Below are 144,179 nucleotides of genomic sequence, written 5' to 3'. Positions count from 1 at the left end.
GAGCCATAGTAATAACTATATGGATATATAGCCACCTTTAGGTGATGGACACTGGCATGCCCAAGACAGGAAGTTGCCTCCCTCTATAACCCCTCCCACACTGGGAGCACCTCAGTTTTGTAGTCAAGCAATATACGTATATCCCAAAGAGGGGATCTCTGTGTCCTGTGATGTACTTCAAGAAAAAGATTTGACAGGTAAGCTGTTATAAAAATCTTATTTTCTTTATCGTACATCATGGAACACAGAGCCATAGTAATAACTATATGGGATGTCCCAAAGCAATGCCATCTGAGGGGAGGGAGACACATATAAGCAGGACGCCATCAGACTCCAGGACCTATACTGCAGCCTGCAGCACACTGCGCCCAAAGGCACTATCCTCATGTCTTTTCACATTCACCTGATAGAATCTAGTAAACGTAAACCAGGTTGCGGCCTTGCAGATCTGAGCCATAGAGGCCCGGTGATGCACTGCCCAAGAAGCACTAACTGCTCTGGTTGAGTGTGCTTTGCTCTTAAAGGGTGGAATCCTCCCTTTAAAACCACAAGACTGTATGATAATTTGCCTAACCCATCTAGAAATAGTAGTTTTTGATGCTGCCTGTCCTTTCTTAGGAACATCTGGCAAAACAAACAAAACATTGTTTTCCGAATCTGAGCAGTTGCCTTGAAATAGACTTTAATTGCTCTAACTACATCAAGGGAATGTAGTGACTTCTCTAGCCCTTCTCTAACAAGGTTCTGGAAAAAATTAAGGAAGGATAATATCCTGGTTCAGATGAAAATCTGACACCACTTTGGGCAAAAAAATTGGATGAGGCCACAACACCACTTTATCTTTGTGGATAATTAAATACAGCTCTTTACATGAAAGCGCAGCTAATTCTGATACCCGTCTTGCAGAGGATATCACAATCAGAAAGGCTAATTTCCTTGTCAAAAGGACCAAGGGAATAGATCGTATTGGCTCAAATGGCTGTTTTTGCAATACCGACAAAACCAAGTTCAAATCCCAAGGACATAATGGTGACCTAACTGGTGAATTAAGCCCCAGTCACCCCCTGTATAAAAGTCCTGACCAAGGAATGAGAAGCGAGTGGTCTCTATAACAATACCGATAAAGCCGAAAGCTGACCCTTGATAGTACTTAAGGCCAGCTTCATTTCTACTCCTAATTGCAAGAAAGCCAGAATTCTGCCTATGACATACTTCTGAGGATGCTAACCTTTGGATTCACACCAGGCAACATATGCTCTCCAAACTCTATAATATATGACTCTGGAAGCTGGTTTCCTATCATTAATCAGGGTAGACAGCACTTACCCTGAAAGCCCCCGATTCTTCAGAATATGGGTTTCAATAGCCAAACCATTAAATTTAGCATTTGTAAGGTAGGGTGGAATACTGGTCCCTGCGAGAGCTGATCTGGATGTGGCGGGAGGGTCCATGGGTCCCCCACTGTCATTCTTAAGATCTCCGCATACCAAGAACTTCTGGGCCATGCCAGGGCTACAAGAATCACCGGCTTCTCTTCTTGCTTGATTCTGCAAAGAAGACGAGGTAGCAGCTCAACAGGAGGGAACGCATAAATCAGTGAAAACTGATCCCATGGGGTCACCAACGCATCTGACCCGCAAGCTAGTGGATCTCTTGTCCTTGACACAAAGTTGTCCAGCTTCTTGTTGAACCTGGATGCCAATAGATCTAGGTCGGGGTCCCCCATTTCTGGCATATAGCCCGGAAGATGACGGGATGAAGAGACCATTCCCCCGGGAACAACTGCTGACGACTTAAGAAGTCCGCCTGTCAATTCTCTATTCCTGGAATGGAGATTGCCAATAGGCAAGGTACACGTTTATCTGCCCAGGCTAGGATATGATTTACCTCCCTCTGGGCTGCATGACTCCTGGTGCCCCCCTGATGATTGATATAAGCCACTTCTGTGGCATTGTCGAATTGGATCCTGACAGGACAATTCTGCAACCTGAACTCCAGGCCTCCAGAGCCAAGCATGCTGCCCAAATCTCTAGAATGTTGATGGGCAAGGTTTTCTCGGTCGTGGACCATCTTCCTTGGACAGACGCTACTTCCAGGACTGCTCCCCAACCCGAAAGGCTGGCATCTGTTGTTACCACCTTCCAGGTAACTGGTATGAAGGACTTCCCCTTCTGCAGATTCTTGGTCATACACCACCAACTGAGGCTCTGATGTACCTTCGGAATCAGATGCATTGGGAAATCTAGAGCTTGGACCTTTTTGTTCCAAGCATTTAGTATACAGTTTTGCAACAGTCTCAAATGAAACTGGGCATAGGGAACAGCTTCGAATGAGGCCACCATCTTCCCTAATAACCTCATGCAAAGGCAAATGGAGGGATTCTTCTTTGTCCTGACCACCTGAACCAGATCCCTTATAGCACTGATTAAACACTTTTCTCTGGGCTGTGTCTATGATCAGACCTAAGTACTCTAGCCTTCTTAGTGGCTTTAAGGATGATTTCTCTAGGTTGGGAATCCACCCTAGGTATTCCAGGTAGTTGACTGTGCTGACCACACTTTAGTCCAGGCGGGCTACCGACCAGTCTACTAGTAACAAGTCGTCCAGGTATGCTATAACCATTATGCCCTGAGTTCTTAGTCTGGCCAGAGATGGGACCAGAACCTTTGTAAAAACCCAGGGTGCAGTAGCTAGGCCAAAGGGCATGGCTACAACCTGAAAATGGTGCCCTTCTACCTTGAATTGCAGAAATTTCTGGTGAGCAGGAAAAATAGGCAAATGCAGATATGCATACTTGATGTTGATTGATGCCAGAAGTTCCCCTCCTTGTAGGATGGAAACTACTGACCGGATCGACTCCATGCGAAATGAGTGGATATTCAGGTATATAACAGATTTAGCCCTTTGAGGTCTTAAGATGGGCCTGACATCTCCATTTGGTTTTGGCACCATGAAAAGGTTTGAATAAAACCCCAGACCCTGCTCTTCCACGGGGATCTCCATGATCACCCCTTGAGATAACAGTTGGTCTAATTCCAGGAACAGGGATTGCCATTTACCTGGACCTGGGAACGTTTGACCTCAGAAAACGAAGTGATGGAAACTCTCGCAACTCTAGTTTGTAACCTAGAGCTATTGTGGAGGTGACCCAGTTGTCCTGAATCTCTTCCTGCCACACCTTTGCAAATTGCAAAAGTCTTCCTCCCACCTGAGTGAGCGGGGGCACCCCTTCATAAGGAGGCTTTAGAATTCTGCTTTGTAGGTTTCCTCCCCCAGGGCTTCTTCTGTCCCTGGGCTTGACCTTGAGTTTTACCTCTTGAACCTGATGGTTGAGGCCGTTGCGACTGCCTGGAGGCAGCTGCACTTGCCCCTGGCCCTGGAGAGGAAGCTAGTTTAAACAAGGGGCGCTTATTCTTTCGTTTAACTGGTAACAAGGTACTTTTCCCACTTGAAATCTTCTGGATGTATTTATCCAATTCATCCCCAAATAGCCGTTCACCATGAAACGGAAACCCAGCCAAGAGTTTTTTGCATGGTGTCTCGGCTGTCCAGTTTTTCAGCCACAAGATCCTACGCATATGCACCAATAGGAGTGTAAGGCATGAAGCCTGATGCCTAGAATCTTTAATAGTGTCAATTGCAAAACACAATGCCCTAGGCAGTTCAGCTAAATCTCGGGCCTGCTGAACTGGAATATCTCTAAGAACCTGTTTCAGCTGGTCTTTTAGGGATTGACACATGCCTTTTGCTGCAACAACAGGTTGAGTTACCGTACCTGCCGTAGAAAAAGAAGTCTTCAGTAAAGACTCTAGCTTTTTATCTGTTGGATCCCTGAACATCTGAGCATTGTCTACAGGACAAGTCAGGTTTTTATTCACAGAGGAGATAGCAGCATCCAGTACTGGAATACTCCATTTCCTGGTAAATTTCTCTTCCATAGGATAGAGAGTTGAATTTTTTTTCAGTAAGGAATTGCACTAGCAATTTCTCAGATTGCAGGACTGAGAGAGGTTCTTCTACGGTTGATTCTTCCAAAGAGGAATCATTAGATTGCCCCTCTTCCCGGTCCCCTGAGGGTAATTCCTCTTCCTCCGGCCACTGCTGCTCTTTTGACAGAGGGTCCAGAGCGGGGGAAGGAGAGCTATCACATTTCCTCCCACTCTGGGAAGAGGATGCGATTAAAGCTGCTAACCTCTGTTCTAACCCAACCAGAGCTGAGGATAAGGCGTCCTCAGTAACATAAACAGGGGCTGGAGGATTGGAAACAGCTGCTGCGCCAGAGAAAACCAATGGCTTATCCTGGCTAGCCACCTTTGGTCTGTCCGGAGAGGAAGGTACTATGGAGGCATGACCAGGGTTCTCAGAGCCTGATGGGGATGCCTTTATTTTTTTTGCAGCGGTTGAAACCACCTTTTTAGGAGGCATAGTGCAAAGCAACAAACAGAGGTACTACAAAGACAAGCGCATTCACTGCTATTCCTTAGTCCAGCAAATAAAAGCTGCTAATAATGGTCAGCCTGATGTTTGAACAAACAAGTGTCATTCAGAATGCCTGTATACATCACCCATCCACCCAAGTTGCTGCTGTGTCCCTCCGTCAGTCAGATGCTTTCCTGACTGAAATCTCTTAAGGACTGAGCTGCTAAGTGCTGCTGAGTAAGAAAACGTGATGCTCAACTCACATACCGGTCTTGCGCTAAGCCACGCCCCTTATCCCACCCTTTATCCCACCCCTGGAACGCCTCCAAAAATTCAAAAACGAGATTCCTGCTTTTTTTTTTTCCGCAGACACAGCAGCGTACACAGAGAGACTTGGCTATTGTGGAGATAAGTATGTTCTTATGTTATCTAGTGGTGATTTTTAGGCATGACAAGAGAAAAATATTTTTGCTCAAAGAAGAATCCTAAGCAAACCAAGTTTCCTTAGGAACTTACTTACCTTATCTCTGCCGCAGGATTCTGTTGGAAACCAACAGATCCAATTTTCACCCATCACGGTGAGCAGAAGACCAAGTCAAAGACCTTCAGGGACCAGGTTTCTTAAAAGGATTTCCACTCCCCTGGACCCACATAGCACTCTACCAGAAAGGCTTTGGTATTTAATAAATAACCAAAGAACTGGGTCCCAGGGTCCAGCCCTCCAAGAGAGACATTACAGGCAAAACCTTGTTTCTTGGGTGACGAGGCCTAGGTACCATTCACCTTGGCCTTTAAATGGCACTTTGAATGGATCCAGTTTGTTAGCTTGCTCGTCCAGCAAGGATTGCTCCAGTGGAGCTCTTCGTAAAACATCTTTAACCGTGACCAACACCTTAGACACTGGCGAAAAAACTAAGATGCTCCCAGTGTGGGAGGGGTTATATAGGAAGGCAACTTCCTGTCTTGGGCGTGCCAGTGTCCATCATCTAAAAGTGGCTCTATACCCATATAGTTATTACTATGGCTCTGTGTCCCTTGATTTCTATATATATATATATATATATATATATACTCTGCATTTAGCATAGACTATATATTCAGTGTTTACTCGATATTCAGTCAGTGCAAGCAGTGTATATATATATATATATATATATATATATATATATATATATATGTATATATATATATATATATATATATATATATATACTCTGCATCAGTGCCGGCCTGTGCACTGTGGGCGTATGGATTCCTATGGCGAGGGTGGGAGGGGTTGGTATTTTTTGAAGCACCTGATTAGAGCCAGAGGCTCTAATAGGCTTCAAAATAGGGTGGGCTCAGAGAGTGCACCCTGTTCCCACCCGATTGTGTGACCATAGCAAATTAATTTTCGCTATTTTCACACTAATCTTCCTCCCACCAATCAGGAGGCAGAATATCAGACCTGCATCCTGATCGACCAAAGTGCCAGGCTACCCTATTGGATGCCTGGCACTTAAGAAGAGGAGCAAGGAGACTCGAGCTGGAGCGGAGGTCGCCGCCGTTCTGAGATGTAAGTCCCCTCGGCTGCATCCCCCCCACCCTCCCTCGGGTGGGGGGATGCAGCCGGAGCCGCAAACCCCACGAGTGGGGGGGATTGGTGGACACAGTGGCTGCATTTGATGGGCACAGGTGGCTGCATTTGATGGGCACAGGTGGCTGAATTTGATGGGCACAAGTGGCTGCATTTGATGGGCACAGGTGGCTGTATTTGATGGGCACAATTGGCTACATTTGATGGGCAAAGGTAACTGCATTTGATGGGCTCAAGTGGCTGCATTTGATGGGCACAGATGGCTGCATTTGATGGGCACAAGTGGCTGCATTTGATGGGCACAGGTGCTTGTGTTGGATGGGCACAGGTGGCTGCGTTGGATGGGCACAGTGGCTGCATTTGATGGGCCAAGTGGCTGCATTTGATGGGCACAAGTGGCTGAATTTGATGGGTACAAGTGACTGCACTTGATGGACACAGTGGCTGCATTTGATGGGCACAGTGGCTGCATTTGATGGGCATATGGCTGCATCTGATGGGCAAGTGGCTGCATATGATGGGCACAGTGGCTGCGTTTGATGGGCACAATTGGCTGCGTTTCATGGGCACAAGTGGCTGCATTTGATGGGCAAGTGGCTGCATATGATGGGCACAGTGGCTGCATTTGATGGGCACAAGTGGCTGCATTTGATGGGCAAATGGCTTCATTTGATGGGCACAGTGGCTGCATTTCATGGGCACAAGTGGCTGTACTTTCTGTCACACCGTATTTCATCACTGTGCCCATCATATGCAGCCACTTGCCCATCAAATGCAGCCACTTGTGCCCATCAAACGCAGCCACTGTGCCCATCATACGCAGCCACTTGCCCATCAAATGCAGCCACTTGTGCCCATCATACCCCGGGAGTGGGGGGGATCGGTGGACACAGTGGCTGCATTTGATGGGACAGGTGGCTGCATTTGATGGGCACAGGTAGCTGAATTTGATGGGCACAAGTGGCTGCATTTGATGGGCACAGGTGGCTGTATTTGATGGGCACAATTGGCTACATTTGATGGGCACAGGTAACTGCATTTGATGGGCACAGGTGGCTGCATTTGTTGGGCGCAAGTGGCTGCATTTGATAGGCACAATTGCCTGCATTTGATGGGCACAGGTGGCTGCATTGGATGGACACAGTGGCTGCGTTTAATGAGCACAGTGGCTGCATTTCATGAGCACAAGTGGCTGCATTTGATGGGCACAAGTGGCTGCATTTGATGGGCACAAGTGACTGCATTTGATGGGCAAGTGGTTGCATTTGATGGGCAAGTGGCTGCATTTCATGGGCACAGTGGCTGCATGTGATGGGCACAAGTGGCTGCATTTGATGGGCAAGTGGCTGCCTTTGATGGGCACAGTGGCTGCATTTGATGGGCACAAGTGGCTGCATTTGATGGGCAAGTGGCTGCGTATGATGGGCACAGTGGCTGCGTTTGATGGGCACAAGTGGCTGCATTTGATGGGCACAAGTGGCTGCGTTTGATGGGCACAAGTGGCTGTGTTTGATGGGCATAAGTGGCTGCGTTTGATGGGCACAGTGGCTGCATATGATGGGCACAGTGGCTGCATATGATGGGCACAAGTGGCTGCATATGATGGGCACAAGTGGCTGCATTTCATGGGCACAGTGGCTGCATGTGATGGGCACAAGTGGCTGCATTTGATGGGCAAGTGGCTGCCTTTGATGGGCACAGTGGCTGCATGTGATGGGCACAAGTGGCTGCATTTGATGGGCAAGTGGCTGCGTATGATGGGCACAGTGGCTGCGTTTGATGGGCACAAGTGGCTGCATTTGATGGGCACAAGTGGCTGCGTTTGATGGGCACAAGTGGCTGTGTTTGATGGGCATAAGTGGCTGCATGTGATGGGCACAAGTGGCTGCATTTGATGGGCAAGTGGCTGCGTATGATGGGCACAGTGGCTGCGTTTGATGGGCACAAGTGGCTGCATTTGATGGGCACAAGTGGCTGCGTTTGATGGGCACAAGTGACTGCATTTGATGGGCAAGTGGTTGCATTTGATGGGCAAGTGGCTGCATTTCATGGGCACAGTGGCTGCATGTGATGGGCACAAGTGGCTGCATTTGATGGGCAAGTGGCTGCCTTTGATGGGCACAGTGGCTGCATGTGATGGGCACAAGTGGCTGCACTTGATGGGCAAGTGGCTGCGTATGATGGGCACAGTGGCTGCGTTTGATGGGCACAAGTGGCTGCATTTGATGGGCACAAGTGGCTGCGTTTGATGGGCACAAGTGGCTGTGTTTGATGGGCATAAGTGGCTGCATTTGATGGGCACAGTGGCTGCATATGATGGGCACAGTGGCTGCATATGATGGGCACAAGTGGCTGCATATGATGGGCACAAGTGGCTGTGTATTATGGGCACAGGTGGCTGTGTTTGATGGGAACAAGTGGCTGTGTTTGATGGGCACAAGTGGCTGCGTTTGATGGGCACAAGTGGCCGCATTTGATGGGCACAGGTGGCTGCATATGATGGGCACAAGTGGCTGCATTTGATGTGCACAGTGGCTGCATTTGATGGGCAGAGTGGCTGAATTTGATGGGCACAAGTGGCTGCATTTTATGGGCACAAGTAGCTGCATTTGATGGGCACAGGTGGCTAAATTTGTTGGGCACAAGTGGCTGCATTTGATGGGCACAGTGGCTGCATTTGATGGGAAAGTGGCGGCATATGATGGGCACAGTGGCTGTGTTTGATGGGTACAATTGGCTGCGTTTGATGGGCACAAGTGGCTGCATTTGATGGGCAAGTGGCTGCATTTGATGGGCACAGTGGCTGCATTTGATGGGCACAAGTGGCTGCATTTGATGGGCAAGTGGCTGCGTATTATGGGCACAGTGGCTGCATTTGATGGGCACAAATGGCTGCATTTGATGGGCACAAGTGGCTGCATTTGATGGGCTCTAGTGGCTGCATATGATGGGCACAGTGGCTGCATATGATGGGCACAAGTGGCTGCGTATTGTGGGCACAGGTGGCTGCATTTGATGAGCACAAGTGGCTGTGTTTGATGGGCACAAGTGGCTGCGTTTGATGGGCACAATTGGCCGCATTTGATGGGCACAGGTGGCAGCATATGATAGGCACAAGTGGATGAAATTGATGGGCACAAGTAGCTGCATTTGATGGGCACAGGTGGCTAAATTTGTTGGGCACAAGTGGCTGCATTTGATGGGCACAGTGGCTGCATTTGATGGGAAAGTGGCGGCATATGATGGGCACAGTGGCTGTGTTTGATGGGTACAATTGGCTGCGTTTGATTGGCACAAGTGGCTGCATTTGATGGGCAAGTGGCTGCATTTGATGGGCACAGTGGCTGCATTTTATGGGCACAGGTGGCTGCATTTGATGGGCAAGTGGCTGCGTATTATGGGCACAGTGGCTGCATTTGATGGGCACAAATGGCTGCATTTGATGGGCACAAGTGGCTGCATTTGATGGGCTCTAGTGGCTGCATATGATGGGCAAAGTGGCTGCATATGATGGGCACAAGTGGCTGCGTATTGTGGGCACAGGTGGCTGCATTTGATGGGCACAAGTGGCTGTGTTTGATGGGCACAAGTGGCTGCGTTTGATGGGCACAATTGGCCGCATTTGATGGGCACAGGTGGCAGCATATGATAGGCACAAGTGGATGAAATTGATGGGCACAGGTGGCTGCATTTGATGGGCACACTGGCTGCATTTGATGGGCAGAGTGGCTTAATTTGATGGGCACAAGTGGCTGCATTTGATGGGTACAGGTGGCTGCATTTGATGGGCACAGTGGCTTCATTTGATGGGCAAAAGTGGCTGCATTTGATGGGCACAAGTGGCTGTGTTTGATGAGCACAATGGCTGCATTTGATGGGCACAATGGCTGCATTTGATGAGCACAGTGAGGCTGCAATTGATGGGCACAAGTGGCTGAATTTTATGGGCACAGTGGCTGCTTTTGATGGGCACAAGTGGCTGCTTTGATGGGCACAAATGGCTGCATTTGATGGGCACAGGTGGCTGCATTTGATGGGCTCAGTGGCTGCATTTGATGGGCACAATTGGCTGCATTTGATGGGCACAATTGGCTGCGTTTGATAGGCACAAGTGGCTGCATATGATAGGCACAGTGGTGGCATATGATGGGCACAAATGGCTGCATTTGATGGGAAAAATGGCTGCGTTTGATGGGCACAATGGCTGCATTTTATGGGCACAGTGAGGCTGCAATTGATGGGGGGTTTTAGTATTTTTCTGTTTGTTTGTGCCCTCCAAAAAATTTTGAGCACCAGCAGCCACTGTTCTGCATCCAGTGTAGCCTATATCTACAGTGCATTCTGTGGTGTAATGTTTCTAATACACTTCAGGTGGTGTACACACTATCTAATAAAGTGTAGTGTGGTGTTGCAAAACAAAAAATACATAATGTCTGGAAGGCCACCAAGGAGAGACAGACGCTCACAGGCTACTAAAAGAGGGCAAGCAGCCTCTGTGTCTACAGTCAACAGTGGTGGTCGTGGACATGGTGCATCCTCTGCAGGTGGCCGTGGGGCACGCTTGTCCTTTTTTTGCTGGCTGTGTTATTGAGCCACAACATGCAGAAGAGTTGGTGGAGTGGATAATAAAGTCATCCTCATCCTCCGTCACCCAGGCTCAGAGTAGTTTGCCTTCCAACGCAGCTGCCAAAGCGGCCTATTCCACTGGCTCCTTGTCCACAATCACTCCGTCCATAGCCACATATTATGCATGGAAGAGTCCCCAGAATTATTCGACCACAGTGTCGGGTACATGCTGCTGGAGGATACGCAGCGATTTGAAGGCTCCGATGTAGGTTTCCAGTTTGAGGAAGGGGCAGTCATGTTTCCCCAGCTGCAGCATACTGACTGTGCTTGAGTGCCTGAGAGAAGTGAGGAGGAGGAGGCACAAATCCAACGAGGCAGGATGTCCTCTAGGGTGCAGCTTAAGGGCAGTCACCCTATTGTATCACACCGCAAAGCTCTGCAAGTGTAGGGCACTGCTGACTCCCTGCTGACATGTGTGCAGCAGATCGCACTGTTGCTATTTGCAACCTATGTCTGAAGCAGATCAAGCATGACCAGAACAGCAGCCGCTTGGGCACCACATACTTGACCAAGCATATGATGACCTGCCATGCAGTCCGTTGGCAACAGCACTTGAAAAATCCACATCAAAGAAAAAGGCAGACTTCCCCTTACTCCTCATCTGGGATCTCCAACTCTACTATACCTCCAGTCCTCTCAAAAACCTGCACTGGCTGCGTTTGATGGGCACAAGTGGCTGCATTTGATGGGCAAGTGGCTGCATTTGATGGGCACAGTGGCTGCATTTGATGGGCACAATTGGCTGCATTTGATGGGCAAGTGGCTGCGTATGATGGGCACAGTGGCTGCATTTGATGGGCACAAGTGGCTGCATTTGATGGGCACAAGTGGCTGCATTTGATGGGCACTAGTGGCTGCATATGATGGGCACAGTGGCTGCATATGATGGGCACAAGTGGCTGCGTATTGTGGGCACAGGTGGCTGCATTTGATGGGCACAAGTGGCTGTGTTTGATGGGCACAAGTGGCTGCGTTTGATGGGCACAATTGGCCTCATTTGATGGGCACAGGTGGCAGCATATGATGGGCACAAGTGGATGAATTTGATGGGCACAGGTGGCTGCATTTGATGGGCACACTGGCTGCATTTGATGGGCAGAGTGGCTTAATTTGATGGGTACAAGTGGCTGCATTTGATGGGTACAAGTGGCTGCATTTGATGGGCACAGTGGCTTCATTTGATGGGCACAAGTGGCTGCATTTGATGGGCACAAGTGGCTGCATTTGATGAGCACAATGGCTGCATTTGATGGGCACAATGGCTGCATTTGATGGGCACAGTGAGGCTGCAATTGATGGGCACAAGTGGCTGAATTTTATGGGCACAGTGGCTGCTTTTGATGGGCACAAGTGGCTGCTTTGATGGGCACAAGTGGCTGCATTTGATGGGTACAGTGGCTGCATTTGATGGGCACAAGTGGCTGCATTTGATGGGCACAATTGGCTGCGTTTGATAGGCACAAGTGGCTGCATATGATGGGCACAGTGGTGGCATATGATGGGCACAAGTGGCTGCATTTGATGGGAAAAATGGCTGCGTTTGATGGGCACAATGGCTGCAGTTTATGGGCACAGTGAGGCTGCAATTGATGGGGGGTTTCAGTATTTTTCTGTTTGTTTGTGCCCTCCAAAAAATTTTGAGCACCAGCAGCCACTGTTCCTCATCCAGTGTAGCCTATATCTACAGTGCATTCTGTGGTGTGATGTTTCTAATACACTTCAGGTGGTGTACACACTATCTAATAAAGTGTAGTGTGGTGTTGCAAAACAAAAAATACATCATGTCTGGAAGGCCACCAAGGAGAGACAGACGCTCACAGGCTACTAAAAGAGGGCAAGCAGTCTGTCACGTACCTGGTGGCGGAGCCCAGAGTGCAGGGAATGGCCTCTCGTGTGCCTCCGGCTCAGGAACCCCTGATAGAGGAAACAGGGGCTCGAGAGCGCAGTGGGCCACAAGCGCCTGGCAGGTGGCAGGTGTCTCTGTAGTACAACTGAAGCACTGGAACAGCGGGCTGTAAGAAGGTGCACTGGAACTCTGGCAGGAACACTGGAACCACTGGCTGTGAGAGGAAGCACTGTAGCAGGCAGGAACTCTGGAACAGCAGGCAGCAGGGAGGTGTTCTGTAGTTCAGCTGGAGCACGGGAACAGCAGGCTGTAAGAGGGTGCACTGGAACTCTGGCAGGAACACTGGAACCACTGGCTGTGAGAGGAAACACTGTAGCAGGCAGGAACTCTGGAACAGCAGGCAGCAGGGAGGTGTTCTGTAGTTCAGCTGGAGCACGGGAACAGCAGGCTGTAAGAGGGTGCACTGGAACTCTGGCAGGAACACTGGAACCACTGGCTGTGAAAGGAAGCACTGTAGCAGGCAGGAACTCTGGAACAGCAGGCAGCAGGGAGGTGTTCTGTAGTTCAGCTGGAGCACGAGCAGGATCAGACAGGCCGGGTCAACACTGGCGGGCAAGCAGATACCAAACGGAGGCAGAAGAGTAGTCAGGATACAGTCTGGATCGGCAACAGGCAGGCAGCGGATAACCATAGGAAGAGGCAGGAGAATAGTCAAACGAGCCGGGGTCAGGGACTGGCAGCAAACAGGAGTAGTCAGGAACAGGCCGGGTAAACAGGAAGCAGGTAGGCAGGTATTCAGGTAGCTTAGGGTCACAGGGAACGCTGTAGACCGGACAGCAAGAAAGCATGCTGACAGGCTCCTTTAAATAGGCCTAATGGCGCCAAATGCTGTCACACTACACGTCCGCGCACGCCTGCGCGCACTCGTGCATGCCCGTGTACCGATCGCACGTGCCCGTTCATACCATCGTGCACCCGCGTACACCCGTTCATACTCACGCGCCTCCGCGCGCGTCCTCTGGCACTATCAACAGTGGTTCTGTTAACCGATCTTCCACCGACGGCTGTGCTAACAGGACGCCTTTCATGACATTGCCCCCCCCAAGGGGCAGCCTACGGATGCCCAACTGTGCCATCTTACTTGGGTGAGACCTTTTAAAGGCAAGAATCAGCCTCCTCGCATGGATGTTGGACTCCGGCTCCCAGGAGTTCTCCTCAGGCCCGTATCCCTTCCACTTTACCAAAAACTGGACTTGGTTACGTCTCTTCCAGCAATCCAGAATGGACTCCACCTCATATTCAGTTTCTCCGTCAATGATTACAGGTTCAGGGGGATCGACCCTCCAGTTGACAAAAGGATCAGGAACCGTGGGTTTGAGTAGGGCCACGTGAAAGACCGGGTGGATCCGGAATGATTCCGGTAACTTCAGTTCATAGGCCACATTATTAATCTTCCTAAGAACTGGGAAGGGACCCACAAATTTAGGGCCCAATTTCTTGGAAGGACATGCCAATTTTAAATTCAAAGTAGACAGCCAGACCTGATCCCCAGGCTTGAGGTCAAGCTCCCCCCTTCTCTTCTTGTCAAACACCTCTTTGTTGTAGTTCTGAGTCCTTGCCATGGTCTCCTGCAGAAGTTTATTATTTGACTCGAAGAAGTTTAGATTCTCCTGAACAGCTGGTACTGGACACTCCGGAATGTTACTGGACAGTAACAGGGGATGGAAACCATAATTTGCAAAAAATGGTGATTGCTTTGTGGCGGGATGGACAGAATTATTATAAGCAAATTCGGCAAGAGGTAGAAGCGGGGGTCCAATCGTCCTGGGAGAAAGAAGAAAAGAAGAAAAGCAGCGCAGATACTGCTCCTGATTTGTTCTTTCCGTCTGGCCATTTGTTTGGGGGTGGTAGGCAGAGGAGAAAGAAAGGTCAATTTTCAAAGATCCACAGAGCGCCTTCCAAAACTTGGAAGTAAATTGCACCCCCCAATCTGAAGTAATGTTTGCAGGAATGCCATGAAGCCTCACCACTTCCTTGATAAATGTCCTTGCAGTCTCAGCAGCAGTAGGTGTGCCCTTCATTGGTAAGAAATGAGCCATTTTTGATAGTCTATCCACTACTACAAAGATTGTAGTATAGCCTTCTGAAGATGGCAGCTCGACAATAAAATCCATGGAGATCATCCTCCATGGCCTCTCCGGAATGGGTAGTGGCTTCAACAGACCCCAAGCCTTACATTTGCTGCCCTTGTTTTGAATGCAAGTGGCACATGCTTCCACATAGTCCCTGCAATCTTTCCTTAACTGCGGCCACCAGAAAGTGCGTTGAAGGAGTTCAGACGTCTTGTACACACCGAAGTGGCCGGCCAACATGTGGTCATGACAGGAACTAAGAACTGCCGCTCGCAACTCCTGGGGTACGAAGATCTTATCTTTGAACCAAAGAAGCTCATCTCTGGACTGTAGCACTGGATCAGGTGGAGCAGAGGCGTCCCTAGAAGCTTGCTTGATCTGTGACAGTAGATCCCCTTGGAGCAGCAGGAAGTTTCCTGAGGACAAGATGGTGTCTGGTGCCTGAAGGGCCTGGTATGGATTTAGGGGGGGACAGCCACACCATTTTTTTGTATTCTTGGTATTTTTATTTATATTGCTGGGATCCGACAATACTTTACAGCCGTGAGCAGTTTTCAATGAAATTCTTTCCTTTAGAAATGTCATTTTGCTGTGGCACTGTTATAAACATGGGAAAGATGCGCTACTTTACATGCATACTAAAGACACCCCCAGGCACGATATTTAAAGGAATATTTCATTTTTATTTCACTTTAAGCATTATTAAAAGCACTGCTCCTGAAAAACGTACGTTTTTAAAACTTTTTTTTCCATTGATACATGTTCCCTGGGGCAGGACCCGGGTCCCCAAACACTTTTCATGGCAATAACTTGCATATAAGCCTTTAATATGAGCACTTTTGATTTTTCACCTTCACGTCCCATAGACTTTAATGGTGTTTACGTGCTCGCAAAAATGTTTTGCCTGTTCGCATATTCTGCTGCAAACTGAACCAGGGGGTGTTCGGCTCATCCCTATTCAGGAGTATGCTGCATACAGAAGGTATAGTTCAGAAGTACACTGTGTACAGAGGGCAGGGCTCAGGATTAAGCTGCATACAGAGAGCAGAGTTCAGGAGTATGCTATGTACAGAGGGAAGGGTTCAAGAGTAAGGATGAGCTTCGAGTTCGAGTCGAACTCATGTTCGACTCGAACATTGGCTGTTCACAAGTTCGCCGAACAGCGAACAATTTGGGGTGTTCGTGGCAAATTCGAATGCCGCAGAACACCCTTTAAAAGTCTATGGGAGAAATCAAAAGTGCTAATTTTAAAGGCTTATATGCAAGTTATTGTCATAAAAAGTGTTTGGGGACCTAGGTCCTGCCCCAGGGGACATGGATCAATGCAAAAAAAGTTTTAAAAACGGCCGTTTTTTCAGGAGCAGTGATTTTAATAATTCTTAAAGTCAAACAATAAAAGTGTAATATCCCTTTAAATTTCCTACCTGGGGGGTGTCTATAGTATGCCTGTAAAGGGGCGCATGTTTCCCGTGTTTAGAACAGTCTGACAGCAAAATGACAATTCGAAGGAAAAATTCTATTTAAAACTACCCGCGGCTATTGCATTGCCGACAATACACATAGAAGTTCATTGATAAAAACGGCATGGGAATTCAACACAGGGAAACCCTGAACCAAAATTAAAAAAAAAAAAAATGACGTGGGGTTCCCCGTAAATTCCATACCAGACTCTTCAAGTCTGGTATGGATTTTAAGGGGAACCCCGCGCCAAAAAAAAAAAAAAAATGGCGTGGGGTCCCCCCAAAAATCCATACCAGACCCTTATCCGAGCACGCAACCTGGCAGAAAAGAGGGGGGGACGAGAGTGCGGCCCCCCTCCTGAACCGTACCAGGCCACATGCCCCCAACAATGGGAGGGTGCTTTGGGGTAGCCCCCCAAAACACCTTGTCCCCATGTTGATGAGGACAAGGGCCTCATCCCCACAACCCTGGCCGGTGGTTGTGGGGGTCTGCGGGCGGGGGGCTTATCGGAATCTGGAACCCCCAGATCCCGGCCCCCCCCCTGTGTGAAATGGTAAAGGGGGTACTTACCCCTACCATTTCACTAAAAACTGTCAAGAATGTTAAAAATGACAAGAGACAGTTTTTGACAATTCCTTTATTTAAATGCTTCTTCTTCTATCTTCCTTCATCTTCTTCTGGTTCTTCTGGCTCTTCTGGTTCTTCCTCCGGCGTTCTTGTCCAGCATCTCCTCCGCGGCGTCTTCTATCTTCTTCTCCTCAGGCCGCTCCCGCTCTTCTCTTCATCTTCTTCTTCATCCTCTTCTCTTCTTCCTTCTTCTCTTCTTCATTTTCTTCTCCGGGCCGCTCCGCACCCATGCTGAGAAGAGCGGGAGTCTCCCCCCATGCCATGGGTGCGGAGCGGCCCGAGGAGAAGAAGATAGAAGACGCCGCGGAGGGGATGCTGGAAGAGAACGCCGGAGGAAGAACCAGAAGAGCCAGAAGAACCAGAAGAAGAAGAAGATGAAGGAAGATAGAAGAAAGAAGAAGCATTTAAATAAAGGAATTGTCAAAAACTGTCTCTTGTCATTTTTAACATTTTTGACAGTTTTTTAGTGAAATGGTAGGGGTAAGTACCCCCTTACCATTTCACACAGGGGGGCGGGATCTGGGGGTCCCCTTGTTAAAGGGGGCTTCCAGATTCTGATAAGCCCCCCGCCCGCAGACCCCCACAACCACCGGCCAGGGTTGTGGGGATGAGGCCCTTGTCCTCATCAACATGGGGACAAGGTGTTTTGGGGGGCTACCCCAAAGCACCCTCCCAATGTTGAGGGCATGTGGCCTGGTACGGTTCAGGAGGGGGGCCGCACTCTCGTCCCCCCTCTTTTCCTGTGGCCTGCCAGGTTGCGTGCTCGGATAAGGGTCTGGTATGGATTTTTGGGGGGACCCCACGCCGTTTTTTTTTTTTTTTTTTGGCGCGGGGTTCCCCTTAAAATCCATACCAGACCCAAGGGGGCGTGGGGACCGGGCTCCAAGATGGACGCTTAGCCTAGGAGCTCCGTCCATCCGCCAGAGAAAATCCACCGCCATCCGAGTCCACCGGCTCCAACCGCGGGAACAAACACCGGTATCCTCCACACAGAGACCCGTGGAACACTATAACGATGCCTAGGCAACGAAAAGACCCCCAGCAGCCGCGCAAGCTCTCCAGCTATTTTCCTTTAGAGACGAGCAGGCTACGACAAAATGGCGGCGGCGCGCGAGATCAACGGCCTGCTCACAGGGCCGAAAATCACAACAACCACTGCGGAGTGACGTTAGCCTCATCCTGCGCTGCCAAGGCTCCCAGTGAATCATCCTCAGGGCTGACCAGCCCCACTACCAGAAGCCCAGCAAAATCTAAACCCAGGAGAGACTCCCCTGCTAGGCCGCACATCGATCTCAACATGGAGGTAAGCGGGCAGCAACACTCCTCCACAGCACAGAGGGCACCTGAAGGAGATCCCATAGCAGATTTCCCCACAGCAGACAGACCCATCTCTGACACTACCTTAAAGGTAAGCAAGCTGATATGATCAGGGGGATTAACAAATGCCACAGAGAAGTACAAGCCCTAGGCACCAGAGTGGATCAAATAGAACACAAGATGGAGGAATATACCTCATCATATAATGTGATGGTAGAGGCCCACACAGCACAGGGGGAAGATATAACATGGATGAAGGATAAAATCGCAGACCTCGAGGACAGGTCCAGGAGGAATAACCTCAAACTGCGGGGAATCCCAGAGTCTGTCCCCCCTAATCAACTGCTGCAATATGCACAAGCCATGTTCTCCACACTAATACCAGAATTAACAGCCCAAGAACTCACTGTGGACAGAGTCCCCAAGCCATCATTCCTCCCTGATGACATCCCACGAGACGTCCTAATGAGAGTTCATTATTACCATGTAAAAGAACAAATACTACTGGAGTCCTGTAAACCGGATAAAATCTCTCCACCATACGCTAACATAAGGCTGCTCCCCGACCTCTCCAGACATACGCTACAAAGGCGCCGCAACCTGGCGACTATTACTAAAGTGCTGAGAAACCACAACATCCTCCACAAGTGGAAATGTCCAGCAACACTCTCGATCACCCATAATGGAACCACCACACTGGTTTCCACGTTGGAGGAAGGAATCGCCACTCTAAGAAAATGGAACATCCTTCCAGATCAAGCCGCACATCATTCCACCACAGATAATCTACAATCCATGCACAATGATTGGCAAGTGGTGTCTCATAAGCGATCACATAAGAAAGCTGCCGGTGGAAACTCATAAAATAACCACCTGAAATCATACGAAATTCTCCGGAGACAGGAGATCTATGTTTGAATTCTCCTCTACCCCTCCGAGTAACAAGCAGCAGACATCACTGCACATGGATCCGTTTCAAGATCCTCTTCTTATATTACCCATGTTGACTTTATTTTTTGTTGTTTTTACCCTTTGTTCTTTTGTTCTCCATTCGATATACACAGACATCCCCGTATCCATCGTATTCCAACTACGGAAGACAGCTGGCATCAGACTGCTTACCCACTACGGAAGGAACCATACCACAGAAAACCGCACGGTCACAGTGAGTACCTGCACCACACAACCAAAAAGCAACACGCGATACCCAAGCAATGTCGATTACATGCCTCTCCATTAATGCCCGGGGTCTGAACCACCCCACTAAAAGATTTTCCTTATGGAAGGAAGCATGCAAACACAGAGTCGACATACTCTGTGTCCAGGAAACTCACTTCCAAATAAACAAAACTCCACACTGCTCCCATAAAGACTATCCACATATACTCCTGGCCTGCACACCCAACCGAAAGAAGGGTGGAGTCTTGCTAGCCATAAACAACTCTGTATCCTTCCAACACAAAGAATCATTTATAGACGAGGGAGGGAGATACATAATCGTCACCGGAGACATTAACTCCAAACCATATACCTTAGTCACGCTATACTCTCCGAACTCAAACCAACTTCGATTTATAAAAAAGGTACTCAAAAAAGCTAACCATATGAAATATGGTAATATCCTGTTGTGCGGGGACTTTAACCTAGTTGCAGATCCTTCTCTGGACTCCACTACAATGAACTCTAGAGGCACAGTATCTCTTCAAACCCTTCTCTGTACAGAAGAACTGTTCGACGTATGGAGATGCCACCACGCCAATGAAAAGGACTATACCTTTTTTTCACATAGACATCGCTCATACTCACGTATAGACATGTTCCTTACAGATAAGTGGCTTCTACAACTAGCAGAATCTACTAAAATACATGACATCACGTGGTCAGACCACGCTGCGATATCTATGACTATTAAAGATAAGAGTGTCTCCTCTTCACCCCCCATCTGGCGCTGCAATATACGACTATTACAGGAACCCCACACCCACACCAAAATCTCTCAACATCTTCAAAACTTCTTCCTTGATAATGTAGAATCAGTACAGGACCCGTACACTATATGGAACTCACACAAGGCCTATATGAGAGGCATACTTATCCAATTAGGTGCCCAAGAAAAAAGACGTCATACACAAAAATTGAATACCTTACTATCGGAAATTCACGACACTGAAACACTAAACAAACGAATACCCACCTCTACCCTAACACATAAACTTGCTACACTCAGGGAAACATTGAGAGAACATCTATCCCAACAATATGACATACACTTTAGACGCTTACAGCTAAACTACTACGCTAACGCCAATAGAGCAGGCAAATACTTAGCAAACAGATTAAAAGCAAGGCGTAACAAATCCAGAATAGCATATCCTAAACATCCTACCTTACATCACAAAATCATAGATCCTCAAGCTATAGCAAACCAATTTGCTGATTATTACAGCTCATTATACAACTTACACATGGACCCCGACACGCCTCAACTGACAACAGACAAAATTCAATCTTTTTTACAGGGACTAAACCTCCCACACCTCTCTGAACACCAACTAAATAGTCTGAACACTTCTTTTTCATATCAAGAAATAGAAACTGTCATAGATTCACTTCCAAATGGTAAATCACCAGGGCCAGACGGGTTCTCTAACGAGTACTTCAAGACTTTTAAACACATTCTCTCACACCACATGCAACCAGTCTTCAACAAAGCAGCCACTTCTGCAAACTTCCCTCAAGAAATGCTGAGAGCACACATAGTGACCTTACCAAAACCAGGAAAGGACCCCATTACACCAGCTAATTTCAGACCAATATCCCTTCTCAACTCAGACATTAAAGTATATGCAAAACTACTGGCCAAAAGATTAATGGGCATCAATCCATCAATCATCCAACGCGACCAGATGGGTTTTGTGAAGGGGAGACAAACTTCGGATGCAACTAGAAGGATTATCAATGTAATACATTATGCTGAAACAAATCAAACGCCCTCTCTGCTATTATCTATAGATGCAGAGAAGGCGTTCGATAGGGTCCACTGGACATACATAGAAATGGTACTATCCAAATTTGGTTTCAAAGGCCCCATCTTAACAGCTATACTGGCACTTTATTCGTGCCCGTCTGCACAGGTATACTCAGCTGGCTTTCTATCCAAACCATTCAACATATCCAATGGGACCAGACAAGGTTGCCCATTGTCACTGATCATCTTCAATCTCATGATTGAACCATTAGCTGAAACAATTAGATCACACCCCATGATCACCGGGTTCCAATTTGGTTCGAGCATGCATACCATCAACTTATTTGCGGACGATGTCATACTGCTTTTGACCAATCCGTTGACATCCCTAACCCAAGCCCATAAAATACTAACAGATTTTGGAGATATCTCATATTATAAAGTGAATTTTACCAAATCCCTAATTCTAGCCTTGGGAATATCATCCCAAATACGGAAGATTCTGCAAAACACATAACGCAAAACACATAACACAAAAAAGCCCTATATGTGGAGCGAAAAAGGTATTACCTACCTAGGCATCACATTGACCAATTCTATCTCCACACTGGTTAAAACTAACTTGAATATACTAATTACCAAACTGGAAAAGCAGTTGAGAGATATGGCGAATAAAGAAATCTCCTGGCTAGGTAGAATAGCAGCCTATAAAATGCTAATATTGCCACAAATCCTATATATATTCCGTACCATACCACTTCATATACCACAATTTTATCTCAACCACCTGTCTAGACTTGGATGGAAATACATCTGGGAAGGCAAAAAAGCTAGATGTCCCCGTAATAATCTTATTTCTCACAGGAAAGTAGGAGGGGCTGGCCTAGTAGATATAGATGACTATCTATGGGCAGTTAGACTGGACCACATCAAATACTGGTTTCGTACACACGAAAATCCACTATGGGTAGACATAGAAAAGACGATTGCACCGACAAATGACCTCACACTACTACTTCTAGGTGATATATGGTCACCATGGGACTTATCGAGTATCTCACCTACCATGCAGACTTCTTTAAAGGCATGGAGATTCATCCTCCGGATAACAGCAACTGTTGCAGGGGAAATAAACTATAGAATACCATTGCATATATTAGAAGCAAAAATACCAATGCTCTCAGTCAAAGAATTAGTGAGATGCGGCATCACACACGTATCGGACCTATATGATGGAACACAGCCCATGTACACAGAACAAATAATGGCACAATACCAATTGCCTAGCAACAAACTGTTCTCCTGTCTTCGAATATCACACTTTCTCAAATCTCTCCCTAGACCACAACTAAAAATCTCGCCAAAAATTTGGCAATTTTACGCTACTGACAGGCAGGATACAAAAGGAATTTCACAATTCTATAATCTTCTCCACGACAAGCAAACATTTAAAAAAACCATAGCAATGAGCAAATGGGAACACGACTTGGGTACCTCATTGTCCAACGAGCAATGGCAATGTGCGTTCAAGGAAATACACAAAGCCTCCCATTGTGTAAAACACTGGGAATTGACCATAAAAATAACAAACAGGTGGTACTATACACCATATAGATTAGCTTCCTTCTTACTAGAATCATCACCACAATGCTGGAGAGACTGTGGGCAAATAGGAAATTTATTACACATGTTATGGCAATGCCCGAATGTCAGGAGTCTCTGGAACCAAACATTCCAACTAATCTCTTCCCTAACAGGTATATTGACTTCCGCAACACCGGCCTTAGCAATTCTACATTTAGGTATAGATAGGTTTCCACCAGTTTATAGACCAGTCGTGAGTCACGTTCTACTAGAGACACGACTACTAATATTACGTAATTGGAAGTCAAAAAATGCCACAAACCTCTCTGATGTTACAAAAGCAGTCCACAGGAACTACACATTCGAACGTCTCATAGCAATCAACTCTATGCAATGCAATCTGTTTGATAAATGTTGGTCAATATGGCCTACACAGTAATAGCGCCTCCCGAATGTCTCATATGATAGATACTCTATGTATGCTCCAAGGCAGTTCTTATGACTAAACTGATGTTTTGATACCACCCATTTTAATTTATTCCATGTCTAAAAACTTTATGTATACATATTAACCAAAGAAGTATAACTAGATGTATATTGTGTATATCGAATTACCTTACCTGATTTGTATACTGTTTTAAATGAAAATTTCAATAAAAAATATTGAAACAAAAAAAAAAAAAAATCCATACCAGACCTGAAGGGTCTGGTATGGAATTTAGGGGGAACCCCACCTCATTTTTTTTTTAAATTTTGGTTTGGGGTTTCCCTGTGTTGAATTCCCATGCCATTTTTATCAATGAACTTCTATGTCTATTGTCGGCAATGCAATAGCCTCGGGTAGTTTTAAATGGAATTTTTCCTTCGAAATGTCATTTTGCTGTCAGACTGTTCTAAACACGGGAAACATGCGCCCCTTTACAGGCATACTATAGACACCCCCCAGGTATGAAATTTAAAGGGATATTATACTTTTATTGTTTGACTTTAAGCATTATTAAAATCACTGCTCCTGAAAAAACGGCCGTTTTTAAAACTTTTTTTTGCATTGATCCATGTCCCCTGGGGCAGGACCCGGGTCACCCAAACACTTTTTATGACAATAACTTGCATATAAGCCTTTAAAATTAGCACTTTTGATTATTCATGTTCGTGTCCCATAGACTTTAACGGTGTTCGCGTGTTCGAGCGAACTTTTTTCCTGTTCGCATGTTCTGGTGCGAACCGAACAGGGGGGTGTTCGGCTCATCCCTATTCAAGAGTACGCTGCATACAGGCGGCAGGGTACAGGAGTACCCTGCATACAGAGGGCAGGGTTCAGGAGTAAGCTGCATACAGAGGGCAGGGTTCAGGAGTAAGCTGCATAAAGAGGGCAGGTTTCAGGAGTATGCTGCGTACAGAGCGCAGGATTCAGGAGGATGCTTCATACCGAGGGAAGGGTTCAGGAGTATGCTGCACACAGAGAGCAGGGTTCAGGAGTACACTGCATACAGAGGGCAGGGTTCAGAAGTATGCTGCTTACAGAGGACAGGTTTCAGCAGTAAGCTGAGCACAGAGGGCAGGGTTAAGGAGTAGTCTGTGTACAGGGGGCAGAGGTCAGGAGTACACTGCATTCACCCATCTGTGTGACTTTGCCACCAATGTAATGTTATATACAGATTTTGAAAAAAATAATCCATTGGTAGGTGGCCTGAAATAGTCTGCACATTTCCTTACTACTAGAGAAATACATCAGACACAAAATACACAAATAAGAACAAATTATTTCTTGTGAATTACGACTCTATAAAATGTTAGCTGTCTTCCAAGAAGATCTTAATGAACCTTTAGCTGTATTCCTAATTTTAACATATTCATTTTTTTATTTATATTCTAGATTTTTATAGCAACTAACTTAAACTGCCCAGATAACATTATTCAATGATAAAGATTTCAAAAGGATATAAATATAGGGTCAACGTGGCTAATAACCACCAAGAAAATATCCAGGATGCTAAACATAAACCAGTTTCAAACATATAAAAATAAGCACTGGCTTTGGATATCAGAGACAATAAAATATATCAAAGCTAAAACTTTTTTTCTATTTTTGGATAGAGTAGGAAATGTTTAAGAGCCCCTGTCAAGATTTTTTTGGCAAGTTTTTTTAATTTCCATCTGTGTCCTGTTCAAGAAATTTGCTTTCACTTCTTGCCCTGTAGACACAGCAGCAGGTAAGAATCAAATCTCTCTAAAAATGAGATACATCTCCTTGTAGACAACTGTCCACACTAGAAGATTTCCCTGGCATTCTTATTCTCAAAATTGTAAATTTTTCCTCACTCTTAGTCCAAGTGACATGGTCACCAAGACAAATTAAGAGGCTAGATCTCTCAACATTGATGCATAAAATAATAAAAACAACAGAGGTTGCAATCTTTCCAAACTAAAAAAAAAGTTTTCCCTTTTGATATCATATGTAATGTTCTGTCATAGGGTCCTGGGTACTAAGATAGCTGTAACTGCACCCTTAACACACAAGTAACTAAATAAAATTTTAGACATTTGCTAAGAGAACAATCTCTCCCCAGAACTACACTCAAAACTCCCCAACTTCACAAAATAATATTATGAAGCCCACCTGGCACAACCCTCAAAATATCATACTGTACTCCCCTGCGACTCCTCTTTGGGTAAGACTTGAGTCAGTGGATTGTGACCCTCTCTCTACAGCAAATTATAAAATAATTATATAATTTGTTATATAGCTGGGGTCAGAGCCGCCATCAGGGGGGTACAGCGGATACAACTGTAAGGGGCCCCGGGGCAAAGGGGATCCATGTTGTGCACTAGAAATGATCTTGCAGCTTCTGTTGCTCTCTGTGTCATTGAGCTCAGACATCAAGCTCTTTACTGCCATATCTGGCTACTATGTGTATGTATGTGTGAGCTGCCTGTACTGTGCTCCACTGTGTCAGCAACATGTCAGCTCCTTTACAAGTAGGGACAATGAAGGAAAGGGAGGGGGGCCGTTTGTGTACAGGGAGGGACCAGAGGCATACAGGTGTGGGGGGACTGACATATATACAGGTGTGGGGGGGGCTGAAATATATACAGATGTGAGGGGGCTGGCATATATACAGGAGTGAGGGGGGCTGACATATATACAGGTGTGAGGGGGCTGGCATATATACAGGTGTGAGGGTGGGCTGGCATATATACAGGAGAGGGGGGCTGACATATATACAGGTGTGAGGGGACTGACATATATACAAGTGTGGGGGGGACTGACAAATATACAGGTGTGAGGGGGCTGGCATATACACAGGTGGGAGGCTGACATATATACAGGTGTGTGGGGGTGGGGCTGACATATATACAGGTGTGAGGGGAGCTGGCATATATACGAGTGTGAGGGGGGCTAGCATATATACAGGTGTTGAGGGTGGGCTGGCATATTTACAGGAGTGGGGGGCTAACATATATACAGATGTGAGGGGGCTGACATATATACAGGTGTGAGGGGGCTGACATATATACAGGTGTGGGGGGATTTACATATATACAGGTGTGAGGGGGCTGGCATATATACACGTGGGGAGCTGACATATATACAGGTGTGGGGGTGGGGCTGACATATATACAGGTGTGAGAGGAGCTGGCATATATAAAGGTGTGGGGGGGCTGGCATATATATACAGGTGGGGGTGGGCTGACATATAAACAGGTGTGAGGGGGGGCTGAAATATATACAGGTGTGAGGGGGGCTAGCATATATACAGGAGTGAGGGGGGTTGACATATATACAGGTGTGAGGGGGGCTGACATATATACAGGTGTGAGGGGGCTGACATATATACAGGTGTGGGGGGACTGACATATATACAGGTGTGAGGGTGCTGGCATATATACAGGTGTGTGGTGGGTGGGGCTGACATATATACAGGTGTGAGAGGAGCTGGCATATATAAAGGTGTGGGGAGCTGGTATATATACAGGTGTGTGTGGGGGGGCTGACATATATATACAGGTAGGGGGGCTGACATATATACAGGTGTGAGGAGGCTGACATACAGTATATACAGATGTGGGGGGTCTGACATATATACAGGTGTGAGGGGGCTGGCATATATACAGGTGTGTGGGGGGGGTGGGGCTGACATATATACAGGTGTGAGGGGGGCTGGCATATATACAAGTGTGTGTGGGGGGGCTGACATATATACAGGTGTGAGGGGGCTGACATATATACAGGTGTGAGGGGCTGACATATATACAGGTGTGGGGGGACTGACATATATACAGACATGTAGGGGGCTGGCATATATACAGGTGTGGGGGGGCTGGCATATATATGGGAGTGTGTGGGGGGGCTGACATATACACAGGTGTGAGGGGGCTGACATATATACAGGTGTGGGGGACTGACATATACACAGGTGTGGGGGGGTGGCATATATACAGGTGTGTGTGGGGGGGCTGACATATATACAGGTGTGAGGGGGCTGACATATATACAGGTGTGGGGAAACTGACATATATACAGGTGTGAGGGGGCTGACATATATACAGGTGTGAGGGGAGCTGGCATATATAAAGGTGTGGGGGACTGGCATATATACGTGCGTGTGTGGGGGGCTGACATATATACAGGTGTGAAGGGGCCTGGCATATATACAGGTGTGGGGGTGGGCTGGCATATATACAGGAGTGGGGGGGCTGATGGCTGCCCTGGCTGGGGTTCTTGAGCAAAAGTAGGTGTGCACCAAAATGTAAGTTTAACCTTTAAAGATAAATTCAAGCCTCCAGCAATAACTTTTAATTCTTGTATAGACAGCTTTACCAATTTACAATCCTCCCTCCCAGCTTACACTACTTTATGGGAGAAGGAAATAAAAACTCAAATACTATGACCTGGTCCGCCTGGACTATATTTTGTAACTATATATAAAAAAAACAGTGCTGTGTACAGGTGTGTGCAAGATGATCAAACAATATAGAAATATTAAAAGTTATTATATGTGTAACATGTGCTAAATATTATCCTTATCAAACTTTATCCAATATCAACAATCTTGCAGTGCTAATGATATACAAAGAACTATGTATCATAAAAAATAATCTATGGGAGTCACTTACTATAGCGCCGGGAAGTACTGGGCACTATTACATATAATACCACCCATTTTAGGCAATTAAGATTTCAACAGGCGGACGTGCGAATGAAAAAGAGCAGTATTGGCTGTGAACATACGTTAGTAAATTCGGAAATCTGCAATAACTAGCGATTCTGTGTATATGCAAATACCAATTTCTACTAAGTTATTATATAGCACTGGACTGTAACCATGATCCACGTATGTGAAAGCAACATTTTTATGTGAGATGTGCTGTACCTCGTGTGCATCTATTGATGTATATTGCAATTAGTATTCCTAGTTTTTTCCTTCTTTTGCTAATGAATGCAGTTATGAATGATTATTACAGAGTAATGTCTGCTATTCTATAAAGTTACATGTATTGAACATTTAGGTTACCTATTTGTTGTATGTTGTTTTTTTCATGTTTTTATTTTTTTTATTTACGTGACTATAAAGCAGTAATTATTTATGTTCATTCTTTAATCATACTGCACTATTATGCAGGTCTCAGCGTACTTAGCACAATGGCTTGGCGGTCTGCTCAGATGTCTCCACAGCACTCATAGTATAAGTTCAAATCCTAGCCAACCTACCATCCACCATCTGTGTTAATTTTTTCAGTGCACAAACGAATTAAAATAAACAAACAAAGAAATGTAAACTACCCGTTAGCTAGGGTGCGGTGTTTGGAATTCCACACCCTAATATTATTGAATACTTAGGTACATACCATTGCATGCATTTGAAGAGTTAATATAATAGAATCAGCCAAATTAAAGTGCATTGGTTAATTGGCATTCACCTATTTTCAGCATATGCTGCTTTGGCTAATTGGCCAATAATCATTCGCCTTTCTTTTCACCAATGCAATCTTTTAGTATCTCTCTGTGGGATTTGAACCCATGAGTCCTTCAAGGCCTGAGTTTTTCACGGTAGAAGCGTTGACCACTAGCCTATTGGGCTTAGCACAATTGTACATAAATCGGACATGTAAAATCGCACCAATGTGAACCAGGGCTGACACATACAACACTGCCTATTCACCAACTGAATTCATTACCTGCAATTCTCCACAGCTGTTATATACAAAGACTCCACCTAAACACCTGTATCATTTACTTGCAGGTGTGCAGAAGAGATTTGTTTTTTTGGTGCACAATTATATCTTATAATTTCTATAGGTATAAGTAAGATATTGCACTTCCCCATAACCACCAGAAGAAGAAGAAAGAAAAGAAAAAAACAACAAACAAGCACAATAATGTACTTTTATTTTGCCAGCAGAAACAAAATTATGTACATTTACTAGCATAAAAAAATACATATTCTACAGGATATATGGTGCTACATTTAGCAAAACAGTTAGCAATTGAGTTTTAAGGGCCCTGCTCATAGGAGTGTACAATCTAAAATTTGTCTAAACTAAGAATGAACATAGCTTTACTTTCAGTGTATAATGGGCAACACATCACATTTTTATCTGTAAGATTATAGAAACATACTTAACAGTAATTATTCTTACAAAGCATTTCAACATGATATTAAGAAAAGGCACATATTCAAAATATAACACCCACCACCAGCCCATGATCCACACACATACATAGGTGAGTATGTTCTGCTGGAAGCTGCATTTCTGTGTACACAATTAAGCAATGAGATCAAAGAGCAGAAGATCAGCAGATGCTCCAAAACCATAAACAGTGAGTGGTACCCGGTGGAGGACTCCAGCCAACATTTGAATACGTTTCCTGACCAAAATAAACCAACACAGGAATAGCAGGTCTTTCCTAGGAGCGTTGAGGCTCTTCTCGGCACCCTTCCAGCATTGGAGGCGCCACTAACCCTACCGCCTAGACGGTAAAAGCCTGTATGACTCACCGCCAACGGCCAGTGAGTCCATCTTTTCTGGTAAGGGCATTTCATTTTCATCTCCTCCTGTAGAAAATAAGAGTTTATATGAAGACCTATCCTGGGCTTAACATGTATGTGGTGGTGCAAGATATGAATACAAGTCTTTGAATTACTTCCACGCTTAAAGAACTGTTAACCCCTAGAGACTTCTGAGTCCACTTATCCATAACAGCCATCTTTTGATCACTTTGTATTTATGTTGCCCTTTCAGGTATGGTTATATGTGAATGTGTTCCCAGAGGTTTATAGGGATAAAACATAAGATTTAAGTTTTTATTTTTTGTGCTGTTTTTATGTGGCAACATTTTTTGTGGTAACACTTTATTGCTGATTGATTATATTGCTTGAATGAGACACATTTATACCACTTGTAGATACTTACCCATATATATATATTGTTATATCACTCACATTTTTTCTGTGGATGTAGAGGTGGCCTACTTATTTATAAACCCCTCTGGTATCACCTTCACACTTTAGATATGATTTTATTTGAATACAGCGCTACACTTTTTGCTTTTCATTTCTATACACAATAAGTCTAATTGTTAGTGTTGGCTGCTTTCTATATTTGAGTTGGCGCAGCAGTTTTCCCTTTATTCTATGGGAATGTTTGACCATTCTACCAGAACTGCATTTGTGAGGTCAGGCACTGATGTTGGACCAGAAGGCCTGGCTTACAGTCTCTTCACTAATTCATCCCCAAGGTGTTCTGTTGTGTTAAGGTCAGGACTTGCTTTGTGCACTGGTCCAAATCATTTGGTGGAGGGGGGATTATGATGTGGGGTTGTTTTTCAGGGGTTGGGCTTGGCCCCTTAGTTCCAGTGAAAGGAACTCTTAAGGCGTCAGCATACCAAGACATTTTGGACAATTTCATGCTCCCAACTTTGTGGGAACAGTTTGGGGATGACCCCTTCCTGTTCCAACGTGACTGCACACCAGGGCACAAAGCAAGGTCCATAAAGACATGGATGAGGGAATTTGGGGTGGAGAAACTTGACTGGCCTGCACAGAGTCCTGACCTCAACCCGATAAAACACCTTTTGGCTGAATTAGATCAGAGACTGCGAGCCAGGCCTTCTCATCCAACATCAGTGCATGGCCTCACAAATGCGCTTCTGGTCAAATATTCCCATAGACACACTAAACCTTGTGGACAGCCTTACCAGAAGCTGTTATAGCTGCAAAGGGTGGGCCAAATCAAATTTTAACCCTACGGATGAAGACTGGGCTGGCATACCAATACTTTTGGCTAGATAGTGTATCTGGCAAGATTTACAATGGTGGTGGAACTCTCCTACACATAAATATTACATTTAGACATAGTTTTAGGACCTGAGTCAGGAGTTATGTTTAACAACATAGGGAGATGAGACAACTTCTCTACATGAAGCGGCATGCTTGGGATTCAAACCCAGACCCTCAGCAGAAGTTCTAACCTCTAAGCCACAGAGCCACCACATGTGGAAACCTCTTACACATAAATACACATATACTGCATTTCTTTGGACATATAGGTGGTGGAATTACATTACTCTAGAGTTATTCTTCTTGATTTATTCTGTGATATTTGGTGGGTGAGTGTAGAATAGTGATGTTACCCTCTAATTTTTTGGAATTACATTTTGATTTCTGATGTTGGTACATATCCCATTTTTTAGGCTCAAATTATGATTATTTGGAAAAAATGAAAAACGCACAAAATTGTGACCCATTTTAAATTTGCATCAGCAATGGTATTATTTCTGGTTTGTAAACACACCTGTGTGAGTTTGGGTAAAGATTTTTGTGAGATGGAGAGTAACAAGTCAAAGTGACAGAGAAATATATATTTTACCAAAACATCAAAACATTCCACATTCTAGCATTCTTAAAAACAAAATAGATGAGAAAAAAACAAAATAGAAGCAGCAACATTGTTGCAAGGAACATTTATTTCAGAGAAAGGCCCCTTTCACACATGCAGACCGTTCAGATTCGCCTGTCAGTTTTTTCAGGCGGAACTGAACGGCCGCTCCATACAGCTCTATGGAGCGTCGGATGTCAGCGGTGACTGATCCGCCCTGATCCGATCTGCTCCTCAAAATCCAGACGGATGGATGTCCTATTTTCCAGCTGTCTGGCGGATCGGATGAAAACGGACAGGCGGTCTGTAATCATCCAATCCCCCCATGGGGGAGAGCGGTCTCTCTGACAGGTCCATCCCTGCACAGAGTGCAGAGACGGACTTGTTATCCGCCAGCTCAGCGGGGATCAACGGAGCGATCCCCGCTGAGCAAGTGGAGTAGTAAAAAATGGACAGCCCAGTGTGAAAGGATCCAAAGATACATTTCATCTCAACATTAAAAGTATTTATTTTGGGAAGTTACAATTGTACCATTAGAATCAAAGGCTGAAACTTGCATTGGACTATAATAGCGCAGATTTTCATTCTCAAAAACGCATTTTAGCCCAGCGCTAATTTTGGTATTTATGATAGTGTCTTGTAAAAAAAGCCATGGGAGCTAAAATGAGAGCTGTTAGCAGGTCTGAGCATGCTCAGTTGTGTTGGCACCTAGTTGTACAGAGACGGGTAATTTATCTCTTTTCAGACTTTTAAAGATATTTCAGTGTAGAAATTATTTTTTCACATAGTTTAAATGTTTCAGTACAATTTAGGAAATTATATCATGCTCTAAAAACAATGTGTAATTCTCCAGGTTTTAGCAGAGTAAGGGTTTGGGCGTTATTTGTTTTTTAAGGGAACTATAGTAAATTTGATTTTGGGAGTATTTTTTTACCAGCCCTATAGTGAATATCGATCTAGTGCTTATTATCATGATTAGCGCTAAATAGCGCTAATTTGCGCCGATTAGCAATGCAGTGCTATAGTAAGTGACCCCCTACCTGTTATAAAAAAACAAAAAAAGAAAACACCAACAAAAAAGTGACAAAGTAGCAATAGTCCCACATACATGTGTGTATACTGTGATGCAATTAAATCAAAGACAAAAACACACAAAAAAAGTTAATTAATGTGTCAAAAATATATATATTTTGATGATCCAATCGTTCTTATCAAATCCCATATATATCCAATTCCATGTGTGGTCTAAAAAAGGCAACTTGACAATTGTATTTCTTCTTTTTATAACTAACAACGCACCAAGTGAAAAATCCACCACCACTTATGATCGAGATCACTCACCGACACTAATGGCTGGTAATAATAAACCAGCAAACAGGCATTTTCCCTTTACAGGGCACAATCATCTGCACATCTATAATGGATCTTCTCTGCACTCTTCCCCTGTTATCAAGCAGTATCTCCAGAGAGGTTGAAGCCAATATAGGAAAGAAAGTGCATCCTCACATTTAGAGGTGCCTCCCCCAACACAGGTTTACAAGCATAGAATCATGTACGGGTCAACTCCGAATCTGCTGATACCACGAGCAAACATTTTCACTGTTTATATTTAATAACTCACAAGAGCCATTTTTACTCCCTGAGATGAGTACCCCATGTCTGGGGTTCTGGAGTTGGGTGGAGAGCCCTTAGTTTTAACTTTTTTCTTCTTTCCTCCTCTCTCTTTCTTTCTTTTCTATATTTTTTAATTTAGATGAAACTAGACATGTGTGTAGAATGAATGTTTCGTTATTTAAATAATTTAATTTTGTTTAATTTGTTTTCAGAATTCCTTTTGTTTAGTTCCGTTTATTCGTTTTCGATTTTTGAATCTGGAATTGAATTCAAATTGGCATTCCAATTCGAATTTATTTTATTTGAAATTTGTTTTTGGGAAGATGGTTATATTCTTTCTGTTGTTTTCTATTCTATTATTTTCTATTCTATTCTCTTATTTTCTATTCTTCTCTTTCTCTATTCTATTCTTCTCTCTCTCTATTCTATTCTAATCTATTCTATTCAAATTCCAATTTATTTTCAAAATTCAAATTTTGGAAGATGATTATATTCTTTCTATTTTATTCTATTCTATCCTGTTGTTTTTTTTTCTTTTCTGTTCTATTCTTTTCTATTCTATTCTAATCTATTCTATTCAAATTAATTCTATTCAAAATTTTAATTTTGGAAGACTGTTTTATTTTTTCTATTTTATTCTATTGTTTTATTCTATTCTTTTATTTTCTATTCTATTCTATAGTATTCTAATCCATTCTATTATTTTCTATTCTTTTCTATTTTATTAATTTATTTTCTATTATATTCTATTCTGTTTTACTCTATTTTTCTATTCTATTCTATGTTTTTATTTTCTATTCTATTCGATTCAAGTCTCTTCTTTTATATTATATTCCTTTATTTTCTATTATTTTTTTATTCTATTCTGTTCTGTTTTACTCTATTCTATTCTTTTGTATTCTACTCTATTTTATTTGATTCTATTCTTGTTTTCGAATTCTGGCTGGATTTCGCTTCATTATTTTGGATTCCTTTAAATTCCTTACTATTGTTATTCTGAAATTAGGATACATCAAAAAATTCTGAACGAAACAAACCTCACATGTCTAGATAAGAACAAGGGATTAGCTTTCTTTCATTGGATGCCTCTGCCCTTTATTATTTATAATAGGTATTGGTTATATTTTTGATTATTTTTGCCTTGAAATTATTGCTTGGTCTTGTATTTATTTGAAAGAGCTTTTGTTAGATAATGGTCTTACTTTTCTTGAATAAATATGATGATTACATTCATGTATTTTTGAAATTTAAAAAATAATAAAATAAGATTGGAATGAAAGTACATGTACACTACTGTGAAAAAGTTTTAGGCTGGTATAAAAATGCTGTAAATGAAGAATGCTTTCAGAAATAGAAGTGTTCATAGTTTATTTTTATCAATTAGCAAAATGGAAACTAAATGAACAGAAGTGAAATCCAAATCAAATATATTTTTGGTGTGACCACCCTTTGCCTTCTGGATGGATATAGCACTACAGCATTAATTCTTCTAGATATACTTGCATACAGTTTTTGAAGGAACTAGGTAAGTACTGTAGGTTCATCAAAACATCTGGGAGGACTAATCACAGATCTTTTGTGGATGTAGGCTGCCTCAGATCCCTCTGTCTCTTCATCTAATCCCAGACAGACTTGATAATTTTGATATCAGGGTTCTGTGGGGCCAAACCATCACTTCCAGGACCCCTGCTCCTTCTTTACGTTGAAGATTATTCTTAATGACATATGTTTGTGGTTATTGTTCTGTTGCAGAATAAATTTGGGGCCAATCATACACTTCCATGTTGGTATAGCATGATGGATAAGTATCTGCCTGTATTTCTCAGCATGGAGGACCCATTGATCCTGACCAAATCTCCAACTCCATTTACAGAAATGCAGCCCCAAACTTGCAAGGAACGTCCACCATGCTTCACTGTTGCCTGCAGACACTCATTATTGTACCGCTCTCCAGCCCTTCCGTGAACAAACTGTCAACTGCTTACAGCCATATATTTCCGATTTTGACTCATCAGTCCAGAGAACCTGCTCTCATTTTTCTACACCCCAGTTCTTATGTTTTTGTGAAAGGTTAAGTCCCTTAGCCTTGTTTCCATGTTGGAGATATGGCTTTTTGGAAACAATTCTTCAATGAAGACCACTTCTGGCCAGACTTTTCTGGACAGTAGATGGGTGTACCTGGGTCCCACTGGATTTTGCTAGTTCTGTGCTGATGGCACTGCTGGACATCTTCTGATGTCAAATGAAAGTAAGCATAATGTGTCTATCATCTGCTGAAGTTTCTTTGGGCGATCACTGTTTTTACGATGTAAAAACAATGTTTCCTGTTTCTTTGTGCTTCTTTAAAAGAGCTTGAACAGTACATCTTGAAGCTCCTAGTCTGCTTTGAAATCTTTGCCTGGGAGAGACCTTGCTGATGCTGTATAACTACCTTGTGTCTTGTGGCTGTGCTCAGTCTTGCCATGGTGTATGACCTATGACATGAAACTGTCTTCTACAACCTCACCTTAGTAGCAGAGTTTGGCTGTTCCTTACACAATTTTAAGCCTCCTACACAGCTGCTTCTGTTTCAGTTAATGACTGTGTTTCAACCTACATATGAAATTGATGATCATTAGCACCTGCTTGGAATAATTGGTTAATTATAAACCTGACTCTAATCCTGCAAAATTCCTGACTTTGTTTAAGTGTACAAAGTGTGCAAGTATAAGAATTGATGCTGGTTTGAAGCCAAAGGGTAGTCACACCAAATTTTGATTTGATTTAGATTTTTCCTCTGTTCACTCACTTTGCATTTTGTAAATTGATAAAAATAAACAATTAAAATATATATATATTTGATTTTTTTCACACCTACCTAAAACATTTGCATAGTACTATACATGGAATGAGTAATTTTCATAGTTATAAATTATAAATACTTTTCCTGAGTTTTGTCTAGACAGGCCAGCTAAAGCTACGCAGAATTTCTGCTTTGCTGGATGCAGCCATTTTTGTTGACGTTTTATAGTCTACAACTGCAAATCCAACATGCAAGCCAATATTTGGAGTTGCTTTCTGGCTTCAAGATCTTAGAGTGAAGAAGGATGTCTGCCAGGGGCACAGTAAAATTAATTCCAGTGCTATATCCATCCAAAATACAAAAGACCTACGTAGGAAGGTAGTGGTAGTAGCAACAAGCTCATCAGCAGTAGCAGCAAATAAATGATGTTTCTGTCATTTTCACAAATGTCTAAGAAATTCATTTTTCCAGACAGTTTATTGCAATCTGCTGACTGTGTGGATCATGTCCTTTTTTTGAGCATTGGCAGCTCAGGTTTGGCTCAATCGCATTCACTGCAGACTTCTGACATGTCTGATTGGCACATGTTGACTTGGAAAGACACAATTCTATACCAAGGAGAAACAGGCACAGAAAAAGATGCCACATATAGAGCCGCAGAGATATAGTGTCCGATTGAATACAAATAAAGTTTTTAAAAAAAAAAGAAAATGTATTAAATGTTAGATAAATGAATGAACAAATACAAAAAAGCATAAAATATTGTTAAATCCTCCACCGTTCACCATCTAAAGACAATGTTGTCAGTAGACAGACAAGGACAAACAAAGAAACAGACAGAGCATCCTCACTGCACGTGCACCACAATTAGGGACCGTAAAAAAGCACTGCATAAGCAATGTGCAATATGGCAAAAAAACTGCGGGTGCCAGGCAGTCCTTATATGGATGTGATAAAAGGGGGCAGAGAACTGCACATATGAAAATCAAAAAAAATCAAAAAATCCAAGGGCTGCAGTCTGTGGCTGAGAAGGACACACGGGGAGCGAAATCTGTGGGGGGAGGTTGATGGTAGCTAGTAAAGTCTCACCTCATACACAGTGATCTAGGGGGATCTGGGAAGCAATCGATGAACTGACATCATGTACGATCAGCCATGGAGCAAACCCAATTTCCAGCAGTAGGAGCACAAATTCATATCTAGTGCATGATCTACCTTGTCCAGGTGTAAGAATAAATGCTCTGCAGTTGATAAATATTACCGTGCTCTGTCGTCAGCTGGGATGAAGTAGCTGTAATGTTCCATAGAGCCAATGGCAGTACAGCTGAGTAAGGGATATCCTTATGTAGCGGTCACATTTTTGCTCAATAATCTAATGTTATGTTATAGCTTAGTATTTGGTGCCATCTAGCTGCCAAAATTGTGAATAGACTTTATTTTATTTCCTTACTTTCTGAAGAATGTGAGAAGATGATAGGAAGTGACCATTTTGTTTACATTTCCACATTAACTTGACCTACCCACAATGCCTAATGACCTACCATGAGCACCAAGAGAACTAAACTGCATTCTGGGAAAGTTATAAAAGAACTCCACACGGCCACCTTAGGTCTCTTGGGAACGCATGGTCAGCCTGTGAGGATCTGTGTGAGGGTCTCCAGCGAAGCGTGGCCTACACCGATTGCAGAGCGATCCCATTAGCAACCCTGCAGCACATCAGTGAGCTAAACTGATGGTGAGGTAAAACTGAGGAGGATCCAGTGAAGCCTGTCGGAGCCATCTGAGAGTCCCAGAGCATCTTGCTGAGTGGAGCGGAGCAGCGTAGCAGTGTCGGCCGGCCGGAAACAAGACCCTGTGCACGGAGCAGAACTGTTCTACTTTGCAGACCTGGTTGGGTGAGAGGGCTGCTGCCCAAACTTTCATTGACGCACTTTTACACATTTGCACTTATAACATAGTGCTGCTGGGACCTGTAGTCCCACAGAGGAAGTTCAAATTATTAAGACTGAGTTCAATATAGGCCTCAAGCCTGTACTTCATTACAATTCTGACACTGTGTTACTTGCACCAGAGACAGTTGTAGTGCTGCCGCACCACAACACTAGTTCAACATTCAGTTTACTCTGACTCAGGAGTTGTTAACCATTGGATTACAAATTCTCAAAACTACACCCAAAGGAGTAGAAAAATGGACTTTGTAGGCACCAATCATAATATTCAATATGAATATTTTATTATACAAAAAGTACAAAAAAACAAAAACAAAAACATTTTAAAAACATTGCAATACATAGCAAGGCAATAACTGGTGCTCTCTCACATTCAAATTAAAGCACACAGAGGGATAACCCTAAAAACAGGGAGGAAAACCATAGCCCTCTATTCAATAGTGAGACAACAAACTAGTGTAGCTCTACATGTTTTGCAATTGAATGTTTCTTCAGGAGCCAGTTTGAGTCACCTGTATTGGGAAGAGAGAGAGAGAAGACAAACACCAAAATAGTACACAATATTAATATTCACTTAGAGTTTTGTTAGTCGCGTTTCAGTTAGTATCCATGAACACCACGAGGGAGCCAACCGGTGGATCTAACAACTAACAAGCATATGGTGACAAACAATCACATGCGGGGACATGTCTGGTAGAAAAGCCATAAACGGTGTAACACCAGGGACAACGATAGAGTGAAAAAGTCCCGGCTACCAGGGAGGAGTTGGGAAGAAAAAAGAAAAGAAAGGGAGGGGAAAAAAAAGAGGGGAAAAGGGAAAAAAGGGAAAAAGAGAGGGGGGGAAGGAAAGGGGGGGGGGGAGGGAGGGAAAAGGCAGGAAAAAAGAATGGGGGGGGGGAGGGAGGGAAAGAGAAAATGAGGCAACTAATGGTATAGAAAGAGCCTGTACATTTGAGCCTACCTCGATAGGAAATAGAAACTGCAGATAGCGGAACAACTTATGCTGCCAAGCTAAGCCTGAAGGTGGCTCAGCCGCATTGGATAGTCAAAGGTCTAAATGTAAACAGTATAATATATATTATAATACAAATTACTGTAGCTGTGTAAATATATAGCAGAACAACAACTAATCTCTGCAAAAAAGAAAAGAAAGTACTAAATAACTAATCCAGAAGCTCAAAATGCAGCCATCAATGTGTACACAAGAGGTCTCACCTTGTGAGAGGGGATGCAAGCCGAACTAATCTTGTGAGCAACGGTCACAAGCTGTTCCCTTACAAATCCACCAACGATAGAAATCAAGCAGACAGGGTTAGACTGGAATTTTAAAAGTACTCATCAATGCAGTTAAACAGCGGTCAGATACAGGCCATCTATGGGGGCAAAAACAAAGCTCAGTGTGACCGATCACAGGGTTACATCCAAGAGTGCCATAACTCAAGGTAAAGACAGCAGGGAACAAACACTTACCAGGCAGTTAATGATAATAAGCATGATGCCCGAGAACCAAGGCGCCATGGACGAGAATGGCGTGATAATAGGCTACGCTGAGAGCCTTTAGTACACGCCCCAATCAGGTGCGCAACAAGTGCAACACCTGACTCGGCCGACCAAGGCTGCCGCGCATCCACGTAGGTCCGCGCATGCGCAGTAACCATAAGGTCAACTGCCAGAGACGCGGACAAGTGGAAGGAGCGCCGCTGTACAGGTGACAGGACTGGGAGCTCCCTCTGGTTCCTCCTCCTAACAGACAGCATATAAACACTGCGCAAGGCAGATAGAATAAGCCAAAAGATGTAAACAAACACAACGAGGATATCCAAAGTGCACAACCAGAGGGAGAAACAAAAACCACAGGCCTGGACCTGGAGCCACAAAACCCATCCCCTGTGTGGGGCGGAATGCGGCTACCTGGCCGCACATGTGACTGAGTATACCGGCAAGTCAATAAAGTCCAGAGGTTGGCAGCACCCAGGTCCTAATTACAGGCCCGAAACGCAGGGCTGGTAAACACAAGTACAAGGTGATAACGACCATGCAAGGGAATAGGAGCCCTTTCATAGTACATAAAGCTAAAAGACAAAAATGTAACGATAAATAAATACAGACATCATGTGAAGTCCAATATGGCTAGAATTGGAAATTCTTAACATTCTAAGACAATACATATGGTGAGAACATCTGGATAGGCAGAACTACATTGATTGGAGTATGTTCATATGATACTTATCAAATAAGGATCAGAGGAGCAGGGGAAAGGATAGAAGGATCACCAATCTAAAGAAGGGAAAAGTAGACTGGTAATATATCTCTATACTCTGTATTTATTGTGATAATTCAAAAGTTTAATAAAAACACAAGAACCAAAAAGGAAATTAATTATCAGAGGAAGGATTTATAGGATTGTACTTCATTGATACCTGGCCAACGTGTGGCATTAAGGCGTTCAATCCACTGCGCCTCGTGTTGGAGTATCCTTCTATCCCAATCACCCCCTCTTGGATCCTGTGGAATCACTGCCAACGCAATGAAGGTTGCAACGGAGGTATCGAATCTATGACAGAGATCAAGATGCCTGCTAATAGGGCTGAGCATCTTCCCATTGGCTGAATAATAGACGTGATCTCGTATCCTTTGCCAAAAATGGCGGATGGTCTTGCCAACATAAAAAACCCCACACTTACAAGTCATCAGATAGACCACCCCCTGGGTATTGCAATCAGCCAGAAAATATGGGCGAAAAGTCTTGCCGTTTGGTAGTTGGAAACTCTGACCCGTGGACAGCCAAGGGCAGAAGGGGCAATGCCCACAAATACGCATACCCACTTGGTTGGTCGTATAGTCCTGTAAAGGCATAAAGTGGCTTTTGGTCAGTTTGTCACGTAGGAACGGTGCTCTTTTGAACACAATCTCAGGATGATCACCGACGTATTTACCTAAGATGGGGTCCTCATATAGAATATGCCAATGTTGTTGTAGTACATTGCGTAGTTGGTATTGCTGATATGAATAATGTGTAATGAACTTAACCGTTGAATGCTCCTCTGCCTTAGTTTTATTCTTGTAGAGCAGTGTGTTCCTAGGTTGATCACAGGCTTTATTAAAAGCCTTACGAAGAAGTGACTTGGAATATCCACGTTTGAGGAGTCGATCCCTGAGTAGGTTAGCATGGTATTTAAAGTCACTGTCAACAGTACAGTTCCTTCTAAGCCGAATGTACTGTGCGTAGGGGATACTTCGCACTAGTGTGGAGGGATGTGCACTCGAAGCATGCAAAATCGTATTCCCCGCCGTTTCCTTACGATAGAGTGTGGTGGCCAAGCAGTTATTGTGATCTTTGTAGATCACCAGGTCAAGAAAGGAGATTTTATATATATCGCTGTTGACAATGAATTTCAAATTAAAAGTATTACTGTTCAGATGATCAACAAAGGAAGACAATGCTTGCTGAGACCCAACCCAGATAATGAATATATCCTCGATATATCTTAGCCATAACAACACCTCACTGGTGTAGTTACTAAGTTGTTCGTTTGAAAAAATGTCACGTTCCCACCCCCCAGGTACAGATTGGCGTAGGCCGGGGCACAGCAGGTGCCCATGGGGCTCAGACCTCTCATTCTCCTCTAACAGCAGAATCAGATCTCTGAAGGCCCTAAATTCTTCCATAGTAAAATGTTTAATACTTTCAGAGATTTCTCTATCACGATTAGAGCGGATATGTTGATCATCAAAGAGGTATTTGTAAGTTAACTTTCTACAGAAGAGGTACAGATCTTTTATAGTGTCATATTTATCCATCTGAGGTGTGGGACAAAAACTTAATCCAAATCTAAGAAGATCAAAATCTACTTGGGAAAAGGAATAGGGGGTAAGGTTGATGATATCAAGTTCTAAGTGGGAAGGGGTAGGGTCAGGGGTGAGGGAAAATTTGTGGAAGGTGATGTTAGGGAGGTAACATGAGCATCCAAGGTGCTCTGTTTAGTGGAAGACAGTGTAGGTGCTGTTGAACTCGATAAAAGTGGTGTCGTGTTGGTGGCATGCCGTGTCGTTGCATTAGAAAAATTACAGCCATTGCTAGGAGTGGGGTTAGCATTAGGACCAGGTGTGTTCTGTAGTATACTGAGTGCCTGTGTAGCTAAATGGCCCAAATGCGTGGTTGTATGGGTACCACCCGTGGCACCCAAATTAGAGCCCAAAGATGGGCATTGGGGGGGTGTTTTAGATAGTGATGGGTGATGTTTGCCAAGCCCCTCAGGTCATTTTTTGGGATGCGGAGTGTGGGGTTGGTTCCCACCCAGACTTCTTTTAGGTGGACCAGAGTTGGGATTAGAACGTGTATTGGTGGATTGAGAGAAGGGCCGAGTGGAAGAGGAGGCAAAGGAGGAATCGGATTTGGTATCCTCCTCCCTAGAAGAGTAGCTGGAGCCACTCTTACTAGGTTTGGGGCCTTGCCTAGTTCTTTTATTTTGTGGCATCAAGTGCCAGCGGTATGCATACCCCTCCACAAACGCTGTCTTGTCCCTGAACATTTTGGTTTGTTTTTATAGATATGATGTCCTTATTTAGTCTGTTCAGATATTCTTTCAGTTCCTGACATTTCTTGTCAAATTGTACATGACTCTTAACAGAATTATGTTGTACCTGTAGAGAGATGAGTTCCTGGTCCAGAGCCGTTAGGTCTGTTTTATATTGGGTAACAAGCAGTTTGATCAGTTCAATACTGCATTTGGTAAGTTCTTGTTCCCAAACAAGTTTGAGTTCAGGTATCACATTTTTAAAGGAGGGGAACAATTGTATTCTAAGTCCGGTTGGGCAAATGTTGTCAAGTATATACTGTTGAAAAAATTCAATATGCCAGTATAGATTTGACTTCTTTTTAAGAAGTCTTCTGGCTTTCGCAAGATATTGGTTAAGTGCCAGATCATCTCTAGTAGAGGTATTATGCAATTCATGCAGTTGTTATGCAATTCATTCATATACCCAGACCAGGCGTCTCCTACAATGTCCATTATAGCCCTATTGGGTGGAATATAACCTGATACAACACAAAACGCAGGGACACCCTCACAGGTAAGAGGGCAATTTACTTAATTTACAAGAATCTCCAATGTCACAATGAACATTGCACAAAAAGTGCCAAGATAAGGACATCATATCTAAGAAACAAACCAAAATGTTCAGGGACAAGACAGCATTTGTGGAGGGGTATGCATACCGCTGGCACTTGATGCCACAAAATAAAAGAACTAGGCAAGGCCCCAAACCTAGTAAGAGTGGCTCCAGCTACTCTTCTAGGGAGGAGGATACCAAATCCAATTCCTCCTTTGCCTCCTCTTCCACTCGGCCCTTCTCTCAATCCACCAATACACGTTCTAATCCCAACTCTGGTCCACGTAAAAGAAGTCTGGGTGGGAACCAACCCCACACTCCGCATCCCAAAAAACGACCTGAGGAGCTTGGCAAAACACCCCCCCAAGGCCCATCTTTGGGCTCTAATTTGGGTGCCACGGGTGGTACCCATACAACCACGCATTTGGGCCATTTAGCTACACAGGCACTCAGTATACTACAGAACACACCTGGTCCTAATGCTAACCCCACTCCTAGCAATGGCTGTAATTTTTCTAATGCAACAACACGGCATGCCACCAACACGACACCACTTTTATCGAGTTCAACAGCACCTACACTGTCTTCCACTAAACAGAGCACCTTGGATGCTCATGTTACCTCCCTAACATCACCTTCCACAAATTTTCCCTCACCCCTGACCCTACCCCTTCCCACTTAGAACTTGATATCATCAACCTTACCCCCTATTCCTTTTCCCAAGTAGATTTTGATCTTCTTAGATTTGGATTAAGTTTTTGTCCCACACCTCAGATGGATAAATATGACACTATAAAAGATCTGTACCTCTTCTGTAGAAAGTTAACTTACAAATACCTCTTTGATGATCAACATATCCGCTCTAATCGTGATAGAGAACTCTCTGAAAGTATTAAACATTTTACTATGGAAGAATTTAGGGCCTTCAGAGATCTGATTCTGCTGTTAGAGGAGAATGAGAGGTCTGAGCCCCTAGTGCCCACTACAGATACTACACATACATCGATTCCCTTAGTGTCTAAACCTAGTAAAAAATTCAAACCCAAGTCTAAAAAATTCCCAGATCTTACAAGTAACCCCCACATTTGGGCTTTTTTGACAGCCACTATTGGTGATCTGAGGCGACTCACACTAGATCCTATGCCAAAAAATTTGCGACCCGATCAAGTACAATCCCTCACTAAATTACGGCGCTACCCAGATCTGGTTATAGCAATATATAAAAATGTGTATGACCATTTTGAACAACAGGTCCTGGTATTGTAAAATCGCAGTAAGCGTCACTCATCGCTTTGTCAATGAATTCAAGTCACTCATTGGAGATGCCTATCATATGGGCCTAATAGACCAGGACACGCATGCTTTCTTGGACAATAAATTCCCTCGTATGACTACGTTTTATGCATTACCAAAGATTCATAAGAACTTACAAGTCCCCCCCGGTCGGCCTATAGTTTCTGCAATAGGCTCACTGACTGAAAATGCGAGCAAATTTGTCGACTTCTTTTTAACTCCTTATGTTTTACGTTTGCCTTCTTACATCCAGGATACCCTTGACCTCCTGAAACACATTGAAAGGGTCGAGGTCCCTCCCGACACCCTGCTCGTGACCTTGGATGTTGAGGCTTTGTACTCTAGCATCCCTTACGAGCAGGGTGTTGCCTTATGAGGAGTTTATGAGTAATATCCATTAGCAACTGAGAATATCTGTATATAGATGTGTATATATATATATTTTTGGATAAGGAATAATAGTTGTGTGTATGTGACAGGGTTTCAGTAAAGGGGTAATTTAGCTAGATGTGAATACGCGACAGGATCTGGCTGAAAAGAGCTAATGCATTTAACAGCTACTTGTAGTATGCGAGAAGGATGTGCTGGGAAGACAATCAGCTAATTACGTATATTTGATGTTCAAAGGGTCAAGGACAGATACCATCTGAAGTGTAGTGGTTATAGGGCCAAATTCATTAGGTCAATAAAGGCCTTTGTATTCCTCCATGCTAATCAACCATTTGTCCATTTCAAAGGGGTGTTTGAGAGGATGAGAATATTTCTTTCATCTGTTCAGGAAAGGAGGTTTTGCCCTGGCTAAGGCCATGCATAAGTTAAGTACCCCTTTCAAGAGAAGGTGATGACTTTCACCTTAATCCCTCTTCAAACAAATTATCCCCAGCTCGTTACCACAACAGGAGGAAGTTGCCCAAATTAGGAGATACGCCTGGTGGGAATAGAGGGCTAACAGAATAAACCAATCAGATTGGCCCTATTCAATTCAATGAGAGATGGGCCTATAAGAAGGTATTCCAAAGAGAGTAGTAGGGAGATGAAAACTGACCTGGGCCCAGGAACATTCATAATATAGGTAATTATCAGAGCATCTTCCAGCACTTAAAGGTATACCTGCTTGTCATGTTTGTTTGTTTACCATTTGTATTGTAATGATTATACTTTGTCTTCTTGTACTATAACCTAATATTTTCTCCCTTAAGACTATAGATATTGTCTGTGTATTAGGTAGACTTTTAATGCTTCTTTAATAAATGTTATTATATTTAAGGTTTCACTTCTGGCTATAAGAATCCTTATTTAACCAACCTCATATCTTATGGTTAATAATTCATAAATGTACGTTTAGAACGGCAAGAGTGGCGACCACAAAGCCAGCACAGGACTGAAAGTATTTAATATAATACCAAAATTTTTTGTATTAGAGATTAACGTTATGAGGGGGAATTGAAGCTGAGTCAGCTTATCCAATCTATCTAGGGAAAAATATAGGTAAATATTTTTTTTGTGTTTTTATTAGCGGGTAACTCTAAGGAGAGAATATACACCACAGATATTTTGTGAATTTTTTTTTTTTTGTTTAATATCCCAAAATTATACTTGAAAATAGTACTTTGGATGTACCCTTAGAAACCGGTAAAATTTGAGGGGGAGGAAGTACAGATTGGGAAATATTCTGTTTTGATTTTTTTTTAATATTGTTGTTTTATGGAAAGAGGACGCTGAAAGAGTGGTCCTTCGTTTTGTGAAAAAAAAAATAATAATTTTTTTTTTTTTCCTCATAATTAATAATTTTTTGTATTAATTTGGTTTTTGAATTTTTTTTTTTTTAACTGGTTTAGTCTGATGCTTTAGGTCTAAGACACAAAAACGTGCAAAAACGTGCTTGTTTTCTGTTGTGTGTAGGTTGAAACAGGTTCATAGGTTTGGTGGGTAGTCAAATTGTATGTCCACTAAAAGGGATGATATTGGTTTATGGACATTGAAACTAACTACTAAGGAATTTTTTTTTTTTATTCTTGCTTTGATTTTGCGTTTTTTTTTTTTTTTTTGCTTTGTTTTGCATTTTTTTTTTTTTTTTTATTTTGTTTGTTTGCCTTGCTAGTTGTTTTAACTGTGGGAATTTATAAGCAGTAACATTCTCATTGTTGTCAGTTAAAGTACAAAACGGTGGACGTCTTGGTACTGAATCTAATATCTGATAAAGATTATTAATATAGTATAGCATACGCTATTATACAATATTTTGACAAACTCAAATTGTTGTATCTTGGTTTTTTTTTTTTTTTTTTGTTTATTTGGCAGTTTTTTTTTTTTTTTCTTTAAACTAAGTTGCCTTTAACAGAGATTGATGTAAACACGGCTGTGTTTACCATTCTATTGTTGCTATTGTCTATGCTGTGTAGGCTACAGGCTATTGTTAGCGTGTCTCTATTAAGCTAAAAGATTGTTTTATAGAGATCTGAAAATATATTCTATTTTCCTAACTTTACTATATTTTCTGAATTGTATTTGAGTTTCTGTTTATTGTCTTTTTCTCCCTCCTTCTATACGGTAATCTCAAAATTGACTGTATAGTACAAGGGAACAGTTAGCGTAATTTACCTTACAATTTGTGCATAATAGTTGTTAATAATGGCAGCCATGTCCTGTCTAGAAAAGTTTGTAGCAACGTATACTCTAAAACATAAAAGCAATGAATTTGCCTGTGATGCTAAACTGCATTTATCCCCTTGGGTATATGTGCAGGAATTATTTGAAGAACAATTTAAAACAACCAAAAAGAGTAAAAAACTCAAAAGTTTAGCTGTAGCAGGCATGTATGCGGCTTGTATGGCTATGAATGCTAAAATACAGCAATTGGAAGATATAGTCAATAATACAAATATTACAATTTCAGAGAGGGAAAAGGAGAATACAGCTTTACATAACCAAATACAAACCTTAACCACCCTTAATCAAATGGTTAATGCCTCACAGGAGGAAAATGTTAAAAATTGCAAATTGGCTCAAAACGAAGTGGTACAATATAAAAACATGCTAACTAAAGTTGAGACTGAACTGGACCACATAACGATTGCATACAAAGTAGTCCAAAATCAGTTACATGAAGCTAAGCAAGGAAAAAGTATAGATCACACACATTGCACGCAAACAGAGTCACAGTTGCTACAAACAATTTCAATGCTTAAAGGACAGGCGGCTGTGGCTAGCAGATGTGAACATACTAATGCTACAGCACCTACTTGTGCCTATGAAATTGGGGACACAGAGGAATATGAAGAGTACTGGGGAGAGGAAGATATGGGTCCTAATTCTACTTTTCCTGTGGCGATGGGAGAAATCGCAGAGCCACAGGAAAATCGAGAAGCCACCATGGGCACAGACCCACCAGACAATGGGGACCAGTTATCCACAAGTGAGGAGCAAGACAAGTTCCCCATCATGGGTAGGACCCAGATCTTCTCCTCTCCTGAAGGAAATCAAACACTTTTGGGGTTTGATAGTGAAGGGAATGAGGTAAGCTCTAAAGTATATCCAATTCAACCTGTAAAAACCCTCATGAGTGTGGCTGATTTCATCGGCAAAATTAAAACGAATGAACACATTACTTCACATGCGAACAATGTACAACAGAGGTGTGCGCTTTTAGGTGTGGAAAGTCCTAGTGACCAGGTTAAGGTGTTACAATTAACCCTTGACGCCCACACCTGGAATGCACTCCCAGATCAAATTAAGGAGGGCAAAGGTAGCTACCAAGCAACCGTAGCAGAATTGCAAAAAGTCATAAACCCCGCAGCTATAGGTTTGATGGTGGCCTATCAAATTACACAAAGTAATGAGGAAAACCCTTTAGTGTATGCCAATAGATTGTGGGCAGCATATAACACTAACAATGGTAATACCACTAGAGAGGACATGGAATATAAGAACTTATTGATTCATAATGCCCATCCAGCTATTCGCATAAAATGTGAGCATTTGATAGATCCAAGAAAACACAGCTATGAGGAGGTCATTGGATTAATACATAGATCATTCCATGCCATTCAAGCATATAAACAGCACAGGCTTAAGGAAAGAGAAGAGAAACAGCTGTTTAGGAAGGTGGCTGCATTACAATGCAGGACTACCACCATAGAAGGCCCCCACGCCCCTGGAGAATCAAATCCTCCATACAACCCTAACTGGGACAAAAGTTTACAAGGGAGGGGTAGGGGATATAGGGGGAAGTCAGGTTACAGAGGCAGAGGCAGAGGAAGAGGAAACTCTTATAGCCACCCATCAGAGGGCAAGCATATCAGTGAGACACAAAGAGCTCCTACTTATGCAGAGTTACGACAACAATTACAGGCCTTTCAAGGAGGCTCTGGAAAGGAAGTACAGGTAGCTTCTCAGATAGAGGCTGACCGTCGTCAATGGTGACAACCACAAGGCCCCAAAATTTTAGCACCTATTTCTCTGGATAGGTGTGGGCGCCCTGTAGTCTCAGCATTGATTAGGGGCCGTCAATGTACTGTGCTTCTAGATACGGGTGCGGCCATTTCGATTATTCATGACAAAGATCCCTTAAACTCAACACTATCTTCAGGAAAGCCGTTGAATCTCCAGAGCTTTGCTGGACATAATGTTGAGTCTGCCTTGTCCAAGCCACTGACAATCCAAATTGGTGAGTTATCCCTAAAACAGCCAGTAGCATTAATGTGTTTGCCAAATGAAACCAGCCTCCTGGGTTCAGACTTCTTAATTCCCAATGGATGTATGTTAGATCTGACCAACCTTTTACTATTGCAAGGGGCTCCAACTGATCAGGGTAGCACCATAGTGATACCTGATTCTCACACAATTGCAGCCATCAAACTCAATGATTCAAAATATAACATACTGGAGATCATTAAAGATCACCCAGAACATCAGCTTCTACAGCCGGTGATAGAAAGACAGCAGGGATCCTTTGCAACACATAAACATGACTGTGGAAAGGTAAATACGGTGATACACATCAGTGGGCCAGACCCACCTCCGCAAAAACAATACCCCTTTCCACAGGAAGCTATCAGCTACATACAGGAAACCATAGATTCACTGCTTGACCAAAAGGTCATCAGGCCATGTGTATCCACAACAAATGCGCCAATATGGCCTATTCGCAAAAGTACTGACAATTCGTGGAGATTAACAATTGATTACCGCAAATTGAACAGTGTTACAAACAATTGCGCCCCCACAGTTGCATCTGTCCCGGATGTCTTGAGCATGTTGAACCCCAAACACAAATATTTCACAGTATTGGATATATCGAACGGTTTTTGGTCATTATCTTTGTCAGAAGAATGTCAATACAAATTTGCATTTACGTTTCTGGGAAAACAGTATACGTTCAATTCTGTCCCACAAGGATTCCATAACTCTCCTACGTTATTTCATGCAACCATGAGAGATATTTTAATTGATTTTTCTTCTCCAAAGAATCTTTTCCAGTACGTTGATGATCTGTTGCTAGCCACATGCAACAAAGAAGAGCATTTGCGGTTATTGGAGGAACTTCTGCAGATCCTAGGAAAGGCGGGACTGAAGTGTAATCCCATCAAGGCACAATTGTTGAAGGAATCTGTGTCTTTTCTTGGGATTACAGTGACAGCAAACGGGCGTAAGATAGCAACCGAAAAGGTAAAAGCCATTCTACAATTACCTCTGCCAGTGAGCATCCCTACTCTGAGATCTTTTCTAGGATTGGTAAATTATTCACGGGCTTTCGTCCCTGATTTTGCCCAAAAGTCTGCACCTCTGTATGATTTGTTAAAAAAGGATACCCAATGGCACTGGACTGAGCAACACACCAATGCAGTGCAGGAGCTTAAAGAAGCTTTAGCGCAAGCGCCAGCGTTAGCCAACCCAGAGTACCAACTGCCCTTTCACATTGAGACTGCCATATCAGAGACAGCCATGTCAGCTGTTCTGTCACAGGAAATCCATGGGCAACAGAGACCCATTTCATATGCATCTAAACTTTTGTCTCCTGTGGAAATGAAGTACTCTCTATGTGAAAAACACCTCCTAGTTACGTTTTGGGCAGTGAAATACTTCACGTACATCATAGGGCTTAACCCAGTCATCCTGCACACAACGCACACTCCCACTAAATTTTTACTTACAGACCGAGTGAAGGATGGCAATGTATCCAATGCCAGATTAGCCCACTGGGCACTGTTGCTTCAAGACCGAGACATTAAAGTCCAACACACAAATAATCCGTCCACTAGGGCCCATGGCCTCCTTTACCAGGGAGTACCACATGAATGTGAGATCACCCCCCAATCATCTGCGCAACAATTCTTTAGACCTTTGTCAGCAAAGGAAACAGTCCCTGAAAACGCAGTCCAAATTTTCACAGATGGATCATGTTTTTACGTGGAGGGGTCCCCACATGCAGGATTTGGAATATACTTTATCAATCCACAAGCAAAAACCCAAACATCAATCTTTCGGTCATGTCAAGTCAAATCAGCACAATTTGCTGAAATGGCTGCAATCGCTCATGCCCTAGAACTGATGAAAGGGGACCAAGAAATTGTTTTATACTCAGATTCTGCGTGGGTCTGTAATGCTCTTACAGAATTTCTGCCCTTCTGGCACACCCACCAGTACAGGTCCTCAAATGGGTCTCCACTTAAACATGCATCCCTGTTGAAATATATTGTATCATTGGTGCAAAAGTTGCCAGTCAAACCATGGGTGTGCAAAGTAAAAGGTCATTCAGGTACTGCCCCATACTGGGAACAAAATGAGGTGGCGGATTGCTTGGCCAAACAAGGAGCACAGGGAGGGGAGATCTGGGAAATTCCTTCGAATTTGCCGGACCCAGTCTTGTGCCCCATTGTTTGTGCCCTCACAAAATCCTGCATAGAAGTTCCGGATATTTCGGACATACAAAGGCAGGATGATAACATTAAGGAAATCATGCAAAAACTGCAAAATGAGACTGGGGAGATCCATGTATTTGCAGCAGCACAAATGGGGAAAAGTCAAAAGAAAGCCAAGGCGTATTTTGACAAAGGGGTTCGAGAATGCACTTGGGCCATAGGAGACCGAGTTATGTTCTTGGAGCTACGTCCCCTGGATAACAGTTTATGTCAAAAATGGAGAGGCCCATTTTCCATTATTGATAAATTAAGTCCTTCTGTATATAAAATCAGAATAGAAGCGGGCAAAAAGACACAAGATAAATGGGTTCATGCGAACCAACTGAAACAGTTCCATGGAGCCAAAGAAATCAACTAAAATGTGCTGCTTTCTTCCCTTTTAGAGCCATGAAGTCGATGTGGATTGTTATCCTGCTCCATCTGTTCGGACATACCAAGGGAGAGGAGACTGGACCACTCATCAGCGTGATCGTGGAGAAGAATCCGGTCTACTGCATAGAGGGGGAATCCGTCTTATTGCCTGTGGCCATTGTAGGAACTGTGGGGAAGCAAGTTTATTGGTGGAGTCCCATTGATAATCATTTAGTCTGAGTTAATGGCGTTGCTGGGAATATCACTGACTACCGGGATAGAGTCATGAGCTTTCAAAACGGATCCTTGTTGATTCAAGAGAACACCACCCCTGCTTCTACAAATTTGCCCAAAACTACAGCTGCAATCCCGTATTACAAACCAACATCATTGGAATGCCCATCACTGCAAGAGGGACCACCTAGTGGCCTAACGGCAACATCAATCCCGGGAATATTGTTCAATAATGTGAAGTTCATTCATGTACCTGTGGTACTTAATTTGTCCCAGTGGAACATGGCTGAATTCGGCTCATGTGCCCGGACAAATGTGTCTTTGTTTTATTCTTCCTTGCTGGTAAATTTGATTGCCTCCCATGCAAGCCGAACTCATGATCCATTTGCAGAACCAAACCTCACTCCCCACAGGGGCATTTTCAGATCCAGAAAGTTAAAGGGCTTGGACAACATACTTGGGTCCATCCCAGGACTTTTTGGATCTGGCATGTCAATTTGGAACCGAGCCGATTTGTCAGCGATTCGCAGGCATATCGCAAATTTTGAACAGAAAGAGGGTCGGCAAGTGCTGAAACCGGTTCTGCAGGGTGTTGAGGGGCTTGCAGAGGAGGAAAGGTTTACGGTCTATAACATGAAAGACATTGCCCAGTTGTTTGAAAAAACACAACAGAAAATAAACGAAATCATAAATATAAATAATAAGAAAGCTAGAGAGGATGGTATGGGCAAAGAGGTGATATGCACGGCATATGGGAATTTTGTTTTAACCAAAGTCACTAATGTTATCAGAGATATTCAAGCAGGTAAAATCCCTGATATATTAAAAGATACAGACCTTACCCAATGGTATTGTACTCACACTAATATTAGTGGTGGAATGAATGTACATTCTGGAGACAAGTGCAAACCTTTGCCGGTTTCCACAATTCGAAACATAGGGATAGTGACACCACACCCCAATAGAGGGCCATTTGCTTGCAAGAAGAGCCAGTCGCTGTGCGCCTACCGTGACCTGATGTATGTGTCCTTCACCATGTCACTGCCAGTGTTCCATCCCCAAGACGACTATTTTAACACGATGGCGTCCATACACTCCCTCGGGTACCTCGAAAACGACGTGTACAAGGAAAGGTTGCACCTCCCCGAAATGCTCATTCAAGTTCAAGGGCTATGGAAAGCACCACACACTGCCTGCTGCACTGTCAAAGACAATAGGTACTTATGCCGTTGTGATGTGTTCGAAATTGACACTCCAGTCTGTGGTCTAAGCAATGACCCGGATCCCACAGCCAAAGTGGCCAGGGACCCCCAACTGGAAAGTCCACGCCAACCACCTCAAGAAACTAGTCCAAGTGAGATGGAAGCTAACTGCCCCGTGAAGTTGTCAAAATGGAGAACACCCAGCACAAGGGTCACCTACCACATGGATGGACTGTACTGTGTCGTTACCAACCACCAGACATTTCTCTATGGGGGTCAGTCATGTCCGATACCCTATCCAAATTTCTGCTTCATTCCACATGAGTACACTATTATTGGGGAAACGGTAGTAACCCCCATACCAGTGCTAACAGAAGACTATATCATTGAGAGTCCCCCTGATGTCCCAGATCCTAGAAACTACATACCCCATTTTGATATAAAAATTGATACTCTGTCAGTGAACCTTCACAATCTGCTTGCAAGGAAGGATACACATATAATTCAAATCAGTAATGATATGGTGAAAACAGGGAAAAGGTTAAATGAACTTTTACATGATGGGGATTTCAGCTTAGTCACCACTAGGACCTGGGTGGAAATGGGGATAAAAGGTCTTCTCATATTGCAGTGTGGGGTACTGTTATTTATGACGGGCATGGTAATATATCTGGGCCGACTTCTAAGATGGCAGAGGGAGAAACTCAACTCACTAATGGAGATTAGACATAAACAATTACTCAGTTAAGTGTGGCCTCGTCTCATCTGTCTCAACTTGCCACAAGGGGTCATCTGTTGCCTTATGAGGAGTTTATGAGTAATATCCATTAGCAACTGAGAATATCTGTATATAGATGTGTATATATATATATTTTTGGATAAGGAATAATAGCTGTGTGTATGTGACAGGGTTTCAGTAAAGGGGTAATTTAGCTAGATGTGAATACGCGACAGGATCTGGCTGAAAAGAGCTAATGCATTTAACAGCTACTTGTAGTATGCGAAAAGGATGTGCTGGGAGGACAATCAGCTGATTACGTATATTTGATGTTCAAAGGGTCAAGGACAGATACCATCTGAAGTGTAGTGGTTATAGGGCCAAATTCATTAGGTCAATGCTCCATGCTAATCAACCATTTGTCCATTTCAAAGGGGTGTTTGAGAGGATGAGAATATTTCTTTCATCTGTTCAGGAAAGGAGGTTTTGCCCTGGCTAAGGCCATGCATAAGTTAAGTACCCCTTTCAAGAGAAGGTGATGACTTTCACCTTAATCCCTCTTCAAACAAATTATCCCCAGCTCGTTACCACAACAGGAGGAAGTTGCCCAAATTAGGAGATACGCCTGGTGGGAATAGAGGGCTAACAGAATAAACCAATCAGATTGGCCCTATTCAATTCAATGAGAGATGGGCCTATAAGAAGGTATTCCAAAGAGAGTAGTAGGGAGATGAAAACTGACCTGGGCCCAGGAACATTCATAATATAGGTAATTATCAGAGCATCTTCCAGCACTTAAAGGTATACCTGCTTGTCATGTTTGTTTGTTTAACATTTGTATTGTAATGATTATACTTTGTCTTCTTGTACTATAACCTAATATTTTCTCCCTTAAGACTATAGATATTGTCTGTGTATAAGGTAGACTTTTAATGCTTCTTTAATAAATGTTATTATATTTAAGCTTTCACTTCTGGCTATAAGAATCCTTATTTAACCAACCTCATATCTTATGGTTAATAATTCATAAATGTACGTTTAGAAGGGCAAGAAGGTTGTTGGGATAGCTCACTCCTTCCTCATGGAGGAAGATCATCACTTATGGCCCTTTAATGAATTTATATTGAGATTACTGTTTTTTATTCTGACACACAACTGTTTTACGTTTCACGGTTCCCACTACCTCCAGGTACAGGGCATGACCATGGGCACCTGCTGTGCCCCGGCCTACGCCAATCTGTACCTGGGGGGGTGGGAACGTGACGTTTTTTCAAACGAATAACTTAGTAACTACACCAGTGAGGTGTTGTTATGGCTAAGATATATCGATGATATATTCATTATCTGGGTTGGGTCTCAGCAAGCATTGTCTTCCTTTGTTGATCATCTGAACAGTAATACTATTAATTTGATATTCACTGTCAACAGCGATATACATAAAATCTCCTTTCTTGACCTGGTGATCTACAAAGATCACAATAACTGCTTGGCCACCACACTCTATCGTAAGGAAACGGTGGGGAATACGATTTTACATGCTTCGAGTGCACATCCCTCCACACTAGTGCGAAGTATCCCCTACATACAGTACATTTGGCTTAGAAGGAACTGTACTGTTGACAGTGACTTTAAATACCATGCTAACCTACTCAGGGATCGACTCCTCAAACATGGATATTCCAAGTCACTTCTTCGTAAGGCTTTTAATAAAGCCTGTGATCAACCTAAGAACACACTGCTCTACAAGAATAAAACTAAGGCAGAGGAGCATTCAACGGTTAAGTTCATTACACATTATTCATATCAGCAATACCAACTACGCAATGTACTACAACAACATTGGCATATTCTATATGAGGACTAGGGATGAGCCGAACACCCCCCGGTTCGGTTCGCACCAGAACCTGCGAACGGACCGAAAATTCGCACGAACATTAGAACCCCATTGACGTCTATGGGACTCGAACGTTCAAAATCAAAAGTGCTCATTTTAAAGGCTAATTTGCATGGTATTGTCCTAAAAAGGGTTTAGGGACTCGGGTCCTACCCCAGGGGACATGTATCAATGCAAAAAAAACTTTTAAAAACGGCCGTTTTTTCAGGAGCAATGATTTTAATGATGCTTAAATAAAAAAAAAAAGTGAAATATTCCTTTAAATATCGTATCTGGGGTGTGTCTATAGTATGCCTGTAAAGTGGCGCATGTTTCCCATGTTTAGAACAGTCCCTGCACAAAATGTAATTTTTAAAGGAAAAAATCTCATTTAAAACTGCTTGCGGGTTTAATGTAATGTCGGGTCCTGGCAATATGGATGAAAATCAGTGAGATAAACGGCATGGGTACCCCCCAGTCCATTACCAGGCCCTTTGGGTCTTGTATGGATATTAAGGGGAACCCCGCACCCAAATTAAAATAAGGAAAGGTGTGGGGCAACCAGGCCCTATATACTCTGAACAGCAGTATACAGGCGGTGCAAACAAGACAGGGACTGTAGGTTTGTTGTTAAGTAGAATCTGTTTGTAATTTTGAACGGGTAAATTTTTAACGTGTTTAGCTCCAGCCAAAAAATCTTTTTTAAGCTTTTTGGAAAACATAGGGAAGGGTTATCACCCCTGTGACATTTGTTTTGCTGTCTGTCCTCCTCTTCAGAAGATTTCACCTCACTTTTTGTCCCAATGATAAATGTTTTTTGAAAATTTGGGGTTTTTTGTGGAACAAGGATTGGAAAGCATCAGTGGAAAGGAGAAATGTTTTTCCCATATTAACTCTTACAGGAGAGAATTTCCCTTCCTAGGGGTAGATTTCATCTCACTTCCTGTTGTCTCCTTCTGTTTGCAAGTAGGAGTCGTTTGTAAGTTAGATGTTTGAAAGTAGGGGCCTGCCCTATATACTCAGCAGAAATTTGGGCCTTAGGTGTTGTTGTGGCCACAACACTGTAAGCCCTCACAGGGCCCTGCTGTGAAATATTAGATCAAGAATTGTAATTACATGCCCCTGTTGAACAAGGGCAGAAAAATTGGGCCTTTGGTGGTGGTGGTGCTGGTGCCACAACACTGTAAGTCCTCACTCGCTCTTGGTGGGTGCAGAAATGGGCCCTGCTGTGAAATATTAGATCAAGAATTGTAATTACATGCCCCTGTTGAACAAGTGCAGAAAAATTGGGCCTTTGGTGGTGGTGGTGGTGGTGGTGCTGGTGCCACAACACTGTAAGTCCTCACTCGCTCTTGGTGGGTGCAGAAATGGGCCCTGCTGTGAAATATTAGATCAAGAATTGTAATTATATGCCCCTGTTGAACAGGGGCTGAAAAATTAGGCCTTAGGCACTGGTGCTGGTGCCACAACACTGCAACCTCTCACAGATACTCTAGTTGGAATGCTGAAATGAGCCCTGCTGCAAAGTATTGCATCAAAAATTGTAATTACACGCCCCTGTTAAACAAGGGCTGAAAAATTGTGCCTTAGGCACTGGTGGTGGCGCCCAGAACCAAAAATGTTCTTACAAGCTATCAGCATGATGATTGAGGAGGAAGAGGATAATTTCTCAGGGATAGTCACTCAGCATCAGTATAGGCAGTCTTTGAAGGGATCTGAGATTTCAAAAAAAATTATTCGGTTACATCAGCATCAGGTGCTTGGTAGCTGGTGGTGATCCAAGACTGATTCATTTTTATGAAGGTCAGTCGATCGACCAAGTCGGTGGACAGACGCACCCTGTGATCGGTTACCACGCCTCCAGCAGCACTGAATGTGCGTTCCGAAATGGATGCAGGACAGGCCAGTAGCTCAATTGCATACTGTGCAAGCTCTGGCCAGTGATCCATCCTCAAGACCCAGTAACCCAGAGGATTTTCGGTGGGAAAGGTGTCCAAGTCAGATCTTGCCCCTAGGTATTCCTGCACCATGTAAAACAGACGCTGGCGATGGTTGCTGGAACTGATCATACCTTGGGGCTGCGGACCAAAAAATTGTCTGGATGCATCGGTCAGATGGCCACCTTCTCCACTGCTCCTTCTTTGACTGACCGAAGCCTCAGCAACACGTTGTCCAGAAACAGGAGTTTGTAACCTCCCAGTCTCTGGGAACGCGTTGCACAGACCTTTCTGCAAGGCCTCCCGAAGATGTTTCTTCCTCTGCTCCCTCTGCGATGGCAAGATAAGGTCCGCAACCTTACCCTTGTAATGTGGATCAAGGAGGGTTGCCAGCCAGTATTGGTCCTTCTCCTTGATACCACGAATACGAGGATCCTTACGCAGGCTTTGCAGGATCAGGGAGGCCATGCAGCGTAGGTTTGCTGAGGCATTCGGTCCGGAGTCCTCTGGGTCACTAAGGACGATATGGTCCGCAGCCACCTCCTCCCAGCCACGTACAAGTCCATGTGTTTCTTGGGACTGATCCCTTAAAGACTGCTGCTGATGCTGAGTGCCAGGCTCCACCTCCATACTGACACAATCTTCCTCCTCCTCCTCCTCGTCCTCTTCCTGTGTGATCGGCGGGCACGCAGGAACACTGGATAAAGGGGGCCTTGAGAGCTAAGGAAGTCCTCCTCTTCCTGCCTCTGTTCTGCCTCAAGTGCCCTGTCCATTATTCCACACAGTGTGTGCTCCAACAGGTGGACAAGGGGGACAGTGTCACTGATGCATGCACTGTCACTGCTCACCATCCTTGTGGCCTCCTCAAATGGTGACAGGGCAGTGCATGCATCCCTGATCATGGCCCACTGGCGTGGGGAAAAAAAACCAAGCTCCCCTGACCCTGTCCTGGTGCCATAGTCGCACAGGTACTCATTGATGGCCCTCTGCTGCGTGTGCAGCCGCTGCAGCATGGCCAACGTTGAGTTCCACCTGGTGGGCATGTCACAGATTAGGCGGTTCTTGGGCAGGTTAAACTCCTTTTGGAGGTCCGTCAGCCGAGCACTGGCATTATATGACCGGCGGAAATGCACACAGACTTTCCTGACCTGCCTCAGGACATCCTGTAAGCCCGGGTACCTGCCCAAGAACCACTGCACCACAAAGTTAAGGACGTGAGCCAAACAGGGCACATGGGTCATTTGTCCCTGTCGGAGGGCAGAGAGGAGGTTGGTGCCATTGTCGCAAACCACCATTCCTGCCTTAAGTTGGCATGGTGTCAACCACCTCTGAACCTGCCCCTGCAGAGCTGACAGAACCTCTGCCCCAGTGTGACTCCTGTCCCCCAAGCACACCAGCTCAAGCACCGCATGGCATCTTTTGGCCTGCGTACTTGCGTAGCCCCTTGAACGGCTACGGAGCACCGCTGGTTCCGAGGACAAAGCACAGGAAGAGGCCATGGAGGAAGAAGAAGAGGAGGGGGTGGAGGAGAGAGGTGTGTCACAATCATTAGCATTTTGGAGGCGTGGTGGCAGAACAACCTTAAACACTACTGCACCTTGTCCTGCATCCTTCCCAGCTGCCAGCAGAGTCACCCAATGCGCCGTGAAACTTAGGTAACATCCCTGTCCATGCCTGTTGGACCATGAGTCAGCAGTAATATGCACCTTACCGCTGACCACCCTGTCCAGCGAGGCATGGACATTGCCTTCCACATGCCGGTAGAGAGCCGGAATCGCCTTCTGTGAGAAAAAGTGGCGTTTGGGTACCTGCCATTGAGGAACTGCACATTCCACAAACTCACAGAAGGGGGCAGAGTCTACCAACTGAAAAGGCAGCAGTTGAAGTGCTAGCAATTTTGCCAAGCTAGCATTCAACCACTGCGCATGTGGATGGCTGGGAGCAAACTTCTTTCGGCGGTGCAGCAGCTGGGGCAGGCAAATTTGCCTGGTACAATCTGACGTCGGTGTACCAAAAGCAGATTGCCCACAAGTACTTGGCTGTGACACACCTAATTCTACACCTTCATTCCTCTCAGTGCAGGTCTCAGAGAGGACTGAAGGTATAGTGGGGTTGGAGATCTCAGCTGATGAGGAGCAAGGAGAGGTCCTCTTTGTTCTTTGGTGTGGGTCTTTTAGATATGCTTGCCAACGAACTGCATGGCAGGTCAACATATGTCTGGTCAAGCATGTGGTACCCAAGCGGGAGATGTTTTGGCCACGCGAGATACGCTTGAGACATATGTTGCAAATAGCAGCAGTGCGATCTGATGCACTCGTCTCAAAAAAGGCCCACACCAAAGAACTTTTTTAATAACGCGCAGAGACTGCAGCGCCCTGCACATGTGGAGCTTTGGGGTGTGATGCAGTCAATGTGCTGCCCTTAGGCTGGCCCCTGGAGGGCATCCTGCCTCATTGGTGATGTGTCACCTCCTCCTCCTCCTCCACTTCCTCTCTCCTATCAGGCACCCACGTTGAGTCAGTGACCTCATCATCCCCTCCCTCCTCATCACTGGAGCAAACCTGGCAGTATGCTGCAGCAGGGGGAGTATGACTGCCAGATTGCTGTCCTTCTTGGGCACCCCCTCTGTCCGTGCTCATGTTACTGCCTTCATCGAGCTCAGTATCATCATCAGAGCCTTCCAAATGCTGGGCATCCTCCTGGAGCATGTACCCAACACTGTGGTCAAACAGTTCGAGGGACTCCTCAGGAGGACATGGTGGGGCTAGGGAAGGAGTCACTGATGACATTGAGCCGAGGGAAGAGGCCGCTGCTTTGCCAGACAAAGTACCCTGGGCATGGGTGAGAGAGGATGAGGAGGATGAGGACGGCTTGGTCATCCACTCGACCAAGTCTTCCGCATGTTGCGGCTCAACACGGCCAGCTGCCGAAAAAAAGGCCAAGCGTGTCCCACGGCCACGTGCTGATGAGGATACACCGTCTCCACGACCAGCACTAGACACAGAGCCTGCTTGCCCTCTCTTATTGGCTTGTGACTGTCTGCCTCTCCTTCTTGGCCTTCCAGACATACTAATGGCCTGTAGCTGCACTAAGCTGGGATATATATATATATATATATATATATATATATATATATATATATATGTACTGATACTGCAGCTAGCAAAATCAACTGCCTGCCTGTAGTATGAGAACACCACCAACCTTCTATAGGTAGCTTTAGCTGAACACTGTGCAGAGCTCGCAAAAAACTAACTTGTAGCTTTTTTAGCTGCCTGCGGTAGTGATAGGATCAGGAAAACACCATCAACCTTCTACAGGTAGCTTTAGGTGAACACTGTGCAGAGCTCGCAAAAAAATAACTTGTAGGTTTAGCTGAACACTGTGAGGTGGATGCACCACACTAACTTGTAGTTTTAGCTGAACACTGTGAGCAGGACGCACAGCACTAACTTGTAGTTTTAGCTGAACACTGTGAGCAGGACGCACTGCACTAACTTGTAGCTTTAGATGAACACTGTGCAGAGGTCTCACTACACTAACTTGTAGGTTTAGCTGAACACTGTGAGCAGGACGCACAGCACTAACTTGTAGTTTTAGCTGAACACTGTGAGCAGGACGCACCACACAAACTTGTAGGTTTAGCTGAACACTGTGAGGTGGACGCACCACACTAACTTGTAGTTTTAGCTGAACACTGTGAGCAGGACGCACCCCACTAACTTGTAGGTTTAGCTGAACATTGTGAGCAGGACGCACAGCACTAACTTGTAGTTTTAGCTGAACACTGTGAGCAGGACGCACTGCACTAACTTGTAGGTTTAGCTGAACACTGTGAGGTGGACGCACCACACTAACTTGTAGTTTTAGCTGAACACTGTGAGCAGGACGCACCCCACTAACTTGTAGGTTTAGCTGAACACTGTGAGGTGGACACACCACACTAACTTGTAGGTTTAGCTGAACACTGTGAGCAGGACGCACCCCACTAACTTGTAGGTTTAGCTGAACACTGTGAGCAGGATGCACTGCACTAACTGTAAATAGTCTAGCTGCCTGACTGTGGTACTAATAGGATCAAAAGAACGCCAGCAATTTTCTTCAGGTAGCTGTAAATACTGTAACAAGGCAAGCCTGCCTGTCAGTAAGAAGATAACAGGAACGGATCTAGATGAACACTGTGATCAGGACGCACCTCACTAACTTGTAGGTTTAGCTGAACACTGTGAGCAGGACGCACCCCACTAACTTGTAGTTTTAGCTGAACACTGTGAGCAGGATGCACTGCACTAACTGTAAATAGTCTAGCTGCCTGACTGTGGTACTAATAGGATCAAAAGAACACCAGCAATTTTCTTCAGGTAGCTGTATATACTGTAACAAGACAAGCCTGCCTGTCAGTAAGAAGATAACAGGAACGGATCTAGCTGAACACTGTGAGCAGGACGCACTGCACTAACTGTAAATAGTCTAGCTGCCTGACTGTGGTACTAATAGGATCAAAAGAACACCAGTAATTTTCTTCAGGTAGCTGTATATACTGTAACAAGACAAGCCTGCTTGTCAGTAAGAAGATAACAGGAACGGATCTAGCTGAACACTGTGAGCAGGATGCACTGCACTAACTGTAAATAGTCTAGCTGCCTGACTGTGGTACTAATAGGATCAAAAGAACACCAGCAATTTTCTTCAGGTAGCTGTAAATACTGTAACAAGACAAGCCTGCCTGTCAGTAGGAAGATAACAGGAACGGATCTAGCTGAACACTGTGAGCAGGACACACTGCACTAACTTGTAGCTTTAGATGAACACTGTGCAGAGGTCTCACTACACTAACTTGTAGGTTTAGCTGAACACTGTGAGCAGGACGCACAGCACTAACTTGTAGTTTTAGCTGAACACTGTGAGCAGGACGCACCGCACAAACTTGTAGATTTAGCTGAACACTGTGAGGTGGACGCACCACACTAACTTGTAGTTTTAGCTGAACACTGTGAGCAGGACGCACCCCACTAACTTGTAGGTTTAGCTGAACACTGTGAGCAGGATGCACTGCACTAACTGTAAATAGTCTAGCTGCCTGACTGTGGTACTAATAGGATCAAAAGAACGCCAGCAATTTTCTTCAGGTAGCTGTAAATACTGTAACAAGGCAAGCCTGCCTGTCAGTAAGAAGATAACAGGAACGGATCTAGATGAACACTGTGATCAAGACTCACCCCACTAACTTGTAGGTTTAGCTGAACACTGTGAGCAGGACGCACCCCATTAACTTGTAGTTTTAGCTGGACACTGTGAGCAGGACGCACTGCACTAACTGTAAATAGTCTAGCTGCCTGACTGTGGTACTAATAGGATCAAAAGAACACAAGCAATTTTCTTCAGGTAGCTGTATATACTGTAACAAGACAAGCCTGCCTGTCAGTAAGAAGATAACAGGAACGTATCTAGCTGAACACTGTGAGCAGGACGCACTGCACTAACTGTAAATAGTCTAGCTGCCTGACTGTGGTACTAATAGGATCAAAAGAACACCAGTAATTTTCTTCAGGTAGCTGTATATACTGTAACAGGACAAGCCTGCCTGTCAGTAAGAAGATAACAGGAATGGATCTAGCTGAACACTGTGAGCAGGACGCACTGCACTAACTGTAAATAGTCTAGCTGCCTGACTGTGGTACTAATAGGATCAAAAGAACACCAGCAATTTTCTTCAGGTAGCTGTAAATACTGTAACAAGACAAGCCTGCCTGTCAGTAGGAAGATAACAGGAACGGATCTAGCTGAACACTGTGAGCAGGACGCACTGCACTAACTTGTAGCTTTAGATGAACACTGTGCAGAGGTCTCACTACACTAACTTGTAGGTTTAGCTGAACACTGTGAGCAGGACGCACAGCACTAACTTGTAGTTTTAGCTGAACACTGTGAGCAGGACGCACCAAACAAACTTGTAGATTTAGCTGAACACTGTGAGGTGGACGCACCACACTAACTTGTAGTTTTAGCTGAACACTGTGAGCAGGACGCACCCTACTAACTTGTAGGTTTAGCTGAACACTGTGAGCGGGACGCACAGCACTAACTTGTAGTTTTAGCTGAACACTGTGAGCAGGATGCACCACACTAACTTGTAGGTTTAGCTGAACACTGTGAGGTGGACGCACCACACTAACTTGTAGTTTTAGCTGAACACTGTGAGCAGGACGCACTCCACTAACTTGTAGGTTTAGCTGAACACTGTGAGCAGGATGCACTGCACTAACTGTAAATAGTCTAGCTGCCTGACTGTGGTACTAATAGGATCAAAAGAACGTCAGCAATTTTCTTCAGGTAGCTGTAAATACTGTAACAAGGCAAGCCTGCCTGTCAGTAAGAAGATAACAGGAACGGATCTAGATGAACACTGTGATCAGGACGCACCCCACTAACTTGTAGGTTTAGCTGAACACTGTGAGCAGGACGCACCCCACTAACTTGTAGTTTTAGCTGAACACTGTGAGCAGGATGCACTGCACTAACTGTAAATAGTCTAGCTGCCTGACTGTGGTACTAATAGGATCAAAAGAACACCAGCAATTTTCTTCAGGTAGCTGTATATACTGTAACAAGACAAGCCTGCCTGTCAGTAAGAAGATAACAGGAACGGATCTAGCTGAACACTGTGAGCAGGACGCACTGCACTAACTGTAAATAGTCTAGCTGCCTGACTGTGGTACTAATAGGATCAAAAGAACACCAGTAATTTTCTTCAGGTAGCTGTATATACTGTAACAAGACAAGCCTGCCTGTCAGTAAGAAGATAACAGGAACGGATCTAGCTGAACACTGTGAGCAGGACGCACTGCACTAACTGTAAATAGTCTAGCTGCCTGACTGTGGTACTAATAGGATCAAAAGAACACCAGCAATTTTCTTCAGGTAGCTGTAAATACTGTAACAAGACAAGCCTGCCTGTCAGTAGGAAGATAACAGGAACGGATCTAGCTGAACACTGTGAGCAGGACGCACTGCACTAACTTGTAGCTTTAGATGAACACTGTGCAGAGGTCTCACTACACTAACTTGTAGGTTTAGCTGAACACTGTGAGCAGGACGCACAGCACTAACTTGTAGTTTTAGCTGAACACTGTGAGCAGGACGCACCACACAAACTTGTAGGTTTAGCTGAACACTGTGAGGTGGACGCACCACACTAACTTGTAGTTTTAGCTGAACACTGTGAGCAGGACGCACCCCACTAACTTGTAGTTTTAGCTGAACACTGTAAGCAGGACGCACCCCACTAACTTGTAGGTTTAGCTGAACACTGTGAGGTGGACACACCACACTAACTTGTAGGTTTAGCTGAACACTGTGAGCAGGACGCACCCCACTAACTTGTAGGTTTAGTTGAACACTGTGAGCAGGACGCACCCCACTAACTTGTAGTTTTAGCTGAACACTGTGAGCAGGACGCACCCCACTAACTTGTAGTTTTAGCTGAACACTGTGAGCAGGATGCACTGCACTAACTGTAAATAGTCTAGCTGCCTGACTGTGGTACTAATAGGATCAAAAGAACACCAGCAATTTTCTTCAGGTAGCTGTATATACTGTAACAAGACAAGCCTGCCTGTCAGTAAGAAGATAACAGGAACGGATCTAGCTGAACACTGTGAGCAGGACGCACTGCACTAACTGTAAATAGTCTAGCTGCCTGACTGTGGTACTAATAGGATCAAAAGAACACCAGTAATTTTCTTCAGGTAGCTGTATATACTGTAACAGGACAAGCCTGCCTGTCAGTAAGAAGATAACAGGAATGGATCTAGCTGAACACTGTGAGCAGGACGCACTGCACTAACTGTAAATAGTCTAGCTGCCTGACTGTGGTATTAATAGGATCAAAAGAACACCAGCAATTTTCTTCAGGTAGCTGTAAATACTGTAACAAGACAAGCCTGCCTCTCAGTAGGAAGATAACAGGAACGGATCTAGCTGAACACTGTGAGCAGGACGCACTGCACTAACTTGTAGCTTTAGAAGAACACTGTGCAGAGGTCTCACTACACTAACTTGTAGGTTTAGCTGAACACTGTGAGCAGGACGCACAGCACTAACTTGTAGTTTTAGCTGAACACTGTGAGCAGGACGCACCGCACAAACTTGTAGATTTAGCTGAACACTGTGAGGTGGACGCACCACACTAACTTGTAGTTTTAGCTGAACACTGTGAGCAGGACGCACCCCACTAACTTGTAGGTTTAGCTGAACACTGTGAGCGGGACGCACAGCACTAACTTGTAGTTTTAGCTGAACACTGTGAGCAGGATGCACCACACTAACTTGTAGGTTTAGCTGAACACTGTGAGGTGGACGCACCACACTAACTTGTAGTTTTAGCTGAACACTGTGAGCAGGACGCACCCCACTAACTTGTAGGTTTAGCTGAACACTGTGAGCAGGATGCACTGCACTAACTGTAAATAGTCTAGCTGCCTGACTGTGGTACTAATAGGATCAAAAGAACGCCAGCAATTTTCTTCAGGTAGCTGTAAATACTGTAACAAGGCAAGCCTGCCTGTCAGTAAGAAGATAACAGGAACGGATCTAGATGAACACTGTGATCAGGACGCACCCCACTAACTTGTAGGTTTAGCTGAACACTGTGAGCAGGACGCACCCCACTAACTTGTAGTTTTAGCTGAACACTGTGAGCAGGACGCACTGCACTAACTGTAAATAGTCTAGCTGCCTGACTGTGGTACTAATAGGATCAAAAGAACACCAGCAATTTTCTTCAGGTAGCTGTATATACTGTAACAAGACAAGCCTGCCTGTCAGTAAGAAGATAACAGGAACGGATCTAGCTGAACACTGTGAGCAGGACGCACTGCACTAACTGTAAATAGTCTAGCTGCCTGACTGTGGTACTAATAGGATCAAAAGAACACCAGTAATTTTCTTCAGGTAGCTGTATATACTGTAACAAGACAAGCCTGCCTGTCAGTAAGAAGATAACAGGAATGGATCTAGCTGAACACTGTGAGCAGGACGCACTGGACTAACTTGTAGCTTTAGATGAACACTGCGCAGAGGTCTCACTACACTAACTTGTAGGTTTAGCTGAACACTGTGAGCAGCACGCACAGCACTAACTTGTAGTTTTAGCTGAACACTGTGAGCAGGACACACCGCACAAACTTGTAGATTTAGCTGAACACTGTGAGGTGGACGCACCACACTAACTTGTAGTTTTAGCTGAACACTGTGAGCAGGATGCACCCCACTAACTTGTAGGTTTAGCTGAACACTGTGAGCAGGACGCACAGCACTAACTTGTAGTTTTAGCTGAACACTGTGAGCAGGATGCACCACACTAACTTGTAGGTTTAGCTGAACACTGTGAGGTGGACGCACCACACTAACTTGTAGTTTTAGCTGAACACTGTGAGCAGGACGCACCCCACTAACTTGTAGGTTTAGCTGAACACTGTGAGCAGGATGCACTGCACTAACTGTAAATAGTCTAGCTGCCTGACTGTGGTACTAATAGGATCAAAAGAACGCCAGCAATTTTCTTCAGGTAGCTGTAAATACTGTAACAAGGCAAGCCTACCTGTCAGTAAGAAGATAACAGGAACAGATCTAGATGAACACTGTGATCAAGACGCACCCCACTAACTTGTAGGTTTAGCTGAACACTGTGAGCAGGACGCACCCCACTAACTTGTAGTTTTAGCTGGACACTGTGAGCAGGATGCACTGCACTAACTTTAAATAGTCTAGCTGCCTGACTGTGGTACTAATAGGATCAAAAGAACACCAGCAATTTTCTTCAGGTAGCTGTATATACTGTAACAAGACAAGCCTGCCTGTCAGTAAGAAGATAAACAGGAACGGATCTAGCTGAACACTGTGAGCAGGACGCACCCCACTAACTTTAAGGTTACCTGAACACTGTGAGCAGGATGCACCCCACTAACTTGTAGTTTTAGCTGAACACTGTGAGCAGGACGCACTGCACTAAATGTAAATTGTCTAGCTGCCTGACTGTGGTACTAATAGGATCAAAAGAACACCAGCAATTTTCTTCAGGTAGCTGTAAATACTGTAACAAGACAAGCCTGCCTGTCAGTAAGAAGATAACAGGAACGGATCTAGCTGAACACTGTGAGCAGGACGCACTACACTAACTTGTAGCTTTAGATGAACACTGTGCAGAGGTCTCACTACACTAACTTGTAGGTTTAGCTGAACACTGTGAGCAGGACGCACAGCACTAACTTGTAGTTTTAGCTGAACACTGTGAGCAGGACGCACCGCACTAACTTGTAGGTCTAGCTGAATGCTGTGAGGTGGACGCACCGCACTAACTTGTAGGTTTAGCTGAACACTGTGAGGTGGACGCACCACACTAACTTGTAGGTTTAGCTGAACACTGTGAGCAGGACGCACCGCACTAACTTGTAGGTTTAGCTGAACACTGTGAGGTGGACGCACCACACTAACTTGTAGGTTTAGCTGAACACTGTGAGCAGGACGCACCCCACTAACTTGTAGGTTTAGCTGAATGCTGTGAGGTGGACGCACCGCACTAACTTGTAGGTTTAGCTGAACACTGTGAGGTGGACGCACCACACTAACTTGTAGTTTTAGCTGAACACTGTGAGCAGGACGCACCGCACTAACTTGTAGGTTTAGCTGAACACTGTGAGGTGGACGCACCACACTAACTTGTAGGTTTAGCTGAACACTGTGAGCAGGACGCACCCCACTAACTTGTAGGTTTAGCTGAACACTGTGAGCAGGACGCACCCCACTAACTTGTAGGTTTAACTGAACACTGTGAGCAGGACACACCCCACTAACTTGTAGGTTTAGCTGAACACTGTGAGCAGGACGCACCCCACTAACTTGTAGTTTTAGCTGAACACTGTGAGCAGGACGCACTGCACTAACTGTAAATAGTCTAGCTGCCTGACTGTGGTACTAATAGGATCAAAAGAACACCAGCAATTTTCTTCAGGTAGCTGTAACTACTGTAACAAGACAGGCCTGCCTGTCAGTAGGAAGATAACAGGAACCGATCTAGCTAAACTGAATACAGTGTATATATATATGCAACACCTGGGATGCATATATATACACAATACACTGTAAGTGCAGCTAACTGACTGACTGTTCTGCCTAATCTATCTAACTCAAATCAAATGACACTGTCTCTCTGTCTATCTCTTTCAACACCGGAACACACACTACACAGGGCCGCCGTGTAGGCGGCCTTATATAGTGTGGGGCGTGTACTAAATCCCCTGAGCCATAATTGGCCAAAGCCTCCTTGGCTTTGGCCAATTACGGCTCTCTGATCAGACGGCGCTGTGATTGGCCAAGCATGCGGGTCATAGTGCAGGCTTGGCCAATCATCAGCCAGCAATGCACTGCGATGCCGCAGTGAATTATGGGCCGTGACGCGCCACACGAATTTGGCGCGAACGGCCCATAACGTTCGGAATTCGGCGAACGACCGAAGCTCATCCCTAATGAGGACCCCATCTTAGGTAAATACGTCAGTGATCATCCTGAGATTGTGTTCAAAAGAGCACCGTCCCTATGTGACAAACTGACCAAAAGCCACTTTATGCCTTTACAGAACTATACGACCAACCAAGTGGGTATGCGTATTTGTGGGCATTGCCCCTTCTGCCCTTGGCTGTCCACGGGTAAGAGTTTCCAACTACCAAACGGCGAGACTTTTCGCCCATATTTTCTGGCTGATTGCAATACCCAGGGGGTGGTCTATCTGATGACTTGTAAGTGTGGGGTTTTTTATGTTGGCAAGACCATCCGCCATTTTTGGCAAAGGATACGAGATCACGTCTATTATTCAGCCAATGGGAAGATGCTCAGCCCTATTAGCAGGCATCTTGATCTCTGTCATAGATTTGATACCTCCGTTGCAACCTTCATTGCGTTGGCAGTGATTCCACAGGATCCAAGAGGGGGTGATTGGGATAGAAGGATACTCCAACACGAGGCGAAGTGGATTGAACGCCTTAATGCCACACGTTGGCCAGGTATCAATGAAGTACAATCCTATAAATCCTTCCACTGATAATTAATTTCCTTTTTGGTTCTTGTGTTTTTATTAAACTTTTGAATTATCACAATAAATACAGAGTATAGAGATATATTACCAGTCCACTTTTCCCATCTTTAGATTGGTGATCCTTCTATCCCTTCCCCTGCTCCTCTGATCCTTATTTGATAAGTATCATATGAACATACTCCAATCAATGTAGTTCTGCCTATCCAGATGTTCTCGCCATATGTATTGTCTTAGTATGTTAAGAATTTCCAATTCTAGCCATATTGGACTTCACAAGATGTCTGTATTTATTTATCGTTAAATTGTTTTAGCTTTATGTACTATGAAAGGGCTCCTATTCATTTGCATGGTCGTTATCACCTTGTACTTGTGTTTACCGGCCCTGCGTTTCGGGCCTGTAATTAGGACCTGGGTGCTGCCAACCTCTGGACTTTCATTGACTTGCCGGTATACTCAGTCACATGTGCAGCCGGGTAGCCGCATTCCGCCCCACACAGGGGATGGGTTTTGCGGCTCCAGGTCCAGGCCTGTGGTTTTTGTTTCTCCCTCTGGTTGTGCGCTTTGGATATCCTTGTTGTGTTTGTTTACATCTTTTGGATTATTCTATCTGCCTTGCGCAGCGTTTATATGCTGTCTGTTAGGAGGAGCCACCAGAGGAAGCTCCCAGTCCTATCACCTGTACGGCGGCGCTCCTTCCACTTGTCCGCGTCTCTGGCAGTTGACCTTATGGTTACTGCGCATGCGCGGACCTACGTGGATGCCTTGGTCGGCCGAGTCAGGTGTTGCACTTGTTGCACACCTGATTGGGGCGTGTACTAAAGGCTCTCAGCATAGCCTATTATCATGCCACTCTCGTCCATGGCACCTCGGTTCTCGGGCGTCATGCTTATTATCATTAACTGCCTGGTAAGTGTTTGTTCCCTGCTGTCTTTACCTTGAGTTATGGCACACTTGGATGTAACCCTGTGATCGGTCACACTGAGCTTTGTTTTTGCCCCCATAGATGGCCTGTATCTGACCGCTGTTTAACTGCATTGATGAGTACTTTTAAAATTCCAGTCTAACCCTGTCTGCTTGATTTCTATCGTTGGTGGATTTGTAAGGGAACAGCTTGCGACCGTTGCTCACAAGATTAGTTAGGCTTGCATCCCCTCTCACAAGGTGAGACCTGTTGTGTACACATTGATGGCTGCATTTTGAGCTTCTGGATTAGTTATTTAGTACTTTCTTTTCTTTTTTGCAGAGATTAGTTGTTGTTCTGCTATATATTTACACAGCTACAGTAATTTGTATTATAATATATATTATACTGTTTATATTTAGATCTTTGACTATCCAATGCGGCTGAGCCACCTTCAGGCTTAGCTTGGCAGCATAAGTTGTTCAGCTATCTGCAGTTTCTATTTCCTATCGAGGTAGGCTCAAATGTACAGGCTCTTTCTATACCATTAGTTGCCTCATTTTCTCTTTCCCTCCCTCCCCCCCCCCCTTCTTTTTTTCTGCCTTTTCCCTTCCCCCCCCCCCCCTTCCTTCCCCCCCCATCTCTTTTTCCCTTTTTTTCCTTTTCCCCTCTTTTTTTCCCCTCCCTTTCTTTTCTTTTTTCTCCCCAACTCCTCCCTGGTAGCCGGGACTTTTTCACTCTATCGTTGTCCCTGGCGTTACACTGTTTATGGCTTTTCTACCAGACACGTCCCCGCATGTGATTGTTTGTCACCATATGCTTGTTGGTTGTTAGATCCACCGGTTGGCTCCCTCATGGTGTTCATGGATACTAACTGAAACGCGACTAACAAAACTCTAAGTGAATATTAATATTGTGTACTATTTTGGTGTTTGTCCTCTCTCTCTCTCTTCCCAATACAGGTGACTCAAACTGGCTCCTAAAGAAGCATTCAATTGCGAAACATGTAGAGCTACACTAGTTTGTTGTCTCACTATTGAATAGAGGGCTATGGTTTTCCTACCTGTTTTTCGGGTTATCCCTCTGTATGCTTTAATTTGAATGTGAGAGCACCAGTTATTGCCTTGCTATGTACTGCAATGTTTTTAAAATGTTTTTGTTTTTTGTACTTTTTGTATAATAAAATATTCATTTTGAATTTTATGATTGGTGCCTACAAAGTCCATTTCTCCACTCCTTTGGGTGTAGTTTTGAGAATTTGTAGATTTAGGACGTTGGCACTGCTCTACCTATAAAGTCTCCACAGTCCATCCTGTGGTGAGACTTGGCACTCCTGTTCATGTTCAACCATTGGATTACAATTTAATCAACACATAGCTAGCAGAAGACAGAAGAAAATAAGGACTGCCTCTTGCAAACGCAAGGCCTTGTATTTTATTGCTCTTTAAAGTCATTGTAATATCAAGCAGTGGGAGCTCCCTAGGTATTGTGCTATGATTTGTTAAACTAGCATTTGCCTTTTCTACAGATACAGAGCGTGCTGAGAGTGGGACAGTAAGCATAGTGAAGTCAGTTCACTCTGTCATTGGTCCCATCTCATAAACGCATTGCTAAGAGGTTAATTTAAACACTTTCCATTTGTGTAATACTCTCTTGTGAATTGAAACTGTTGGCTATCACACTATGATGGTCTGACAGTGCAACTGCTATAATCATTATTTTGAAGTAGATACAGTAAAACATTATTCTTGTTTAACCACTTCCCACCCGGCCACTGCACAAAAACAGCCAGCTGGGAGCTCCCTCCTTCTGACTGTACATTCCCGAACGTCCTTTAGAAGGTGCGGGATTGTGCGGGCGCGCAGCCGCGCGATCCCGATGCGCGCGTGTCACCCGGACATGCCGCATTTCGGAACGGCAGAAGGGCAATGTGATTTGCCCTCCTGATCCGCATGATGGCTGTGTCCAATCACAGCCATCGTAAAGTAAACAATGGGGAGGGGTGGCATCTGACAGGGGATCGCGCCGCCACGTGCCCGCGCAGTGGCGCGATCCCGATCTGCCTGTGCCCCCCAGAGACAGTGGAGTGGTACAACACAGGAGGGCCCTGTGATTGGCCCTCCTGATCACATGACAACTGTGTCCAATCACAGTCGTCATGTAATGTAAATAGAGAGCGGTTGAACTGCTCTCATCTCTTCCTCTCTTCACGCAGAGCCTGTCAGTGAGAAAAGGAAGAGAGATCTGTTCTGCAGCCAGGAGATCAGTGAGTTTTATTGCTGTTTGTCTGCTGTTTACCCACTAATCACCCAGCTAGTGTACCCAAAACATAGCTATTATTTTAATGTCGGCAAATTCAGCACTAGATCTCATTAACTGCTTGGCAGCTTCAAGTTGAACTTCAGATTTTAATACGATCTAGTGCTGAATTTGCCGACATTAAAATAATAGCGTAAAAATCTTTTCATAGTTTCATTCTCAAAGCTGTTGCAAAAGACAAGAGCAGAATTGTAGCAACATGGCTTGCATGCTGAGCAAGGACCCACTGGATATTGAGGAGGACATGGCTTATATATAGCGTATTGGGGTCAGCAAAGAAACGGTGAAGGTGGAGTGGTTATCCCTACTAAATGAACCAAAGGCGTATTGTTCATTGGCATCTGGTGAGTGGCTAATCCAGGTGGTGGTGATCTTGTCACGAAAGTGGTGAAAGTGTCACGAAGAGTCACGGATAATATATGTTGTAAATTCAAAGGAGGGTTTTATAGAAACCCCTGTAATTATTGCACATTGCACTTTACGCATGAATTTGGACATTATAGTTTGGATATAAATGTCATATGTTAATTTTTGTATTTATTTATGTTAAAATATATTCAGGATACACTCAGTGAGGTGGATAATTAAGTCACTATTACTAGTGATACAAGGTTTTGGGGGTTAGGATGTTTGTGCAGGTATGAATTTTATTAGAGTGGTGTATCAAAAGTAGGGATGAGCCGAACACCCCCCGGTTCGGTTCGCACCAGAACCCGCGAACGGACCGAAAGTTCGCACGAACGTTAGAACCCCATTGACGTCTATGGGACTCGAACGTTCGAAATCAAAAGTGCTCATTTTAAAGGCTAATTTGCATGGTATTGTCCTAAAAAGGGTTTGGGGACCCGGGTCCTACCCCAGGGGACATGTATCAATGCAAAAAAAACTTTTAAAAACGGCCGTTTTTTCGGGAGCAGTGATTTTAATGATGCTTAAAGTAAAAAAAAAAAAGTGAAATATTCCTTTAAATATCGTACCTGGGGGGTGTCTATAGTATGCCTGTAAAGTGACGCGTGTTTCCCATGTTTAGAACAGTCCCTGCACCAAATGTCATTTTTAAAGGAAAAAATCTCATTTAAAACTGCTTGCGGGTTTAATGTCATGTCGGGTCATGGCAATATGGATGAAAATCAGTGAGACAAACGGCATGGGTACCCCCCAGTCCATTACCAGGCCCTTTGGGTCTTGTATGGATATTAAGGGGAACCCCGCACCCAAATTAAAATAAGGAAAGGTGTGGGGCCACCAGGCCCTATATACTCTGAACAGCAGTATACAGGCGGTGCAAACAAGACAGGGACTGTAGGTTTGTTGTTAAGTAGAATCTGTTTGTAATTTTGAACATTTTTAACGTGTTTAGCTCCAGCCAAAAAATCTTTTCTAAGCTTTTTGGAAAACATAGGGAAGGGTTATCACCCCTGTGACATTTGTTTTGCTGTCTTTCCTCCTCTTCAGAAGATTTCACCTCACTTTTTTGTCCCAATGAAAAATGTTTTTTGAAAATTTGGGTTTTTTTGTGGAACAAGGATTGGAAAGCATCAGTGGAAAGGAGAAATTGTTTTCCCATATTAACTCTTACAGGAGAGAATTTCCCTTCCTAGGGGTAGATTTCATCTCACTTCCTGTTGTCTCCTTCCGTTTGCAAGTAGGAGTCGTTTGTAAGTTAGATGTTTGAAAGTAGGGTCCTGCCCTATATACTCAGCAGAAATTTGGGCCTTAGGTGTTGCTGTGGCCACAACACTGTAAGCCCTCACAGGGCCCTGCTGTGAAATATTAGATCAAGAATTGTAATTACATGCCCCTGTTGAACAGGAGCTGAAAAATTAGGCCTTAGGCACTGGTGCTGGTGCCACAACACTGCAACCCCTCACAGACACTCTAGTTGGAACGCAGGAACGAGCCCTGCTGCAAATTATTGCTTCAAAAATTGTAATTACACGCCCCTGTTAGACAGGGGCAGAAAAATTGGGCCTTAGGCACTGGTGCTGGTGCCACAACACTGCAACCCCTCACAGACACTCTAGTTGGAACGCAGGAACGAGCCCTGCTGCAAAGTATTGCATCAAAAATTGTAATTACACGCCCCTGTTAGACAGGGGCAGAAAAATTGGGCCTTAGGCACTGGTGCTGGTGCCACAACACTGCAACCCCTCACAGACACTCTAGTTGGAACGCAGGAACGAGCCCTGCTGCAAAGTATTGCATCAAAAATTGTAATTACACGCCCCTGTTAGACAGGGGCAGAAAAATTGGGCCCTAGGCACTGGTGCTGGTGCCACAACACTGCAACCCCTCACAGACACTCTAGTTGGAATGCAGGAACGAGCCCTGCTGCAAAGTATTACATCAAAAATTGTAATTACACGCCCCTGTTAAACAGGGGCTGAAAAATTGTGCCTTAGGCACTGGTGGTGGCGCCCAGAACCAAAAATGTTCTTACAAGCTATCAGCGTGATGATTGAGGAGGAAGAGGATAATTACTCAGGGATAGTCACTCAGCATCAGCATAGGCAGTCTTTGAAGGGATCTGAGATTTCAAAAAAAATTATTCGGTTACATCAGCATCAGGTGCTTGGTAGCTGGTGGTGATCCAAGACTCATTCATTTTTATGAAGGTCAGCCGATCGACCGAGTCGGTGGACAGACGCACCCTGTGATCGGTTACCACGCCTCCAGCAGCACTGAATGTGCGTTCCGAAAGAACGCTGGATGCAGGACAGGCCAGTAGCTCAATTGCATACTGTGCAAGCTCTGGCCAGTGATCCATCCTCAAGACCCAGTAACCCAGAGGATTTTCGGTGGGAAAGGTGTCCAAGTCTGATCTTGCCCCTAGGTATTCCTGCACCATGTAAAACAGACGCTGGCGATGGTTGCTGGAACCGATCATACCTTGGGGCTGCGGACCAAAAAATTGTCTGAACGCATCGGTCAGACGGCCACCTTCTCCACCGCTCCTTCTTTGACTGACCGAAGCCTCAGCAACACGTTGTCCAGAAACAGGAGTTTGTAACCTCCCAGTCTCTGGGAACGCGTTGCACAGACCTTTCTGCAAGGCCTCCCGAAGATGTTTCATCCTCTGCTCCCTCTGCGATGGCAAGATAAGGTCCGCAACCTTACCCTTGTAACGTGGATCAAGGAGGGTTGCCAGCCAGTATTGGTCCTTCTCCTTGATACCACGAATACGAGGATCCTTACGCAGGCTTTGCAGGATCAGGGAGGCCATGCAGCGTAGGTTTGCTGAGGCATTCGGTCCGGAGTCCTCTGGGTCACTAAGAACGACATGGTCCGCAGCCACCTCCTCCCAGCCACGTACAAGTCCATGTGTTTCTTGGGACTGATCCCTTAAAGACTGCTGCTGATGCTGAGTGCCAGGCTCCACCTCCATACTGACACAATCTTCCTCCTCCTCCTCTTCCTCCTCGTCCTCTTCCTGTGTGATCGGCGGGCACGCAGGAACACTGTCTGGATAAAGGGGGCCTTGAGAGCTAAGGAAGTCCTCCTCTTCCTGCCTCTGTTCTGCCTCAAGTGCCCTGTCCATTATTCCACGCAGCGTGTGCTCCAACAGGTGGACAAGGGGGACAGTGTCACTGATGCATGCACTGTCACTGCTCACCATCCTCGTGGCCTCCTCGAATGGTGACAGGACAGTGCATGCATCCCTGATCATGGCCCACTGGCGTGGGGAAAAAAAACCAAGCTCCCCTGACCCTGTCCTGGTGCCATAGTCGCACAGGTACTCATTGATGGCCCTCTGCTGCGTGTGCAGCCGCTGCAGCATGGCCAACGTTGAGTTCCACCTGGTGGGCATGTCACAGATTAGGCGGTTCTTGGGCAGGTTAAACTCCTTTTGGAGGTCCGTCAGCCGAGCACTGGCATTATATGACCGGCGGAAATGCACACAGACTTTCCTGGCCTGCCTCAGGACATCCTGTAAGCCCGGGTACCTGCCCAAGAACCGCTGCACCACCAAGTTAAGGACGTGAGCCAAACAGGGCACATGGGTCATTTGTCCCTGTCGGAGGGCAGAGAGGAGGTTGGTGCCATTGTCGCAAACCACCATTCCTGCCTTAAGTTGGCGTGGCGTCAACCACCTCTGAACCTGCCCCTGCAGAGCTGACAGAACCTCTGCCCCAGTGTGGCTCCTGTCCCCCAAGCACACCAGCTCAAGCACCGCATGGCATCTTTTGGCCTGCGTACTTGCGTAGCCCCTTGAACGCCTACGGAGCACCGCTGGTTCCGAGGAAGAGGCCATGGAGGAAGAAGAAGAGGAGGGGGTGGAGGAGAGAGGTGTGTCACAATCAGCATTTTGGAGGCGTGGTGGCAGAACAACCTCCAACACTACTGCACCTTGTCCTGCATCCTTCCCAGCTGCCAGCAGAGTCACCCAATGCGCCGTGAAACTTAGGTAACGTCCCTGTCCATGCCTGCTGGACCATGAGTCAGCGGTAATATGCACCTTACCGCTGACCGCCCTGTCCAGCGAGGCATGGACATTGCCTTCCACATGCCGGTAGAGAGCCGGAATCGCCTTCCGTGAGAAAAAGTGGCGTTTGGGTACCTGCCACTGAGGAACCGCACATTCCACAAACTCACGGAAGGGGGCAGAGTCTACCAACTGAAAAGGCAGCAGTTGAAGTGCTAGCAATTTTGCCAAGCTAGCATTCAACCGCTGGGCATGTGGATGGCTGGGAGCAAACTTCTTTCGGCGGTGCAGCAGCTGGGGCAGGGAAATTTGCCTGGTACAATCTGACGTCGGTGTACCAAAAGCAGATTGCCCACAAGTACTTGGCTGTGACACACCTAATTCTACACCTTCATTCCTCTCACTGCAGGTCTCAGAGAGGACTGAAGGTCTAGTGGGGTTGGAAATCTCAGCTGATGAGGAGCAAGGAGAGATCCTCTTTGTTCTTTGGTGTGGGTCTTTTAGATACGCTTGCCAACGAACTGCATGGCAGGTCAACATATGTCTGGTCAAGCATGTGGTACCCAAGCGGGAGATATTTTGGCCACGCGAGATACGCTTGAGACATATGTTGCAAATAGCAGCGGTGCGATCTGATGCACTCGTCTCAAAAAAGGCCCACACCAAAGAACTTTTTGAATAACGCGCAGAGACTGCAGCGCCCTGCACATGTGGAGCTTTGGGGTGTGATGCAGTCAATGTGTTGCCCTTAGGCTGGCCCCTGGAGGGCATCCTGCCTCGTTGGTGATGTGCTGCCGCCTCCTCCTCCTCCTCCTCCTCCTCCTCCTCCTCCTCCTCCTCTCTCCTATCAGGCACCCACGTTGAGTCAGTGACCTCATCATCCCCTCCCTCCTCATCACTGGAGCAAACCTGGCAGTATGCTGCAGCAGGGGGAGCATGACTGCCAGATTGCTGTCCTTCTTGGGCACCCCCTCTGTCCGCGCTCATGTTACTGCCTTCATCGAGCTCAGTATCGTCATCAGAGCCTTCCAAACGCTGGGCATCCTCCTGGAGCATGTACCCAACACTGTGGTCAAACAGTTCGAGGGAATCCTCATGAGGACATGGTGGAGCTAGGGAAGGAGTCACTGATGACATTGAGCTGAAGGAAGAGGCCGCTGCTTTGCCAGACAAAGCACCCTGGGCATGGGTGAGAGAGGATGAGGAGGATGAGGACGGCTTGGTCATCCACTCGACCAAGTCTTCCGCATGTTGCGGCTCAACATGGCCAGCTGCCGAAAAAAAGGCCAAGCGTGTCCCATGGCCACGTGCTGATGAGGATGCACCGTCTCCACGACCAGCACTAGACACAGAGCCTGCTTGCCCTCTCTTATTGGCTTGTGACTGTCTGCCTCTCCTTCTTGGCCTTCCAGACATACTAATGGCCTGTAGCTGCACTAAGCTGGGATAGAACACCTGTAATTTTCTTCAAGTAGCTTTATATACTGTAACCAGACAAGCCTGCCTGTCAGTAGGAAGATAACAGGAACGGATCTAGCTGAACACTGTGAGCAGGACGCACTGTACTAAATGTAAATAGTCTAGCTGCCTGACCGTGGTACTAATAGGATCAAATAGAACACCTGTAATTTTCTTCAGGTAGCTTTATATACTGTAACCAGACAAGCCTGCCTGTCAGTAGGAAGATAACAGGAACGGATCTAGCTGTACACTGTGAGCAGGACGCACTGTACTAAATGTAAATAGTCTAGCTGCCTGACCGTGGTACTAATAGGATCAAATAGAACACCTGTAATTTTCTTCAGGTAGCTTTATATACTGTAACCAGACAAGCCTGCCTGTCAGTAGGAAGATAACAGGAACGGATCTAGCTGTACACTGTGAGCAGGACGCACTGTACTAAATGTAAATAGTCTAGCTGCCTGACCGTGGTACTAATAGGATCAAATAGAACACCTGTAATTTTCTTCAGGTAGCTTTATATACTGTAACCAGACAAGCCTGCCTGTCAGTAGGAAGATAACAGGAACGGATCTAGCTGAACACTGTGAGCAGGACGCACTGTACTAAATGTAAATAGTCTAGCTGCCTGACCGTGGTACTAATAGGATCAAATAGAACACCTGTAATTTTCTTCAGGTAGCTTTATATACTGTAACCAGACAAGCCTGCCGGTCAGTAGGAATTTAACAGGAACGGATCTAGCTGAACACTGTGAGCAGGACGCACTGCACTAAATGTAAATAGCAGGAACGGATCTAGCTGAACACTGTGAGCAGGACGCACTGCACTAAATGTAAATAGTCTAGAAGATAACAGGAACGGATCTAGCTGAACACTGTGAGCAGGACGCACTGCATTAAATGTAAATAGTCTAGATAGAAGATAACAGGAACGGATCTAGCTAAACTGAATACAGTGTATATATATATATGCAACACCTGGGATGCATATATATACACAATACACTGTAAGTGCAGCTAACTGACTGACTGTTCTGCCTAATCTATCTAACTCAAATCAAATGACACTGTCTCTCTCTCTCTCTATCTCTCAGCACACCGGAACACACACTACACAGGGCCGCCGTGCAGGCGGCCTTATATAGTGTGGGGTGTGTACTAAATGCCCTGAGCCGTAATTGGCCAAAGCCACCCTGGCTTTGGCCAATTACAGCTCTCTCTACTGACAGCGCTGTGATTGGCCAAGCATGCGGGTCATAGTGCATGCTTGGCCAATCATCAGCCAGCAATGCACTGCGATGCCGCAGTGAATTATGGGCCGTGACGCGCCACACGAATTTAGCGCGAACGGCCCATAACGTTCGCAATTCGGCGAACGATCGAACAGCCGATGTTCGAGTCGAACATGGGTTCGACTCGAACACGAAGCTCATCCCTAATCAAAAGTAGAGTAGCGCACTCAACACTTTTATACAGTGAACATCTGCCCATCAACAACTGGCACATCTGTCCGCCAACAGCGGGCACATCTGTCCACCAACAGCGGGCACATCAGTCCGTCAACAGCTGGCACATCAGCCGTCAACAGCTGGCACATCAGCCCGTCAACAGCTGACACATCAGCCCGTCAACAGCTGGCACATCAGCCGCCCACCATCGTCAGGCACATCTGCCCGCCATCATCAGGCACATCTGCCCACCAATCATCAGGCACATCTGCCCACCAATCATCATCAGGCACATCTGCCGCCCACCATCAGGCACATCTGCCGCCCACCATCAGGCACATCTGCCCCCCACCATCAGGCACATCTGCCGCCTGCCATCTGACACATATGCCGCCCGCCAACATCTGGCACATCTGTCACCTGCCAACATCTGGCACATCTGCCGCCCGCCATCTGGCACACCTGCCACCCGCCATCTGGCACATCTGCCACCCGCCATCTGCCCACGATCAGGCATATCAGTCCATCAACAGCTGGCACATCAGCCCGTCAACAGCTGACACATCAGCCCGTCAACATTTGGCACATCAGCCGCCCACCATCATCAGGCAAAACTGCCCGCCATCATCAGGCACATCTGCCTGGCAATCATCAGGCACATCTGCCCACCAATCATCAGGCACATCTGCCGCCCACCATCAGGCACATCTGCTGGCCACCATCAGGCACATCTGCTGCCCGCCATCAGGCACATCTGCCGCCCGCCATCAGGCACATCTGCCGCCCGCCATCAGGCACATCTGCCGCCCGCCATCTGACACATCTGCTGCCCGCCAACAATCTGGCACATCTGCCACCTGCCAACATCTGGCACATCTGCCGCCCGCCATCTGGCACATCTGCCACCCACCATCTGCCCACGATCAGGCACATCTGCCCGCCAACATCAGGCACATCTGCCCGCCAACATCAGGCACATCTAGCCACCCACCATCTGGCACAGCCGCCCACCATCTGGCACATCTGCCGCCCGCCATCTGACACATCTGCCGCCTGCCATCTGACACATCTGCCGCCTGCCATCTGGCACATCTGCCCGCCAACATGACAAAAAGATCTTACAGCGCAGAGGAGGCTCTCCAAATACTCCAGAGTATGTCGGACAAGAGTAGCGGGGAATTCTTGCCGTCAGACTCAGATAGCGACTATGAGCCAGTGGAAAGCAGTGGCTCCGAGATGGAAACAGAGGAAGATAGAATCCTAACAAGGAGAATCAGGAGAAATGAGCAGGAGGAGACATTCACTTCAGGGCATCCACCAGCAGGCATCCACCTGCAGCGCAGCACTCCAGGATGATATGCAGGCATCCACCAGCAGCCCAGCACTCCAGGATGATATGCAGGCATCCACCAGTAGCGCAGCACTCCAGGGCATCCACCAGCAGGCATCCCCCAGCAGCGCAGCACTCCAGGATAGGCAGGCATCCACCAGCAGTTCTGCAACCTTCCTAGAAGATAGGCCAGATGCTAGCAAAGGAGCATCCCATCAACGAGGCAGTGCCCATACTAGCCTCCCAGATGTTCTACTGTATCCAACATGGTTGCCCGATACATCAGTAGAACCTGTAATTCCCCTTTTTATAGCCCAGCCAGGCCCTCGGATGCAGACAGAAAATGTAACCCCACTTTATTATTTTCATTTATTTTTTACCAATGATCTCCTAACGTACATTGTGGAGCAATGTAATCTATACGCCAGCCAACTTTTAGCCAACAATCCAAGTTCTTCATATGCCCGTCCTTTTGTTTGGAAACCCCTCACCGTGGAAGAATTAAAAATTTTCCTTGGCTTAACCCTCAACATGGGGCTGACAAAAAAAATGAACTCCATTCCTACTGGTCTACCCAACCTATCCACCACATGGCGGTCTATTCGTCATTGATGCCCAGAACCCGTTATGAGATGATTATGAGATTTTTACACTTCAACAACAATGCCCAATGCCTCCCTCAAAATCATCCCAGTTATGATAAATTATTCAAAATTCGCCCCCTAATCAATTTTTTTTGCGCCAGCTTCAAGCAGATGTTTACCCCTGATATAAATATTTTTTGTAGATGAATCCCTAGTACACTTCACCGGAAGACTCGGAATAAAACAATACCTCCCCAGTAAAAGAGCCAGACGTGGGGTAAAATTTTATAAGGCGTGTGACAGGGCCATGGGTTACACATATGACTTTATCATTTATGAGGGAAAAGACAGACAGCTAAACCCCCCTGGATGCCCTACCTACATGGGAACAAGTGGCAAAATTGTCTGGCAGTTAATCCAACCATTGCTTGGGAAAGGTTACCATTTATATGTAGACAATTTCTACACTAGTCTCCCACTTTTCCGCCATTTGTACTTAAAGAACACTGCGGCCTGTGGGACAGCACAGACCAACCGCAAAGGCTTCCCACAGAGATTGGTCGCCAAGAAATTAAAGCAGGGTGAAATGGCCAGTATGCGGACTGAAGAGGTACTAGCGGTGAAGTGGAGAGATAAAAAAAAGAGATGTCTACTTCCTTTCCACAATACATGATGACACCTTGGTGGAACTTCAGAGAAGAAGAGGCCCTATACAGAAGCCAAAATGTGTGCATGAGTACAACCTATACATGGGGGGGTGGATATGAACGACCAGATGATGCAGCCCTACTTGGCCACCAGGAGATCACTGTTTTGGTACAAGAAAGTCGCCATTTATTTGATGCAACTTGCCCTATTCAATTCATATATTATTTTTTCTAAGTGCACCCAAAGTTCCCTAACCTAATCTAAAATTCCAAGAAGAAGTTGTCACAGCCCTTCTCTATCCCCAAGGCCAAGCCCCTCAACTAATTCGATCCGATTCATTAGCCAGACTCCATGAAAGGCACTTTCCCGAAATCCTCCCTCTTACCCAAACAGGTCGCAAACCCCCCAAAAAATGCCGTGTGTGTTCAAGTAGAGGAATTCGCCTCGACACCCGATACTACTGTCCCCAATGTCCCTCCCAGCCAGGCCTCTGTATTGGAACGTGCTATCAGAGCTATCATACTTCACTACACTACTAGTAAAGTGAAGATGATTTTTTTCCAGTTTCCACTATCTGTCATTTCCGGACTGTTAACGACTATGCCTCTGCCAAACATGTTTCTGCCTTCAAAGTGAATTGTCCCGGACTGTTAACGACTATGCCTCTGCCAAACATGTTCCTGCCTTCAATGTGAATTGACCCAGACTGTTAACGACTATGCCTCTGCCAAACATGTTTCTGCCTGCAACGTGAATTGACCTCGGCCTGTTAAATGACCATGCTTTTTGCCTGCCTCCTGAACTGATCATTTGCCCTGCCACTGTACAGCACAGGGGTCTCACATATGTGAGGGGCTCCAGAAAAGGTTTTCCGAGTGGAGAAAACATTTTTCTCCGGGTTTTTAGTTTTCTCGGATTAGGGTCTGGAGACCCGGAGGCTTCGTAGAGATTTGGGTGGGAAGAAGCCTCTACCCCTGTCCTCAGGTCTTACCTGTCCAAGGCCCAATGTACAAAGTGCTGCCTGCTGCCACCTGAACTGGTCATGCCTCTGCCTGCCACCTGAACTGGCCATGCCTTTGCCTGCCACATGAACTTGCCATGCCTTTGCCTGCCACATGAACTGGCCATGCCTTTGCCTGCCACCTGGACTGGTCATGCCTATGCCTGTTACCTGAACTGCCTGCTAAACCTTGGACTGTACTGAACCATGCTCATACTTTTCCATATCTGTCTGCTGCCTGCACAATTCCTGGACATTTCCTTTGGCTGTCTGGACAAATGCTTTGACTGCTCTGGAACGGTATTCCTGCCTGCTAAAACCACAGGTGAGCTTTTTTTTTTACCTTTTGCTCAGCAGAATGTATTTTGGGGTGTAATTCTTGGTGTGTACATGCTATGTGTTAGAAGCCTGGAAGTGCTACTTGCATATTGGGCCTCTATATGTGGCCAGGCTGTGGAAAAGTCTCACACATGGAGTATCACCATACTCAGGACGAATAGCAGAATGTATTTTGGGGTGTAATTGCAATTATGACTGCACCGTGTGTGAGAAATAACTTGTAAATATGACAATTTAGTGAAGAAAAAAAAATATATATATATATTTCTTAATTTTCCAAAGCATTGTGGGGAAAAAATTTCAACTTCAAAAAATTCACTATGTCTCTTACTAAATACCTCAGACTGTCTTCTTTCCAAAAAGGGGTCATTTGGGGGGTTATTATACTGTCCTGACATTTTAGGGACTCAAGAAATGAGATCAGTGCATTAGGATTGATACATTTTCAATAATGCGTAGCATGGCTTCTAGACTCTATAACTTTCACACAAACCAATGATCATACACTTATCAGGATTTTTTTTACCAAAGACATATGGTAGAATACATTTTTTGCCTAAATTTTCTACAAAATTTAATTTTTTTAGTTTCTTTTAAAAGAGAAAGTAGAAAATTTTGGTTTTTTTTCAAAATATTCGCTCTTTTTTCGCTTATATCACAAAAAATAAAAAATGAAGTGGTGAAAAAATACCACCAAAAGAAATCTCTATTTGTATGAACAAAATGATAAAAAATTCATTTGGGTACAGTGTAGCATGACTGAGTAATTGTCATTCAAATTGAGAGAGCACTGAAAGCTGAAAATTGGTCTGGGAAGGAAGGGGGTGAAAGTGCCCAGTATTGAGGTGGTTAAGTATTCCTGTGTGGAGTGTCGTTTCCTTTGAATTGCTGACCAGGTGGAAGCTGGAGGTTAAAGGTAAAGACAAAAGGTATATTATATATTGTGAAATTGTCTTTAAGTTTTTACCGCACACTAACATTACACCACAGCTTTGTCAAGGGGACTGAGTCAAATTTAGGGGGCGTACAAGCCCAAATAAAAAAATATCAGCAGCTCCTTCGGGGCTCAGTGCTACACTCGCTTTTCAGCCATTTCCTGTTTTCCTCATGGCAGCATATGCCACACTGGCTCAGAATCTTGTCACGCAGTGAAAGTGGGGAATGACTCCATGCAGTTGGAATAGGCTTGTGGATAGCCGCTAGATGCAGTAGCCCGGAATCCCATGTCATGCACTCCTATACCAGAGACCGTCCGTGCTGTGGCTCCTGGACGGTGATGCAGAGGTGCATGGAGTGTCAGATGCTCAGGGGGATGACATCAACGCGCTTCGCAGGGAAACCCCCGCTTCATCAGGACATGTTGACTTGGAGCCTGGGTACATCTTGTAAGTCCATAGTATTATTGCCTGCTTTCCAGTTAGTTGGAAAGGTGTTTAACTATTGACTAGATTTTTTTTTTTTGTCAAATGCTGCTCCTTTGTTTTTTCTCCAATAAAACGTTTGGTGACTATAGAAAGTCAGTCCACATTAGTCCACAAACTCTGGCTTGTCTAGAAGTTGTTTTGCACACCCCAAACCTTAATGTTCGGGATGAGGTTACATGTAAGGTTTTTTCTCCTGAGGTGGTAGGTAAGATTTTGGCTTCCTGTCCAGCAAACAAGCAGTTCTTGTCTTGCTCTTCCAGATCTTGTAATTTAATTGCTATTTCTTTCATAGCCTTCCCCTGCTGTGTAGGCATCAATTAGCTATATTTTTATATACTCACTCAGCTGCTTAGAGAAGCCAATGACTGTTTAGTAACCGGCCAATGTTTAGAGCGTCAGAGATTTTATAATGTTTTTGTCAGAAGTATGTAGTGCTCCTGTTCCTTGGCAGCTGCTGGTCTCATTCCAGCAACTTGGTTTGGTTGAGCTGCACTCTCCCTGTATGACTGTCCACCTGCAGGGTGATTGATGTAGTACCACAGCCTCTGCATGGAGACCAAACCTGTTTTAAGAGTGTCAAGCCCTTAGTGTCATGCTTGTGATAGTGTTTAACCGCTTGATATCGGCGCTATAGCCGAATGACGGCCACAGCGCGGACCTGAATTCCTGGGAGGCCTCCCCTGTACACGTGGAGCACGCTGTGATCACAGAGTCACTGAGACTCGGGTGATCACCGATCCAAGTAAGGGGCCGCTCCCGGCCCCTTACCATGTGATCAGCTGTCAGCCAATGACAGCTGATCACATGATCAAAACAAAAGCTCTGTGATCGTTTTTTTTTTCCGCGCTGACAATGCGAGGAGAAAAAAAAGCAGATCACCGGCTCACCAGCAAGGGACATCGGTCCCGAAGAGGAAGAGGCAATAATGCCTCAATTGTGCCTCAATTGTGCCACCAGTACCCCCTGCCAGTGCCACCTGACATTGCCACATCACAGTGCCCACAGTGCCCACCAGTGCCACGTATCAGTGCCCATGAGTGCCGCCTATCAATGCCTACAAGTGCCACCTATCAATGCCCACCATTGCCACCTAACAATGCCCACCAGTGGTGCCAATCAATGCCACCTAGCAGTTTTGCAGATCAATGTACCAGATCAGTGCCCATTATTGCCACCAATCAGTGCCCATCACTGCCACCCATCAGTGCCCATCACTGCCACCTATCAGTGCCCATTGGTGCCGCCTCATCAGCGTACATCAATGAAGGAGAAAAATTACCTTTTTAAAATTTTTTAACAAAATATTAAAAAAAAATTTTTTTTTTTTTAAATTTGGTCTTTTTAAAAATTTTTAACAAAAAATAAAAACCGCAGAGGTGATCAAATACCACCAAAAGAAAGCTCTATTTGTGGGGAAAAAATGATAAAAATTTCATTTGGGTACAGTGTTATATGACCGCGCAATTGTCATTCAAAGTGCGTCAGCGCTGAAAGCTGAAAATTGGTCTGGATAGGCGGGGGGTTTAAGTGCCCTGTAAGCAAGTGGTTAAAACACATGCTTCCAGCTCCCTTTTTGTCTGCCTTGTTCTTGTGCCTTGCCCTTTGCCCTTTTCTGATCCCTGCCAGCTACTGTGGATTCCTTTGTTATCGACCTCGGTTTGGACTTTGGACTAGGCAATGAACTCAGCCTGCCTTTTGACCATGGATTTGATCCTGACTACTCCCGGAACGTTGCCTGCCCTGAACCTGGAGTGCCATTGGACCACTCTGCCAACTGCAAGTACTTGTTTTCTGTGCTTACCTCACACCTGCCTGTTGTGGTAGCCAGGCACTATAGCATTGTGTATAAGATCCAGGGGCAACCAAGTACCAGTAGGCCTCCTTGCCTTATGGGAAAGGGGGCTGCCATAAGTGAAGAACACAGAGCCAGCTATAGTGCCTGACCATCAATACTAGGGGTAGGCATGACATTATCACAAGCAATTTTAAAAAGAAGACCTTCTGTAAAAATGTACTTTTCACAGGCTTTTTTTGGGGGGGAGGAGCTTTTCAAACTGACACACCAAGTTCAGGAACTGTCTCTGCATGTGTCACACTCTGGGAACGCACCTCCAGCATTAACGCAGGAACCAGAGCCCAAGGTTAACCTGCCAGACCACTTTTCTGCTGACCCCTGTATGTTCTCCAATTTTAAAAATAATTGCACTTTGACCGCTTCAACCCCGGAAGATTTTACCCTCTTCCTGACCAGAGCACTTTTTGCAATTCTGCACTGCGTCGATTTAACTGACAATTGCACGGTCGTGCAACGTTGCACCCAAACAAAATTGACGTTCTTTTTTTCCCACAAATAGAGCTTTCATTTGGTGGTATTTGATCACCTCTGCGGTTTTTATTTTTTGTGCTATAAACAATTTTGAAAAAGACGCATTATTTTTTACTTTTTGCTATAATAAATATTCCCCAAAATATATAAAAAACAATGTTTTTCATCAGTTTAGGCTGATTTGTATTCTTCTACATATTTTTGGTAAAAAAAAATTCAAAAAGTGTATATTGATTGGTTTGCGCAAAAGTTATAGCGTCTACAAAATAGGGGATAGTTTTATGGCATTTTTATTTTTAATTTTTTTTTTATTAGTAATGGTGGTGATCTGCGATTTTTATCCAGACTGCGACATTATGGCGGACACATCAAACACTTTTGACACTATTTTGGGACCATTGTCATTTATACAGCGATCAGTGCTATAAAAATGCACTGATTACTGTGTGAATGACACTGGCAGTGAAGGGGTTAACCACTAGGGGCGATGAAGGGGTTAAGTGTGTCCTAGGGAGTGATTCTAACTGTGGGGGGGTGGGCTTCAAGTCACATGACAGCGATCACCACTCCCGATGACAGGGAGCGGTGATCTCTGTCATGACACAAGTCAGAACGGGGAAATGCCTTCTTTACATAGTTACTTCCATGTTCTGAGGCTCCGTGACATCATCGCCGGGAGACTGGCAGCCATCGAGTCTGGTGGTCTCATGGGCAAGGTCACGCACCCTGCTATCCCCTGCTTTAAAGGGGACGTACAGGTAAGCCCATTTGCCCACCGCTGCCATTGTGCCGACCAGGGGCGATGCTAGTACTACAAAAGATCTGGGGCTAGAGCCCATAGCAGCGTAGTAAAGAAAGTCATACGCTTGGGCGGGCATACACATGTATATACAGTAATATACGTGTGTGTGTATATATATCCCCAGAGAGCCCCCCACTTACATCAGGGTCCACAGAGAGCCCCCTTACATCAGGGTCCCCAGAGAGTCCCCCCTTACATCAGGGTCCCCAGAGAGTCCCCCCTTACATCAGGGTCCCCAGAGAGTCCCCCCTTACATCAGGGTCCCCAGAGAGTCCCCCCTTACATCAGGGTCCCCAGAGAGTCCCCCCTTACATCAGGGTCCCCAGAGAGCCCCCCTTACATCAGGGTCCCCAGAGAGCCTCCTCCTTACATCAGAGTCATCAGAGAGCCTCCCCCTTTCATCAGGGTACCCAGAGGGCCCCCCATTTACATCAGGGTTCCCAGAGAGCCCCTCTTACATTAGGGTCCCCAGAGAGCCTCCCCCTTAAATCTGGGTCCTTAGAGAGCCTCTGCTTTAAAATCAGGGACCCCAGAGAGCCTCTTCCTTGCATCAGGGTCCCCAGAGAGCCCCCCACTTACATAAGGGTCCCCAGAGAGCCTCCCCTCCCCTTTGGGGACCCCTGCAGGGACTCGGGGCTATAGCCCCAAAAGCCACCCCCTAGCAACGCCCCTGGTGCCGACGTATATCAGCATGCAGCGGTCGGCAAGTGGTTAAGCTTAGACCATGCTCTTCTGTTCCTGAAGCTCAGTGGCTTAACCTGATTTTTACGTGGTTGCAGGGGAACCCCAAGTCTTGGGCTTTTAGTCTCCCTGCAGAAAATCCAGCTCGAGGGTCAGTTGAAGCATTTTTCAGGGCTCAGAGTTTACTCTATGATGACCCTGACCATGTCCATTCAGCAGAAACTAACCTTAGGTCATTACGACAGGGTAAATGCACCACTGAACAATACTGGTTTACTTTCTGCTGCTGGGCACCTAACTCAGGGTGGAATGACTCAGCTCTAAAACGCCAGTTCAGGTTAGGCCTATTAGACTCCATCAAGGACTTCTTAGTACACTACCCTGAACCAAAAGGTGGGCTGAAGCCATGCAAGTAGCCATCCATATAGACAGGCATTTATGGGTAAAGCGTACAGAGTGGTTTGTTTCCTTACTCCCTTGCATTCTGCCCACTTCTTCTCCATCACGTTTTACTGATTACTCTAACCATTGGTGCATTACATAGGGAGACAATCAGCTTGTGCTTGATAATATGCCTATCCCCTTATCTTAGGTTTTCCCTAGTTTAAACTCCATTACCCTTACATAGGTTGTGGTACATGTGAAATGATGTCCTCATCAGAGACCTGCCTCCAGAACTGTATTAAAATCACCAGATTACTGGTCCACCTCTCAGTCCCAGCTCTCCATACCTGTTATGCAGACTTTGCTGACTTGTTCTCTGAAAAAGCCACTTCTGTTTGTCTCCTCATTGGGCCTATGATTTAATTTGTGTGAAATAAAATCTAATCGTGCATAAATATTTGCAAATATGCTGTTTTTATCATACATTTTCCTGCAGCAGTTGTTTACTACTTTTCACTTAAAAAAATGACTAAAAATGTAATTAGGTCAGGGGCACCCAAACTGCAGCATCCAACTGTCTGTGAGTACGTTTGTGTACATGTGTGTATAAATAGTTTTACATTTCTGTTTATGCATGTATGGTGACTACAAGAGGAAGAAAAACCGAATGAGACTCCATAGGCTAAACAGGTGAAAATTTGGTAAACCACAGCAAAAAGCTCTCTTAAAATTACAGCAGCATACAAAGTGCTTCAAGATGAAATTTAAATTGGGGTATATATCTATACGTTGAGTTTCTCCTTATTTCAATCAGTAGGTTGAACAAAAAAACCTCACAGATCCTGGCAGCTAGACAAGCAATGTTGATGAAGGGATCTCTCCTGCTGTATCTTTGTATTCTGACAGCGGAGCCCCCCTACCCATTCGAAATATACAGATCAGTGCTTGCAGCAGTTGGCTGCAAGCGCAGAGCGAATTCTACTGCTGCAAGCTTTTGCCTGCAAGCACAGAGCGAATGCTATTGATCAATTTCTGTACAACCTCCCTATCAGATTTACATTGCTCAATCAGCGCTGCAGGCTATAGCCTGCAATCCTGCTCAGTGTATTCTGATAGCAGGGAAGTTGCCCCCCCCCCCCCTCCGTATGAATACAATAGCTCAGTAAGTAGGATTCACCTGTCCACATTGAGTTTGTGCATGGGTAAATTGAGTCAGTTTTATTCATTCAACCAGCGAGTGAACAAAAAAGAATTCCACATTTCCATTGCAAAGAGAACAGCCTATTTGCCTTTATTAAATCAATCACTGTAGGTCAAAATCTAAATGCTTAAAAATCCTATTTGTCACCATAACCCAAAACACAGAAACCTTTAAAAGCCTATTTCTGATCTGCTTCATATAGAACATAAGCTTGTATGCACATTTGAACTATTTTCAAGAAGTCAATAGAAAAATCATAGCAGATCTTTTGAAAAAAGTCTTTGTACTTCCAAGATGTTGAGCATTGTATATATTAGATCACATAAATGGGAACATGACATATAAAAAATGTACAGCTATATAGTCAGAAACTTACAATAAACCAATTCACATTTGATCTCCTTGGATGGATTACTTTCAGTCCAAATGATCTGACAACTCTTCCCTCTCCTTTTACAGTCAGGTCCATAAATATTGGGACATCAACACAATTCTAATCTTTTTGGCTTTATACACCACCACAATGGATTTGAAATGAAACAAAAAAGATGTGCTTTAACTGCAGACTTTTAGCTTTAATTTGTGGGTATTTACATCCAAATCAGGTGAACGGTATAGGAATTACAACAGTTTGTATATGCGCCTCCCACTTTTTAAGGGACCAAAAGTAATGGGACAGATTAACAATAATCCATCAAACTTTCACTTTTTAATACTTGGTTGCAAATCCTTTGCAGTCAATTACAGCCTGAAGTCTGGAATGCATAGACATCACCGGAGGCTGGGTTTCATCCCTGGTGATGCTCTGCCAGGCCTCTACTGCAACTGTCTTCAGTTCCTGCTTGTTCTTGGGGCATTTATCCTTCAGTTTTGTCTTCAGCAAGTGAAATGCATGCTCAATCGGATTCAGGTCAGGTGATTGACTTGGCTATTACATAACATTCCACTTCTTTCCCTTAAAAAACTCTTTGGTTGCTTTCGCAGTATGCTTCGGGTCATTGTCCATCCGCACTGTGAAGCGCCGTCCAATGAGTTCTGAAGCATTTTGCTGAATATGAGCAGATAATATTGCCCGAAACACTTCAGAATTCATCCTGCTGCTTGTGTCAGCAGTCACATCATCAATAAATACAAGAGAACCAGTTCCATTGGCAGCCATACATGCCCACGCCATGACACTACCACCACCATGCTTCACTGATGAGGTGGTATGCTTTGGATCATGAGCAGTTCCTTTCCTTCTCCATACTCTTCTCTTCCCATCACTCTGGTACAAGTTGATCTTGGCCTCATCTGTCCATAGGATGTTGTTCCAGAACTGTGAAGGCTTTTTTAGATATTTTTTGACAAACTCTAATCTGGCCTTCCTGTTTTTAAGGCTCACCAATGGTTTACATCTTGTGGTGAACCCTCTGTATTCAATCTGGTGAAGTCTTCTCTTGATTGTTGACTTTGACACACATACACTTACCTACTGGAGATTGTTCTTGATCTGGCCAACTGTTTTCTTCACAAGGGAAAGAATTCTTCGGTGATCCACCACAGTTGTTTTCCGTGGTCTTCCGGGTCTTTTGGTGTTGCTGAGCTCAACGGTGCGTTCTTTCTTTTTAAGGATGTTCCAAGCAGTTGAATTGACCACACCTAATGTTTTTGCTATCTCTCTGATGGGTTTGTTTTGTTTTTTCAGCCTAATGATGGCTTGCTTCACTGATAGTGACAGCTCTTTGGATCACATATTGAGAGTTGACAGCAACAGATTCCAAATGCAAAGAGCACACTTGAAATGAACTCTGGACCTTTTATCTGCTCCTTGTAAATGGGATAATGAGGAAATAGCACACACCTGGCCATGGAACAGCTGAGTAGCCAATTGTCCCATTACTTTTGGTGTGGGAGGCACATATACAAACTGTTCGAATTCATACACCGTTCACCTGATTTGGATGTAAATACCCTCAAATTAAAGCTGAAAGCCTGCAGTTAAAGCACATCTTGTTTGTTTCATTTCAAATCCATTGTGGTGGTGTATAAAGCCAAAAAGATTAGAATTTTGTCAATGTCCCAATATTTATGGACCTGACTGTAACTGTAATGTTTTTGATGTCGTCTTATAAGAGCCCTGCGCTAAAAGTATAAGATTGGGGATACTTTTTTCTTTCTTTTGTCCCTATTCTCCATTTATCTTTTTAGCATTGCTCTGTTTCCCACTGTATTACCTCTCCTAGCTTATTCTCTGTTGTTTAAAGTTGTACATATTATGGGGTTGACTTACCAAAGACACATAGACTGTTCACTTTGCAAGAGAGTCTTCCCTTAGTTTAGTGAACTTTTACTTACAAAGAATACCCAATCATGTGTAAGAAAAGATATAAATATATTTATATTTTATTTTTTTTTGCTTGCAAATCATTGGATGATGGGAGTCAACAGAGCTTTACCTCATATACTAAACTGAGGTAAATTCTCATGCGAAGTGCACATTTCCATTGCAAAGTGAACAGCCAAATTGCCCTTCTTAAATCAACCTCTGTATGTCAAAATCTAAATGCTTAACTGTCCAATTTGTCACCATAACCCAAAACATCAAAACCCTAGAACACTCTACTAATTAGGCCAATTTCTAATTCACTCCATAAAGAACATAAGCTTGTAATTCCTATTTAGTTATGATCAAGATGACAATAGAAAAATCACAGCAGACCTTTTGTTGAAGTCTTTGTACTTCCAAGAAGTCAGGCATCGTATAAATGGGAATGTGACAAATGGAAAAAAAATTACAGAAACTTACAATAAACCCTCGCACATATGGCCCCCCTGAGTGGATTACTTTCAGTCCAAGAAATTTGACAGCTCTTTCCTCGCCTTTTAACTGTAATGTTTTTGATGCTGTCTTATAAGAGCCCTCTGCTCTTGATATATGTATGGTATGAGATAAGGATTTTTCTTTCTTCTTTTGTTCCTATTCTCCTTTTTTCTTTTTAGTGTTGCTCTGTTTCCCACTATATTACATCTCCTTGTCCCTTCTCTCCTCCTTTGCTTTTGCAGAGGTGCCCTCTCAAAGGCTCCCTTTTCTTTACATTCAATTATAAAATGTAGGGTCATCTTTTTCCTGTTTCATTCAGGAAGTATATGACTGTCCTCAAGATTGCTCTATTTCTATATTTTAAATAACAGAGTAACCCTAGTCCTCTGGTTGTACAATAATAATCTTTCTCTTGGCAAAGAACATAGTAATCATTTACAGGAAGTGCTTTACAATATATTTAAACTAAATGATATTGCATCTGCATAGCAATGCTTGTCTAGGTGTCTACAGCATCTGTATTTTTTCAATCAGTTTTTTTTTTTTTTTACTATTGAAAACAATAAAAATGTACTAAAAACATACCTGTCATGGACATCCTGCCAGTAATCGGCGATCCAGACGCATGGGAACACGGCCACGGGTTCCACTGCGCATGCGCGTACGTTCACGGGTGCTGTTACGCAGGGCACGCGCGCGCACTCCCGCTAGTGCCAGGCGGGCTATTTAAACCGGCCTGTCACACTCAATCCCCGCTGTCTGCTCTACAGCGTTCCGTGTGCCTTAACCTGATCTGACCTGTGTACTCTGTTATCTGACCCGGCTTCCTGTTAGACCATCCTGCTATCCGCCTGCACCAGACCCTCTTGGCTTGCCTGACCATCTCTCTGTGTAATCCCTGGTACCTCTCCTGCTCGACCGATCCCGACCTCCGGCTTGTTTGACCATCCCTCTGTCTGATACCAGTATCCAGTCTGTTTATCTGCTGCTTGTTCCTGGTTCCAGTCCAGCGTTCCAGACTACTACCTGCTGCTTGTTCCTGGTTCCAGTCCAGCGTTCCAGGCTACTACCTGCTGCTTTGTTCCTGGTTCCAGTCCAGCGTTTCAGGCTACTACCTGCTGCTTTGTTCCTGGTTCCAGTCCAGCATTCCAGTCTACTACTTGCTGCTTGTTCCTGGTTTCAGCCCAGCGTTCCAGTCTATTACCTACTGCTTGTTCCTGGTTCCAGTCCAGCTCTTCAGTCCAGCTTACTTACCTGCTGTGATTCCTGGTCCTCTCTGCATTCCAGTCTCCAGTCTCCTCTTCAGCTTCAGGTTCCAGAGGGTGCCACCATTCCTGAACTTCCGGTGACTGTCAATCCTGCCAGGCACCCATACCACTCCTCAGTCCTCTGTCTCCATTCCAGGGGAATGGGAGTGGGAGCTGTAAGGGAGGTCTTTCTCTGCACTTCAGGCTCAAAACCTACCAGGTACGTGACAATACCTACTAAAACAAGTGTAAGCAAAGACATAGAAAAATGCCTTTTAAAGATTGACATTCCAGACACTAAAAATTTAATGGGAAAAAGTGTACAGTATCTTTATTTTCAATGCACATTTTAAAGGCTATAAACACTATGGAATGCTGAGAAATTAGCAATGAGCTATAGGCAGAATGTTGCGGTACAAAATAAACAGAAAAACTATTATGGGGTCCAATTGGGTCAAAATTATCACCGAAGAAAATGTTTACCTATTTTCTTACCTATCAACTATCAACAAATTTGTATAATGATAGCAGCCTAGCATTTTCTGTCTCTCTTGGGGGAGACAAGAGTTCACGCAACAGTTCAGGTTCAAATTGACCACAACCATCTTTATTTTTGCCAGGATTTAATAACATAGACAGCTTTTTCAATATCAAACAAACATAGGCAAGTACCCTCCAAAAAATGCAAAACATAAAAAAATATATGTTTGCCTCTCCAACACTTTGTCAGGTCCCACACTTACCAGACAGGTGAGTCCGCTTGGGCAGAGGGTAGGCTCCCTTACGTATCCGACTCGGGGCCCTTGATAGAGCAGACAGGAAGCCCACGAGTACGGAATGGTATGAGGGCCTGGCATATGGATCCTGGAGAAAGGTGGTCTTTCTAGCAGCAGGTAGAACTCAGGAACGCTGGAACTGATGCTGAGCAGGAGCTTACTAGGTTGGTTACAAACAGGCAAAGGTCGGCAACGGGCTGGCAGCAGAGGTACAGGCAGAAGCGGGGTCAAACAAGCCGGGGTCGGGTTCAGGCAGCAGTCAAGGAGGTCCAAAAGGCAACCCGGGTCGTAACAGGTCAAAACTTCAGAGATACGGAACACAGAGAGGATCACGGAACTTAGGCACAGAGCTGTTGATCAGGCAGCACCGAACAGGGATTGAGGCAGACCTAAATAGGCAGATTGGCGCCAAACACTGCGCTCGTGTGTGCGCCGATTCGCCCAGGCGTCCGCGCACCCGCCCGTGCCCCCAAACACCGGCGTGCACGCCAGCACTACCAGGCATGACTGCAGAAACGACCATAGGCGAACGCGCGCCAGCGTGAACGCGCGTAAGCGCGCGCGCCCGGACGCCACCCTGCACACCACGGCCGGCCAGACCAGACACGCTGGCGCCCCCAGGAACACACGCCCCAGCACGCACAGGAACACACGCAACAACGCGCCCCGGCGCACACCGGCGCCCAACCAGGTAACCTCTCTGACACACTTATTATACAGTTCAAGTCCTTCTCCAACAGGGAAATTGACCCTGTAGCCAAGTCAGCAAAAAAATAACTTTGAACTTATAATACTGCTACCACACAGTCTCCCTGTACAGACCAATGCTGCCTGTTTCACACTAGTATCATATTAGGAATACATTGGTTTTATGGGAACCCAGTGGTCAAATAGCACCCAAAGCTAAACTGGCTTTCCCTAAAGCTTCAGCACTCATATGCAAGTAATGTCATATTATATTAATATGTAAACCATTTTCACTTGCAGCTTAGTGCTTCGCTCACCTATAATAATTCATTAAAATAACAGTTTATTTATGTAGGTTAACTTTGGAAAACTAAATATATGTAAAAATTACATACTTACAAACATGAATAAAAACAGGCATATCAAACAACAACTCCAGCCCTAGGTGACATCATCTACTCACTTACCACACGGTTGGAAGGCTGACTTGTTTCGGGGGACAGGCCCCCTTTCTCAGAGGTGAGGTCAGCTCTGAGGAAGGGGCTTGTCCCCTGGAACACGTGTTGTTTGATATGCCTGTTTTTTTTTTCATGTTTGCGAGTATGAATTTTTTATGAGATTAAATAAATGCCTGTGGTGGTTATGCGCTAGGTGCCCTCCTGTGTGTGTATTGTGCAGTGCATTGAAGATTACCCAATCGGAGGAGGGCTGCATCGAGTAAAACATTACTTGTCATTACTAGTCTACTATAGATCAAAAAACTTGCCCCCAACACAGTGAATTATTTGTGTCCATTGTGAATGCTCTAGGTATTGCAAACTCTGTAATTTTATCCAACAATCAATTGGAAACCAGAATGAGTACACATTGACTTCAAGTGTTTAAATAAAGAAAAGGCCTGTAACCATATAATATTTAGGTGTACTAGTGATTTATCCCTGAACTAGAGTTCTTCCTTAGAGTATGAGCACACTTTTGGATAAACTAAATGTGCATACAGTAGATCTTTCACACAGCTTTCAATTTCTTATAAATTAACATACAAAAATGTTTCTCCTGCTTGGCTTATTGAAAAGTTTCTGGCTGCAGTGCAAAGTGTGCAGCAGATTAAGGGAATTGTACTAGTTGCTAAGCAATCCCCATATCTAAAGATGTCACTGTCATCAGAATCCGCAGTCCAGTGACACTGAAACTTCAAACTCCAGGCTGACACTATCAATTAAAATGACAATAAATCATTGCTTTGCAATGCGATAAAATGTTTTAATTAAATTGTGACATGCTAAGAAAACTATGTGTCTGTGATTGATGCTAAATAGCAAGTATATTTTACTAAAATTTAAAGAACTAGGGATTAACGGAACAAGTTGCAGTTAGAAGCTGATGGACTACCATGAACAGCTGCACCCGATTCTGAGTGCTCCAGTTTTAGTAAATCTACCCCAGTCTGCTTTCTTGGTCAGTGGACTGCTGGTTTTGGTAGCTGGTAGAGTTTTTATGCAACTGTGCAGCATGTTTAGCCACTGTTTAAAGCATGGTGCTTCTGATGCAAAGGTTGTGGTTTGATTCCCAAAGAAGAATTTCTCATTTTGAATAATTCTGTAAAAAAATCTTATATGGACAATTTTTGCTTATAGCCTCATATAGCCCTCTCATTCTACCCACAGTCAGGTAGATTTTTTTTAGTAGATAATATATTGGTATACATGCACTGGTTCTATGCCATAGAAATTAAAGGAGTTCCCACTCCTTCTAGTCTTCTTTTTATGATTAAAGTTTGAAGGAAAATTACTGAAAAGAAAGTAGTCACCCAGAAGGTCTTCTATCCAGAACACCATACATAGGTACCAGGTGTCCAAAGCAGTAAGCATGCATTAATTGCCTTTACCTTGAGGATTAACACAGTTTAGTACAGTACTTGATGCCTTTTTTATTTACACTAACACTTTGGTTTAATGATTATGGTATCACTGTGTTTGATTGGCCAGCAAATTCGCCTGACCTAAACACCATAGAGAATATGTGGGGTATTGTCAAGAGGAAGATGAGCGACACTAGTCCCAACAATGCAGACGAGCTTAAGGCCACTATCATAGCAACCTGGGCCTCCATAACACCTACGCAGTGCCACAGGCTGATTGCCTCAATGCCACAACACATTGATGCAGTAATTCATACAAAAGGAACCCCGACCAAGTATTGAGTGCATACTATATCATAAATGTATAAACATAAATATAGCGCTTGCAAACACAATGGGTGAAAATACAATAGATGATGAACAAAACAAAGTCCAAATAAAGTGACTAAAGGTGCTCCAATCCAAAGTGAAGGAAATATAAGGTGCTTCAGAATATTCAGGTATGCAACACCCCCTCAAGTGTCCCCACTCACCAGATCAGAACAACCCCCAGATTTTCAGTCTGGTGGGTCACTTAAAGCTTGATAAAGATATCCTGGGATGGCAGATATGGTGTCAGATCATCAGGCCCAGAATTCCTTTATGAAGTTTCTCAGCCAGAGAACAGGTACTCAGAAGTAAAAAAGAATGGAACTGATAGTGAAGTACCATTAAAAAAGGTTTTATTGTAAAAGGGAGTGGGTACTTACAATAGGTAGGATCAAACAAGCCTCAAACATGGCGTGCCTTCCACAGGATCGGAAGTGACGTCAGTGATACCGGAAATAGCGTCAATGTTTCGCCCTCCCACAGGGCGTCATCAAGGACCTAATTTCCAGCTAGCTGAGCCATCTTAAATAGAGGGCAGAGGAGAAATGCCCCTACAAAGAACCAATCAAATTTGGCATAGCATTTTGTTGGTGGGATAAAAACCTCACTCCTAGGGATAGAGCACAATCCATAGGAGAGACAAAAACGCCATTTTGTTGGTTTGATTAAATCAAACAAATACTTCCAAGCAATCGTTAGACGTCAATTCAGGCTAAATAGTGGAACTATTGACAAAAAACCTTTATACAAACATCAAAACATTAAAAATTACAAAACTAAAAATGTGAAAAAAATATTAATAAAAAGAAAAAAAGAAAAAAAAACAAATAAAAGTAACAATAAAATAAAAATAAATATAAATAAAAATAAAATAAAAATAAAAAAATAAAATTAATATAAATAATATTGAAAATAAAAATAAAAAGAAAAAATAAAAAGAATAAAAAAATAAATAAAAATGAAAATAAAAATAAAAATGAAAATAAAAATAAAAATGAAAATAGATGAATAATAAAAATAGAATAAAAGTAAAAATAAGAATGAAAAAAAAAATACAAAAAATAATAATGCAAAAAAAAATGAAAAATCATTAATCATTTAAAAATCATTCAATTGAATGAATGAAAGAGTAAATGTCGCAATAAAAAATGTCGCAATAAAAAATATAAAAATTGTAAAAATGCATACAGACTCTTCTAGAAATTGGACAGGAAGCAATTTAGATCCAATTCGATATTTAACCCCAAGGAGCTCATCGTTTTAAGATGATGGATCCACTGGGTCTCATTGCGAGAAATGGCTCGCTTGAGATTACTACCTCTCCAGTGTCCCTCAATTCTATCTATACCACAGAAGGTAAGGCCGCTAGGGTCCCTTCCGTGGAATAGTCTAAAATGGTTGGACAAACTGTGGTGTTTGTAACCCTTTTTGATTCTATTAACATGTTCCCTTAGTCTGACTCCCAATGCTCTGGTGGTCCTCCCCACGTACTGTAGCCCACATGGGCAGGACAGAAGGTACGTGACGTGGGTGGTGTCACACGTAATGAACTTGTTGATTTTAAAGGACTCACCAGAGCACCGGGCTGTGAACTCGGTGGTTTTCCTCACCCTATGTTTAGATGTTTTACACATTACACATTTCCCACAGCTGAAAAAACCAACCTGGTCCAAAAAAGTACATGTCTTTTTTGGAGGAAATGAGGGGATAGGTATGGCACTGCTCTTATTAAGAGGTGACCTACAACCTCTAAATACTTGAGGGGTGTGTGTCACGGATGCATTTAGTGCAAAAAGTGACAATAAAAGTGCAGAAAATAAATATTTGTATATTCACAAAAATCCACAAAAAAATCCTACTGTGTAAACTTCCTAACCGCTTATATATAATGCATATTGTTATGTTCAAACGAAAATAAAATAAAATAAACACAATCCTGTGCAAAACCTGCAATTCAAAGTAACATTTCTGTGCAAAAAAAATCAAACATATATGACTGGTGTATATTGTTGCTGTGAAGCTGGGTTCAGAAATATGCATATACCGTTCTTAAACCCTGGTGTATAAAAAAGTTCAATAAAGTGACAATGTGCTCCTTCAAATTGTTCTGTGCTTCTTGGAAAACAGTGCCCCATAAGAAATGCACTCACCGCTATTATTCACCCCACAAGGAGGTATTTCACCTTCACAGTATGAGCCACTGTGCAGCCTGTGGAGTGGGAGGAAACTTCCAGTCCTGTGTTCTCCAAGTGCCTCCTTGTCTGCGATGTAAGTGGTCTCCTCACTGTTAACCTCTTAGATGTTGCCCACATGTAGAGAGGAAAGAGACTCCATAGTGTAAAACTGTACAAATATCCAAACATTTATTAATAATACTGATGGGTACTCACATTTATTAAAAATCATTAAAAGCAAAAGCAGTATTTAAAAACAGGAAACTGGAAGTGATGCAATGCCGCTGTAGTCCCGCCATACACGTTTCGTCAATGGGACGTCATCTGGAGCGGTGCCAACCTGCTACACCATCCGGTTTTTATATGGTATGAGGTGTGTCCTAAATTGATAGCCATGTGACCGCGGCCATTTTTGGTTAGTCTAGGCTTCGGCATGGCAGATGCTATTGCTAGTAGTGTGATTTAAAATGCCAATAGACAACACTACTCCGCAACATGACGAGGGATAATTTTAAAAGGACTACTTAACTCCAAGTTGTAACGGACACACCGTATAATACCAAAATACATATCATAATACACAATATTACAAAATTTAATTTAAGTTAAAAAATGGGTAAGAAGTATAATTGCATTATGGTATTGTGCTGGACTAGAGGTAAAAATGATGTTAGAGGATGTGTAGTGACATCTGAAGGTGGACATAAGAGAAAAGAGGGTATTATTGCGATAAAAAATGTAAAAAATGCAAAAAATTGCAAAAAATCGCAGCAAGTCGTATAAAGTGGCAAGTTGCAAAAAAGTTGCTGGAAAATTGCTAAGAATTGCTAAAAAGTATGTAAAGTGCATTTATACATGCATTCATCATTCAAAAATGCAAAAAAAATGCAAAACAGGCAGAAAATCGCAGCAAGTCGCATAAAGTCGCAAAATGCAAAAAAGTTGCTAAAAATGCTCAAAATTGCTAAAAAAGTATGTAACGTGCATTTATACATACAAAAATGCTTTCATCATTCAAAAATAGTGTAATGGTGTTATACTAGTGGCATCTTAGATTAAAGGTGGAAGTGATGTATAGTGTAGTAACATCAATAGGTCATGAGAAATAGGAAAAAAGAAGGGGGTGTAATTGCGGCAAAAGTGCAAAAAAGCCAAAAATTGCAAAAAACGCCGTAAATCGCATAAAGCCGCAAATAGCTAAAATTGCTGAGAAATGTATGTCAGATGTATCACATGCATACAGAAATGCTTTAAAAAACATATGATGAAGACCATAGTTGATGGGGGAACCCTTTATAGTAAAAACTTCAACAAAAGGAGATAAAATTAGAAGTTGGTGAGGAAGCAGTTTAAATCTGTGTCTAGTTCCGGAAGTGGCTAAAACCCCAATTATTTATTATGTCCCTAAGATTCATAAAAACCAAGAAAAACCACCGGGCAGACACATAATAAGTGGCATAGACTCCCTATTCTCCAGGCTAGGGGAATACTTAGACACTTTTCTACAGCCACTTGTACCAGAGGGTAAATCCTATCTGAAGGATAGCAAACAACTAATCCTGCAGTTGAAAAACATGGAGATAACAGATGAGGATTTTTTAGTAACAATCAATGTCAACTCACTCTATATGAACATTATACAAGAGGATGGTATTAGCAGTGTAGAATGGGCTCCGCAGATGCAAACACAGCTAAAACAAGCCCAGATCAACTATATTTTAGAAGGCTTAGGGATGGCAATGAGCCACAACTTCTTTTGGTACAAGGGAGAATATTACACGCAATCTAAAGGAGTAGCTATGGGGGCCAAATATGCCCCCATCGTCGCGAACCTGTTTCTTTATAGATGGGAGGAGGAACAAATTTATGGTGTGAGAAGAGAAAATCTAAAATTGTACAAACGGTACATTGATGACATTATTATTATTATATGGAGAGACACAGAAAATGATTTGAAGAGTTTCCTTGAAGAAATAAATCACAATATTTATGGCATTACGTTCACAGGCGAATGGGACAAACAAAGCATTGATTACCTGGACCTCCAAATTTTTAAGGCAGGAAGGGAATTACACACCAGAACTTTTTTCAAAAAGACCGATCGCAACGGATACATTCCCACTAATAGCTGTCATCACCCCAAATGGGTAGGAAATGTACCAAATGGCCAACTTATGCGCATCCGACGCAATTGCATTACCCTCAAAGACTATGATTACCAGGCCAAAATACTCATTGAGAGGTTCCTGGAAAAGGGATACAAAAAGAAGAACCTGGAATCCCTAAAGAATCAAATCAGAGCAATGGACAGAAATAACATGATAGTGCAGAAGAAGAATGAGAAAAATAATCGGTACAACGAGATGGCCTTCCTCACAGGTTTCAGCCAACAACATAAATTAGTAGAAAAGGTTCTTAAAAAACACTGGCCTGTTCTACGGTCGGACAACATTTTAAGAAACGTATAAATGCGGATCACCCCTAAGATCAAAACACAAGGAGATGAAGAGTGGTTCTCCCACCCTAGAGTGGGCTTGAGGTAAGTGATCACACCCCCTCTAATAAGTGAAAAAATCTAAACCACAATTTTTAAAATGATGAAATGTGTGAACAAAAACTCAAAGTGCTACAAATAATTAATGAAGTCAATAATAATGTCTACACAAAAAAGCATCACTTGCTAGTGTGATATACATATAAATGACCTAGTGATATGAAATAACATCAATGAAAATAATATTATATAATAATTGCTACTAATGACACCTCGTGAAGAGTGAAAAAGTCCAGTATCGTAATGCTAAACATACAGAACCCTTCCAAAAATGAAGTGAAAAAAAAAACATATAAAATGAGACAGCAAACCAAGTCCACATCAATGTGAGGTGATTTTAAAAATTGTGGTTTAGATTTTTTCACTTTAGGGGGTGTGATCACTTACCTCAAGCCCACTCTAAGAAATAGGTTGGTGCACAATGCACTAGACCCCCCTAAATAAATCAAGATTTCCAAAGATCTAAAAGGATTTTTTAAATGTGGAAAGTGTCTTTCCTGCAGAAAAAGCAAAAAAACGGAACGGAAGAAGGTGGCTTTTAGATCTCTTACTACAGGGAAGGAATACAAAATAAAGTAGTTAATAACGTGCACCAGCACACATGTCACATATGTTCTGCAATGCCCTTGCCACAAGCAATATGTGGGCAGAACTACCAGACCATTATTCCTCAGAATTAGGGAACACATAAACAATATCAAAACAGGCTTTACAAAACATGGTGTATCCAGACACTTTAAAGAGTGCCACAATGAGGACCCATCTGGTCTCATTTTTTATGGTATAGACAAGATAAAGGGACATTGGAGAAGAGATAATGAAAGAATAAAAATCTCCCAAAACGAGACCAAGTGGATCTTTACTTTAGACACCCTTCAGCCTAAAGGCCTGAACATTGACATAGATTTAAACTGCTTCCTCACCAACTTCTAATTTTATCTCCTTTTGTCGAAGTTTTTACTATAAAGGGTTCCCCCATCAACTATGGTCTTCATCATATGTTTTTAAAGAATTTCTGTACGCATGTGATACATCTGACATACATTTCTCAGCAATTTGAGCTATTTGAGGCTTTATGCGATTTACGGCATTTTTTGCAATTTTTGGCTCTTTTGCACTTTTGTTGCAATTACACCCCCTTCTTTTTTCCTATTGATGTTACTACACTATACATCACTTCCACCTTTAATCTAAGATGTCGCTAGTATAACACCATTACACTATTTTTGAATGATGAAGACATTTCTCTATTTATAAATGCACGTTACATACTTTTTTAGGAATTTTGAGCATTTTTAGCATTTTGCGACTTTATGCGACTTGCTGCGATTTTCTGCTTTTTTTTGCATTTTTGAATGATGAAGGCATGTATAAATACACTTTACATACTTTTTAGCAATTTTTAGCAATTTTCTAGCAATTTTTTTTACAACTTGCGACTTTATGCGACTTGCTGCGATCTTTAGCAATATTTTGCATTTTTTGCATTTTTTATCGCAATAATACCCTCTTTTCTCTTATGTCCACCTTCAGATGTCACTATACATCCTCTAACATCATTTTTTACCTCTAGTCCAGCACAATACCATAATGCAATTATATTTCTTACCCATTTTTTAACTTAAATTTAATTTTGTAATATTGTGTATTATATTATTTTGGTATTATGCGGTGTCCGTTACAACTTGGAGTTAAGTAGTCCTTTTAAAATTATCCCTCGTCATGTTGCGGAGTAGTGTTGTCTATTGGCATTTTAAATCACACTACTAGCAATAGCATCCGCCATGCCAAAGCCTGGACTAACCAAAAATGGCCGCGGTCACATGGCCATCAATTTAGGACACAACTCATACCATATAAAAACCGGATGGTGTAGCAGGATGGCACTGCTCCAGATGATGTCCCATTGACGAAACGCATAGGGCGGGACTATACAGCGACATTGCATCACTTCCGCTTTCGAGCTGCGGAGCGCAGATCACTCCAGTTTCCTGTTTTTAAATACTGTTTTCGCTTTTAATGATTTTTAATAAATGTGAGTACCCAGCAGTATTATTAATAAATGTTTGGATATTTGTATGGTATCACATTATGGAGTCTCTTTCCTCTCTACATGTGGGCAACATCTAAGAGGTTAACAGTGAGGAGACCTCTTACATCGCAGACAAGGAGGCACTTGGAGAACACAGAACAGGAAGTTTCCTCCCACTCCACAGGCTGCACAGTGGCTCATACTGTGGAGGTGAAATACCTCCTTGTGGGGTTAAAAATAGCGGTGAGTGCATTTTTTATGGGGCACTGTTTTCCAAGAAGCACAGAACAATTTGAAGGAGCACATTGTCACTTTATTGAACTTTTTTTTTATACACCAGGGTTTAAAGTGGATGTAAACCCAATGTCATCCTTTCTAAACTACTGCCATATGGGTTATCTATAAGGATATACATGCCTCCTGCATGTATCTTTACCTGTCAAATGTCTCCCCTGCAGATTCTGTGGGTGGGTCAGTTGCCTGGAGCTCGGTGGGTGGAGTTGTGATGTCAGTAGACTTCCCACCCACCTCTACACTCCCCTTGTCAATATGCATTTTTTCCTGTGTATTTCTTACACTGAACGTCTGCTATGATCTCTAACATCCAGTGAAAAGACAGGAAAGTAACCACATGACTTCAGCATGCCAAATCATGCTGAGGTGTGGAACCGCCAATCCTTGCAGAGCTGCTGAAGAAAGGAGTGGGGGTGGGAATTAAAAAATAATGCATGTCTTAGGCTAGTGCACAAGATATGTAAATCACCTGTCACAGCAAGGGGGAGGATTTGACAAAGTTTTTAAGTTTGTCAAGTTTTATCTCACTGAACAATAAAAGAGGATTGCTCAAAGCTGGATTAACTCTTTGTGGCAAGACTGGGCTCAAATGATAGGAAATCTTATACTCTACATTATGACATAAAAAAAATTGGGGGGTTTACATCCACTTTAACCACTTGACCACTGGACACTTAAACCCCCTTAATAACCAGACCAATTTTCAGCTTTTGGTGCTCTCACTTTTTGAATGACAATTACTCAGTCATGCAACACTGTACCCAAATGAAATGTTTGTTCTTTTTTTCACACAAATAGAGCTTTCTTTTGGTGGCATTTAATCACCGCTGGGTTCTTTATTTTTTGCGCTATAAAAGAAAAAAGACAGAAAACTCTGTAAAAAAATGCATTTTTCTTCGTTTCTGTTATAAAATTTCGCAAATTAGTAATTTTTTCTTCATCTATTTTGGCCAAAATTTATACCGCTACATATCTTTGGTAAAAATAACCCAAATTGGTGTATATTATTTGGTCTTTGTGAAAGTTATAGAGTCCACAAACTATGGTGCCAATCTCTGAAAATTGATCACACCTTAAGTACTGACGGCCTATCTCATTTCTTGAGACCCTAACATGCCAGAAAAGTACAAATACCCCCCAAATGACCCCTTTTTGGAAATAAGACATCCCAAGGTATTTAGAAAGATGCATGATGAGATGAGCTTTTTGAAGTTGTCATTTTTTCCCACAATTCTTTGCAAAATCAAGATTTTTTTTTTCTTTTTTTTTTCACAAAATTGTCATATTAGCAGGTTATTTCTCACACACAGCATATGCATACCACAAATTACACCTCAAAACACATTCTGCTATTACTCCCGAGTACGGTGATACCACATGTGTGAGACTTTTACACAGCGTGGCCACAAACAGAGTCCCAACATGCACGGAGCACCTTCAGGCGTTCTGGAGCACCCAGGCCAATTCTGACATTTCTCTCCTACATGTAAAAATCATAATTTATTTGCTAGAAAATTACATAGAACCCCAAAACATTATATATGTTTTTTTAGCAAAGACCCTAGAGAATACAATGGTGGTCGTTGCAACTTTTTATCTCGCACAGTATTTGTGCAGCAATTTTTCGAACGTGTTTTTTTTTAAAAAAAAAACAGTTTTGTGCTTTAAAAAAAACAAAACAGTAAAGTTAGCCCAATGTTTTTGCATAATGTGAAAGATGAAGTTATGCCGAGTAAATAGATACCTAACATGTCACCCTTCAAAATTGCACACGCTCGTGGAATGGCGCCAAACTTCGCTACTTAAAAATCCCTATAGGAGACGCTTTAAAATATTTTACTGGTTACATGTTGTGAGTTACAGAGGAGGTCTAGGGCCAAAACTATTGCTCTTGCTCTACCGATCACAGCGATACCTCACATGTGTGGTTCGAACACCATTTTCATATGTGGGTGGGACTTACGTATGCGTTCGCTTCTGCATGCGAGCACACAGGGACACGGGGAAAGAAAAAAAAATGTTATTGTTCATTTTACTTTATTTATTTTAGTTTGATGCTTTTTTCCAAAAAATACATTTTTGATCACTTTTATTCCTATTACAAGGCATGTAAACATGCCTTGTAATAGGAATATGGCATGACAGGTCCTCTTTACAGTGAGATATGGGGTCAAGAAGACCCCACATCTCACCTTTAGGCTGGGAAACCTGAAATTTAAAAAAAAAAAAAAAAATCCCTATAGGAGACGCTTTAAAATATTTTACTGGTTACATGTTGTGAGTTACAGAAGAGGTCTAGGGCCAAAATTATTGCTCTTGCTCTACCGATCACAGCGATACCTCACATGTGTGGTTCGAACACCATTTTCATATGTGGGTGGGACTTACGTATGCGTTCGCTTCTGCATGCGGAAAAAAAAAATTTTATTGTTCATTTTACTTTATTTATTTTAGTTTGATGCTTTTTTCCAAAAAATAAATTTTTGATCACTTTTATTCCTATTACATCTCACCTTTAGGCTGGGAAACCTGAAATTTAAAAAAACAAAACAAAAACGATCCTGGCTTCGATCGTAGCGGTGAGTCGGTAGGAGCACCTGAGGGCGGCGGGAGGGGGGGATGTCCCCTCTCGCTTCCCGTAAGAACAATCAAGCAGCGGAACAGCCGCTATGATCTTTCTCGTGGTGTAGGGAATCGCCGGCTGAAAAAGATGATATCTGAATGATGCCTGTAGCTGCACCCATCATTCAGTACAGCATGTACATACCAAAAATGACACCCCAAAATAGATTCTCCTACTCCTCCTGAGTACGGCAATACCACATGTGTGAGACTTCCACAGCCTGGCCACATACAGAGGCCGAGTACAGCCGAGTATGGCAGAGTATGGCTGAGTATAGCCGAGCATGGCTGGGTATGGCTGAGCATGGCAAAGTATGGCTGGGTATCACCGAGTATTGCAGAGTATGGCTGGGTATGGCAGAGTATGGCTGGGTATGGCGGGGTATTGCAGAGTATTGCAGGGTATTGCAGAGTATTGCAGGGTATTGCAGGGTATTGCAGGGTATTGCAGAGTATAGCAGAGTATTGCGGGGTATTGCCGAGTATTGCGGGGTATTGTGGGGTATGCAGAGTATTGCAGAGTATTGGGGGGTATTGTGGGGCATTGCAGAGTATTGCAGGGCATTGCAGAGTATTGCAGAGTATTGCGGGGCATTGCAGAGTATTGCAGGGCATTGCAGAGTATTGCAGAGTATTGCGGGGTATTGCGGGGCATTGCACAGTATTGCAGGGCATTGCAGAGTATTGCGGGGTGTGACAGACCTAGCCGGGAGAGAGACTTTTGGAGGAGACTGAATGCTAGCCTCTTGCCGATCGATCGTGGGCCCTGGCATTTGTGGGAATGGTGCTCTTTATGAGCTGTATGCCTGGGGACCCTTGAGGTGGTATTACTGTGGATTCAGGTCCTGGTCCCCCAGGACACACAGACTCCGGGGACCCTGGATTTGCCATATTGGAATAGTGACTGATTCATACCGTTGGGACTCCTACTGTTAAATGCTAATGTCATCAATTCCAGCTACCTGTCTGTTGTCTGCTAGAATGTGTATTGTAAATAAGTCTCTAGTATGGGATCTAAGAGTCATTAGATCCCCATTGTTGTTTGTGTTAATTAACTCTGCTATTGTGATAATGTAGATTGGGAGTTCTAAGCTACAAGACGGCCAGTCTGGCCTAAAGGTCATGTCTGAGTCATCTAGGCTGTCTAAAGGGATTAGTTAATTAGCCCATGTTAATTAGGTTAATTAGGTTACAGGTGTATTGTTAGAGTAATAAGAGCCGGAGGTATGCACCTCCACTGTTAGTGTATAAAAGAGCCTGTATTTTTGAATAAAAGAGATTCCTGGTTGGACTTACATACAGCCTGCCTGGTGTTTGTTCTGAGCTATCACAACTGGGTTAGAACGGCACATAGCTGAAGTTCTAATCCCGGAGCATTGGATGACCGAACCATCATTGCAATCTGATACTATAGCTACAGAGGAGTGTTGGGAGAGTGGAACCGAGCAAGCAAAGGGCCGTTACATTGGTTGGCAGCCGTGGGATTTGCTCTCCAGTTACTGGGACACTCCAAACCAGCCTGCAGGAGAGCCACGCTGAAAGACTTACTTGAGAGCCGTGGAGGGAATGGTGGGATCGTGCTTCCTTGTCGTGAACACATTCAAACCATCACCTGGATCCAAGGTCCAGATAGCAGTAGAGGAGAGATACCAGCCACCATGGATGAGGATTTCAGAAGGAGGTTGCGAGAAAAGCAGATACAGCACAGAGGACCAGTATCAGAGCAGGTCCTGCTAGGATGGTTTGATTCTTTCTGCTGCGAACTCTGGAAGGAAGCGCTAGCCCGTGAGCAGCGAAACCAGGGAAAAGTTCTCCCCTCCATCCATGTAAGGTACTGGTCGCAGTATGAAGTGCGAATGCTGTTTTTGGGGGAACAGCCGAACCAGGAGTGGATAGCCGAGTTAAGCAGGCTGATCCGAGCAGAAATGCGGTTGGACGAGAGCTACAGAGCCCTCCAGTGGTATGTAGCCCAAGTGTGCCCGTGGACAGCGGATGACAGCCCCACAGAAGGCTTTGACTACGATGGCCTGGCATTGTTATATTGGAGGATGTCCAGGGACCCTGACTTTGGGAGTGATCGGGAGTGGCGTTTGGAGGAAATAATGGAGCACAGAGAGCGAAGACTGAATGTCTCGGAAGTGTACTGGGCACAGGAAGATTTGGAGTTTCTGGCCGTTCAGGAATGGGAGCTTGAGATTGCCTACAGACAGCTGTTAGACTCTGCTCAGCAGCATGGTGGGGCTCCCTTTGCCTGGGACTATCAGGAAATACCAGTTGACAACTCTGAAATCCTGACTGAAGAGTTGACAGTGTGGCAGAGTAACAGTGTGCTTTGCCAACCTGCCCCCGCAGCTATGGAGGCGGAGGTCTTATGGCGGATGCAGCAAGTGCTGACTGACCTGGATGAACCTGTTTCTGCATTGGATGATCTTGGATGGAGGAATGTGCCTGTCCAGCAGAATGCCAGAGAATCGGCAGTGGAAAATCTGAAGATTGCTGTCCCCAAACCTGAAGTGCTGACAACAGGGCAGAGCTCTGCTAACCTCTGCCCAGCACTGATAGCATCTTCTGGGTTCCACGGAGAGGAGATGGTGAACCTCTATCCCCAGACATCAGTTGCAGAGACAGGGGATTTGATAGACTTTTCTGCTGAGGAAGAACAACCTGGTGAGCCTCCAGCAGAAGAGGAGCTGTTATTAGGGCCAAACTTCACTGTGCTCTGCCCAGCACCAACAGAAGTATCTGTGAAGTTACAAGGAACTTCCCAAGCTGAAGCGCTGGCAACTGGACAGAGGGTCTAAGATCTCTGCCCTACACCTGCGGCGGTTCCGGAGGCTCAGGGTGAGAAGGAGATGGTCAATTCCCAGCAGCAGATCATGATACAGGGGGACAAGGGAGAGGAGGTGTTCATCGTCCCTCCCCAACAGTTAGCCAGAGCAGATGGTGTGACAGACCTAGCCGGGAGAGAGACTTTTGGAGGGGACTGAATGCTAGCCTCTTGCCGATCGATCGTGGGCCCTGGCATTTGGGGGAACGGTGCTCTTTGTGAGCTGTATGCCTGGGGACCCTTGAGGTGGTATTACTGTGGATTCGGGTCCTGGTCCCCCAGGACACACAGACTCTGGGGACCCTGGATTTGCCATATTGGAATAGTGACTGATTCATACCGTTGGGACTCCTACTGTTAAATGCTAATGTCATCAATTCCAGCTACCTGTCTGTTGTCTGCTAGAATGTGTATTGTAAATAAGTCTCTAGTATGGGATCTAAGAGTCATTAGATCCCCATTGTTGTTTGTGTTAATTAACTCTGCTATTGTGATAATGTTGATTGGGAGTTCTAAGCTACAAGACGGCCAGTCTGGCCTAAAGGTCATGTCTGAGTCATCTAGGCTGTCTAAAGGGATTAGTTAATTAGCCCATGTTAATTAGGTGAATTAGGTTACAGGTGTATTGTTAGAGTAATATGAGCCGGAGGTATGCACCTCCACTGTTAGTGTATAAAAGAGCCTGTATTTTTTAATAAAAGAGATTACCGGTTGAACTTACATACAGCCTGCCTGGTGTTTGTTCTGAGCTATCACAACTGGGTTAGAATGGCACATGGCTGAAGTTCTAATCCCGGAGCATTGGATGACCGAACCATCAGACGTTGCAATCTGATTCTATAGCTGCAGAGGAGTGTTGGGAGAGTGGAACCGAGCGAGCAAGGGGCTCGTTACACAGGGTATTGCGGGGCATTGCAGAGTATTGCGGGGCATTGCAGAGTATTGCAGAGTATTTCAGAGTATTGCACAGGGAATTGCAGAGTATTGCACAGGGAATTGCAGAGTATTGCAGAGTATTGCACAGGGAATTGCAGAGTATTGCACAGGGAATTGCAGAGTATTGCAGAGTAGTGCTGGGTATTGCTGAGCATGGGGGGGATGGCTCAGCATGGAGGGATGGATGGATGGATGTGACTGCACATGTCACTGAGCAGCGCTGTGGGCACTACACATCCAGTCCACAGCACTGCTCCTATCTGATCCCTCCCCCTCTGTACCGATCGGTACAGAGAGGGGAGAGAGGAACCGGCATCATGATTGTTTACATGTGATCGCTCCGTCACGGTAAAGCGGCCATTTACAAACATCCGTGATGCGCCGGGTCCTTCGGACCTGGCGGTCACGGATGTTCCCATGTGCGCGCCCCAGGGGGTGCGCATAAGCAGTTTTCTGGGATCACGTCATATGACGTGCTCCCAGAGTTATTCAACCGCCCTGCAGCCATCATTTGGCTATGGGCCGGTTAGTAACTGGTTAAGGATGGTATATGCATATTTCTGAACCCAGTTTCACAGCAACAGTATACATCAGTCATATATATTTGATTTTTTTTGCACAGAAATGTCACTTTGAATTGCAGGTTTTGCACAGGATTATGTTAATTTTATTTTATTTTCATTTGAACATAACAATATGCATTATATATAAGCGGTTAGGAAGTTTACACAGTAGGATTTTTTTGTGGATTTTTGTGAATATACAAATATTTATTTTCTGCACTTTTATTGTCACTTTTTGCACTAAATGCACCCGAGACACACACCCCTCAATTATTTAGAGGTTGTAGGTCACCTCTTAATAAGAGAAGCGCCATACCTATCCCCTCTTTTTCACATTTCTTCTAAATTCACCTTAGGGTGAATTTATTGATAGAGGCTGCAGCTCCTCATTTTTCATTTTCACCATAAGTGCGGGGGTCTAATAATTTTTTCACTAATTTTTTCACGTCTTTTTCGGAGGGTCAACAACATTGGGTGCCAGTTTCAATCGTCAGATAGGGGGTTTGGCATAAATGAACTGAGGTTTGCTGGGTAGAATTTTGGATAGATCATTATCTTTTAGCAAAAGATGCCAATATTTACAAATGATTTTTCCACTTGTCTATGTTGGGGGGTATAGCTAGTCGTAAAAACGATACCGAAATCCCTCTCAATGACCGCCTTTTTCTTGAACAGATCGTCTCAGTTCAAACTTCTTACTGCAAGGTTTTATTTAACTCACGTGGGGTGTAACCCTTTTCCACGAATCTGTCAAACAAAACTTTGGCCTGTATGTCAAAATCCTCGATTCTGGCGCAATCGCGCCTAACTCTCACGAATTGGCTATTGAGGATAGAACTGAGCCATCATCAATAGAGTGGACGGTATGACGTGAGATGTCGGATGGGAAGGGAGGAGTGGGAGGTGTGTCATCCTGCTGGCGCTCCGGCGGGTTCTGTCCCATAGCAGGATAGGTGGACGGGGCAGACCGAGAGGAGCAGGGAGAACCATCGCACCAGGAGAATCACAGGGCGGCGAGAGAAACAGGAGCCTGATGGATGCAGGGCTGTGCACGGAGACCTGAAAGGAACTGACGCGGTGACGGCCTCGGCCACCCGCCCGGGGCTCCCCACTCTCCCAACCCCCCCACCCTCCGTACCGAAAGTTGGCAGTTCGTGCGCTGCAAAGCCAGGCAAACGCTGGGATGCACAGTGCTCTGTAAGCGGCAAGCAGACTTGGCAAGCGAATCCAACCGCAGAAAGTACTAAGGAGAAGGCAGAGGTACAACAAGTGGTGGCGGTAAGAGATACACTAAGTTTCACAACTACGAAGGTAAGAGTGCAATAGGACCACTCCAGGAAAAGAAAGGTTGTTGATTGAGATGTAAGAGACACTGCAGAGCAGCCCTAGTATGGTAATATCTGTTTTTTCTGTATTCACTGTATTTATTTGCTATCATGAACTCCATCAAAGCTAAGATAATGCTATCTAAGTTACTTAACCCTTGGTTGTAACTATATTCTATTGATGCTACACTGGGGAGAAGCCTCGGGACATTATATACAGCTGAAGTGTAACAGAGATAACCACGGAGAACATTGCAATTAATTCTACATTTGTGGTATATGTATCCCGTTCGGGAGGGAAGGCCGGGTAATAATTAAACCAGCCTAATATATCAATATAATCCCTACGTTTATATGCCCACCTGCCATCCTAGTGGTATATTTAAACTATTGGGAGGACGTTATGTCAATATTTAGATACTGGGCAAAATAATTCAGGACATACCCCCTTCAATACCCACAGAAATCCACAATTGGAGCATTTGAAGTATTGTTTCATCTTAAATAGACAGCATGGGCGGCTCCTGACAGCTGCGAGGTTGTGAGGTTTGATACTGCACATATAGTTAACCACATCAATGTAACTTAACACCAAACCTCCCATTGCTGACTTCACACCCATATCATCTGAAGTCAGACACAGGCCAGTTATATTAAGCCTAGTAGCATTATAAATTACAGCCAAGATTGCTATTAGTATAATATTTATGAGCCATAAAACATCTTGGAAACGTGTTTCCTAGACACTGCGACATGGTGCCAAACTTAGTAGTACAGAGCTCTTTTAAACCTGTTAATTTTATACCAATGCCACACTTGTACCTGTACTGTGCACCCAAATATCACTAGTCGGGTAATCAGAGAGAGTTGGACCTAGGATCATTTTTAATACTGTGGGATACAGTGATTAAAATCAACTGGACTAGGTCAGCAGGAAAATAGCATGAGTCGGAACGCATCTAAAACTGGGAAGGGGGGACCACCGAAAACCCCAAAAGATAATCTATCGGGAAGTGCTGCCGGGAGCACAATTAAGCAATATCTGGCCAAAGGGGGGAGCCCGGGGAGTGTCCATCAGGAGACCCAAAAATCAAGTATGGCAGACAAAAAGAAGAAGGGACTAAATGAGAGGGAGGATCAGACCCCTGATCATTCAAGAGATGATCTATTAGCTGAAAATACTCTGGAGATATCTAGATAAGATGAACATAGACAGGAATTACAACTACCCTCGAAAAACGAAATCGCAGAAATGTTTAAAGCACTGGAAACTTCAATTAAAGAGGAGATTGGTTTGTTGAGGACAGATTTAGGCAACCTGTTGACCAGAGTGGAAAAGGCTGAAGACAGGCGGAAAAGGCTGAAGACAGGCTGGATAAACAAGAGCGGGAGATCTTTGAATTAAAAGATCACCTTAAAATAACTCAACAAAATCAGATAAAAATAAGTTACAGGATGGAAGATCAGGAAAACAGAGACCGCAGACAAAATCTGTGAATCCGAGGGGTCCCGGAAAATAGGGGGGAGGACCTGAGGAGGACTGTAGCGACTATCTTGAGCCCTCTCTTGAGACTGGGAGGAGAAGACTTCCCCAAAATTGAGCGGGTGCAACGGGTGGGTAGGTTGGATACCAGACGGTCAGAAAGAAGCCGCGACATAATCATGAGGTTTAGATTCTATGAGGATAAGGAAAATATATGGGTTAAACTGAGAGGGCATACCCCACTTCAATATGAAGAGGCAAGGATTCAAATATTTGCAGATCTAGCCAAAGACACACTGGCGAGAAGGCGACATCTGAAACCCCTATTGGAACAAATGATAAATCAAAATATAAAATACACATGGGGATTCCCAGCCTGCCTGTTAGGCAGTAAAGATGGGAGATCTGCAAGATTAAGATTCCCGGGAGAATTAGAGGAGTTCTGTGAGAAACTGGGCCTGCAGGTGCCCCCGCAGCTGGACTGGTCTAATGAACAGTGGATAGAATTAAGTATGGGTTCGGTGTAAAATGCCACAAGGATGGGGGGGGGGCTTTGGGGGGAAGGAGGGATAAGTCTAATATCATTAGAAAACAATGGAGATGGAAGACCCGATAGGAGAAGCCTAGTACACCCGGTCACCAAGACAACAGGGACCGGAGGGATGACACACCTAAAGCTCCACCTTTGGAGGAGGAGACCAATGGAGGGCCACAATATAGGTGACCCTCACTGGTCTAAGGGTCCAGAGGGGACCAATGGGGGGTGAGAGGGAGGGAAGGGGGGGTGAGAGGGAGGGATGGGGGAGGGAGAGGGGGGGTGGAGGGAGAGGGGGGGTGGAGGGAGGGGGATTAGGGGAAGGGGGCTCTTCCTAACCTCAACATTAAGAAAGGGGGAAACCTCTCCAAGGTCTAAGGTAAAAGGTGATTTTTGGAGAACGGAAAAATGGTTTTGGCTACAATAAAATTTACAATGTATAACGTCAAAGGTTTAAATACCTCCAATAAAAGACTTAACATCTTTAACGAGCTTAAATTATTAGGAGCAGACGTGGTGTTCCTGCAAGAAACACATATCTCGCATCAATCAAGACTTAGACTGTTTTCAAATGAATACCCGGTCTGGTACCAAGGAAATACTATTTCTAGTAGAGCACGGGGGGTAGCTATTGGTTTTGCAAAGAAAACAAGGTTCATGCTGGAGGATAGAATGGTGGACCCAGAAGGTAGATACCTAGTTCTCAGAGGCAGATTGAATGAAGGGGAATACACATTAGCTAATATCTAGGATAGGAAACATAACCTTTTCAGACCATGCACCTATGACCATGGAAATGATAATAGGTAGAGGTCAGGCCTATACGGGACAGTGGCGGCTAAACGAGGAGCTGATTAGGGAGGAAGAGGGGGTTAATAGAATCAGAAAGGAATTGGAGAATTATTTTGCGGTAAATGACACCGGGGATGTATCAGGGGCCACTCTGTGAGAGGCTCATAAAGCCTACATCAGAGGGGTCCTAATTGAAATGGGGGCGAGGAAGAAAAAAGAGAGACGTGAGAAAATCCAAAAATTAATGGTAGACCTTGCTGGATTAGAACAAAAACACAAAAAACAACTGGGCCAGCTACCTCAAGAGATGCATCAGCAGATGGTAATCAAAAGATCAGAGCTGAAAACGGCATTGGAGCAGGAGTCTAGAGCAATATATAGCAAGATAGCCTGGGAGAGATATAGATGGGGCAATAAACCTAGTAAACACTTAGCAACAATGGTACAAAAGAAGAAAGTTAGGAATTTCATAGAGAGAATCCAGAATAAAGAGGGCCACATGGAGTATTCATCTAGGAAGGTGGCGGATATCTTTAAGAATTACTACCAGGATCTTTACTCAGTCTCTAAACAAGATATCCCTTTAAAAAATAGGAGAGTGAGAAATAATAATTATTTAAAGAAGGCGGAGCTCCCCAAGATTACTGAGGTGGGTAGAGAACTACTGGAAAGACCAATCTCTGAAGATGAAATAAGAAAAGCATTAGCAGGAATGGCCCCTGGGAAAAGCCCCGGCCCGGATGGACTAACATCACTCTATTATAAAACATTCAAAGAAATATTAGTACCTAGGTTATGCCATTATATGAATGGACTGGGGACAGCTTTGAGATGAGTAGGGAGGCATTAAAGGCCTCCATAACAATCATATTGAAAGAAGGTAAAGAGAAAACACTATGCTCAAGTTATCGCCCAATCTCTCTGCTTAATATCGACACAAAATTATATGCAAAGGTTTTGGCAGAGAGATTGAAGGAATTTATGACCTTGTTGGTTAACCCAGACCAGGTGGGGTTTGTCCCTAATAGGGAGGGGAGGGACAACGGGGTCAGGACACTCCTCCTGCTGGAAAAAATAAAGGAGAGTGGGCCCCCAGGACTACTTCTGTCAATTGATGCCGAAAAGGCTTTTGACAGAGCAGACTGGGGGTTCATGATACAGACCTTGGAGACCATGGGACTAGGACCTAAAATGATTCGGAGGATTAAAACTTTGTACCACCATCCAACCGCTGCAATAAAAGTTAATGGGTTAATGTCTCAACCATTTGAAATGGAAAATGGTACGAGGCAGGGGTGTCCCCTGTCCCCGTTGCTCTTCGTCTTGGCTATGGAACCCCTCTTGGCAACAATACGTAGGGATCCTGACATAAGAGGAGTCAAGGTAGGAGAGGAGGAACACAAAGTCGCAGCATTTGCGGACGACGTGTTGTTCTATTTAACGGACCCAGTTTTCACCATGCCCAACCTCATAAAAGCGGTGAGGAAATATGGAGAGGTATCTAACTTCCAAATAAATATGACTAAATCAGAAATATTAAATATAAATTTGATCAAGATAGAGGTAGAGACCTTGAAAAAAGAATTTAGTTTTAAATGGACCAAGGAATTAAAGCATCTGGGTATTAAACTAACTAATTCAATCAAGAAGATGTTTACTATTAACTACATGCCCCTACTTGACGCTGTGAGATTGGACTGTGATAGATTTGCCCATAAGGCCCTCTCATGGATAGGACACATTAATGTCATTAAAATGGTCCTAATGCCTAAAATTATGTATAATTTACAGATGATACCAGTGCCCCTCCCCCAGTACTACTTGAGGAAGTTAAGAAAAATAATAATGACCTTCATTTGGAAAAATAAAAGACTGAGAGTCCCCTTCCAGACGTTAAAACAAAGGAAAACAAATGGCGGCCTGGCAGTGCCAGACGTACAGACCTATTATAAAGCCGTAGTACTATCAAGAATGGTAGAATGGGCGAGGAAGAAAAAGTTAAAAAAGTGGGTGAAAATAGAGGAAAGTTTTAGTAAAGCACAATTGGGTAACATTATAACATTATCTGGAATCCCCCTCACTTTAGAATAATGGATAACAGCACGCACGTGGGATGGGGTATACAAGAAACTTAATGGGAAATACAATTCACCGCTCATCACATTAATAGATAATAATTTCTTTGCACTGGGAACAGAGAATATAGGAGGAAAAGAAGCACTATGGGGGAAAACACAATTAAGAGAAATCATGAAAGAAGGTAAAATCATATATTTTCAACAACTTACACACGGGAGGGAAACACAGGGTTTGGATGAATGGCGATATTTTCAACTGAGTCATTTTGTGAATAAACTACCACACCCGATTAGGTCTGGGGAACAATTGACAGACTTTGAAAGGCTGTGTGATATGGAGGACTCAAGAAACATAATCTCCAAAATATATAAAATTCTCATGACGTCAGAAATATTGGAGATACCGCCATTCTTGGCTAAATGGGAAAGGGAACTAGGCACAAAGAAGGATGAACACACAATCAGAAGAATTTTGAAAATGATAGCCAACTCAGCAACTGACGCCCGAACGGCAGAAATGAATTATAAATGTATTAGTAGAAGCTATTTAACCCCAGAGATAACAAGCAAATATCAGAAAGGGTCGGCCAACTGTTGACGAGGCTGCCAAGAATAAGGGAAAATTGGGGCACCTATGGTGGAGCTGCCCCAAAATTAAAAATTTCTGGAGGAAGATACTCGCTCTAATTAAGAAGATTACGGAAATAGAAGTAGTAGAAGACCCATGGGAGGTTTTGTTCCATGGGGGGTTGGAGATTTAAATAAATACAAGCAGTCACTGGTCCCGCAGCTTTTGAATGCTGCAAAGAGAACGATACCGAGGAGTTGGCAGAGGAGGGAGAGTCCAGAGACATGGGAGTGGTTAGACGCAGTAGAGGATATATGCAATATGGAGATCTTGGGGAGCATGCTAGACGAAACAAGAAGCGGGAATCTAGGCAGGTGGGACCGCTGGAAAAAATAAAAAAAAACATGGAGTTATGCCAAAGAACTGAAAGCTTTAGACTAAAGAAGGAGAGTAGAAGAAGAATAGACCTTGGAGAGGTGGGGTGGGGGAGAACCAGGGGAAGGGAAGGGAGGAGTGGGGAGGGGTGGGAATAGAATCAAAAGAAAAGGGGAGTAAAGCATAGAAATGTGGGTCTGATTAAGTCTATTAGGGGACGTGGTATGAAATAGTGCTTTTATTGTATACACTACTTTTTTGATAAGGCAAATGGCCACGATGATGAGACACTAGAGGGTGACCCAAGTAAAATGAACTGTAAAGTTGATTTAAGCCCCTCGAAAAGGTCGACTGAAGTGACGAAAAAAAAAAAAAAGAAGAAAAAAAAAAAGAACTGAGCCATCAAGGATGGTGACAACTCCCCAAAGGGATATAACCATTTCTGTCAACCTCCTTTTGGTGGACAATTGATGGTTATTTTTAAAAACTACTAAGTCTAAGAGGTTGATACTGTGATGGTCAGAAACTGCTGAGAAGGATATTCCATAACTATTCTCACCAATTTTTGACAAAAACTGTAAAAACAACTCATTTGATCCTGCCCAAATAATGATGATGTCATCGATATAACGCTTATAAAACTTAAGCTGAGGTATATTTCCACAAAAAAATGGCATCTTTTTCCCAGTAACTCATGAACAAATTAGCCACTGAAGGGGCATATTTAGCCACCATGGCTACCCCTTTTTTCTGCCTGAAGTACTGTTTATCGTGCCAGAAGAAATTATGACTCATAGCCAAATACAGGGCATGAACAAGAAAATCCTTTTGTTTGTTTTTCATTTTAGTATTATTCAAAGCCCATACCACATGTTTTTGCTGGATGTTGGTGTACAAAGAATTGACATCAATGCTGGCCAATATATGGCCCTCATCCACCTCTACATGCTGTAATAGTTCCATAAGGTTCTTACTGTTCTTGAGATAGGCTGGACAGCTCTGCGCCAGCGGCTGGAGGAAATGGTCCAGATATTCACCAATTCTGGCAGCAGAGAGGCTACCCCACTCACAATGGGTCTACCCGGTGGTTTGGCTGGATTCTTATGAATTTTGGGTAATTGGTAAATAACTGGGACCCGTGGGGCATCGGGCACCAGGTATCTAGCCTCTTTTTTAGTGACAATACCTTCATCCTGGGCACTTTTGACCAGATGTCTCAGCTTAGCTTTAAACCTATTGGATGGATTACCCCCAATTTTTCATACGTTTCAGCATCATGGACCAGTCTGTTGAGTTCTGCTAAATAGTCAGATTTATTGAGGATAACAAGACCCCCCCTTTTGTCTGCAATTCTGATGACAATCTGTTGTTTTTTTTCTAGGGATCTAATACCCCTTTCAGTGTCTGTTTTGCGCCTACTGGGTTTAATGGATAGGCCCTCTAGGTCTTGTTGGACCAGAGATCTAAAAACATCTAAAAATGGCTATTTGGATTTCTAGGATTAAACACCGAATTATTCATGAAATTGGTGTGACTGTAAACCGAAGCTTCCTGTCATGTATGAGGTGTAACTCTACTATAGTGTTTCTTCTTCTGAAAATCAATAAAAATTTCAAACTTATTGAGATCCTTATCAAGGGCAAATTTAAGACCCAACTCTAAAACTTTTAACTCATCCAAAGTAAAGGTGGCATCACTTAAATTAAAGATACCCTGCATTAGGTCTCTCTCTTTCTTTTTCCTTTTGCCTCCTCTACAGCCTCTCCGTGTGCTATGCTTGGTTCTCCCCCGTGAGGTCTGGGGGGTACCATGGGATACCAAGGTTTCCACTCCCCTCCTCCATTCATGAGGGTGTGTTGCACACCTGAATATTTCTGAAGAACCTTATATTTCCTTCACTTTGGATTGGAGCACCTTTAGTTACTTTATATGGACTTTGTTTTGTTCATCATTTATTGTATTTCCACCCATTGTGTTTGCAAGCGCTATATTTATATCTTTCCCAAGTGATTAGCACTTTGTGTATAGCAGCTGCATTTTGTATTATATATATTTTCTGGATACACCATTAGCGCGAGCACATATATTTAGTTTATATATTTTCACACTATATCATAAATTTACATACATTTCAGTAAGCCAACATTTCTGTATTAAAAATCCTTTTTTTTAATTGGTCTTATGTAATATTCAAATTTTCTGAGATACTGAATTGTGGGTTTTCACTGGCTGTAAGCTATAATTATCAAAACTAAAAGAAAGAAATGCTTGAAATATATCACTCTGTAAAAATAATAAATCTGAACTTTTTGATGATATTCTAATTTTATGAGATGCTCCTGTATTAGTACTCCTTGGGCTCAGAAGAATGGGATACACCCCAAATGTTTTAAAGCAGATTTCCACCCACTTTTTCAACTTGGTCTTAAAGGAAAGACCACCCCTCCACCCCTCGTTTTGGGATAACTATTTTTTTTCTTTCTTACCTTTTCTGAAGTACATAGTGTACTTCTGTCCTAGCTCAGCCAAGTGCGTCACTTCCTCCTTCTCACCCGCTGCCTTCCGGGACCTGTATGTGTCGACGGGGCCATTCAGAAAGAACCACGCAACTTGCACATGCGCAGTAGGAAACCGGCTGTGAAGCCTGAAGGCTCCACTGACGGTTTTCCTTAGTTACAATGGCGACGTCTGCACCCGATCCGATGGATGGATCGGCCTCGGAGGGCTGACAACGCGGGCTCCCTGGACAGGTAAGTGTCTTTATTAAGAGTCAGCAGCTACAGTATTTGTAGCTGCTGACTTAAAAAAAAATGTGGCTTTAATTGCTGTTGAAAATAAAAAAGCATCACAGATAATACTCAACTGTGTTGTTGCAAAATGCTAATATGACTACAATTTCTTTTACCTTGAAGAAGAACCCCACTGAGGTTTCAAAACATAGGTAATTTTTCATGCCTGACTTTTGCATCTTAAATTTACTCATAGCGACTTTGCCTATGTAGTATATTGCTTTTCCTGTTCTTGAAGTCTTAACTATATAGATTGTACTATTTGTACACTCAGGACCAGGTTTGGTGAACATAAAAGAGTGTAATTATTAATAGGTGGACCAACATGCTCACACCATTTTTCAACATCATAATATAGATTCACATCGCCTTACAGTTTTTAGGGTAAAAACTATAAATAGTCTTCCAGAGGGTGAACTAAAATTTTGTGAGCTTGGGAGACTAACTGAAAACTGTCATAGAGCTGCAAAGCTTTTGATATTTCTGTGCTTACATTTAGCTCCACGACAAGTCTGACAGCACAGCCAGCCAGCACAGCAATGAGCAAGCACATGGGAATTCCTTACCCTCCCTGAATACCATAAAAGTGAATACCTACTTAAATAATGACACAACAAATTGTTGACAAAAAAATTGGCCGCGGCACGTTTATTGGTGTATTTAACAACCTCCAGCCTGGCCTATAGCAGATTGACGGCCGGGAAGTGGTTCTGTTATACTGAATGGGCGTCATATGATGTCCAGCAAGATAACCTGCAGGTTCGCGCCCGCGGGGGCGCACAACACGGCGGTCGCTGCTGCTGTGTGTCAGTCTGACACACTGCATCTTGGATTGTAGTAAGGAGCCTCTGACAGAGGCTCCTTACCATGTGATCAGCTGTGACCAATCACAGCTGATTATCGCATGAACCAGGAAGTGCAGGTAAACAGCTTTCCTCAATTCGCGCTGACAGGGAGAGCTGATCGGCGGCTCTCCCTGTCAGAGGGGGGTCTGTGCTGATAATCAGCAAATTGATTATCAGCACAGCCCCCATCATATGTGCCCATCAGCTGCCAATCAGTGCCCAATAGCTGCCAGTCTGTGCCCCATCAAGAACGCCAGTCAGTGCCCATAACAGTGCTGATCAGTGCCCATAACAGTTCCCCTATCAGTAATGCCTGTCAGTGCCCTTCAGATGCCAATCAGTAATGCCTGTCAGTAGCTCCTCATCAGTGCTGCATATCCAGTGCCATCTACCAGTGCCCATCGGTGCCACCTATCAGTGCCCATAAGTGCCGCCTATCAGTGCCACCTGTTAGTGCCCATCACTGCCGTCTTTCAGTGCCCATCAGTGCTGCCTAGCAGTGCCCATCAGTGCTGCGTATCAGTGTAGCTTAGCGGTGCCCATCAGTGCTGCATATCAGTGCCGCCTATCAGTGCCCATCAATTCTACATATCAGTGCCTCCTCATCAGTGCCACCTTATAAGTGCCACCTCATCAGTGCCCATCAGTGCAGCCATATCAGTGCCGTCAGTGAAGGAGAAAAGAAAATGTTATAACAGAAACAAAGAAAAACTTTTTTTTTCAAAAATTTTGGTTTATTTTAGTTTGTTTAGCAAAAAAATAAAAACCACAGTGGTGATCAAATACCACCAAAAGAAATCTCTAGTTGTGGGAAGAAAATGATAAAAATTTGGTTTGGGTACAGTGTTGTATGACCACGCAATTGTCATTCAAAGTATGACAGCGCTGAAAGCTGAAAAATGTCCTGGGCAGGAAGGGGCGAAAGTGCCTGGTATTGAAGTGGTTATTTAAAATAAATAATAATAACATCATCTTGATAATTTTATTAATTCATAAAATTCTTAACTTTTCAAACAATAGACTTAAAACAGCTCAGTCTTAAAGGACTCGAGCATACAGAATATCTATAACCAAAGTCCCCCTTTCAAATATGAAGGGTGACAGAACCACATAACGTGCCTAGCGAATGGGGAGGGAGGGTGGGGTCCTTCTTGCGCCGACACTGACTGATTAACACTGGTGGGAATATTCCTGTGAGGGGGCCTTATATAACAAGCCCCTTTTTCCAGAACATTCCTAGGGGGTCACATGACATTCTTGGAAATTCCCAAATGTCACGTGACCTTGTTTTCCCGCCCAAATCCCATTTAAATGGACCTTACCCTTTATAATAAATGTTTTTTTTTTTGTTTTTTTACTAGCAAGCAGGAGGGGGCGGCTGCATGCCCATGCTGTCAGGCTTAAAGCCTTAAGCCTTCCTAGTCCATGGCAATGAAGGCCGCACTTTACCCTCCCCAAATACCATAAAAGCTAATACTTACTTACATTTTTGGCAAAAAATTTGCAGTGGAACGTTTATTGGTGTATTTTATTAATTCGTAAAATTCTTAACTTTTCAAACAATGAACTTAAAACAGCTCAGTCTTAAAGGACTTGAGCATACAGAATATCTAGAACCAAAGTCCCCACACACCGGGATTGAAATCTCAAGCCCGGCCTAGCCCACAACCACAGCAATTCAACCCTACGTTAAATATATCTCCTACTACATCTGACAAATGGATGCCATCTGATCTATATAACCCGGCAAAACCACCCTCTAAATCTCTGTCTGTAAAAAAAGAACACCTATGCGTGGCATAAGTTCAATTTTTTTCTCAATTTTTTAATTCGGGATCCTGCAGCCATATGAGCAGAGGTACTATTTCTGAAAAAATAATTGTGGTATTCAGGGATGCTATCTTGATTCGATAAAGATCTCGTTTCATCCTAAACATAAGATCCAGTGTTCTTACTTTCCCAACATCATTTCCCCCTAGATGCACGGTTAATATTTACAGAGATAGAAACACAAATTAGACCTCAAATTCCTTTCCAGCATACTTTAAATTTTTCAGGATCCAAAGACAAATTGGGTATATAGCAGCGCTTCGCAGCTCTTTTATTTGCCCAATACACAAAAGAGTGACCCATACACATGTGCATTCATTTTCGTCCGAATGCATTTTCGTCCGAATTTCAGGGATTTACATGTACGTTTTAACAAATAATAACGAATGCCCAGAATCCGAAAACCGAAAGATCCGAAATGAAAAAATGCTTTATTTTCATATCCATTATATTTTCGTATCATTGCGACAACAGTTCGATATAAATAGATAGAATAGCACGATGGTGACAACAGCGATCTGTGTCTATCGAACCTGCGGTTGAATGTGCCTAACCTAACTCTATTAGTCCAAGATTATTCGACATAGAGAAAAAGGTTCGACATTATAGAGACATGAAGATTCGACGAAGCAGCTAAAAGCATAGATTACCACGAGTGGACATTTACTATCAAATGCTCTGCCCATAGGCTATAGAAGAATTCTAATGTTGTTTGACTAGTAATAATAATTATTAATTATAATTATTACTAGTCAAACAACATCAGAATTCTACTATAGCTTGTGGGAGGAGCATTCAACCGTAAATGTACGATCATGGAGTTGTACAGTTTAGCTACTTCGTCAAATCTTCTTAGAATATCTGACAGACACCATAAGCCTTCAATTGACAGATTTGACCTTAATTAATTTGGATATTCAGACCAATGCATTTTTTAACAAAACTAAATAAATAAATAAAAACAAATTTCGGGAGTAACTAAATAAATTAATTTTTCGGACGAAACCGTAATTCGGAAACAAAATATTTCAGTGTGCACATGTCTAGTGACCCAGGATCCAAATATATATTCTAGTACCTAAATATAAAGAGAGAGATCAGGTCTGACATAAATCTGAAAACATTATAATTCCCATTTCCCCAATTTTTTGATTATTGCATCGTCCAAACCCATCTTAGCGGTTTCTGTAGCAGCTCCAATTCTGAAAGAATGAGAGATAAACTTAAATTGCTGTAAGTCCAATTTCCTCATACACGCTTTTAGAATAAAGTTAAACTGATACCTCGTGTGATACTCTGTGTATCCCTATATTATACTCACACTAAAAATGATAAAAATCTGAGTTTAAAGTGTCAAATACTTAGTGCAAAGTGTGTACAAGTGCTATCAATGCACATATGCATTGATAAATGAGTATGTTGTGATCAAAAAATTATTAAAGTGACAGGTGCTCGTCTACCTTGGTGATACTCATATGTATCAAAACATTATTTTCATGCAAAAAAAATAAAAAATGTGTATATATATATATATATATATATATATATATATATATATGCTAAAATCATGTAAGTTCATTTTTTTTCCTCATTAATGTACACAGAGAGAAGAGGGGGGAGCAACACAGGTGGGACTTTAAATGAGGCACAGTTTGCCTCCATCCCTAGTACAAAACAATCAATAAAATGGGGATTTGGGACTTTGAATGAGGTTCAAGACATGGTGGAGAAGTGTTTGAAAAAATCACATGTTTATTAACATGGAAAGTGTATGAATATATGGGTCATAGGATTGCGCATAGGTACAAATATAGCATGAACATAAGAGACATATAAGCATATCAACTTGGAAACTCATGACAATATGGCAGTGCATATATCTAACATGGTATATCAAGGATGCGAAATGATGTCAACTTATAAATACATGACAATAATAAAGATCAGTGAGCAATTCCCATGAATCCATACATATAAACACATTTCTAGAAGTGGCATAATGCATTAAAATGGCATGGTATCAATGGGTAAAAACACAGTTGCTTTGGGAATGATGGACTTGGTTGATTGCTGGTGGTGATGTGTGTTGGCATCCTAGATTGCCCGGCGCGTTTCGTGTTTACCCACTCATCAGGGGCGGATGCTCCCAAATATCTAAAGAAATGAGAATATTCAATCTAATAAAGCATTGGAGGTAACAGGCAAGGGCACTTAAGCCCGTCCTAAGTACTTACATATAGAGAATAATGGACGATGGGGGTTTGTTGAATATGGGACCAGGGCCAACAGAATGGTGTCCGTCCTGGAAGCTGGGGTATTGTGGGGCTGTGTATAGCTGAGGCGTATTGCACAGAGCTTCCCAGAGAGAGGTTAACCACTCTACATCATGTGCCATGGTGAAGAAAAGGTAATAGAAACTACCATAGGATCTAAATTAAATGGATAAGAATCTATATTAGGTATTGTAATACCACTAAAGAAATACAATGGCATGATGACTGACACTGGAATTACCTTGATGGCATAAATGGAGAGGTTGAGGGTCCCTGTGCAGTGTGGCGTATTCCACACTGTGAGAATCTTGGCTGTGTGCGAGCAGCCTGTTATATACACACTGCACAGCCGCATGCTAGCTCCTACCGACGTCACGCAGCTCAGCACGTGCAGGGAAGGGCTCCGGCCTGGGTGCCGCCCCCGGCAGGCACTGAACCTCCCAACTGTGGCGGCTAGAGTGGTGGTGACCGCGCCCCACATGGTGACGCACATGATGACGTCACGCGTGGCGCACATAGCGTGGCGTCAATGCACTGTGGATCCCGCCCAAGTCCCCTGAACCGCCCGCCTAAATAGGCAGAGGGGGAAAGACAGTGACATACAGAGAGCATTGCAGCTCCTGGGATAGGACAACAAAAGGAGGTCTGTGGTACCAAAAAATAACAAACTGTCCAACCAAGTCTGAAAAATACAATCAAGTGCCGCATGACTCATGGACATGAAAAACATGTCCCGAGTGCAACAGGGCCCCAAAGTATGATACACAACCAAATTGAGCCTAACAACCTCCACCTAAGCGGCAGGGGAGCACTGCCAGCTCAGTCAAGACACCTCCATCCCTATTTAGCAGCAAGAAGAGGGGGGGAGCTGTGTAGAAACACAGGTGGGACTTTAAATGAGGCGCACATGAAGTGTGCCTCCATCCCTAGTACAAAACAATCAATAAAAGGGGGATTTGGGACTTTGAATGAGGTTGAAGACATGGGAGTGTTTGAAAAAATTACATGTTTATTAACATGGAAAGTGTATGAATATATGGGTCATAGGATTGCGCATAGGTACAAATATAGCATGAACATAAGAGACATATAATCATATCAATTTGGAAACTCATGACAATATGGCAGTGCATATATCTAACATGGTACATCAAGGATGCAAAATGATGTCAACTTATAAATACATGACAATAATAAAGATCAGTGAGCAATTCCCATGAATCCATACATATAAACACATTTCTAGAAGTGGCATAATGCATTAAATGGCATGGTATCAATGGGTAAAAACACGGTTGCTTTGGGAATGATGGACTTGGTTGATTGCTGGTGGTGATGTGTGTCGGCATCCTAGATTGCCTGACACGCTTTGTGTTTACACACTCATCAGGGCCGGATGCTCCCAAATATCTTTAATGTACACACAGCACCCCATATTGACAGAAAAACACAGAATTTTGACATTTTTGCAGATTTATTAAAAAAGAAAAACTGAAATATCACATGGTCCTAAGTATTCAGACCCTTTGCTGTGACACTCATATATTTAACTCAGGTGCTGTCCATTTCTTCTGATCATCCTTGAGATGGTTCTACAACTTAATTTGAGTCCAGCTGTGTTTGATTATACTGATTGGACTTGATTAGGAAAGTCACAGACTTGTCTATATAAGACCTTACAGCTCACAGTGCATGTCAGAGCAAATGAGAATCATGAGGTCAAAGGAACTGCCTGAAGAGCTCAGAGACAGAATTGTGGCAAGGCACAGATCTGGCCAAGGTTACAAAAAAATTTCTGCTGCACTTAAGGTTCCTAAGAGCACAGTGGCCTCCATAATCATTAAATGGAAGACATTTGGGATGACCAGAACCCTTCCTAGAGCTGGCTGTCTGGCCAAACTGAGCTACCGGGGGAGAAGAGCCTTGGTGGGAGAGGTAAAGAAGAACCCAAAGATCACTGTGGCTGAGCTCCAGAGATGCAGTCGGGAGATAGGTGAAAGTTGTAGAAAGTCAACCATCACTGCAGCCCTCCACCAGTCGGGACTCTATGGCAGAGTGGCCCGACGGAAGCCTCTCCTCAATACAAGACGCATGAAAGCCCGCATGGAGTTTGCTAAAAAACACCTGAAGGACTCCAAGATGGTGAGAAATAAGATTCTTTGGTCTGATGAGACCAAGACAGAACTTTTTGGCCTTAATTCTAAGCAGTATGTGTGGAGAAAAGCAGGCACATCACCTATCTAATACAGTCCCAACAGTGAAGCATGGTGGTGGCAGCATCATGCTGTGGGGGTGTTTTTCAGCTGCAGGGATAGGACGACTGGTTGCAATCGAGGGAAAGATGAATGCGGCCAATTTCAGGGATATCCTGGATGAAAACCTTCTCCAGAGTGCTCAGGACCTCAGACTGGGCAAAGGTTTACCTTCCAACAAGGCAATGACCCTAAGCACACAGCTAAAATAATGAAGGAGTGGCTTCACAACAACTCCGTGACTGTTCTTGAATGGCCCAGCCAGAACCCTGACTTAAACCCAATTGAGCATCTCTGGAGAGGTCTAAAAATGGCTGTCCACCAACTTTTACCATCCAACCTGACAGAACTGGAGAGGATCTGCAAGGAGGAATGGCAGAGGATCCCAAATCCAGGTGTGAAAAACTTATTGCATCTTTCCTAAAAAGACTCATGGCTGTATTAGATCAAAAGGGTGCTTCTACTAAATTCTGAGCAAAGGGTCCTAATACTTAGGACCATGTGATATTTCAGTTTTTCTTTTTTAATAAATCTGCAAAAATGTCAACAATTCGGTATTTTTCTGTCAATATTGGGTGCTGTGTGTACATTAATGAGGAAAAGAAAATGAACTTAAATGATTTTAGCAAATGGCTGCAATATAACAAAGAGTGAAAAATTTAAGGGGGTCTGAATACTTTCTGTCCCCACTGTATATACGCTGTGATCATACATAGTCCAGGACAGGTGCTATTCATATCTGTGCTCCGTGCTGCTTGTATATCCCCTATAGGTATTGCACTCACCCGAACCACTCACCCAACACAGGGGTATCTTGCTTTCATAGTATCTGCCACTGTGCAGCAGATCTTCAGCTCATCAGATCTTTATCTGCTGTGTCAGCTATATCTTTCCATGCTTGCGGTATTAGGTGTATAGGTGTATATTTCTTCTTTAGATCTCCCTCTGCATCTCCCACATATAGGAAAGAGACATTTCCATAGTGTGATTCCATTTTAAATTAGATTTATTGTGACATAAAAGTGGAATCATACTCACATTGATTCAAATGCATATAAGCCTTTAAAAAACACTGGAAGCCAGGACGATTCGCGTTCTACGGCCAGAAACTGGAAGTGATGCGAAGACGCTAGATGCTCTGTGGATATATTTTTTTGCATGAAAACAATGTTTTGATATATATGAGTATCACCAAGGCACGGTTTTGACGAGCTGTCACTTTCATTTTTTTTTTATTACAACACACTCATTTACGCTTGCATATGTGCATTGATATCACTTGCATACACTAGGATTTGCACTAAGTATTTGACACTTTGAAACTCTGATTTTTATTATTTTTAGTGGGAGTATAATATAGGGATACACAGAGTATCACATAGGGGCATACAATTATTGTACCCTAGAACGGCGCCACACTTACCCTTCCTTATTTAACACTTGCATTTACATTCCACTTCCATTTACATTCCAATCTGTCCACCACATCACGGATCTGGTGGACAGATTACTGGGAGGGGCTAGGGAAAACCCGGCTGTCATGGTGCATGTTGGCACCAATGACAAAGTCAGAGTCAGATGGAGTGTCCTAAAGATTTTAGGGACTTGGGAGCTAAATTGAGGAAAAGGACCTCCAAGGCAGTATTCTTAGGAAGACTACCAGTACATCGAGCCACACCAGAAAGGCAGAGGGAGATTAGGGAAGTAAACAAGTGGATGAAAAGCTGGTGTAGTAAGGAGGGGTTTGGGTTCCTGGAGAACTGGGCCGACTTCTCAGTCCATCACCATTACTATAGAAGGGACGGACTGCACCTAAATGAGGGTGCAGATCAGCTGGGAGTAAAGTTGGCCAAAAAGTTAGAGGGATTTTTAAACTAGGTGACGGGGGGGGGGGGCCAGAGGTAGAGATAGTCAGCACAGGGGGGAGGTCCCAGAGGTAGAGATAGTTAGCGCGGAACATATTCCAGAGGGTAGTATTGGGAGCATTAGTGGTAGATTGACTAAAGCCCATAAACCCAAGGTAAGTATAGTAACAAGTCCTAGTTGCAATCTCGGAACACCCAATAAGAGGATAGTATGCGACCGGTCTAAACTATGTGGCATGTTCATCAATGCCAGGAGCCTGGCAGACAAGATGGGTGAACTAGATATACTGTTGTACAAGGAGGATTTGGATTTTGTGGGAATTTCAGAGACCTGGTTCAGCAGCTTTCATGATTGGCTGGCAACCATTCTAGGGTATACCCTTTATTGCAGGAATAGAGATGGTAAAAAAGGGGGAGGGGTATGCCTATATAACAAGAATAATGTACAAGTGAATGTGAGAGATGACATCACTGAGGGAGCTAGGGAGGAGGTGGAATTCTTATGGGAAAAGCTCCAAAGGGATGAAGCTAAGGGGGAAATATTACTGGGAGTATGCTATAGGCCCCATAACCTGAGGGAGGATGGGAAGATGGATCTCATATCACAGGTTGGATTAGTGGCAAGGATGGGAATTGTTATCATAATGGGGGATTTTAATTATCCAGACATTGACTGGGCGGAGGGAACCACGCATTCGTCTACGGCTCGCCATTACCTAAATGTCTTGCAGGACAATTTCATGGTTCAGATGGTAGACGCACCAACTAGAAATAAAGCGTTACTGGATCTACTGATTACCAACAATACAGACCTGATAACGGATGTGGAAATACGGGGCAATTTAGGAAACAGCGATCACAGATCAATTGGCTTCAGTATAAATCACACAAATAGGTAACATAAGGGGAATACAAAGACACTGAATTTCAAAAGAGCCAACTTTTCAAAACTATGAACCTTGTTAGAAGGCATGGATTGGGATAAAATCTTAGGAACAAAAAACACTGAGAGATGGCTTTGCTTTAAAAGCATATTAAATAAGGGAATTAGCCAATGCATCCCATTGGGTAATAAATTTAAAAGAGCGAACAAAAGTCCTGGATTGCTTAACTCCAATGTAAAAATGCATATAAAAGCAAAGGAGAAGGCCTTCAAAAAATACAAGGTTGAGGGATCATCAGCATTCAGACTTTATAAAGAATGCATAAAGAAAAGTAAGGGTGCAATTAGGGCGGCTAAGATAGAACATGAAAGACACATAGCGGACGAGAGTAAAAAATGTCCCAAAAAATCCTTTAGGTATGTAAAAAGTAAAAAAGGGAGGACAGACCAAATTGGCCCCATAAAGAATGAGGAAGGACATCTGGTTACAAAGGATGGGGAGATGGCAAAGGTATTGAATTTATTCTTCTGCTCAGTCTTCACGAGGGAATCGGAGAAGTAACCAAAACTGCAGTGTTTATCCTTATGACACATCACAGGAAGCACCTCCATGGTTAACAGAGGACAGAATTAAAATTAGACTTGGGAAACTTAACATTAATAAATCATCGGGACAAGATGGCTTGCATCCGAGGGTACTTAGGGAACCCAGTCAAGTAATTGCCAGACCATTGTTCCTAATTTTTACTGACAGTCTATTGACTGGAATGATACCAGGTGATTGGAGAAAAGCCAATGTAATACCAATATTTAAAAAGGGACCAAAATACATCCCTGGGAATTACAGACCAGTTAGCTTAACATTAATAGCATGCAAGCTCTTGGAGAGGATAATAAGGGACTATATACAAGATTTTAGTAACGAGAACGGTATCATTAACAGTAATCAGCATGGATTCATGAACGATCATTCTTGTCAAACCAATCTATTAACCTTCTATGAGGTGGTGAGTTACCATCTAGATAAAGGAAGGCCCATAGACATGGTATATCTGGATTTTGCAAAAGCATTTGACACAGTAAATGTTTACTGTACAAAAATAAGGTCCGTTGGCATGGACCATAGGGTGAGTACATGGATTGAAAACTGGCTACAAGGGTGAGTTTAGAGGGTGGTGATAAATGGGGAGTACTCGGAATGGCCAGAGGTGGGTAGTGGGGTTCCCGCAGGCTTCTTTTCCTGGACTAAGCCTATTTATTTTGTTCATAAACGACTTGGAGGATGGGGTAAACAGTTCAATCTCTGTATGCTGTGAGTATTGGACAATACTAAGCTAAGCAGGGCTTAACTTCTTCTCCGCAGGATGTGGAAACCTTGCAAAAAGATCTGAACAAATTAATGGGGTGGGCAACTACATGGTAAATGAGGTTTAATGTAGAAAAATGTAAAATAATGCATTTGGGTGGCAAAAATATGAATGCAATCTATACACTGGGGGAGAACCTCTGGGGGAATCTAGGATGGAAAAGGACCTGTGCGTCCTAGTAGATGATAGGCTCAGCATTGGCATGCAATGCCAAGCTGCTGCTAACAAAGCAAACAGAATATTGGCATGCATTAAAAAGGGGATCAACTCCAGAGATAAAACGATAATTCTCCTGCTCTACAAGACTCTAGTCCGGCTGCACCTGAGTATGCTGTCCAGTTCTGGGCACCAGTCCTCAGGAAGGATGTACTGGAAATGGAGCGAGTACAAAGAAGGGCAACTAAGCTAAGGAGGGGTCTGGAGGATATTAGTTATGAGGAAAGGTTGTGAGCACTGAACTTATTCTCTCTGGAGAAGAGACGCTTGAGAGGGGATATGATTTCAATTCATTAATACCGTACTGGTGACCCCACAATAGGGATAAAAGTTTTTTGCGGCAGGGAGTTTAACAAGACATGTGGCCACTCATTAAAATTAGAAGAAAAGAGGTTTAACCTTAAACTACATAGAGGGTTCTTTATTGTAAGAGCCGCAATGATGTGGAATTCCCTTCCACAGGCGGTAGTATCAGAGGGGAGCATCGATAGTTTAAAAAAACTATTAGATAAGCACCTGAATGACCGCAACATACAGGGATATACAATGTAATACTGACATATAATCACACACATAGGTTGGACTTGATGGACTTGTGTCTTTTCTCAACCTCACCGACACCTACTATGTAACTATGTAACTTAGGTGGCTGTACTGGTAGGGGCGGCAGTTCTTTTTTCCATCCCATTCATTGCCATAAGCACAGGGCCACCAATATATTTTTCAATGATAGATATCTGTTCTTACTGGAAAAATATCCACGTCTCCACAGTAGAATAGAGTGATCTAAATACCCTTACCTGTCCTATCTGTTTTTGAAACATGGATAAACAATCATATCCCTGTCTCAGAGACAATAACATGCTGGTTCAGTAGACCAGAAACTGAATTTTTAGTTTTTTGGTAATAATTTAGCTATTTGAAGGACACCAAATAAAGCCAAAACAAAAGCAGTATTAAATAGCACAACCTCAAACTCCCAAAAACATACCAAGGGAATAATTATAGACAACTTTTTAAGTAACTGAATCTAAATAGATCTATCATCCGGGAAAGAATGACTCTTCTTATATCCTTTAAGAGCCTGCTGGATGGAAAACAATGCTGTACATGGAGGTAAGTTTCTTAACTTAAAGAAAAATGATACACCCGCCAGGATCTTAGCAATGTGATTATAAGATAGGTCTGACTACATTAAAGTGCATAGAAACATTTGAATATCTGTTTCAGAAGAAGAATCAAATTGTATGTCAAATTCCTTAGCAAAGTTAGTCCACCTATGCCATGCGGCTAAATATTCAGCCCATGTACTATCTGCAACAAAATGTCTGATTTAATTTGCTAGAACTACTAAATTAGGCTCCACAGATGTTCTGGACACACGTGACCTTCCTTGTCTGCATTGGGGAAAAGTTGACGGAATCTGTATACCTGAAATCGAGGCAAAGTGTCCGCAATTTGATTCTCCTTCCCTGGAACATGCCTGGCTTTTAGCCAAATAAATGAGAGGGGGGAGTTCTGGGACTTTAAATGAGGCACAATAAATGTGCCTCCATCCCTGATTCAGGTAAACAAGAAAGGAATGTGGGACTTTGAATGAGGCCATTGACTTGTGGAGGTAGAGTGGTTAGTAAACATTATTTATTTGTGACAATAGTATGAAACAAGTAAAAAGTAATTTTATATATATACATACACATGCACACATGGCATGAACATAATGGATACATCAATACATATATGTCAGCTTGGCAGCACATGAGAAGCAACGAATAATTATTGCAAAATGGTATAAATACATATACAGTGGGGACGGAAAGTATTCAGACCCCCTTACATTTTTCACTCTTTGTTATATTGTAGCCATTTGCTAAAATCATTTAAGTTAATTTTTTTTCTTATTAATGTACACACAGCACCCAATATTGACAGAAAAACACAGAATTGTTGACATTTTTGCAGATTTATCAAAAAAGAAAAACTGAAATATCACATGGTCCTAAGTATTCAGACCCTTTGCTCAGTATTTAGTAGAAACACCCTTTTGATCTAATACAGCCATGAGTCTTTTTTTTGGAAAGATGCAACACGTTTTTCACACTTGGATTTGGGGATCCTCTGCCATTCCTCCTTGCAGATCCTCTCCAGTTCTGTCAGGTTGGATGGTAAACGTTGGTGGACAGCCATTTTTAGGTCTCTCCAGAGATGCTCAATTGGGTTTAAGTCAGGGCTCTGGCTGGGCCATTCAAGAACAGTCACAGATTTGTTGTGAAGCCACTCCTTCGTGATTTTAGCTGTGTGCTTAGGGTCATTGTCTTGTTGAGAGGTAAACCTTCGGCCCAGTCTGAGGTCCTGAGCACTCTGGAGAAGGTTTTCATCCATGATATCCCTGTAATTGGCTGCATTCATCTTTCCCTCGATTGCAACCAGTCGTCCTGTCCCTGCAGCTGAAAAACACCCCCACAGCATGATGCTGCCACAACTTTGCTTCACTGTTGGGACTGTATTGGACAGGTGATGAGCAGTGCCTGGTTTTCTCCACACATACCGCTTAGAATTAAGGCCAAAAAGTTCTATCTTGGTCTCATCAGACCAAAGAATCTTATTTCTCACCATCTTGGAGTCCTTCAGGTGTTTATTAGCAAACTCCATGCGGGCTTTCATGTGTCTTGCACTGAGGAGAGGCTTCCGTTGGGCCACTCTGCCATAAAGCCCCGACTGGTGGAGGGCTGCAGTGATGGTTGACTTTCTACAACTTCCTCCCATGTCCCGACTGCATCTCTGGAGCTCATCCACAGTGATCTTTGGGTTCTTCTTTACCTCTCCCACCAAGGCTCTTCTCCCCAGATAGCTCAGTTTGGCCAAACGGCCAGCTCTAGGAAGGGTTCTGGTCCTCCCAAACGTCTTCCATTTAAGGATTATGGAGGCCACTGTGCTCATAGGAACCTTAAGTGCAGCAGAAATTTTTTGTAACCTTGGCCAGATCTGTGCCTTGTTAAAATTCTGTCTCTGAGCTCTTCAGGCAGTTCCTTTGACCTCATGATTCTCATTTGCTCTGACATGGACTGTGAGCTGTAAGGTCTTATATAGACAGGTGTGTGGCTTTCCTAATCAAGTCCAATCAGTATAATCAAACACAGCTGGACTCAAATGAAGGTGTAGAACCATCTCAAGGATGATCAGAAGAAATGGACAGCACCTGAGTTAAATATATGAGTGTCACAGCAAAGGGTCTGAATACTTAGGACCATGTGATATTTCAGTTTTTCTTTTTTAATAAATCGGCAAAAATGTGAACAATTCTGTGTTTTTCTGTCAATATGGGGTGCTGTGAGTACATTAATGAGGAAAATTTTTTTTAAATGATTTAAGCAAATGGCTGCAATATAACAAAGTGAAAAATTTAAGGGGGTCTGAATACTTTCCGTCCCCACTGTATGTACACATGTCATAGAAATGACATTTGGCAATAAGGTGAATGATATAAATCTTGAACATGATTAATTGTAGATATAGCTGAGGCAAGAAATCCCGCCTCGGCCAAGAAAACATCCACATAGCATGCCCGATCACCACGTGTGGGGATGATTGCAAATATAGTGTTCTGAAAAAAATGTATAAAAATATGTGAAGAATATGTAAAAAAAAGCGAAAAGAGTGAGAAAATGTGAAAAGTGAAAAAACATGATGAATAATTGGGATGAAGAAAAAAACAAAAATTGAGCAAGTGTTGTGTGTGTATATATAGGGGGCTCAAAACGTGCCAAAGACCCCATACACACTATACAACTTTTACCAAAACCATGTAGTGCAAGGGCCTTCCTGATTGCATACAAATTGAGACTCTTAATGTTTGACCTCATATTATATGGTTTTGATAAATCGAAAGGAAAAAATCTAAAGAGAATTGTATAGTGTGTATCCAGCTTAAGTACCTAAGCAATTTGACCACAAATATGGATTTAGCTGACAAGCAATTCACAGCATATATATCTCCTTTATTATCAGAATGAATCAGGATCCTTTTATTGGCAAATTGCTCACCCCAGATTTCTAGAGCTACTACTAAATGGAATAATTAAAAAACTACTATCCTTTTGGTGGCTTTAATTTTTATTTGGCTACCGACCACAGCACGAGTGAGATTTCCAAATTGCAGAGCATCTGCATGAACCTGCAGCATCTGTATATAATTCTAGGTCTGATGAAAACACAAATTTCTTCTGAAAAATTATCGATCATTGTATTTATCAAAGAATTTCATCCAAACTAACAGGTCCTCTTTGAGGTCAGCTGTCAACCGAAAAAGAAGATTTCAGGCTGGAGATAGCTAAATATAGAGAATATCCTGCCAACAGGCATGATTCTTGTCAAAAACAGTTTTCTCACTAGCTAGTGGAATACCAAAATGCTGAGTGACTACACTAAACAGTTGGAGCATAAAGAAACAAAGAGGGGAATGAGCCAGGCCAATGAATAAGAAGTCATCAAGGTAGTGTAATATACCTTCATAACCTGCTTCAAATGATGCAAATTTCTCAAAATAGGTGCAGGATATAGAACATCCCATAGGAAGGCGCATATTGAAATAATAATCAAAATACATAGAGTACCTAGAGAATTGAATGCCAATGGATCTATAGGTAGTAGCCTAAAAGCAGCCTTTATGTCTGCTTTAGCAACCAGCATGCCTTTTCAAGTTTCCTGATCTGCTGAATAGCATCCTCAAATGTGCAATAAGAGATGGATGACATACAGCATCAGTTTAATTGTTTAAAAAGGTGCCTTTTGGGAATGATAGGTGGTGTGTTAGGCAAAAAGAATTTTGCTCCTTCTTAGGTATGATCCCTAAAGGAGATATTCTAAAATGTTCAAAAGGGGGGTTGCGGAATGGACCTGCTATTCTTCCCACTTTGATTTCTTTATATAATTTTTCCTTAACTATATGTGCGTAATTAGCTACCGACTTTAAATTGTTAACCAATTTGTACCCCTCACCCTGAAAAACTGGCAAAGGGAAACCTTTGGAGAAACCTTCAATTAAAATCGATACATGACTTCCGGTTCTGGCGCCACATGCGGGAGGAGTGAGAACGGGCAGCTCCGGTCAACCCCTGCTTACAAAGCCCCTTACACAGCCTGTGGAAGCTCACCTTACCTCCTGTCCTCTTGTGCAGCTCTCCGGGGACAGCAACATGGACCGCTTCGTTGTCCACAGAGGGTCCGCCGTGGCTACAGCCTCCCGCTTGGAGCCATCACCATCAGCCCCGCACACAGCCAATATGGCCGATGGCTCTGAGATGGAGGAGAGTGCGGGCACAGCTTTGCCAGCGATCACAGCTCCTGCCTCCCCTGAAGATCAATATGCCCAAATGGCTCAGGCTGCGGCTGCTCTCCTGTCACCCACCATCACAGCTGCTGTGGAAAGGGCAGTAGCAGCAGGCCTTACCCAGCTCAGGAAGGAGCTGGGTGACCATGCTAAACGCATCGCCTCTCTGACCTAGAGGATGAAGTGCAAACCACACAGACTAATGATCAGCAGTTCACTCAAACTCAGCAATAAATACTGGAGAAATTAAATGACCTTGAGAACCACTGCCACCGAAACAATCTGAGGGTCATAGGGCTCCCTGAAACCTTCAATGCAGGCTCTCTGCAGGATCTCTGTGCAACGCATATACCACAAGCACTGGGAATTCCAACACCATGTGAGAGAGAGCGCATCGCCTGGGAACCCCTTCCAATGATCGTCGTTCTCCCCGTCCAGTCATTGTCCGCTATCTAAACTACTCAGAGTGGATATCCTGAGATCATTTTGCAACGCCAAATGTCTCCAATTAGATGGCCATAAATTGCTACTTTTTGTGGACTACTCACAGGAGGTATCCCGTAGGCGCAAGGCCTTCCAACCCATCTGTGCAGCTCTCTTCCAAAAAGGTGTAAAATTTACACTGGCCTATCCTGCCATTCTGTGCTTAAATGCTTAAAAGGCATTCACGCACCCTGAGGAGGCCATACACTATCTGCAAGCATACCTCCATATATACATCTTGGGCCTGCATCTCCTCACCCTCCAGACCTCAGAGATCAATGTAGTCCAAGAAAGGACCCACCAAAGGGACCCCGCTTCTCCAACGGCTCTAAGCGCAACAAGCCTTGCTGAGTCACTGACTAGCATTCTAGCACTAGCCTTCTAGCCTACCAGAATAACGAGAAATGCAGTGTCCAAATTCTTATCCCAGGTTGTATTAATGTTAACCACAATGTTCTGATGTTTTTGCTGTATTTCTGTTCCAACAGCCTTAATGGAGATCTAGTGCATCCTGATCCGCAGTGCGTCGGAACATATTTCTTGCCCCACCACTTGTTGCCCCTCTGGGAGAACTCGAGTGCATCACTACTACATCTCCGATAACGCTGTCCTCTGATGAGAGATCCATGTGTGGAAGAAAGAGAAGTCCACGCTACGCTTGGTATTTTTTGTTTACCTTTCCTTGTTGACCCCAGTTGGGTCAGTTATCCCTCTAAACCCCCCTCTTTGGGAATCAAATACCCTCTCCCCTATCCTCTTGCATTGGGTGGCATCTCCTTGGCGTCAAACGGCCCTTTCACGCTGTTCCTTAGCTCTACACCAACTTCCTTCACTAATCCCTCCTCACCTCTATTTACTTATCAAAATAATATTATGGAATGTTAAGGGGTTACGGTCTCCCCATAAGCGAATGGCGATACTTCGTCACCTCGAACGCCTCAAAACCGACTTAGCTTTATTACAGGAGACTCATTTGACAGCAGTGGACTTCATTCGTATGCACAAACAATGGGTAGGACAGGTCTTTGGCTCATCTGCAGTCAAGGGTAAGGCAGGGGTGCTTATCCTTATTCATAAAAATCTCCCCTGTGAGGTACTCTATGTAGAATCTGATGAAGCTGGCCAGACTATAACAATAAAACTGAGATTGTCCTCTAGAGGATAGGTCCTCTCCAACATATACGCCCCAAACTCCCCCTCAAAACAATTTTTCCAAGCACTGTCCTTTCATCTAGCTCCCCATGTTCACCTTCCACTCCTAGTTGGGGGGCGACTTCAATTTGGTGATGCACCACCTTGAAGATAAATCCCCAAGCAGAGCCCCCCCAAGCACCTCCCTATCATTAGTCACCACCCCATTAACAAACTTTGTAGAAGGGTTACAGTTAATTGACCTCTGGAGACTCGCCCACCCTGACGGGAAAGACTTTTCATTTTTTTCTTCCCCTCACAATAGTCTGTCCAGGATTGACTACTTCTTTTGCAATTCACTGTTATTAACAGACTCACATATTCACGAGATGGCCATCTCTGATCACGCCCCAATCTCGGTTGACCTAGTAGACTTTGCCCCCTCAAGTACTGTTAAAACATGGCACTTCCCTTCATACCTGGCTAACAACCAAGACCTCCTAAAGGTCATTAGAGAAACATGGGCAGACTACGTAGACACAAACTCAGGTCATGGAACAGATTCTCTTTTGGGAGGCTGGAAAAGCCGCGCTACATGGCAGAATCATTGCCTTTACGGCCGGATATAGAAGCAACATCACCAAGCAGTTCAGTGTAGCTAGCCAAGCCCTTTGCTCTGCCCAAACCAACCTTATGCAACAGAACTCCCCATAACACAGGAATGCATGGCGTGAAGCCAAACAGCAATTTGATTTGTGGGCTAAGGCCCATGAGAGCATCCACCAATCTTTCCTGGACCTCCAATACCATAAATTTGGCAACAAACCCGTGAAATTGTTAGCACGCCTGAGCAGGGGACACCACACACCTGCTCACATTTCTGCCCTGAAAGACACGAATGGGAGGCTCACATCATCCCCTAAGGAGATTAATTCTATCCTAGAAAAATTTTGTATGGCCCCTATCCCATTGATTTAGAAGCAGCGCAAAACTTCCTGGCCCAGGTCCCTCTCCCCAGATACACCCCCCACTGCTAGATCAGCTTAACGCCCCAATAACTACTCTAGATGTCATGTCTGCAATCGCATCTTTGTCTAATGGGAAATCCCTGGCCCCCGATGGGTACACGTCGGAATTTTACAAACTGTCTGCTGCTACTATTGCACCGACTCTCACTTCTGTTTACCAAATGATCCTCAACGGGGGCCAGTACCTTCCTACGGGCTTCCAGGCTTATATCAAATTGATTCTCCTAAGAAGGACAAAGACCCAACGGAACCAGGCTTGTACCTTTCGATTTCCCTGTTAAACCTAGATTCCAAAATCCTATCTAAAATTATTGCCAATAGATTAGCATCAATCATTCCCTCCCTGATCCATCCCTCCCAGGTCGGTTTTACGTTAGGGCTTTCAGTTACTTCTAATATACGTAAAGTCATCACCATCCTGGAACATGCCAAAGCCAACCCCACCAGTGATTTACCCATTATCACATTAGATGCCGAAAAGGCTTTTGACAATGTTAGTTTTCACTGGTTACTGATGGCTCTCCTGGGCTTTGGCTTTACTGGTCCCTTCCTCCGCCTTATTTCCACTATGTACTCCTCTCCTGCAAATGTCATTGCTGCAGGTGATATCTCAAATAGTATTCCCCTTCACAAAGGAATCAGACAGGGATGTCCCCTCTCACCGCTATTATTCAACGTAGCTCTTGAGCCTCTGTTACGCTATCTCCTCCTCCACTCACAAATACACGGAGTCATGTTAGGTCAACACGAGATACGCACAGCTTTATTTGCCAACGACATCCTGATATTTACTTCCATCCCTGAGATGGATATGCCTCACATTCAAGAGATCTTTTCTCAATTCCGTGCTTGCTCAGGGCTCCTAAAGAAACTTCTCTAAAGTGAAATACTATACCATGCCCATCCGACTCCCTAACATGAAAATAAGGCGGATCCCCGAATCTGTCCAGCAATCTGACCTCATTATTTCAATCCCTCATCCCTGACCTTACCGACATGGATGTCACCATAGACAGAATCCACCGTTTACCCAAACCTGCTTATTTACCTGAATGAGTACCCAGGGACGTAATACTCCATCTCCACTTTTATCATGCTAAAGAGCAACTTATGATGGTGATGCGCAAAAGAGATCAAATCCCTACGCAATACCAAAACTTGCAATTTTACACACTGCAATACACACTGCAAAAGAGAAAAAAATTAAATACCATCACCAAGACACTCAGAAACCATAAAATCATCTATAGATGGGTTTACCCCACTAAGCTCACCATCGTGAAGGAGGGAAACACACACACAGTGGAATCTCTGGAGAAGGGCCTCTCTCTACTGGAAAAATGCTAAATAGACAAATCTCCCTCTTCTCTATACCACCTCAACTATCCCCCGATTATCTCCAAATTCATTGGGGAATTGGAAACCTGGGCAGATCTACCTATTACCCTTTTTGGGAGATGCCACCTGTTCAAAATGGTTAGTTTCCTAAACTCCTATACCCTCTGCAAACCATTCCTCTCCTATTACGGCACAAAGACCTCCAGAAACTTTTTGTATTTTTCTATGGCGAGGCCGCCACCCTCGCATTTCCTTGCCAAAGTTAATTGCAATCTATCATGTTTACTCAGAGTGGGTTTAAACTGGATAAACCAATCCTCCAGGTATTCTAACTACAAGCTAGAGTCCCAGATGGTAGACCCATGTGGACTGCCTAATTTGCTGCACAGCAAGATCCACTCCCTTCCCCTTCATCTGAAACACAACCTGCTTATGAGGGATACTTTGATAGGCTGGAGGGAGATCAAGAAAAAGTTAGGCCTGTCTCCTTTACTATCCCGTCACCTCCAGATATCCAAACACCTCATGTTCATGCAGACGCGGCAGTATGCAGCATTTTCCACATGGGCCTCCCGTGGGCTTACCCATTTTGTTCATCTATTTGACCCTATCTCAGATAAAGCTTTGTCCTTTTCTCAAATTATGGCTCAATATAATTTACCTGCCAATCACCACATCTACGCCAAGCAATTCACTGCTAGATACCCTCCTTGAGCATCAGCAACTCAAGATTTCTGACATCTACAAGCCCTTGTTTACTCACCTCGTCAAACCCCTGTATGCTGGTTCCACCTCCTCATGGAACAAAAACCTCCATTCCCCCAATGCTATTACCTCTATATTACCTGGCTATAATACCACCTT

Source organism: Aquarana catesbeiana, linkage group LG01, assembly GCF_042186555.1.
Source record: "Aquarana catesbeiana isolate 2022-GZ linkage group LG01, ASM4218655v1, whole genome shotgun sequence".
NCBI lineage: Eukaryota > Metazoa > Chordata > Amphibia > Anura > Ranidae > Aquarana > Aquarana catesbeiana.
The sequence above is the reverse complement of the archived record's forward strand: the minus strand, read 5'-3'. Positions refer to the sequence as shown.